General features: G+C 45.4%; 2 protein-coding genes and 2 long non-coding RNA genes across 5 annotated transcripts; 2 read left to right on the forward strand and 2 right to left on the reverse strand.

The window, feature by feature from the left end:
- Positions 1-17670: 17670 nt before the first annotated feature.
- ZNF652 (zinc finger protein 652) lies at positions 17671-74575 on the reverse strand. 2 transcript variants are annotated; one of them, XM_072938890.1, is made up of 6 exons: positions 74376-74575; positions 37647-38805; positions 35139-35286; positions 34652-34767; positions 34043-34187; positions 17671-26803 (listed from the first exon to the last, which is right to left on the reverse strand). In XM_072938890.1, exons 2-6 carry the CDS (start codon positions 38484-38486, stop codon positions 26292-26294), a joined length of 1761 nt encoding a protein of 586 aa, XP_072794991.1. In that variant the 5' UTR covers positions 38487-38805; positions 74376-74575; the 3' UTR covers positions 17671-26291. The 2 variants fall into 2 exon arrangements, with proteins under 2 accessions (XP_072794991.1, XP_072794992.1); XM_072938891.1 differs by lacking the exon at positions 74376-74575 and adding an exon at positions 42144-42215.
- A 223-nt stretch (positions 74576-74798) lies between these two features.
- On the forward strand, positions 74799-83260 carry LOC140686119 (uncharacterized). Its single transcript, XR_012059643.1, has 4 exons — positions 74799-74989; positions 76786-76856; positions 80774-80994; positions 82064-83260. It is a non-coding gene; the product is annotated as an uncharacterized lncRNA (long non-coding RNA).
- Positions 83261-98242: 14982 nt separating this feature from the next.
- LOC140686307 (uncharacterized) lies at positions 98243-99920 on the forward strand. The gene is made up of 2 exons (XR_012060029.1): positions 98243-98665; positions 99578-99920. It is a non-coding gene; the product is annotated as an uncharacterized lncRNA (long non-coding RNA).
- Positions 99921-104071: 4151 nt separating this feature from the next.
- PHB1 (prohibitin 1) lies at positions 104072-114567 on the reverse strand. The gene is given in 8 exon segments (XM_072938892.1): positions 104072-104444; positions 105788-105883; positions 108083-108199; positions 108328-108470; positions 111438-111563; positions 111566-111595; positions 112948-113059; positions 114469-114567. Coding segments are annotated over 7 exon segments (813 nt in total). The 5' UTR covers positions 113036-113059; positions 114469-114567; the 3' UTR covers positions 104072-104231.
- Between the last annotated feature and the right edge of the window lie 29612 nt (positions 114568-144179).

Below are 144179 nucleotides of genomic sequence, written 5' to 3' on the forward strand. Positions count from 1 at the left end.
AAGCTGGGTGAAGGGTGGCAGGTTCTGAACGTGCACGTTTCCCTTAAAGGAGTTGCTAATGATGGCAGAAATGTTAAAACAAAATAGAACAAACAAACTCAATACACCAATACACCAGGAGGGGGCGCTGCCCCAGTAGGGCTGTATACTTCATGAAAGCCATCTTAAGGTGTGTTTATCTGGGTACTTGGCTGTCTTCTACCTCCAGGGCCAATTCTTCTAAGGCAAAGATTGTGTCTGTTCATCCTGTGTGTCCAGTGCCTATACCCAGTCCTGTTTAGGGACCGGATGCAAATGTCTAAGGAAAGAAAGCTTTTCACAGCCTCACACCAGACACCAGTGTTACTGCTACCACCGCAGGGTCCAACGTCTGGCCGTTTAAGGCTTGCAAACAGCCTTCCCTTCTATTCCAGCTGAGCTTCCTACAATCCTGTAAAACAGGCATGGTTATGACCTTCTTTGAACAAATGAGGAAATGATCTTGTGACTGCCATCTGGTATTTTGTAGTGTGCTCTTGGACCAAGTCACTTCACTTCTTTGGTTTTGCCACCTGTAAAATGGGAGCCAGTGTTTCTGATATAGCCAAAGGTCAGAGAACTCCCAAGAGTCCAAGGGTACAAAGAGGGTATGTACCTGAGGCAGTAAAGGAGGAGCAGAGATCAAATTCAAACCCAGCTTCTGAACTGACAATACTTCTGCTGCCCTACCAGCCTCAGGAGGCAGCTGTCAGTGCTTTATCATGCAAGGTGATGCAGAGATATTTTGAAAGATTTGATAAACCCACATAATTTTCCTTTGGTCATTATTAGGAATTTGTTAGGAGAGAGGGGACAGGCAAAAGTATACTTTTATACTTATTTAATAACCTTTTATCGAGTGATAATATGTGCACAGGTGCTGGAGAGGTAAGTATAATTATGATACAGAGAAAAAGGAAAGTTAACTCCTTACATCAGGTTGTTGCCTGCAGAAAAAGCATCTGACTTAGAATCCTGAAATATTAGTGCTGGAAGCCTTTTTAGGGGTTAATATAGTCCTTTTTAAATCGGTGGGAAAACGGAGGCTTATAATGGGGAAGGAGCTCACCAAAGTTCCACAAGTTAGAACACTCAAGTGGCCTTTTACCAGATTTATTGATGAGAAAACAGAAGTGGTCCTTCGCCTCTGACCCTAAAGGAGTGAAGCAGGGAAAGGCTGAGGTGGAGTCATCCTGCAAAAGGAAGCCAGGGAGCCCAGAACAGGGTCCAGGGCCTAGATACTCCTTCCCTTCTGGCTTAGAGATCCTTGAAGCCTGCCATTCCCTCACCAGGGATACAGGCCAAGAAGTAGGGAGACTGGCCTGTCCAATTCTAAGCCCTGCAATGAAGGGTTTTTCCAGAGCTTCCCTCCTGGAACTGACAACGGAGGTGTTGCCAGAAGATCAGCCCCTGCCCCTGATGAGCTGAACTGAAACTCAGAGACAAGGTCTTAGAACATAGAAGAAAAGAGACAGCTTTATTACTTTGCCAGGCAAAGGGGACTCACAGCAGGCTAGCCCTTCAAAACTGTGAGCCCATCTTAGGGTTGGGGTCTTGAGGTTTTACAGAAAAACTGGGTGGAACAGAAAAGGTGATAAAATCAGGGTGTTTTACAGGATGCTACATTCCTCTTAAACTCAATGAATTTTCAGGAGGAACTTCAGGAAGGTCTGTCCATTCTTCTGAGATTATCAGCCTGTTATCTCCTTCCTGGAGCACAGCCTCTGGATTAAAGTTTTCTCAGTAAAGAATGAATCAGCGAACAGTTTCTCATCAGGGAAGTCAGTTTCTTTGTTTGTTTTGTACTCCTTCAGAGGGATAGGAAGTCTCTCCTTTTTGTTAGTTGTGCCCATCCCACAATGGGCTTTTGGCCAAGTGGTTTTGCCCCCTCAGCTTTGCCATCTGCAAAATGGGGTCATTGTCCCCGCCAAGTTCCAGGCCCTAATGGCATAAGACGAACCAAAGAGAGGAGAGCAGAGGCAAGGTTATTGGTGCCTGGCTTTTCCTGAAAACAGATTTCCCCCACCTCCCCCAGGACCTGTCCCAAAGAGGCGTCTGGAAATTCAACAGAGCCAGCCAGTCTGGGAGTTAGACAATCAGCAGCCGAGGTGGGGATCCGCGGAGACAGAACAGCTATTCAGACCACGGGGGCGGGCAGCGGGGGCCCGCGCAGCGCCACGTGGAGAGAGCGGCGTCGCACACGCGTCCCCTCGCGGCCCCCGCCCGTTGCCATGGCCGCCCCTCCGCCCCGCGCCCGCCGGGCGTCCCCCACGCTTCCTGGTTCTCGGGAGCGCCGAGCGTGTCACGTCCAGGAAGGACGAGTTGGTCCGCGGCTGGGCCGGCGTCGGGCGGGCAGCAGCCCCAGCCACCGACCCCGGCCACGCCTCCGGCGGCGCCACGTTCCGGGACGGGTGCGGCCGCCGGGAGCGCCTCCTCTCCGGCCTCCGGGGAGCCGGCGCCCTTCCCGCCACACGCGGCGCGCCGGGGGCGCAGGGCAGCAGCTCCCGGTTGCAGGGCGCAGGGTCCCTTAGTGGCCCGCCTTGGTCAGCCCCGGGCACGTGCTCAACTTGATACTTGGGAACTTAGGGGCTTAAGGGGGAAGGGGCGCGAACAACCTCCGCTGCGCTCCCCCCACCCACCACGCCTCCGCTGCCGGGGGTCGGGCCGAGAGGGAGAGCGCTTCCTCCGCGCTGGGGTAACACTCCCCCTGCTCGGACGAGCCAATCGTAGGCTGACATCCTGTGGTGGAGCGGGCTGTAGCGAACCCAAGGTCAGCCCTGAGCGTTTTGCTGCTGGGGAAACCGAGGCCCAGAGACGGGGCTGATTTATTCAAGGTCAAGGTCCCATTGTAAGTTACCGCACAGCCGGGACTGGCGCCTACGTTTTTAACTCCCAGCGCAGCGCCTTTCGCCAACACTGCCTTACCTACCTCAAATTAAATCAAATCCACCCCGGGGCTAAGGACAGTCAGACATTTTGCCAAGAGTGGTTTGGCTAAATCAGTGAAATGCCAGAAAAATGGAAGGTTTCTAATAAAAGCTGTCTCCCCGGGCCCAGGGTGTTATAAGGGCTTCCCCACTGGCTCCACAAGCCACCTGCACAACCTTGCTGTAAGTTTGCAGCCAGGCAGCAGCAGGCCTTCCAGCACCCTCTCCCTCCCCCTTCTCCCCATTCTCCCACAATAGCATTTTCTTCTCTGGCACCCGGAAGGGGCGGAAATGCCCAGAGACCTGATTTGACCTCTTACTGCCTGCTTTTCTCTACCTTTAAAAAATGCCCAGAGCTGGGAAAGCGGAGGTGGGGGAGGATTTGATTTTTCTATTATTTTGTACCTCGAAGGAGTTGTTCCATTCTACTCAGAGGCAGTTCTCAAACTGTATCCCAGAGCTATGTTTAGATATCCCCGTCTTTATGGAGAACTAGTTTAGCTTTTATCCAAAGACACCATGGCAGTGTTTCAAACCACATCAAGGAAGACCCTCTGTGTAAAAGTCCCACATTAAAAGTAGTTCTTCCTAGATCCCTGCCCTGCCCCAAACAGTTCAGAGAGAAAGTGGCCACCTATGCTTGTTACGGTAGATTGCAAACCTTAGCAGGATCAAGACTTTCTTTGGTCAGGAACACACAGAGCCGGAACTGAGAATACCAGCGGAGAATCCGGATCACCCCTCAACGTGTATGTGACTGAGCAAGTCGCTCAGCCCTTCTGGATATCTCTCCTTCCATCCCCATTCCCTTGGAGAATCACTCCATCTTCTCACCTGTGAGAAAAACACCATCTCATCTCATGTTGTGGAGACAGACCTCAAAAATGCGTTCAGAGGACTGATCCATGCCCATAGAAAGAGCAGAGACACGTATAACCTCCAAATTGGTGTCATACCTGTGCACATGACATATACACGTGATTTCTCACAGACCAACTAGGTTGGAACACTTGGATCAAGCCCGCTGGGTCTGAGGGTTTAGGAATCCTGGGTCTTTCACCTCTCTGTGCCTCTCAGGCATTAGGGCCCAACCCTGGAAGTGAGATTGGGATCATCACAGACTTAAATCAGGAAGCCACCTTCAAGATCACCCAGCCCAACCCTCTCATTTCAGAGCATTTCTATAATGATTTATTTGTAGATTGAGTACTTGCCATGTGCTATAGCTAGAAAGATGAGATGATCAAACAATTCTTTTCACTCAGGAGCTCACAGCAGGACCAGGAGACAGTCTGCTATGAATTATAAACAATGTGATGAGAATCAAATACATAGAGGAAGTGGTGCTTGAGATGGGTTTTAAAGGATGAACAAGTGGCCCAGAAATATGGGTTGTGATAGAGGCTGCAGTTAGGACTAGATCCCCGTTTTCTAGGCTGATGCTCTGTCCATACGTGGTCACCATTTCTATCATCTTGAGATGATTTGCTGGGGAAGCTGGAGAACTGAATTCCCAGCTGCCTGAAATGGGGCACCAATGCGGCAGACTGGGAAAGGCCATTGACCCAGCATCCATCAGCAAGATCAGACCTGCTTGGGCAACTGAGGGAGGAAATGAAAGATAACCTCTCAAGCAGACAGGCTGTGCTGGGCAGCAGCAGTGGAGATTCGAGTCCTTCAAAATCTTGGCATAGCCTGGAGGGAAACCAGGATCTGGCTGTTCCATTTGTCCCAGGCAAGGAAAGGGAAGGTAGTTTCCATTTCTCTCTCCACTTGTAGGCACCACAGATATAGCCTGGTGAATCTGAGTGTTTGATTCTTGATTATTTGAGTGTGGTTTATTGACTGGTGAGGAAACTGTTTCCCAGACTTCCTGGTCCCTGCCGTCCGGCATAGGGGGCTCAGAGGATGTGGCCTTGGCACAAGACGAACCTAACTCAGGATGGCAACTTGCTGCATTAAACACACGACCGTAGAATGAATAGCCAATAAAAATGAAGTTGGAACCTGTTGCTGTTTATAGATTAGTCTCTATATTGCTTCCCTTCCTTTAAATATGCATAAATTTTCATTTCTATATTATTTTGATTTTGTTTTTGTATTTTTGGGGGGGGAGGAGGTAATTAGGTTTGTTTGTCTATTTATTTATTTAATGGAGGTACAGGGAATCGAACCCATGACGGTGTGCATGCTGAGTATGCGCTCTACCACTGAGCTCTAACGTCCCCAAACATTGCCCTAAGGAGATTTTCTATATTATTTTGAAAGATTGAAAGAAAAGAAATACCAATGTGTAAGCGGAAGGATGAGAAAGGAGTGCTGCAGGGAGGTCCTGGGACTGACTTCCTAAGGGATGTAGCCTCAGCTTGGCCATGAGCTTGCAGTGTGGCCTTGTATGGTCTCTTCTCTCCAGAAGTCAGTTTCCTCCCCTGTAAAATGAGGGCGGAGACTCCAAGGACTGTGGAACATGGAGTTTAGACCTAGAGATCTCGGACTCTCGAACCTGAAGCTCACCTGCCTGACTATCCCCCATCACAGTGTCTCCTGGTCTTGCACATCCGTCTAGAATGTGACAGCTGGGATGGAGGAGGAGAGCCTGCACCCAGCGTCCAGGCCTGTGTGAGCACGTGGAGGGGGAGCTCAGGGACAGACAGAGGGGCCACATGGCGGTGAGAGGGCTGGTCTGGAGGAAGGTAGAGGGGGCACAGGGCCTGTAGACAGTTCTGCCAGTTGCTGGTCAGACGGCCTTGACCGTGATGGAGCCTGCTCTCCTGTCATTCCCACAACCTGTGATTCAACTGATAGAGCAGCTCTGGGGATTCACTAGAGGGGGTCCCCATGTATGGTGGAGGTTTCAGATCGTGGAGGTCTGCTGAGCCAAAAAGTCCCCAGCTCTTTCCTTGACCCTTTCATGGGGTCTGGTAACTTGGACCACAAAGAGATGGAAAAAACCAAATCCTTTGCAAAGGGCCCTGTCCTTTCACTGAAGACAGCAGCTGTGGGTCTTAATCGACCCAGCCCAAACATGTCACAGCATCCCCAAAGACACAATCCTATTCATTCTCCTCGTGGAGCCGACATGGGACAGAGCTGGGCAGAAAGATGTGGCTCCCTGAAGGCGGGGAAGGTAAATAAAAGTCTAACTTGGTAACTAGCTAATGTTTGAAGTTCTAATTTTGTAGCTTTCCAGGGTGAGCACTGTTTTGTGGTCGAAGATCGTCTGGGATATTATTTGCTAACCCAAGCCACCAGCATTACCTCGTCCGTCCTGCCTACATTCCTGTTCTTTAAAAGTTCTGCGGCTCCAGGCCTGCATTGGGCTGGCATTTCCCCAGTGAGTTCCCTGATTTTAATCCACCTCTGGGCTGGCCTACAGTAATGAGTATCTTCTCTCCTGGGCCCAGCATGAGATGAAGACAAACCCAGCTGTGAAATCCGTGCATGAGTCAAGGCCGTTCAGCAGCTTCCTAAACTGATTTTCACAAAGTCACAACCAGGAAGCAAGAAAAGTAAATCTCACATGCTGAATGCCAACTGTCCCCATTTCTCAGTTCAATGTTCCTGACTCCAGGGGAGTGTCCCGCAGTACTCTGACTGGTCAGCCTCTCATTCCTCTGCTGCTGATCCCTTTCAGGGCCTGACCTGTCACTTCACACATGAGGGACTGCAGGGGGCTGGGCTGCCTTCATCCTGCAGGGACCCCTGACCCCACCCCAACATCAGCACCTGCCCATTGACTCAAGAAGGAGACTTTCCAGCAAAAGTCTCCTTTGGATTAATCTGTACCCACTCACGTGGGTGGGCCACACCCTGCGGTGACCATTCCTATCATCCACTGACAACATTACAAAGTGCGACTGGCCTCCACCTGTGGTTATTAGCCCGGAGAGTTGTGTCCCAAATAGTTTTCTTCTTCCCTGGTCTTGCCTTTAACATCAAGTCGATAAGGATGGAACCACACAACAGGTGCTTGGGACAGGTTGGCTGTGACCATAAATTGGGTTCCCTGGAAACTGGTGATTTGGGAGCAGAAGGCTTACTGCCCACTCCCATGCCTCTGGTTTTTGGGTTTTGTTTTTCAATAAGCCCTCAGATAGTGATGCTGGCACAGGCCTTGTATCAGTCAGGCTCTACCAGAGACACTGAACCAGTACAAGATATATCTGTATTTATCTGTATCTACATCTATAAAGACTTATTAAAAGGAACTGGCTTATGACCTACTGTACAGCAAAGGGAGCTATATTCAATTTCTTGCAATAACATATAATGGGAAAGCATCTGAAAAGAAAAAATACATATGTAAGTAGGTATATGTCTAACTGAATTACTTTGCTGTACACCTGAAACTAACATTGTAAATCAAGTACACTTCAATAAAAAATTTAAAAGACAAAAAAGATTAACTAAAAAAAAAAAAAAAGAACTGGCTTATACAATTGTGGGGACTAGCTAGAAATGCCCAAAGTTCATCAGGCAGGCCAGCAGGCTGGACCTCTCTGCCAGGAGCTGATGCTGAAGTCTACAGTAGAAACTCTTCCTCGGGGAAATCTCAGGATTGATCTTAAGGCCTTTCAACTGATTAGATAAGGCCCACCTTAATTACTGAGGCTGACCTTCTTTGCTTAAAGTCAACTGACTATAGGGAGAGGGTATAGCTCAGTGGCAGAGTTAGTGTTTAGCATGCATGAGGTCCTGTGTTCAATTCCCAGTACCTCCATTAAAAAAAAAAAGTCATCTGACTATAGATGTTAAATATCATCACAGCAAAACCTAGGTTGAATTGGTGTTTGATTGAATAAGGGTGCTGTAACCTAGCCAGGTTGACACAGAGAACTAACCATCCCAGTCCTTATGGCAGGAAAGGCAAACTCCAACCCAGCATATGTGTTGATTCCATTCAAGAATAATTGTTGCTTTATCCAGAGTGGAAGGGATCCAATGTGATCAACTAGTCATCAAGTGGCTAGCTGATTTCTTTGAGGAATGGTGGTGCCATATCAGGGCCATGGCATTGGTCTCTAAGTGGCAGGTTGATTGGCAGTGGCTAGATGAATCTTGGTGAGTGGGAGTCCATGCTATTTGAACCAGCAATAACTTTCATTCCCTATGCCCATGGATCTCCATCACGCACCCACTGAGTGAGCACTGGGTTAACCAATGACAGACTGGCTAACATCAACCGGCTCAGTTACTCGATCTACTTGGTTGTATGCATCTTCCATGGTGGATGTCTCAGATGGGCCTTAACGTGTAATGCCAAGATCTTTATGCTTCCCATAAGTCCACCCACATGTTTCTTTACCAGGTCTCCTTGCTCCTGATCTTCCAAACTTTATTTCTTAAGTCCCTGGACAACTAGTCAAACCATTTGCCACTGTGATTGTCTCTGGTATGTTCTTACCCCAGACTATTTCTCTTTCCACGTGTAGTGGATGTCTGGGTGCACTTCCAAAGTTCTGCCCATGGGAGGATTTTCCTTCGCTGCTGTTTGTCAGGACTGCCCAGAGAGTGTAGTGCCGTGCTAGTCTATTCCCAGCTTGCGTCCAGCAAGCCAGCCCGTCTGTGAACCAAGCTCTCCTTTCTTTCCCTCTTCCTTCACATGATCATAAAGGAACCCCCCCAAACCCACTCCCATGTATCCATCATACGTGGATAACTAAAGGAGGAGTACCAGTGTCGTGGTGGTGGAAGATATGGGGTCTGGGACACGTGCTTGTGTAGCTCACCTGTACGTCTCACTTACGTCCTCTGTCTTTGCTCAAGTTCAATCCTGGGTATATTCCTTACATCTTAGAGCACTGCTAGGTCCCTCTGACCTTACAAGTTGGTTAGTCTGACAGAATGGAGCTCCTGATGGGAAGTTCTGGCTGCATGAAAATTGGTGGCCGTGGTCAGGTGCTCTGTTTATACCAGGGTTCAGAGGCATTCCAGAAGCTGTTTTGCACAAAGTTTATGATGATCTTATGCAAATGTGTAGACCTGCCCCAGATCCCATGTGTCTACATAATTCTCCTGTTGGGACTTGCCATAAACTACACATCATTCCTTCACAGATGCCTCTAAGGCCACAGTGGTATGGCCCTTATCTGCCATGTGGCAGGCCTGCATACACCATAACTTGGACCTGCTGAAGAACCCCTTTCAACTCTGGAGCCCACTCAAAGCTGGCATCCCTTTGTGCCATCATTTACAGGAGGTGAAGCAGCCTTACCAAGTATGGAAAGATGTCTCCAGAACCCACAGAGGCCCACAGGGCATTGTACACCTTTCTTCAGGTTGGGAGGTGCAGGGTGAAATAGTTTGTCCTTTATTATGGATTCACTAGATCACTAGACCTCTAAACATTTCACTGATGTGGCCAGTCCTCCAATCTTCTTCAGGCTTATTTTCCGCTCTCTAGGGTACACGTGTCTTAGCAAAGCCTCCAAAGTATTCACCACTTCTTACCATCCAGTCTGATTAACATAATGTCATCAATGTAGTGGATCAATGTGATGCTCTTCAGAATGTCCAGAGAGGCAGGTCCCTCTGGACTATATTGTATGAGAGGACAGGCGAGAGAACACAGGTGGAGGGCAGGGGGAAGAAGACAATAATGTACACTTTTATCCATCTAAAGTGAATGTAAACTTTTTCTGATTCTCCTTGACAGGGATGGAAAAGAAAATATTCACTAGGTCAATGGCCAAGAACCATGTACTTGAAGCCACGTTAATTAGCTTTAGCAAAGGGACCACATCTGCCCATTTCAGTGGTGCTACCATTTGTTGAGTTTGCATTGGTCCATCTCAATCCCCTAGGCCCTGTCTGTGTTTTGCTAAGACCAGACTGGTGAAGTTAGTGACAATACAATGGAGGCTACCACTCCTGTCATGTTCTATTAATCACCTCTGTAGCCCTCTGCAGGTCAGCTACCCTGCCCCACCAAAACCTGACATGGCCACTCATTATAATTGAAACCACCTTGCTTCTGATGTGTAAGTGCTACCATCTGCCTCCATTCTGTAAGGATGCTCTCATCCCCATTGCTAGTTCTGTAACATCAGCTTTGGTCCACAGAGGACATGGAGCTTCTCAGTGATGATGGTGTCCCTCTCAGCAGAGATTTCTAATCTCATTGATAAAAGGGGTGTTTTTCAGGCCCTCCTGTAGAATATAGTTAGTTGTTCAATTTTCAAGCTCTTCATAGTATATTCACTCTAGCATGCCCTCTTCTCTAGGCTTTTAATTGTCTTCCATAGCAAATTTAGCTTTTCTTTCCTTTCCTTTTTTTTGGGGGGAGGGTGTAATTAGGTTTGCTTGTTTATTGAGGAGGTACAGGGGGTTGAACCCAACACCTTGCGCATGCTAAGCATGTGCTCTGCCGCTTGAGCCATATCCTCCCCCTGCAAACTTAGCTTTTCTAGTTCTCTTAGTGTAGGCCATTTTTTTCTCCCAACTTCTAATGGCTATCCTAGCAGCCTATTTGCACCATCTCCTGGGATCTTTGCTAGGGTCCATTATCAGAATGCTCTTATATCAATCAACTGTCACCTATGCAACCTGACACTACCCTGTACCCCTTGATCTAGTCCCATAATACTGTCCTGGCTTCTGTCAGTACACACTGGCAAGGTCCTGTAACTTCAGCATATGAGTTTGAATCAGTCAGAGTCCAGTCAGGAGACAGAGACCAGATCATAATTTGCATGGGAAAAATTCAATATGTAGAATAATGGAGTATCATAGGGAATTGGAGTAATAAAAGATTGGCTAATAAAAAACAAAGAGAACTCAAAAGAGTACAGGAGTAGCAGGATATAAGAAAGAGCCGCTACCCCCAATACGCTGAGACAAAGCACCCAAGGAAGAGGCCACCCAGGGCTGAGATCCAGATCTGGTTGAGAGGACACAGTCATGACTCACAGGATGGCAGAAATGTCACTGTGGTGTGGAGCAGGTGGGACTTGCTGGAAATTTGCCCAGCAAAACTTACCAAAATCTGCCCTCCAGGATTCTTGGGAAGCCATGCAGAAGGTGTGTCATTGGAGGCAGTCCACTCAGAAACTGACCAAGGGGAACGCTGGGAAAGGCTCCTGGTCCCCGGGTGCTACTGACTGTCAGTCACCAGAACTGGTCAGTGGGGAAGTTGCCCATGCTGCAGAAGCCAGGACCTGGAGAAGCTGCAGGAGCCTGCTGAGAAGGACACACTAGAACTAGGAAGGAAAAAACCTCTTTCTCCTGCAGTTTCTCCAAGGCCCTCTTGTGACAAAGCTTAGCATTGTGCCAATGGGCCAAGGAGAGATATTAAAAGGGCTCAGATCCATTCTTACAGAGCAGGCAATGAAGGGTATATTTGGAGCTAAGAGGCAAAAATTAACAACTGGCACAGTCCTTTTCTTCCTTTGGCAAGGCCTGCATTCCCCGGCTATGTTATGTTGTGATTTGACCCTGGTTATTGGTCTGGTGACCAGGAGAAGAGATGGGGTAGACCCAGAGAGGCGTGCATTATTGCAAGGCAAAGGTCTCTGCTTCCTCATTAAGCAAGAGTGGGACAGCAGTCTCTTACAGGGAGGAGTGAACCACTTCTGCAGTAGCAGAGGGTTCAGGGAGACCTGGGACTCCTTGGACCCAGATGTCCTCATTACAAATCTCAGGGTCCCGTTCCTTCCCAACCAGGCCCCTGAACTTGTCATCATAGACTTCATAGACTTGCAGTGAATGAGAATCAACTTTATCTGGAGCTGCTACCCTTATCTTTAAGTCCTGGGCCTGAGCCCCAGTTTTTCTGCTTTCTGGCTGCAGGAGATGAGAGTTTCTCCTTAAATGCTGCCAAGGCAGTTCATTTTCAATTGCTGCATAACAAATTACCACAAACCACTGCTTAGAACAACATCCATTTATTATGTAATTCTGTAGGTTAGGCATCTGGGCAGGCTGGACTGGGCTCTGGTCAGAGCATCAGGTCAATTGTGCCATAGAACATAATCACGGGAGTAGAATCTCATTGTGTTAACATGTTTCAGGGATCAGGACATAGAATCTTCGGGGGGCCACTTTTAGAATTCTGCCTTATGCAGTCTACCCTCTGCCCCCCAAAATTCATATCTTTCCTAAATGCAAAATACATTTGTCCCCTTCCAAGTTTCCCAAGGGTCTCATCCTATTATAGCCTCAATTCAAAATCCAAAATTTCATCTAAGTATCATCAGCTCAAAAGTCCAGTTTCATCATCTAAAACAAGGGAAGATGAATAACCGAAGTTTAACCCATTAAGTACAGCTCCTGGGCACAGTTCCTCTCCACTATTGACTTGTGAAACTAAAGACATAAGTTATATGCCCCCAATATTCTCCCAGAATACAATGATGGGGCAGGCTTAGGACAACAGTATATTCTGGTTCAAAAAGTGGGAAATGTCATCAGTCCAAAGCAGTTTTGAAATCTAGTTAAGCAAGTCCTGGGAATAAGCCTTCATGGCTCTTGACTCTGTTCTCTGGCCCTCTTTGTTCTTCATGAAAGACTTGCATATGTTTACAGCTGAGAAGTTTTATCAGCCTACTTCCTACCAGTGAAGTTTGGGGGACCCAAAAGCCTTCTTTCATTTTCTAATCTGTCTCTTTCTTTTCCTGTGGGTGAAAACTTCTCAGGAACCTTGTGGGCTTTGCATGAGTTGCACAGGTATTCACCCCATTAGACAAAAGTCTCTCCCACACATCTTTATGAGATAATTGCTTGTCTCTATTTGGCTTCTACTGAGAAGGTTAAGGGGCAATAACCCCTAAGCTTCCTATGGGACTCCTGGTTTGACTGAGCTCTATGAAAAATACCCTTGATGTAGATTGACCTGTGTCCTCCCCAGATTCACACATTGAAACCCTAACACCCAGCACATCAGAATGTGATCCTTTTTGGAAATAGGGTTGTTGAAGAAATAATTAGTTAAGATGAGGTCAACCTGGAATATAGTGGACCCTTAATCCAATGTGACTGGTGTCCTTATAAAAAGGGGAAACACACGTGCACACACACAGAGAACACCATGAGAAGATGGAGGCAGAGATGGGGGTGATGCTTCTCCAAGCCAAGGGATGCCAGAGATGCCAGCAATCCCCCGGAAGCTAGGAGAGAGACATGGTCAGTCTTCAGAAGGAACCAACCCTGCTGATATCTTGATCTTGGTTTTGTAGCCTCAGGAACAGTGAGACAATGCATTTTGTTGTTCGAGCCACCAAGTTCATGGCACTTCACTGCAGCAGCCCTAGCAAACTAGTACAGCTCCCATCTTTTGTGGCTGGCTTTTGGATCTTTCCGCTTCCTACAGCATGTTCCTCACTTCCTTCTGAGCCCTTACCGCCAGTGTCTGCACATTAATGTACCTGTTAGTGGTCTGTTCGTGGAGACTGAGGCTTTCTCTAAGGCAGTTTAGGACCTCTAAAATCTCCTCAGTCTTCTACCTGCAGCATCTCTAATGTACATATTTCTAGTACAAGTTGATTCAAGGCAATCTAGGCTTTTTCTATCATGCTCCTCAAAATTCTTCCGGCCTCTCCCCACTGCCCAGTTCCAAAGCCATTCCCATATTTTTAGGTGCTTGTTCGGGCATCCGGCTTCCAGCTACCACATGTGTTTTAGTTTTCTATTGCTGCATAACTAATATCACAAATGAAGGGGGACTTTAAAGAACACAAGACCCTCTGGCTTTCACATTTGCCTTCAACTGGTAATTAAACACCCTCAGCCATTCATTATCTTTCCCTACTGCATCAGTGGCGCTCACCGATAGCCTTCAGAGTCCATTGTCTTTAGAATTAGTACTTCTCCCACCTCTCAAAAGCCTGTGATATTGTACCCTGCCCCACCCCTCAAGTGCATTCCCTTCTGTGGGTTCACCACTAGTGACAGTTTGAACAATTGTCCCACCTATCACTAGTGATGGGTCTTCATCACTAGCTGCCCAACAAAGGTCCAAAACTCCCATTTGAGGGTCCGCTTCCCCGAGCCAATCCTGGCACCAACTGTGTTAGGTCAGGTTTCCTAAAATCAAACCTTGGAAAGTTTTCAAGGAAGTAGGACTGGACAGAGATCAAGCTGAGCAGAGTTGAACTGTGATGTATTCACAACAAGGGCCTTGGCTGGTCTCAAGGAAGCTCAGAAGAGGGCAGCCCTCTTCAAAACCGTCCCACCATGAGGCAACAGCTCCAGGTCATTATACTGCTGCCCCAAGCAGTCATTGGATGCGGGCTGCCTCTGGGGCAGGAAGGACGTGTGACTTTGCGAGAGGTGGCTGTCTTAAGCTGAGAGCCATTCCTGGAGAGGGACTCAGCTGAGAGCTGTTGGCACAAACACTCTGGAGCAGCTGGGGAAATGAGGGCCTTGACCCTGAAGGGGGAGATTCTGGGAAGCACACCACAGCATCCACTGCAATCATTGTTTTCTGTGTACAATTTTAATACTTGGAATTAATTGCCTATTGCTGCATAAATTACCTCCAAACCTAGTAACTTAAAACATTTATTATTCCATAGTTTGTTGGTCATGAATCTGGGTTCACTTAGACAAAGGTCTCTGGTTTAGTCTCTCATGAGATTGTCACCAAGCTACTGACTTGGGCTACAGTCACCTCAAGACTCTACTGTGATTACATATATATATGGCTGGATCACTTCGCTGTACAACTGAAACTAACACAACATCGTAAATCAACTGTACTTCAATTTTTAAAAAAGCTGGAGAGCCCAGTTCCAGGCTCACTCATGTGACTGTTGACAAGTCTCAGATGATCCACTTCCAAGGTCACTCACGTGGTTGCTGGCAGGCTTCTGTTCCCGGTCCAGTTCCTCCACAGGCTGCCTTCAGTGTCTGCAGGACATGGCAGCTGGTGATTGGAGAGGGAGAGACCATGCCCAACAGTCCTTTTTGTAACTAATCTTGGAAGTGACACTGCATCACTTCTGTCATATTCTATTCCTTAGAAACAAGTCGCTGAATCCAGCCCAACTAAAGGGGAGAGGACTGTACAGGGTGTGAATACCAGGAGTGGGGTGGTCACTGAGGCTACCTTAGAGCTGCCTGTCACAAACGCTACCTGGTGAACACTGAACTGTGCATTTTACCTGCATTGCTTTATTTAATCCTCACAGTGACCTTAAGGGAGTTGCTATTAATATCCTCTTTTGCAGATGTGGAAACAGGCAGAGAGTGGTTAGATAACTTGCTCACAGCCACACAAATGACTGTGGGGACAGGACTGAGCCCAGGTTTATCTGTGAACAAGCCTGTATGTCTCTAACTCTTTCACTGTACTGTCTCCCTCAGCAACATCTTGGGAAGGTCAAAGTTGTTGCAAAGACTGAAGCTGAATAGGGGCTACTAATGCTTTAGGTGCAGGGATTGGGGGTGAGACGTACCAGTCTTGGGGCGCTAAACCCAGGCACTTCCTAACTCAGGAAGTTCAGGAACAAGGCTGGGCACACATTCTGAAATGGTTGTGTTGTTGATGAAATTGGCAGTGGACGTGAGAAAACCCTCCTTCCTTTCCAAGTTCATAGTTGCTGAGTATGGAGTGGAAATAAGAGGTAGCAGGGACCTAGAAATGAGCTAAAATTGTTACTCAGTTATGGCCAAAAAAGTTAAGCTTCTTGCATAAGGAACCGTGCAAAGTTTGTAAGCTCTTAGTAACTGTTAGACCTAAATCTGAGGGCTTTTCCAAGTTATCTTATTGCTATGTAACAAACCAGCCCATATCTTAGTAGTTTATAACAATAATAACTTACTTCTAGTGATTCTTTGGGCTGCTGGGCAGTTATTCAGCTGGATTTACCTGGGTTCTTAAGCACGCATTTAGTTCCCGGGAGTTTCAGCTGAGCTGAAGGGTCTCACCCATGTGTCTGCAACCTTGACAGGGACAGCTGGGACCTCTCTCTCCGCGTACCCTCTCACCACCACTCAGTGGTCCAGCCTGAGCTTCCTCACTTGGCAGTCATGTTCCAAGAAAATAAAGGCCGAAGACGCAGGACATCTTGAGGCAGAATCTCCAGAACTTGCAACATCATTTCCCTACCTTCATAAGACCAGCCCCCAGATTCAAGGGAGTTGAGAATGGCCACACCTCTTACGGGGAGATTATTGGAAGGAGGGGCAAGGATACTTTACAAACGGGCGTGGACACACGGAGGTATGACTCACCGAGGATCATTATTATTACCACTTACCATGGTGTCCTTGAAATTGCAATAAAGCAGTTCTAGTTACGCTGGTACTGACAGTGGTTTAGTCCCCAAGAGATATCCCCATGAGACAGGACTGCAGTGCGCCTGAGATTTGACCTGTCTCCATTGCTGGGCACTGGAGTGAGCAATGGCTTATCTGTGCAGGAAGCTTCAGAGTTTGTACCCAGGCAGAAACAGAAACTAGACTTACAGATGTTGGAAGATTCGGTTAAAACAATCTGATTCTATATTAAATTATGAATTCAGGCTGTTGTTGGAATAAAATAATATACATATACACTGCTCTAGAAGAGGATTCTTCAAACTGCAGGTAGGACTCATTGGGTCTTAAAATTAATTTAGTAGTTCATGATCAGCATTTAAAAAATAACACAGAAAGTATCAAAGTGCAGCACAAAGGTATTTTTCTTGGATTTTTAATTCACTTACAGAAAGAAGCTCATAGATATGTATATTGAGTAGCCAAGTAATGGGAAAATACATTTCTTACTATGGGTCACAGCCAAACTCTGAAAGCCACTGATTTAGTATGTACTGGGATGGGGGAAGTATCTACTTTAAAACCACGAAAAAAGTGTGTTAACGTTAGCATCTAGTCTGAGTTACAAGATGATAAAGAATAAGAATGGTAATTCTATGATTTGGGCAGTTCTGTTCCATTCTAAGAGGTTTTAAACAAAGGGAACCTTGAACAAGATTTCCTTTCCCTCTTAACTCCCTCACTGGAATCCTTAGATGGAACAAAACAGGGTGGATCCTGAGCTGGAAAGGCTTGTTGTACCAGAGAGTAGTTGATCTTCCCGTTGGCTGCAGTGACAGCTCTGAGGGCAAACCTCACACGGGATCGCACCGCCTGACATTATATTAGAGAGTTATTTACTCGTTTGTTGTTGGGTTTCCTCCAGTGGAACGCAGGCTCCGTGACAGCAGGGACTCTATCTTGTCCTCTGCTGAATCCTCAGTGGCTAGCTCAGTGCCCAACACATCTTACACACTCAATGAACATTTGTGGAGTAAGCACATGAGTGAATTAATGAGTGGGAACAGGGGTAAGAAAAGGAGCCTCATCCAAGTGCCATATTTCATTATCACTGCTTTTCACTGAATGTACTTTGTAAGCAGTTTCCATCAGGCTGATTCTTCTTCAGACTGATTCAGAACCCAGTCATGATCTTTTTTCAAATACTATTTTCTAGGATATGTTCAGATTATTGCTCAGCTATATAGAGTAGTGGTCCTGAAATCAATCAGCACGGAGCCAGGGAGCGCTGAAAAAAGAGAACCGATCACTCTAACTGTGGCCAGCAGCCTCGAAAATGCGTTGTCCTTCATAAAGAGGTCAGCAGGGTTTGTGGGCTGGGCAGCCTGCTACACGGACTGGAGACAACTGATAACAGCGGTCAGAACTGTTCATTTTACAGAAAAAAGACAATTCATTGAGTAAAGAAACCTCAAAATGTTGTCACCTGAAGATAAGAAAGAAATGAAGTGAAGAAAGACACACAAATGGATATGGCTACTTTTTTTTCTTTTTTTACTGTGAACATTAGCATTAAGTTGGTTACCGTACACATCCAAAGGCCCAGCGTCTCAGAAATACCATGAAGTGGCACACCTTGTACCAGAGTCTCATAAGAATAAAACAGACAATGCTACATCAAGTGGTTAAAAAATACACAAAAAAGTAGTTTTAACAGTCTATAAATTTCATATACTTAAAATCATGATTGAGTTGAAATAAAAAAGTGCATTTCAATTGCTAAAAAATTAATATTGGTATAGTTTAACACAAGGGGGAAAATCAGTACGCTGAGGGATCTGACAGGATGCTGGAGTAAAGATGACTCAGGGAAGCTAGGCGAGTTTGTGGAGATTCAGCGGGAAGCTCAGTTCCACCTCACTCCCATTCCCCGGGGCCAAGCAGCTCTCCCCTCCCCAGTGTCTTTCCCATCTTAAGAGATCCTGTCCTATTACCTGTCCCCTCCCCAAATGAAAGACTCCTCTAAACTTCTTTGCAGCACGAGAGATACCTGCCCTACATGAGTCCAACTTGACCTTCAATAACGCCCTCACAGAGGTAGAGAGGGACACTGCCCTCTTCTGGACTTGACACAAGTACCCCAGCCACGTGGCCTTAATCCTTATGACCTGCAGGCAGAACAGGGCCCAAGCAGCTTCTGTTTTGTCAAACTCCTTTGGACAAATGTTCAACATTCAACAACAAGCTTTGTAAACCTAACGCTGAACAATTCCTGGCAAGCGAACTGGATTTTTTTTTCTTTAAGAAATGAGGAAAAGTGCAAGTGAGTTCAGTACTGTTGGGGAAAACAAAAATAACGACAAACAAGTTAAACCTGGCCCCCTGCTACCTCAAGCGATCACAGCTTCGGCTTCGTTTTTCTGTCAAGTGTTGGAGTTACAAGTGGACACCTCTATCTACTGGTATTGCTCAGGGCCAGACTTGGCTGGAGAAGAGGAGCCAGGCAGATATCCGTTCAGAAGGCCATTGCGGGTGCAGAAGCCTCCCAGCTCTACAGGCTAAGTAGCCAGGGTCTGGCGTTTCCTCTTAGTTGATGACTGACCTGCTTCTTGTGAAGAAGATGCTGCTGAGCACAAACCTGTGGTCAGAGAGCTGATGAGGGTTAGGAGCCCTCAGACAAGTAACTGACAAGAGAGGGAACCAAACTGAGTTCCAACCTAGAGGACTGGCTGCTGCAGGGGCCCTCCCACAGGTCAGGATGTGCTGCTGACCCTGAGGACGCACTCCCTGCTGTAACAGACATCTATCTGGAGCAGACAGGCTGAGAAGCATTTTCTCACTCACACTCCAGAGTTACCCCTGCCACTCTCGTCCTTCTCAGAGATGTGATGGTTCTGCGCTGGTGGTGGGATTCGGAAGAAAGAAGGAGGGTCGCCTTCCTGCTCTGCATTTAGCACACAAGGAATCCCCCATAGGAAGGTCCTGGCTGCTTTCAATCTTGGGCACCATTATGTAAAAAGGTTAATTAAGATGCCTACCCCGACAAGGACCTCTGACCCACACATCAATCTTTGTTTGCATATGAAGGCTGAGCACTTAGTAATAAGGGAAAGTGTCTTAAAAATCAAGATCTATAAAGAAGTCTTGAGCCAAGAGAAAATATTCTGTAAGGGACTTAACAGCGGGCTCTTCCTTCAGAAAGTGAGAAAAAAGAAGCTAAAGTATCTTGTTGCTCCCTTGTGGACAAAGCCAGTACTGCTGATGGAACAGAATCCTAAAAGCCCATGTCAAGCACAGACTACAATGCACATGCAAACTGGTAGAAGACTGAGAACTCATCCGATTTTCAGAGGCTGCATATACACCACTGGGGATACAACTTTAGCAGTAAACACCAAAATTATGTCACACACTTGCTTCCTTTTTTACTTTTGATAAAACCTAATAATGAGTTGAATAATCAAACATAGAAAAGATATTTCTAGGACAGGTTAGAGATTCTAAAAGAATAAAATATTTCCCACCGACTTTCGATTACAACTAAACACAGCCTCAAGTCCTATGCAGAATGTGGGCTGGTGTCTCTTTCCTTGTGATCACACAGTCTCTTCCCACCTGTAAAAGACAGGTAAGGAGGAAGCTGTGTTTGTTCAGAGGAGCTAGATATTTAGAAACAACTCGATTCTTTGGCACATCCACTACAGAGACAGGCCCTTTGGTTGATCAAAACCAACAGTGCAAGTATCAGATTTAAGCAAAACTTATTAGCTCCTACCCCTTTTCTGACCCCATCCCCAAAATCGCGTTCAAGTAATCTGTTACTAGCCCTGATCTCACCAGGGAAGCTCCAAGAGTGTGAAACTAGAACGTGGTGGGGACACTTCTCCGGGCAAGGGCACCTTTGACACTGGTGCAAAACGTCTCCATTGTACAAAGACATGAAACAAGCCAACAGTCTGTCTCAGGGATGTGGCTTCCCAGGTGTGAGCCCACCACCACTCTCCACTGCTGTACCACCTGAGATTCCGAAGAGAAAAGCCACAGATTTCAAAGTGGTTATTTAAAGTAGCCAGCTACTACCTAAAAGAGGCAAACTTCTAGGTCAATAATGGGGACTATCAAGGCAAATTAAAGCGTAAACTACTCAAAACAACAAGAAACTCTTGTCACTTCTTCCTGTAGAAATTTACCTTTTGCATTTTGTAAACCAGTCCATTCGAAATAGCCAGCGAAGTCTTCAAATGTCTTGAATTTACTCTTTATCAAACATAAGCATTCTCACAATTTTGCACTGTCCCACCAAAAATATACTGTCGCCAGACAGAGAGGATTAAGAATTTATTAACAGCTGCCTTCTTAGACTCCCACTTTTTGTGGTTATTAGTTAGTCCTGAAAACCTGAGTACTAGTATTATTAACTTTGAGGAAAGAGACATGGCATTTTTAATCAGAAAGGAAAGATTCTGACTAAGGCCAAAACACTCAACTCTACAGCTTTCATTCACTTTTTAAAAAAGCAATCTAATTTCCTCACTTTAAAGAGTTCTATTTGTTTTCAGTTTTGGAGAAGAACCGAAAGGCAGCAAGAGACCTGTACACAGCACAAACTTCAGTTTTGACTGTGAAAGATGAGCCAACTGCTAAAATGTTTTATCAGTAAGGTGCCACATGGAGAACATAATGCAAGCCCCTCTTTATTACATCCTTCATTTATTACGTGTCAACCATATTTTTAAAAAAATTAGATAAAGAACAAGTAGAAAAAAAGTAACTGGAAATTTCTGAGGGACAGGAGGAAAGAGGCAGATCAAAAAATCAATAAAGGGCTTTTGATAAACCCAGAGAGCAATTTTAAATTAATTTGACTAAAATTAAATTATGGGTACAACTTTGCAAAATGTTTCTGGAAGAGAGAGGGCGTACAGGAATATGGCATAGCAACAGCAGCATTCAGGATCCTTTAATCAAAAAGGAGAGGCATTCAGGAAGACTAAGATGAGAAAAAGATGCTCAAAAGAGATATTCAATGACCTTTAGTTTTAAAGGGACATCTACTTTCCAGTGAAAGAAAAGAAAATGAGGAGTAAGATAAGGATAAAATCTTTCATCATTAGAGATGCAATATGTGAAGAAATAAGATATAGATAAAAGTTTAAAATGTAATCTAAAAATGATGTGGGGGAACAAAACAGAAATACATAAAAAATTCGCACCCAACGTTTTAGCTAGTTTGTAGAGGCAACTCAGTTGGACTAAGGGTGAACTCCAATACTCACGGAGAATGAAATCATCAGAGGTAGGATTTAGATTGGGGAAAGAATGTTCCAGGATGCTGGCTTTCTGAAGGCACTCAAGAACAGAGTGAGAGAGACTGAAGCTGCAGTGAGGGAACAGAGGATTAGAGAGAGATGCACACTCACCGACCTGTCACAGGGAAATAAAAACAACTCCAGGAATATTGTGACAATACATATATTATCAAGTTATATGCAGAGTCTAACAAGGTAGAAATCCACTTTGAAAGTAGTTTCTTACAACAATATAGCTTCTACTTAGGGTATAAGAAAGAGAAGTGTTTTCTGGTTATATAACTCTGCAAAATAGCTTTGACTTAAATGAAGAATCTGATAAATGGTACATTATCTAGTTCTTTAAATAAATTTACTGAAGCTAAAGCTTCAAAGTTAGGACAGCCAAGGAGTTTGAGTTTCCTTTGAATCTTGCAAAACCTATCCTCTAAGACAAAAAGCTCTGCTCATAAAGTCTATAAAAAGTCTAGAGTATAAAAGTACAGAACTATGAAAGTAGATATATTGATGGCAACTTTTATGGCTTCCATAGAAAGCGGAGAGAGGATCTCTGGTTTGCTTTATCGAGGTAGTGTCCGGGGTTGGAAGGTCATTGTTATTTGTTATAAACGCTACAGATGACAGAAGCGTGATAGCTAGGGTGTTGCCAGTACATAACGACGCCACCATCTCTAATGGCTAATGACCTTTCATTCCTGGAAAAACGATCTTTTGGGAAATTTCCTATCTTGTTTACTCAAAGGAAAATTAAAACCCAACATTTACTTGCTCAATTTTATGGTCTGAAGAATTCCAGGTGAGTTGATTTTTGTAATGGGAGAGGCTGATAAAACTCTTAAATGTAACTCGCTCCCTTTCTCATTAAATACTTCCCATACATACAGTGTAGAACAGCATGGAAATGATCACCATGTGGTCAGCAACATGAGAGCTGTCTCTTCTCTACAGTAGCTCAAAAAGAAGAGTTCTCTAACTTTCATTTTCTTTTCTTTTCTTTCTAACCCCACCTACCATTCTGTGTTTCACTAACTGAAATCTGCAAGATGGACTAAATATATATACATCTGTAATGGATTTCTATTTCTGCTTGATCTTCTTAAAATTCAAAACTTCCAGTGAAAAAAAAATTACGCTGAACATACATATCTATTCAACAAGCATGAGAACTGAAAAAATATTTTAAGCAGCAGAAAATGAAAAGTTTACAAGCATCTCTTCAGAGTATTTTGCCTTCAGTTAGTATATGAGGGACAATCCAATTATAGGAAGCATTCTAACCACAATGAAAAGGTATTTCCAAGTTTTAAAAAAAGATGGTACATCTATGATAATGTCCAATCATTAATTTAGAATGCTTAATGTAAATGGTAAGCTGTAAAAGTACATGTAACTGATCTGCAAAGGTTACATTGAACTACCGTAGAGTTTTATATGGAGACTTTCCTGCTTGCTAAAAATAAGAATCAAATCACAGTTACATGTGGAAATGAAGCCACATGCCTTTAAACTGTTCATCTTATTGTTTTCATTCAAATGTAAAAATCTAACTCCTATGAGCTTTCTTGACTCAGTTTGAGAAAGCAACAAGCAGCCTTCCATTAAGGCTAAGGAAGAGTTTATATCTGATTGATAAAGCTATGAGAAGAATAGAAAAATGAAAAAAAAAAACAAAACAACAACAACAACAAAAATCCCCCACAATATCAACTCAAGAAAGTCCTTGGGAATTTTCCTCAAGTCTTAACCCTAGCAATGATACAAGCCTTTGAAGACAGTAAAACTAAGTCATGAGAAACAGCCTCAATTTAACATCTATATAATGCTGAAATGTGGCCTTTGTTGTCTTTAAAATTTAAACACAGATAAGGGCTGAGAACTCAAACTCCTCCATAGTTCTTTTTTTCATAAAAAGATAACAAGTAGGTAATAAGTTCTGAAGAAGTCACGGGGTGCCAGGCTATATATGTGGGAGGGAACACACCACATAATGCACCTTTTATCTTAGTAAAGGACCCCAATCAAATTTTCAACCCTGAGTTTGAGTCTTATGCATGTTAAACCTGATGCACATACATGTTTAAGGCTTAATCCTGCAGTTCTTATATTCAGAAGTATTAATGCTATGGATATTCTCAATGTACTTTACTAGGCATGTGTAATATGCCATTGATGAGGAGTCACCATGTTCTGAGCAGTCTTCCTGACAACCACAAACCCCAAGTCAGGGAAGGTATACTTATCTAGGGGAAAAAAACAATGGAAGTTTCCAGATTGTTTCACAATATATTTCACTAAGAATTGTATTGTGTGACAATGCTGGTTTTTTAAAAAAGATAATCATTTTTTTGCTTCTGTTAAGGGTGGTGGTGATTATTTGCTTAATACTGGTTTTCCTATGTAGCAGGTATTTTCTTATGGCTATATTCACTTGAATGAAAAACCGAACATGACTACCTGAATTTTCCAGTGTATAATTATAGTACACCTCATAAAATGGTTGACTTGATGGTCTCAAGTCTAGAATTCAGAATTGCTGCCCAAGATTGAATTTAGTTAGAAAAAAATAAGATGTAACTGGTTAACGAAGCTGAAATTTACATCTTAAAAAAATCATTTTAACTTACAAGCTTGGACGTGGAATAATGGTATGTCCACACAAAGGTGCAGATCCACAGACTTGTCATGGAATGCAAAGGAGATTTGGGGAGAAAGGGGAGGCAGCCACTAAAGATATAACAGTCATAAATAAGGAATTCACTTTCCTTATTGGTTTGGGTACTTGGGTGTTCCAAGAATGTATACAAATATTTAAAACAACATTCCTTAGCAGTAATATCCAAAAACAGGAAGAAAAGTATGTCTTGAGATACTTTTCTGCCTTATTCCCAAATTTTCCTATGCTCATTATAGAAGACAAAGGTAATAATCAGAAGGAAAAAAAAACAAAACTTGGAAATATTAAACCAAAGAGCTAATAGAGAATGTGATATTTTTAAAATAGGGACTTAACCTCAATTGAAAACGTTCCATTTTTTTCCTATCACAGAGCTAATCAGCCAGAAAAGTGCTTGAAGTATATCTACACATATAATATTAAAAACAAAAAATAAATAAAAGCCAGGGTCCTGATTCAGGCCAAGACTGAAGAATCTGAGGAAAGAAAAGGGAAGAAAGTTCATAGTTAAAAAGTGAGAGGGAAGAGAGAGAAAGTAGACCTAGCTTTGTAACTCAGTTCACTGAGATGAAAAAATACAAAATTTTTAGCTATACTGAGTCTGGATAAATGTGATCAGCTAAACATAACCAATACGTTAGCCCTTCTGTTCAGCCTTTCCTATAAGCTCCTGATTAACCATGCTCTTTTGAAGTTCCCCAAACTTGAAAAAGTCACCTGCTCCAAATTAGAGATGTGGCTGTCACCAAGAAGGCTGCTATCACATAATTAATTACCTGCAGAGAACACGGCAGCAAAACGTCGTCTTCTCTCCCTCACTACAATTTAAACTGTGTCACAACAGCTCAAAGTTGTGGATATACCCATTGACAGAACAGATGTTTTGAAAGTCATTACCAATTGTGTTCTCATCCAACTTTCTCAGCCACTATCAGCAGCATGATGTCTGCGATTTTAGTGCACTATTTCATCTTTACATAACAATGCTAGAAAAATAAAGCAACCTCAAAACAAGCAGTGTATTATGAGACTTCAATCTCTCATCCCAGCAAAGCTGACCATGAGCACAGTTCTGAGGGAACTAGAGGTGACTGATGAAGCAACCTCCCCTACTTCCTCCTCTTGATGGGGGACAGCTTTACGCAGATTTTCAGAACAGGTAAGCTTGCAATGACTTTCCCAGAAAAGGCTCAACCCTCTGCAAATCATTGCATTTAACACACTACTGAACCAAATGAAACTCAGAGGGAACAGCATGTCCACGAGCACAACAGACCCTTGAGTGTTAAGCAGAGATTTAAAGACTACCAAGTACTTATGCCAAATTCTGAAAGCAAAACCTCATTTTTGCAGTAACTCAGTCTGGAGACCCTCTCATATACATCTAGTCTCTGAAGCACCTTTGAGTTGTACGGATGTAAGAATCACTTTGAACTACAGAAGTTATATGCATCTTTAAGAATCACATTTTGGTGATTATAAAAATTTTTTCTATTTTACAACATAGGTCCAGCTACACTGAAAAAATTACACCGCTTATTGAAATACATTTCATTTTAGAAACAGACTACTAAAGAAGTCTATACAAAAACTCTAAAATAATTTCTGTAGTAAAATAAAGAGTGCGTTAGGAGAGCTACACAAAGGAGAAAATTTCTGTCTTTCTCTATAATGCTTGATATACTGTGAAACATGGCTAGCTCAACTCTGAAGCCAGCACCAAAAGCTGAAAAGAATTTGTTATGATACACAGTGATACAATTAATGCTCTGGATTAATCTCACAGCCTTCCCGATTAGTACAAAGGAACCAGGCCTGTCCCCTCTTTGAGGAGAAGTCCAGGATATAAAAGCAAGCATACCTCATCAGCTGATATGAAATTATAAAATTCCACAAGTCTTGAGTATCTGAAATTTATAAAAGTCACCAGAAAATGCAAGCAAATTGGGCTTTTGTTTGGTGGTTCCCTGGTTTGGATGACAGTTCCCTCCGTGAGCTCAAGGTCTTCTTGTTCACTCTCTCCGATGTGCTGATTCACCAGGACAATGACAAAGCTCTTGGTGGAGGCTGAGGAGAGTATGACAGCTACAGAAATGCTCACCAACTCCCTCTCTGCAAACTCATACAGGGGCACAGAACTCGTGGAGAACACACGTAAGGAGATGGATGTCAATGATGCTGTGCTGAACTGTTCTTCTCTGCCAGGTGCCGCAGAAAGGTGTCCTCCCCCTGGCCTCTGTTATTTAAAGGCTCGCTCTTAAAGAGAGCTGGAGGTGGGGGGAGGTGAGGGACCGGAGGGATAGGAAGGTGGTGTGGGTGGTGAGGGTGTGGGTGGATGTGAAGGTGTGAGAAGGGGTGGGGGATGGGCCGCGGGGGCAGAGTGCTTACAGGGTTCATACTGATTGGAGGGGCTGGGGTTGTGGGCGTGTTCACCACAGAAGGAACTGGGGTTGCTGGGGAGGTGGTGAGTGGGATCTGGACAGCAGGCGGCACGTTCACGGGGCTGGTCACCCGAAAGCACTTCTCCTTGTGGGCCTTCAGCATGTTGGAGAAGCGGAACCGCTGGCCGCACACGTCACAGGGGTAGGGCTTCTCGCCTGTGTGAGTTCTGCGGTGCCTCTTCATGTTGGGGCGGCTGGTGAAGCTTTTGCCACAGATTTCACAGATAAAGGGTTTCTCTCCTGAGATGAACACAGACACACACACAAAAAAAGATTAACAGCGTAGTCGGTAATTATGTGCTCATGCTAGTCCTCATATTAAAAAGGAGGTTACCTCTCACTCCTCTCCCCACGGCATATCCTATTCTAATAGTCATAAAAGAGTCCCCCAAAGTTGGGACCTAGCAAAAAAGAGCAGATACAAGTAAAACTTACACACAACCTACTATCTGGGATTGGTTTAAAAAAAAAGAAAAGGAAAGGAAAAAAGAAGGCATCTACAGTAGGGATCCCTCACATCCTACATGAAGAACTGTTGAGGTGGCTTCCTGTGCTCAAGGGAACTAAGACCACAGATGAATCTCTGCCCCTAAACACAGGCAAGTAATTTGTCAGTGATTTCTGACATTCCAACCCCAAGAAGGACTTTGCTCAAAATGTCCTGTGGAACAGATAAGTCTCTTCATGTCTACTTGTACGTAACCTGTAGCATGTGGCTTACTTTTTGGTGCTGGACTGGGGAGACAGTGGACTGACTCACCCTACCACCGGAATTTCACACTGCAGTGTTTCTCTGCAGGCAGTCCTCCGGGACGTGGGACTATCTGCCTATCTGAAGAGCACTTAGTGGTCCTGGCGCCAGATTACTAAATGTCCCCAAGAAATTCTGACAATCAAGAATGTCCCCACACGATTTCCAAATGCCCACGGGTGTGGGGAGTGTTGAGAAGCAGGCTACTGTTCCTGGCTGAGAATTACTGGGCCACTGAGCCAAATAAGAAACAAACTCCCACAGTTCTAAGGGCATCTAGGGAGGAAATTAGGTTTGGGTTCTAAGAGCTCAATTTTTAAGATTCTCTTTCCTTTGGACTTAGTGTTTAGCTTCATGCTATACCTCCCTGCCTCTCTCCCAGGGCTAGAGGGGAGAAACACAGTGATTTTGAACGTATGTGTCCATAATCACTTCACATGGAATGCCATGGTGAGGTGCAGTACCCATGAACACATGCTTCAGTGACCATATGCTTGTATTTATCAATTCCTTCATCAATTCTCAATGCATGCAGCTTGTATCTTTACTGGAACTCTGGCTACAAGTTTGTTCTCACTTTAATTACTGCTCCCTTTCTTTTAACAGGTGCCCTTGTTCTAGTCTGTATAAATAAGAGTTACCGTGTACTGAATCGTACTGAGTGCTTGCCACTGTTCTAATCACTTCATATCTTATTAATCTTTGGTGGTCCTCACAGCCCTTTGAAGTAGGTATGTTATTATCCCTATTTTACTGATAAGGAAACTAAGAAACTTGCTTAAGGTTCTACAGCTAGTGGAGAGCCAGGATTTAAAACTGCCACCGGCTCCAGACAGTACACCAGAGTCCTTTACACCTCAATGCTTTGTGCATTCCTGCATACACAAAGAAATGTTAGTTTCTTACTGTTTTCCTCCACTTTGGGACCCCTTCTAATACTAGGAGCAAGCATCTTGTAGTCCTTATTTCTTATCTCTGCCTTTGAAAACTGACATTTCCTGCTGCCCTCCTTCCATAGAAACCAGAACTTTCCTCACTTCCCTAAGAGAATGAATTGAACAGTCAGGAAGGATCAGTTTTCTCCGCAGTCACCAGTATTATCTGCTAGCATATTTCTTTTATCTTCCTCCTTTTCATTCATTATTCAATTACTGCTACTGTTAGGCTCTTCCCTGGGATTCACAGTCATCTTTCTAGGTAAATTCTGACCCCTCTTGTTTTCCTTCTCTTTAAATGCATTTCTTCTGACTACCTTAAAAAATTCAAATTCTATGGCAAATGGAATTGATTAAATTTGGTATACTCATCTAATGGAGAGTGTTGTTAAAAACAATATTATAAAAGTATAGAAATGTAATTATTAACATGAAAATCTGTAAACTATTAAGAACTAGAAAAGTCTAAACTATAGTCTATTAAGTAAAACAAGCAAGATATGAAAGATGTATGCATAGTATTATCCATTTTCAATGAAAAATATGTACAGGAAAACGTGAAACGAAATCAGTTGGCAGTGATTGTCTCTAGACAAGGGGATGATGAGTGTTTTACTTTACTTTTTATGCTCATATGTACTTCTTGTTTTCTAAAATAAACATGATTTATTTGTACAATAAAATATTTTCAAAGTATCACCTATTTGATACCAGTCAACCCCCTGGACTCCTCCCCTTCCTTGACTCTGCAGAGTTACAATTCTTCACTCCTAAGTCATACAGAACCAGAGCCAAGGACCTAATCTTTGAATTACTAGTCTGATACAAGAAAACACGCTCTACTTGATTCAGAATCACCTCTCAGATTCTCTAGATACTTTATTTGCAAACAGCATGTATTCATTGAAAGTTTACTGAATGTATGGATGTGTAACTTTGTCATGTGCTCAAACCTGGATCCAACCCTGGACCTCTCTAATCGCCTCTCATTCGTAGTCTTCAAGGCTGTAATGACTTGCCACAGAAAGATCAAAAACTTAGAACTGGCCTACCACAAATCCACGTATTCAAATTTAAATGGGTCCCATTAACTGCTTAATAATCTTTTATTCATTTCCTGATGTCCTACCAAATTTTCCACATTTGTTGTTCCAGACACAAACCCACAATTCCACCCAACTCTAACTCTGATATTCATCAGGCCCATCTTCTAATTGTGCTAATGTCTGATGGTAAGGTTTCCCTAAAACCTCAAGGTAAAATTACAATGAGGCTGAAACAAGGAAAAATCAAAATGTAACATTTGAAATCAACCATGTATACAATGTCCCACTTTAAGGAAGCACTAGTAAACCGGTGGCTGGGGGATGTACTGACAGCTAAGTCCATAAAGGTTTAACTAGAAAGCACACATACCAATACATCTTATGATATGACCTATCTGTTACATATAGATAAAGCTAACCTAATTGAAGAAATAGTACTGTAATGAGCATAAAGAATGCACATTATAAATGAAGATAGAGTCTGCAGGGAAGATAGAAAAGAGCAAGAATTTGGCTAGTTAGCTGTCTTTTGCACTGCTCAAGGAAAAAGTGATCTGGCCAGTACACACAAGCATTTCAATCTGCTTATGAATATCCTTGAGCAGCATCAGAAATCTGTGCATCTATGTAGCTAGCCTACTATGACATCACAGTCATTCACCTGGATTACTGTGATATCCACCTGACTGGTTTCACCATCTCTATTCTTGCTCCCCACCCTCCAATCCCTCCACACTAGAGCCAGAGCTAACTTTCAGATAGTTGTGTCAAACTGCTTAAAACTGTGTAAGAACTTCCCACTGTCCTTAGAATAAAGCTCAAGCTTTTCTACGTGACATATGGTTTTTTTCTGTGATCCGGTACCTGCTTACTGCTCTCCATATCATGTCTTATCAGACTCCTTGCCTCTCCTCACCCCACGACTCATCGAACTCTAGCCAGTTTCATTTGGTCCCATGTACTGACTATGCGCTCATCGTCAAACTATCATTATGCCTTGCCTATCACCCCAATCTGACTATAAGCACTGTGAACCTAGGGACAATTTTAATCTTTTTCACTACAGTAGCCCCACTAAGTAAATTCTTAATTGATATTTATAAATAAATATTAGTTGATTCTAAGACTTGCCCTTCTCCCCATATACTAACATCTGTGAAACTGACATATACCATAACAATCGATGGCATGTCATTGTTTAATCTGCAGCATTTTCTTAGCGATATATAAATCAGATTTGTCTTACAACTGATGGCTTATTGGATTCAATGAAGAATGATATCACTATTAAGATCATTTGATTACCTTCCTTTGCTGTAATTCCCCGCCCCTGCCAATCTTGTGATTATAATCTAGCTTCTAATATAAATTTTTTCTAGGCAAAGGGTATTCTGACCAAAGAACCTTAGAGTTCTGAACCACTTGTCACTCAGCCTTTTCACTGTAAATTAGCAATTTTATTTACATATCATTAAGACTACTTAGCACAGATCAATCCCTCTGATCCTGATCTGCCTGAGTACACTGACAAATTCTGGAAGCTGAGAACCAGACTGTGGGATGGTGTTTTTTTGCCCTCATGATGTTCTGTGTATCCCTCCATTTTATTACTTGCTACATTAAATTTATATCTGAATAACTAAGTATGCGTTTCTGGCATCAGACTGCCTTGGACAAGTTATTTACTCTCTGAGACTCACCTGAAAAATGAAGATTATAATAATAGGTTACTGTGATAAGTTAAAATTTTGAGGAAAGTGCTTAGAACAGTATCTGGTACATAGTACACGTTCAGTGCATTTTGGTGCTGCTATTAGTATTATTACTATTACTGTATCATCATCATCATCACTATCATTGGACTATAAGTTCCCTGAGGGCAAAAAACAGGTCTTAATTCATCCTGTGTCCCTAGGCACTTAGCACTGTGTCCGGTACAAGGAGAATCAGCAGTTATTCTACATTAAACTCCCTCCATGTGCACACCATGCTAGGAAACCCTGCCTGAGGGCGGGTCAGCTTCCCTAGATAAGCTCTGCCTCCCTTCTCTTTAACTGCAAAGAGACAGTCCAGTCAGTATCAGTTCCTACAGTGGCCTTAATCCCCACCAAAAGATACTCTAAGCGTGGTCTTACCTAGCCTTAAAAGAGCTAGCTCTTTTCTTCTTTAAAGCTAATCCTCCTCCTTAGACCTTCTCAGGTACTACTGTCATCCTTATTTAATACCAAGGAGCCAGAGACCTACAGAGATTGCATAAGGGTACACTGCTGGTGAGTGGCAGAACCAGGTTTGTCCAACTCCACCATCCACCTGTTTTCCCAGCTTGAGTATTACAAACAATATTAAAAGGCAGATGACAAACCAGGGGAAAATATTTCAATATCAGTGTTAAACGTGGTCTAGTATATATAAAATATACAAAGAGCTATTATATAAAGAACTATCATAAACAATAAGAAAAAGTCAAACACTGCAATGGAAAGAATAATACAGAAAAAGCACAAGCAATTCAAAAAATATACTGACAACCAATGAGCCTATGAAAGAAATTCAGTCTTAGCAATTAAGTGCAAATTAGTACAATAAGAAACCATTTTCCACCTATGAAATCAACAATGACTTTATTTAGCATTGGAAAGGGTTGGAAAAATGGGTATTTTCATGCACAGCTGGTAAGAGTGTATGTAGATAGCTATTTTGCAATACACACCACCAAGACTGGATGTGTTAGCCATGAAGTTGTTTATTATAGTATTATTTATAATAGTAGAACAATTGGAAATAGAAATAACCTAAATGTCTAATCAGGAACTGGCTAAATAAAATGGACATAACATCCTTTACTTTAGAGGATTACTGGAAGGTTATATTGATTAAATGAGATAATGTAAAGACCTTGCATATATGTGCATAATAAATGATGGCTACTACTATAGCAAATTTATAAGAAGGAATATTACACAACCATTAAAATGATACTGCTGTTAATGACACAATACAGTAAAATAAAAAGGTTATAATAGAGTGTAAAGACCCAGTTTTTGTTTTATTACTATATATCTGAGCACATAAATACTTATGCATGTTATTTATCTATATGTGTATTAAGAAACAAAGGTATTTTTAAATGCATGTCTAAATGTTAACAGTAGTGATCTCTCAGTGATAAGATTATAGATCATTTCAATTTTCATATTTTCTAATACACTTTAATAAGTCTGTCTACTCTTTTAATGAAAAGAATACAAATTTAAGTGAATTTAGATGGCTGTATTCCTTTAGAAGAAATGGGAAATGTTTAGCTTACCTATCTGGTCAAAGAAGAATACTCAACATAAAATTTTATTCACTGAATACATTAATCATGGAATATACACTTTGGTTTCCTATTATGGACATTTAAGGGTCTGAAGAAACAAAGAAGGACAAAGGGGAAGGAAGAAAGAGAAAGAAATGCAGGAGAAGGAGAGAGGGAGGATGGGAGAGAAAGAGGCACAGGGAGACATGCAGAGAAGAGGAGGTGAGAGCAGAGACAGAGGCTTAAGTGGCTGGCGGTTCCTTCCAATCTTGTGACAGACATTTACTGGGTATCTACTATGTGCCAAGCACTGTGTGTAAATGTGACATAACTCCTGTCTTCAAAAAAACTTATTTTCTGCCTAGTTCCATAGGTTCCTGCTGAATTAACAAAAAACTGCAATCTTAAAAATGACTCAGAACTCAGAGCCTATCCAAGAGCCACCAGATTATAAGATGAGAACTTGTTAAACACTCTGATATATCCTGCTATTCATTTAGGCTTCAAAGTTATTATTACCTCCTGAGATGTAATTTATTTGAACTCCTCTCATGACTCTTCCTTGATCTTAACCCTTAAAATCTAAGATGCTCTTTTCTGCCATCAGGCAGGCGTTTTTCTTTGGATTTCAATAGAGAAATGGGAACTGCAGAGCTCCAGCCATGGCAGAATGTCTCACCACTAGCTAAGCAGGCCAAGCAAGATAACCGCTTGCGGCACTTTCTAGCTCTGCCACTCTGCAGACTAATAGTACCTGGAATCCTGTGATTAGATTTTATTTAGAAACTTTTAAAATATTTCATACTATTCAATTTGTGCAAAGACAGCTAATTCCAGAGCGCCAAGTTGGACTGAGATACGATGCTCCAGTGTTCACAGGGGCTGTTACTCTAAACAGCTTCTTGGAGGTTGGCTGACTGAATGTTTACAAGACTCCAATCTGTGCTATGAAACATATATGTCTGAAAACACAAAGCGGTTAAAATATTATTTAACCTCTTTTAATGGATGTGTTTGTGAAAAGTAGTGACTTTTGATAAATCTAACCCAATCAAATTTTAAGAATACTGAGAGAGTACTCTATTAAAAGCAGTCAATATCCTCCATTTTTTTTAAAGGTCCAGAAAGAACCCTTTCCTTAGAAAACTAACATATGCACACACACAAAACAAGTTTCATACAATCTCAGGAGATCCTGTGCCCCAAATAAAGAGTCCATTTCTTTGAAGTAACCCACAGTTAAAAGGCACTAACAATTCTTTTTCCAATAGTTATGAAAGCCTAGTATTTCAGTACTATAAATCCATATTTTTATATACTAGGTTTATTTAAAGTGGAATTTGCACTTAGAATGCAGATTTGTGGTTTAGATTTTTAAATAAACAGACTCACAGGTGATCATCAACAAGCACTTGAGACATATTTGTACCTTTCCCAAGAAATTCTTACCAGTGTGTGTTTTCATGTGTTCGTCGAAGTACTGCTTCATGTTGAAATCCTTGCCACACCACTGGCACATGAACTGTTTGTGCCCAATGTGGATGCTCATGTGGGAGCGTAGCTGGTACTTGTACTGAAACCTCTCGTCACAATTCTGCATTGGACACAGTGGAGATTTTTGAATGCCAAGCACAGCAGCTTCACTTGCGCCCACCCTACACAGTCTGAGATTAGGTTTACTTTTCACACTCAAAACAGAACTTGCTTGTGTCACTATTTGGTTCTGGTATATTTCTCCAGCTGAGTTATCAGTAAAAGGGAAAATCTCTCAAATAATTATCACTGAAGTATATCCAACTTCTCTGAATTACTGAGAAAAGTAAAATAACTCACCATGTGTTAGTCCCAAGTTTAACCTAATCCAAGAGAGTTAACAGTGTGTTAAAAATGACCACTCTCTACCTGGCAGTGAGATGACACACAGCGCTCAGAGCACATATCTGACGGCCTGTGGAAACACAGCCTTGTGCCTTGCACTAGGCACACCTCCCTCACTGCTCACCACAAATACACACACCAGCCCCCACGCCTGGGCCTAGCAGGCGGTGCACACCTTACCTCACATCTGAAGGGCTTCTCTCCGGAATGCTGCAAGGAGTGCACCTTGAGTGACATACTGCGTTTGAATGACTTTCCACAGGTTTCACATGTAAATGGCATGTCTTTCGTGTGTGCTGCAACACAGAATGCACTTATGCTCAAAATCAGTCCACCAAAAGGCTCAAACTGGAAGAGAGATACATCCTACTGTAAAAGTGGTCAGGCCATCTTAATTTACTACGCTCTAACGCTCTAACGTGTGAGGCTTTAATAGCAACGTTCTGAAGGAAAAAATAAATAACAATGTTAAAAAGAAACCTGGGTGTGGAAGACTCCACCATCCAATCTGGTGATGCTTACTGAAGACATGTTGTATTTAGTTTCAACAAGTCAAAACCAATTAAAGTAAGGCAGTTCCTCATATCCTGCCCAATCCAAAGCATAAAACGTACCAGAAAACAAGGGAAAATTATAGGTGTGAGAGAAAAGCAACAGAAAAACTTACCAACCATGTGTTTCCGCACATGAGCCATGGTATAGAATTTCTTCTCACAAATTTCACAGGAAAATTTCTTTTCTGCATATCCATGGACAATCTTGATATGTTCATGAAGGGACCAGAGTTTCTTGAATGATTTATTACAGGAAACACACTGAGCAGGATAAATAAAAATAATCTTTATTTACGGGGCCTGCCGGTATAAAATGGGTGTGCTTTAGATTAGTGGCACAGGCCAGAATCCAGACTAATAATTATTCCGCCATGAAGTCCAGATTACAACACCAACATCCTTATGTTCTATTTTCCAAGACGAAGTTTTTAGAGACACTTTGGGAGCATGGAAACACACAAAAAGTAAGACAAAAAGGAAAGTTCCACTAATATCAAAGAACTGACTCCTTCTTATGAAATTAATATTGTATCTTTGAAAAGAACTTTCAAGTTTTTAATATATGATTACCAAGAGCAGCTGTTTCCTACACATGGGTCACTACACAGCTAATAGGTGTTTACCAGAAAGTACAAACTAATTTTAAATTAGCATAAATAAAAACATGATAAAACAAAACATACGTTAATGGTTCTAGATCTACAGAAGTAAAACAATGCTTTTGTACCTTAAAGAATGCATTTGGAGCCTTCGTTAATATAAATTATTAAGACTTTATTATATTCCCTCTAATCTAATTTTCTCTATTAAACATTTCCCTCTGGCAGAATTTAATACAACCCCTCACTGCTGGTATCCCCCTCCCTTTTCCCCGAGAGCCCAGCTCCAGGTGCCTTGTACATGCATCTGCAGCAGACATGGGCAGACCCGCCTAGCTCCACGGATCATGACTAGCCCAGGGTGTTGTAACATGTATCGAAGTAAAATACTTCTGGTTAAAAACAATACCAGGAAGTTCTAGGTAACCATCAGACTCTAGGATAGTTAAGGGAACTTGTTTTCATTGTAAATAAAGACCTCTGAAAACCTTTATTTGTCACTTTAGGAAATAAGGACTCTGAGAAGAGTCTCAAAGATAAGCCTCTGGTTGGATATTGCTTGAGAAAAGGACAGACAATCCTATAAGCCATTTTGCAGGGTCCAGTTTTAATTTTTACTTGTTACTAGGTCATGAGGATTAGGAATACAAAGAGTTAAAACAAAACTAAATACAAGTTTAAATGTATTATTGTGAGGAATAGTGAAGAAAGTCACAGAAAAAGGATTTATTGAATGTTTTCTTTCTTGTATTTAATAATGCAAGTTTAAGTTTTAAAAAACTATAAACATCAAGATCAGTATACACCTTTTCAGCAATGAATGTTACAGAACCAAGTTTGGCCCCTAGGGTGCAGCACAGCACCACCTCCCCTTGGCCTGACTCCTAACCAAGCCGCGGCGCCGGCAGCGCTGGAGGGTAGAGGCCAGGATTCAATCTTCTTTATTTACCAAGCATGTCAGAGATCAAGTCACAACTGACAATCAAACAGCAGTGAATTCTTAGCAAATGTAATTTATATTTTTAAAAAATCTCTAAAGTAAAGCAATGATCTCAGGTGTTGATTAAAAGCAAGAAGGAAAAGTGAAAAATAAGGAGCACTCTAACTTAGGAGTACTGCAAGAAACACATCAAAACAAAACAACTTCATCTTTTGAAGGAAGTTTACATTAAATATGGTACAGAATATTTATATTTTATGTATCTTTTGGAGACATTAACAGACTTACCTTTTATGAATATTAATATGCATTCATATGTGTAAATCAATATAGCTCAACATAATACAATTCACTCAACATAATATAATTAGCAAACCTCTTAACCTATCACAGCATAGTCCTTTCAAGGCACCAGCCTGGTTTGGAGACCAGGTTTTGTGACCTTAACAATATTGCACCGTATCATTACGGAACCCTACTGCCAGGTGGGCCACATTTTCCACCAGCTTAGCCTCTGGTTAAAGTTTGCATATTCCCATGGGCTCAGCCTCTTGACAAATTTAGTGCTGTCATCTCTCCACTGGTAAAAGCAAACTCCCTCCTGGAGATCTTCCATTTCCACCAGTCTGAGTCATTAAAGTTTTTGTCCCCATCAACTGCACTAGACTCTGGCATCCTTTTAAACCTTAGAAAAGGACCTCTCTGTACAACTGACTTTACTTGCTATCTCCCACCTTGACAAAGAAGATGCCAGAATGAATTATTTTACAGTTCTTACAAGAGTAAATCTCAGTGCAAAGTCTGTGTTGACTTTACTTTACCTCCTGGTCAATCACCTGCAACAGATCCCCCTTCCAATATACCTGGGTCCCACTAGTCCAGCATCAGTTAAATTCAATGCTTTTGAAAGAAATGTTAAGCCTGGGTTTTGAAAAGACCAAAGCAGGGGCTTTTAAAAAGATAAATTGGTGAAAACTGTCCCTTCAGCCTCTATTGTATTTATTCTCTTGGGCAGATACCAGGTGAGTCTGAAAGGCCAGGTTCTATCCTGGAAAGTGTGCCCTCTTGGTGATGAAACCTACCTGAATATTTTTTTCACAGTCTGTTTGCTGGTGAAGGGACAGCTCACTTTCCAGGACAAACTTCTTGCCACACTTATCACAAATCTGCATGCGCCTATGAGTAACGTTCATGTGCTTCTCCAGGTACCAGCGAGTATTAAACACCCTGGGGCACTTCTCACAGGTCAGAGTCTCTTTCTCTTCACACTTAGCTTTCTGGACTGGTGCTCTGGGCTCCTTTGTGGCCCGCTTCTTACGCTTAGGTGGCTCTACACTCTTCCTACGACCTCTCGTAGTTCTGGGAGTGGGGGAGGTGGCAGCTGCGGCAACAGAGGCAGCTCTCCTGGTTCTCCTTTGTGTAACGCTGACCTTCTCCACTATCTTCTCCTTTTTCTTCTGCCTTTCGTTCTCGCCATAGTCATTGCTGTCATCAGTGGCCTCTTCCTCACTCTCTTCCTCTTCCTCCTCACTGCTTGTCTTAAGAACAGGAGTCTCTTTGGACTGAGAAGAGACACCCTTTTCCCCTTTAGATACATTTAATGTTTGATTATTAAGGTTTACCTCCACTATGATCTGCTCCCTTTTGTAAGAGACTTCCTCTTCCTCCTCCTCCTCTGTGTCATCAGAATTCTCCCGGTCTTCTTTAACAGCATGCACGTCAGACACTGCTCTTGTCTCCCTGAAAAACGGCTGTTCCTCTGTTTCGTGGAGATGCGGTTTGCTCATCTTGGTGTCCACTAACACAGAATACGGACTTCCTGATTCCCTTTTGTACACTTTGGTGGACAGGTCGAGTTCTTGGTTGGCACCATGATAAAAGGTAGATGGCACTTGACCACGACGGCTGTCTTCTTGTGCCATCCCTGCTACATGCACAGCACAGTTTTCAACCAGCTCCTGACAAGAACTGGCTGTGTGGCTTATGGGTAAGTGGCCCAATTTATTAAGCAGTTCAGACTACAGAGAAATAGCTTTAAAACAGGGTAATTATTAAGACTCAAATCTTTTCCCATCCACAAGGAATCACTCAAATGAAAAAATGGTATTCCTGGAACCTGTGTGCAATTCTTCCAGTGTTGCAGCACCAAAGCATAAGTCAAAAGGTTTGATATTGTGGCAAGAGCAGAGCACTAGTGATTTTTCTTTTGAAGAGAGCTGCAAGTGACTTGTAGCATCTTATCTGCAAAGAAAAAGCAAAGAGAAAAAAGATCAGATACCACTTATTTCCTTCTTACAGCATGCGTTTATATCACACAACAAATATATCTTAAAGTGATTAAACTCTTTATATACACAATTCTTTATTCTGCTTACATGGTTCAGTGTGGGCCATCATTTTACTGAGTTACATGAACTCAACAAACATTTTGTTAGAATGTAAATTTTAAGAAAGCAGGAGTCATTATCTATCCAGTTCACCAAGGTATCCACAGAGTTAAGCACAGTGACTACTGGCACTTCGGTGTTCAGTATGTATTTGATGACTAAGTGAATATCTGCTACTGTGTAGCATTCATTATCCCAGATGTACTGATAGGGCAGAATATACGGTCTGTGTCCACAAGGAGTTTACAGTCTAGTTACACAATATGTGCCGTCCATGAAACACACAAGAACATCATGGTGGCTGGCTTTCTTTTCAACATCAGTCACCACCATCTGTCACAGTGAGAGCTCACAGAATAAAGTTGGTAGTGGGCTAGGCACTGTGGACGAGGAAAATAAAGCAGCTAACTGACGTAACAATAGAAGAGAGAGAAATGTCCCTGGCCTTAAATAATTTATAATCTAGGTATAGATATTATTGTTTTTAGGTTTATTAGAGCAATTCCAAAGTTTCTAAGTATTTTAAAATTCATTCCATGCACAGCTCTATAGATCAACTCAATAACCAGATGACTTTTCATGTGTCAGTTGCACAGAAATCTAAATTCTAAGAAACAGTAACCATAGGGTTGATACGGTTCCAAGAAAAATAAAACCATTCATTAAAAAAAAGATTAGAAGGGTACATAATTTGCTTTGTGACATACCTCACATTGCTGCTTAGCCAACCACCTAACCTCTGAGTCATATGCGTATTACTGCAAGCGCATACCCTGCCTAATTGACAAAAGGAAGGAAACCAGTATTTACTGGATACCTGCTATGTGCATAGGCACTGTTAACATGCTTATTATTTATTATTTCTATCTTAACACCCACCACAAAACCTAGGGGTTGATTTTTAAACTTATTTTTAATTTTTTTTATCAAAGTAATCACTTAAAAAAAAGCACACATACTTTTACAGATCAAATATACTGCAAGGTTTATAACCAAACAGCCATTTTCTGCCTGCTCCATTCATCTGAGTCCCATACCTGAGACCAGTGTTCATTTCAGCTGCTCCACTTCCCTTTCCCCTTGTACTTACATCCATATTTCTAAACAAGGTGATTCTATTTCTATTTCTTGACTTTTTTTTCAATTTTAGACATTACCACTTGTCTCCCACTAAAGTTTTCTTACCTTACTGCTCCCAACTCCCCTTTCATCCTTCCAATATAGTTGTTTCACAAGTTTTTTGGTGAAATCAGTATTTATTGCTTACACTATCATGATTATAATATATAATTCACAACTATTGCTATCATTCCTTTTATTATCTCTCATCCATTTTCTCTCCTTATGGATTTTATCTTAAAAAAATTATTTTAGGAGGGTACAGTTCAGTGGTAGAGTGCATACCTAGCATGCAACCCCCACAACCTCCATTAAATAAATAAACAAATAAATAAATAAACCTAATTACCGCCCCCCCAAATTTTAAAAATAAAAATTTAAAAATTATTTTACTTTCATTTTAGAATTTCAGAAAGGAGTAGTGATAAATGCTACCATGTTTTACTTGACATCTGAATAGATATATTTATACTTTTTGTATTTACAAAAGAGGAAATTATGCCTCTGAGACGTTAAATAATTTGTCTAAGATCACATATCGAAGATTAAATGACAGAAGCAAGGTTTGACCTCAGACCTGCCTGACTCGAAAGCCGAAAGTCTATTTTACTATGATAAATGACATTCTAAGATAATTTAAACTCAATTATTCCTGTAACCACATACCTTTTTGCATCAGTTTCATACCTTGTATTTTAAGTAGGAAAATCATAGTGGCTTTATTTTGTATTGCCCAAACATATGGCCCATGGAAATAAATAACGTAAACTACAAGTACTGTAAATAAACTTACCCACATTAATTATCTCAAATTAAGCAAGGGAGGAAGGACAGTAAAATTCAGTTAACCAGCAAAAACTAGGAGTAAAACAAAAATCACAAAGGCGAAGGAAAATAAATGAAGGGAAATCCTCTGTGGTAGTCATTAATGCATTCTTCCCAAATGCCCCTGGCCCTCTGCCTTCTGGGCACGTGACAGGACTGCACTTTCTGACCCTGTCCCCTCCCCTGTAGTTGGGTGGGGCTGTGTGACTACTTCCAGCCCCTACAGCAGAAGTAGAAGTGACACATGGAAAAGCAATATGAGACCCTCCAGCCCTCTTTTCCTTCCGTGACAGGGACCAGCAATCCTCGGGGTGATGACTGCTCCCACTGCTATCAACCTGGGTGCCTGAGCAACAAAATGACCTATAGGACATGCATAGAGTGTGGATTTTTTTTTTCAATTTTGTTTTTTTATGTAATCTGATGCAGAATGTGTTTTTAAAGCCACTGAGATCTTGCATTGTTTACTACTGCAGCATAACCTGGTCTATGCCAGCTGATACAGGTGGAATCCAGAAGTGTGGTGCTGCCTCTTCAAAAAACCTAACGTATATGGCAAAGGCGCAGGAGCTGGGTGGAAGGAGGCAAGGAAAAAGTTATTGGAGGCTAAAAGGATAGCAACTCATACTGTGCAGTGGTGAAACTATCACCTAATTATCTCAGAAGACAGCTAATATGCCACAAGAACTTACAGCTCTGGTGGGGAAACGGACTATTAAGAGAGTGTGTTGGTTACCGTTGGCTGTATTTGACAAATTATTACACGAGAAGGATGAAATCAGAAAAGAATGGATCAGTTTACAATCAGGAATAAAAGGAGTCCAGAAAGTCAGTGATCCGTACAGTTAGAAAAAGCAAGCATTTAACACAAAAAAGAAGATCTCTGAGCTACAAATGCTGATTAGAATTCAGTCTTGAGGCAAGATCAAGTCAAAGATTTGGTCTTCACAATCACTGATAAAACCTCCGAATTGATCAGAGGTGCTGAATAAAACAGCTTTCCTAAAAAGAGACTAAAGAGAGGTTCTCTCACCAAAGTAGTCTCTTCATCTATTTTGCTACAAAGCATATTTCTCTGACGTCAAATAGTTCAAATATGATTAGTACATATGAAAATGATGTCAGCGTAACACAGAAGTCATGTTGGTTTGTACACCATCTCCCTGTTTGATGTGATCAGGAGAAAGCATCCCCACAGTTAAAGAGAAAGCCTGAGCAATCTATGAGGACATTAAGAACAAAGCTAACCATCCCACTTCTGCATCCTCCTTTAACACAAGCTGTGGCTGGTCCAGCAACTTCTTGAACCACTGCGCTTTCTACTTTAGATCCAGTGAAGCTGAGGGTATGTTTCTCCTCCTGTGTTTCAAAAAGAAAAAAAGTTTTTGATTGCTGAAGCCTACACCATAGCACAGATCAAATTTTTTATTGTAATGAGACTAGTCTCTATTGTAAGTAAATGTCTTCAAGACCCCAAAACCTCAGAGGAGGAAACAACCAACCAAGGGACTGAGTCCGTAAAGCTTCAACTGATTGACACTGAGTGCATGTGCCAGTAGACATGTAATATGCTACTGTTTTATTTTAATTAATTTTGTTCTTATTAGTGCACTGGTTACAGTGTTTCAGTTTTTGAGTGGTCTGCCCAATCCTATTTTTCCCTTAAGTCCTGTTTATTTTGGTGTACAATTCTGTAGAATTCAGGAAAGCATATATGGCATTATAGCAAAAATATCTGTACTCAAAATCAGGTCAAGGAAGAAGTATGGGACCACTAAGGCAGGGACACGCAGCAAATCTATGAAGCATGGTTAGAAGAGAACTGTGAATGCAGCTAGGGCACACGGAACTGACTAGAAACAAAGAAATAAAAAGCCAACCAAGTTTTTGAGAGTTATACAGCCAAAAGAACCACCAGCCTGGGCTTAAGACTTATTAAAATGACCTTTGGGTTCTCAAGCATCTATGGCAGGAAGTGGGCTAAGAAAGCTGTTCATCCTCCTGAAAGGGAATCGTCCTATGGTCCATTTGGAACATAATAGGAAATAACAGGGAAAAAAAGAAAGAAGGAGAAGGAGGAGGTCAAAGAGGATTAGCTACAGAGCAAAAGAAAACAAAAACAAAAACAAAAACAAAAACAAAAATAAAAACAGACAAGTGAACTACTACTAAAGAGCTAAGGACTCAAGTTGGGGTTTCTTCCACATCATTCCCCACCCCTGGAAAGGCCCTCTCAGTGACTGCTCAGAGGAACTGCAGAATTTGCTGCCGTCCACTAAATGCTCCTGTTCTTCCCCCTTTCAAAGGGGAGTATTTATTTTTTACCATTCTGTTGCTAGTCACCATTGTACATTGTATGTGAGCTCAACAAACTATCTGTCAATTTCCTTCATAGTTCTATGATCGAAAAGGGCATCATCTCCTTATGAACAGACCACTAGTCATCACGCCCTCACTCAGAGATCCTGGACTTCAAGCTTGATGCCATGACTGGTGAGGACCTTGGGGTTCCCTTACTGTGGGGAGGAAGTGAGTGTATTTTGCCTGTGAGAGAGAGTAGACTGAGTATCTGATGATCAAAAGGATGGTGCTGTTTATCAATATTTTCAGTGGTCTCCCTGGCACAGGCAGTGCTGTGTTTCCTTACCCTGCGTAGCTACGTGGGACTAAAGGACTAGTTCTGGCCATCATGTTGTGAAATAAGCAATATGAGTCATTTTGGAGCTATTGTATTTAACTGCTAATGAGAGGCCCTCTGGACTTCTTTTCCCTCTGAGCCTGGTGACCAGTAGTGAACAAGAAGTGGCTTTTCCATCAGCCTGGATCATTGAGTGACATGAGTAGGGCTCCCTTGCTGATCTACCATGGCCACATAGGGAGAAAAAAATCTTTCACTATTTCAAGCCACCTGGATTGGCTGCAGCATAACCTAACTAATGCAGTTTTTATGAATATGCACGTGTATACATATTACACACACACACTGTCTCAGTTTTAAGCTAGACAGCAGCAGAGACAGTAGAATTACTAGGCAGAAAGTTAAGAAATCAGAAAGACAAAGGGCTCAATTCACAGGGGAATTCTCTACTTAATAAGTTAGAAAACAAGACTATTATTTCTTTAAAAATTAGAATTAAAGTGCTTTATTCTGTTTTAAATGATGTGCACATATATGGATTCCAATATAAACTCACCACTATTAAAATCAGGAAAGCTCACCAAAACATCAATAAATCACACTGTCACAATAGGAGATGCAGTTTAATTGTTCACTTTGAAACACACATGGGCTTCCTGCCTACATTTTACTTTCTTCATTTAATTTTGGCACCTTTTCCCTTGTCTGAGTTTTCGTGATAATCTTCCTTGAGTCTCTTTCCAGACAACTTAAAATATCTCCTAAGGGTACAATAGAGTAACCTTTACAAAACCAAAACCACGTCAGGGAAATGAGCACCTTCCATGTTCCATTATCCAAGTCTTAATGTGTTTCCTTAGTTCTAATTTACTCATTACAGACCATCTTAACTTAGCTTTTCAGAAGACTCTCTAAGTGAATATACTGAGCTCTAAGAACGTGCAGGTAGACAGAAGCAGCAAATAAAAAATAACCCTCACCAGTCCCAAGGGAACAATCACAAAAAAGAAATAACCCTCACTGATATTTAAAGCTGCTTAAATTCATCTCTTTATGGTATTAAAATAACACAAGTTTCTATAACTCAATAAAAAAATGTTAAAAAAAAAACACAAGTTGATCTGTTCCTAAAGATCACTTTATAAAGTGGGTCATTCCTTAGTGTCTTGCTATGATTAATGTAAACTAAACTTGAGAAAAAATGTGGTGTGTATGTTAGGAAGCATATAAATTGAGAAGCAATCAGTCCTGGTACGCTAAAAGCTTGACCAGCTACTGGGAACAAAGTACAATTTTAAGGAAAAGTTAGAAAATATGACAGCATATATACAGATAGTAAGGTATAGGTTCCAGAATGTGTTTTTTTTCAATGTGGACTACAAAATAAGTGCACACAGTCTTCAAGAGTGTTTATTTAGTTTTAAAAGGAAAACAATTACTTTTGTTCCCTGAAAAGTTTTAACACTCAATTTTGATAAATTCAACAGATTTTTTCCTATTAAAACATGTACCTATGTATCCTTCTTCTATGTTAAAAAGATTCTATTTGGCACCAATCTTTCCAAGTTGAAAAGGGCAACCTTATAAGGCATATCAATCTACTACCTCTGCTTACTCCACCTCCTTCAGGAGCACAGCCCCCAGCCTGTTTCCAAAGCTCAAACTACCCAAGCACTGCCAGACGCTGGTTCTGCTGAATGGAGAAGTTTCCAAAGGGTATAACTACCTATGGGTAACAGGCCAAAACTAAAACCACCCAGAAATGGAAAGAAACAAGGAGGGAAAGATAAAGGCCTATCAGCAAAGTTCTTCCCCCAAAAAGTGATCCACTAGGATGAATGGACAGGATGACACTTGGGTCTGTGATATCAAGAATCTGATACTTTATTCAACGTACGTGGCAGAAAGCTAAGTACTTCCTTCTCATTAGGAAAGTGTGTTAGTGACACATCTGCCAAATAATAACTAATCTCTTTAATCAGTCTTTGGATGGCCAAGTAATTATTTAACAACTACTATATGCTTAATATGAGTTGGGGGAAAAAAAGTAGAAATCTGAAAGTTTGAAAGAGAAATTGCATCCAGGTTGGGAAATCAGGAAAAGTTTTGTGAAGGATAATACATTTCCAGAATACTTAAGGCAGGTTTTGGATTGGCAGAAATGAAGGCAGAAAGTCATTTCTAGTAAAGGAAAATTAGAATGGCATAATAGGGAGGTGTATTCCTGAATAAGAAACAATGTAAGTTGTTTAGTTTTGCTAGAATATAGGGCTATATATAGAATATAGTATATAGAATATAGAATATAGGGAGAGATGGCAAAAGAGGTGAATTACTGCTATATTGTGGCCAACCTTGAAGCCGGGGCTGAAAAGCCTGTAGTTAATATGGGTGACAAGATAAGAGCGTCAAAGGTTTTTAAAGAAGGAACTGATATGATTAGAGTTGTGTTTTAGGAGTCAAATTGTGTGACAGAAAACAACTGTAGACTTATATTTAATCATATCTTTGAAACATAAATATAACATATATATATAAATTTACAATTAAGCAAGATAGAATAAGTTTAAAATAAGCAATGCAATTGAAGTAGAAAAAAGTAGTAGGAAAATAAGATAACATCAGGAATTAGGATAAAAACAAAATGAAAGGACAAACTATTTTATACTAAATCCTATAGTTCTGACTACAATAACATTTTAAATATCCAAGTTATAATTCAAAAACCTTTTTTTAAATAAGAGTGTGTTCCTTGGGGTAGGGGATACAGCTCAGTGGTAGAGCACATGCTTGGTGTGCGCATAAGATCCTGGGTTCAATTGCCAGTGCCTCTCTTAGGGAAAAAAAAATGTGTTCTTTAATAATAACTTAATTTCCCTACCTAGTAATTAAAGTGAATTTAAGACTCATGTCCACACTAAAAGCTTTATTTTTTTCTTAATATAGTAGGTTCTACTTGCCTGAAATAAATGAAATCTCATCATGTCCTTTCTTCTCCTTAAAAATAAGAGTAGTCACTATGGGAAACAGTATGGAGATTCTCCAAAAATTAAAAATAGAATTACCATTTGATCTAGCAGTTCCACTCCTGGGTATTTATCCAAAGAAAATGGAAACACTAATTCAAAAAGATACATGTGCTTCTATGGTTCATTGCAGCAGTATTTACCATAGCCAAGATATGGAAGCAACCTAAGGGCCTATCAATAGATAAATGGATAAAGAAGATCCAGTGTACACACACACTCTCACACACACACACACACACACACACACACACACACACACACACACACACACACACACAGAGGAATATTACTCCACCATGAAAAAGAAAGAGATCTTGCCATTTTTGGGACAACGTGGATTCACCAAGGATATTATATATGCTAAATGAAATAAGTCAGATACAGAAAGACAGATACTGTATGATTTCACTTATACATGGAATCTAAAACACAAAACGAACAAACATAAAAAACAGAAACAGAGTCATAGTTACAGAGAGCAAATAGGTGGTTGCCAGAGGGGAGGAGAATGAAGGGGAGGAAATAGGTTAAGGGAGATTAAGAGGTACAAACTTCCAGTTACAAAATAGAGTCACAGGCATGAAATATACAGTGTGGGGAATACAGTCAATAACTATGTCATATCTTCGTATGGTGACATATCATAACTAGATTTATCATGGTGATCATTTTGAAATGTATAGAAATATCGAATCACTATGCTGTGTACCAGGAACTAACATAGCGTTGCAGGTCTATTATACTCAAAAGCAAATGAACTCATAGAAAAAGAGCTCAGATTTGTAGTTACTAGACGTGGGCAGTGGAGAGAGGAGGAATTAGATTAAATGTGGTCAAAAGGTAAAAACTTCTGGTTATAAGATAAATAAGTACTAGGGATGTAATGTACAATATGATTAATATAATTAACACTTTTGTATGTTTATGTTACATATAAAAGTTAAGAGAAATCTTATGAGTTCTCATCACTATTTCTTTAATTTTGTAACTATATAAGATGACAGTTGTTCACTAAACTTACTGTAATCATTTCATGATATATGTAAGTCAAATCATTATTCTGTACACCTTAAACTTCCACAGCTCTGTATGTTAATCATATCTCAAAGAGTAAAAAACCTTTCAGTATTCAGTTGGCCCTCCCTATCCACCAGTTTTGCATCTGCAGATTCAACCAACTTCAGTTCAAAACTCTATTTTTTTCATTCCAGAAAGTGCCAAAAAGCAAAACTTGAATTTGCTGTACTCAGGCAACTATTTACATAGCATTCACCTTGTATATACCTAATACAAGTAACATAATGATTTTAAAGTATACGTATGGGAGGATGTGCATAGGTTATATGCAAATACTATATCATTTTATATAAGGGAGAATCCTCGGATTTTGGTATCATGGGGGTCCCAGAATCAAACCCCATGGATACTACAGGATGACTTTATGCTGTGGTGTATACTACAGGTCCAAACTGCTATATTAAATTACAATTTTAATAAGTATAGTAAGAATCATTTAGACCCCTCCAATCTTGTTCTTTTATATAAAATAAGCCATTATTATTATGGTAAAGAACGAATGACTAAACAGGCTTAATGATGGGACCAATAAATAGGGTTCATTTTTAACCTAAATTTTGATACTGTCAACCCTTAAATTTTACCAATCTATGCCTCAGTCTGCCAATCAGAAAAGTGGGAGCCAAGAAAACAAACTGCAAAACTGAAAAGCTTGATAAATTCTATTCTCCAATCTATAAAACACATATGGTAGTGATAATAATATGCATTTATATGATGCTTTATAGACTATATAAAGCAAATTTATTATACATTTGTTAAACATGAATTAAGTGCCTACTGTGTGTTAGACATTGTAGAAGCCACAGTTATCAATGTGTTCACAGGATCAGCAACATACTTAAAAATGTCCTTCATTTCCAAAGGTGCTCACAAAATTGACCTCAGATGCACTAGAAAAGCTACCAACGCCAACATGTATAATAAGTCAACTTTGCAACAAAGAAAACTTTAAATGACATACCTCACTGGGCCATGTTTTAGGTAAACATCATAAAGTCTTCTCAGATGCCTCTATTGTATATAGTTGAAAAATATAACTAACTTTAATACAATTTCATCTAACAAAATTTACTATGTCAAGTAATTATTTTTAAGCAGTCCATTTAATCCATTATATGTAAGAAATAAAACTAAGAAATGCCCGTCACCTCCAATTTTTGACAAAGCTTTTGTAAAAATAAAATTTCATTGTAGCATTTTACATATGCATTTAAATAAGATGCCATTGTGTTTCCTCAATAATTACCTTCAAGCAGCAACAGTTTCCACATTTCCATATAAGACAATAAAAACTAATGTGCGTTATTCATCACACAGTCAGCTTAAGCAACCTGAACTTTCACCAATAACCCCCTAGGGCCAAAGAAGAAATCAAACACTAAGTAGGCTATGCTGCAGGACCTGGGTGATCACATTGTATTTTCAAGACATCTTTCCATTATTTCAATTCAATTCACAAAGATCACCTACAGACAGGAAAATATATAATTTAAACAAAGAAGTCATTTTAAAAAGAAGCGTAAGAGTCTTGTATTACTGTTATCTTTTCCATTAAACTCCGACAAAGTCCTGGATATATGAACACTTACATAAAACTCAGTGCCCTTAACATTTGACTGTCCTTTATGACTGGATTACTGCATCCTCTTGATTCTTATTTTGTAGTTGGCTTTATACCTTTGATAACTATGTAAGTTTATAAAGCTAAAGCTCTAAAAAAAAAAGCTAAAGCTTTAAACTGTTCTTGGAAACAGTGAACAGTACATATAAGTAAATTTTAAAAATATGTGCAGTATATTGTGTATATGTATTTACATGCAATATATTGTATATGTGCAGTCAAATTGTAAAAATTCTACCTAATAAAATGGAAAAATGAAAAAAATGAGGTACAACTGTGTTAACTATAAAAAGATATTTAAATATATTATTAAATAATATATACTATGTTATACATTATTAAACCCAAATATAAATTAAATAAAAGGTACGGGACAGTATAAAAAAATTCAGTGCCCTTAAAAACAATCATAAGAGCATATGGACAAGATAATCTCAGACAGCCTTTTCCAGCTTTGACCAAAGGTTGTTTTCTGGTATGCAATTATCTAAGGCACTAGTCCATTTTCAAAATGGCTGTCATTGTGAGTACCTTGATCATTATTAGGTGATATCCTGCCTATTAGCTTTACTAAGAAAAATTAGAGACTTAAAAGGCCTTGTGAATCTTTTTCTTAAACTCCTAAAGGTAACACCTTAAATTAGAACTGAGATACACTTAGCAGGTATAGATGTTCACATCGTGACTACCTATAATGTTAGCCGTTATTAGAGGCCTATATACATGTCAATTTGACTAGATCATTGTGAATCTGAATTAAAAACTCATTTAGAAAATGAAAATAACTGAGAAACGCCCTCATTATATTCCTATATTTTACAAAAATAAAAATTGCAAGTATTTTAGCTGTGTGAACATCAGGAAATGTTGGAATTTAATTTATATATTTGACCTACCAAGAGACAAAGGACTGTTACTCTTTTCTCACTAAATAATTCTGACGCTTCAAAACTTAAAACTTAGAGAAAAAGTTTAACTGAGCTGGTCTTAAACCAAGTATAAACAAATAATCTAAAACAAAAATATTTGAAACCAGATGGGAAGGTTTACCCAAACCATGACATACCCAAACATGTCCAATGGAAAAAGACAAACTGCTAACATACAACCTGTCTTTTCGTTCCCCTAAGTCTGTATGTTCCTCTCCTTAGCAGTAACTGTAACTCTTAAATTTTTAAGAATCTTTGGAAAACTACAAATCCTCTCTCCCCCAAAAATGAACACACAAAATTTTACATGCAATTTCAAGGAGTCTGCCCATTTCTGGAAACCCATCCATGCATCCCACAGGGACCCCAAAGCCCCAGTCTAAGAACTCCTGCCATGTAGCAGATTTTACTTTTCTGTATTCGTAATATACACTTAGGTTAGGTTTGTAAATTAAAATTTTCTCTACCTCCTTTGCTCTTCTTCCTACCCCTTTTCCTCCCAATCCCTCTAACATATCTATGGTCATGAATGAATTCACAGTTGAATGAAAAAACAGTGTTGAGTAACATCATTAAATGTAGAATAAAAGATCCAAGTGGGAACCCCAATATGCTACTTAACCAGATGTTTGACCTCGGACAAGTCAATTAATCTCATTTGATCTCAATGTGTTTCCCTGTAAAACCAGAATAACAGTACCCTCGGCTATTTAATCTGATAACAGAGGGAAAGTTCCCAGCACACAGAGGGTTTTCAGTGCTGGCTCCTTTCTTCTTCCTATTTGAGAGGATCATCCCTAAAGAATTTACAGATTACGGATAGCAGAGCAGAGACTTATGTAATTTTAGAGTTTGTTGCATGTATTTTTTCTAGTGAATATGATGTAGTGAAGATGAAACAAAGGAAAAGATGGGGAAGGGAAAGTTTTTTGGGTTTTTTTTTGATTACCAAAATAAAATCCACTTTATTCCTTCCCTCAAAAATAAGTTCTTCAAAAGATTACACATTGCACTTGAGGTGCTTATACTTAGACTGATAGAGCCATTTTGGTGACTACATCCTTCTCATAAGCTGTGTTAATATCAGGGTTTCAGCAATGGTGACCATGGACCTAGATGGACAACATTATGTGTTACTAGTTGCTGTATCACCATGGGGAAAGTTTAAAAAATGAAACAGGCTACAAGCTACTAAAGTAAGAATATAAATTGAACTTTATCAAAATAAAAAACTTGTGTGTGTCAAAGAACACTATCTGGAAAGTAAAGAGATAACCCACAGAATGGGGAAAAAATATTTGCAAATCAGAGCTCCAAAAAAGGTCTAGTATTCAGAATATATAAAGAACTCTTACAACTCAACAATAAAAAGACAACCTAATTTTTAAATGGGCAAAGCACTTGAATAAACATTTCTCCAAAGAAGATACACAAATGGCCAATATGTACAGAAAAGGATGCTCAATATCTTTAGCCATTTGAAAAAAGCAAATCAAAACCACAGTAAGGTACCACTTCACACCTACAGGATGGTTATAATAAAAACTGGAAAGAAGCAAGTGTTTGCCAGGATGTGGAGAAATTGGAAGCTTCATACATTATTGATGGGAATATAAACTGCCATTTTTGAAAATGCTTCCTCAAAACGTCAAACAGAGTTACCATATGACCCAGCGTTCCACTCCCAGGTATGTACTCAAGAGAACTGAAAATATATGGTCATACAAAAACCTGTACATAACTGTTCATAGCAGCATTGTTCAGAACAGCCAAAAAGGGGAAGCAATCCAAATATACATCAACTGGTAATGAACGTATACATAAAATGCACATCCACACAACAGAACACTATCAGGTCATAAAAAGGAATGAAGTACTGATGCGTTGTACAATATGGATGAATCCTGAAAACATTATGCTAAGTGAAAGAAGCCAGACTCAAAAGTCTATACACTGTATGATTCCTTTTATATGAAAAGGTCACAATAAGCAAATCCCTGGAGACAAAATAAATTAGTGGTTCAGAGGATCTAGGATTAGGGAAGAGCAGGGAGTGACTGCTAACAGGTTCCATGTTTCTTTTTGGGCTGCTGAAAATGTTTTGGAAACATACTAGTGACGGTTGCACAACCTTCCGAACATACTAAAAAACACTGAGTTGTACACTTTAAAATGGTGAATTATATGGTAGATGACCAGTATAAATAAATAAATATGTAAATAAATTAAATGAGATAGGCTACCTGGACACTAGTAGTCCAAAGACAATATGAAATAAAAGATTATCTGAAAATCAGGTACTTTATATTAAAATGACACTACTGATTTACTGGTTAGGTCGTAAGTGATGAACTGGGCTCTAACAGCAGTGATGCAGTGAGACTGACTGGAAATTTTACAACCATCCACAGTGCTGAGAGTCAGTGGATCTAGGCCGGCTCTATCTGGGGCTCTTCCATACTGCTTAGCAAGTTATTTTACCTTTTAAACTCCCAGTTTTCTTTACTGTACAATTAGGGGATTCCCTTCCACCACGGACATTTACTGTTTGTGCTGATTATTTATTTTCATTCTCTTGCCTAGTTCATCTAGTTACCTCCTGTCACACAGTATTTCCAGCCTTTTCAACATTAAGGGCTATTGTACACTCCCCTCTCCCCACGCCCCTGCCATGTTCCCATGGAGGACTGTTTTTAAAAGTTGTGTAAGAATTTACATTTAGGTCATTTTTTTTTATTCTTTACTAGCCAAATACAAAGAAGCGGCCTATCATAACTTTTTGGTTAGAATGTCTAGCTTTTACCAGAATTCCTATTTGACTTTCTGAACACTAAAATGAGCTTGTTAATCTCAGGTCGGGGACACCTGGGTTAAGGGAATGTATCACCTACAATCTCCAAATGAGTATGGACACTAAATGGGACTGAGCCCATAGCCTAAACTCTAGTATCAGTAACTTTTTCCAAAAACAACACTGGGTCCACAAGACTTTCTCAGAGAGACATGACCACACTTAACACGATTCCTTGGATGATTCTACTCATTCCTCTGCCTCAGTCATAAGGCACTTAATAAGCTGAACTGGATGTAGAAGAAATCTATGAAGCCTCAGATACCTGCCATATCCACTGCTATCTCCCTTTTTTTTTTAATGGTCCTTTAAAAAAAATAAGTTGTAGGTTCAGTGAAACAAAACCAGGCAGCAATGCCACAACTGTGTCAAAATTAAAGGCAAAAGTACCCAACTACTCTGTAGGTGGTGGAGAGAACTCTACCCAACAGGGGCGTTCTATGCTGGATGTTGGCAAACTGAGCCAATGGCTCCTCCCTCTCTCGGGATGTACAGCTGAACATAAAGAACAGTTTGATACCAGGGTCCAGGCTGTAACCCTAACCACACTGAGTTAAGGCTAACTCATCTATCACAGTCTTGGAAGTGATGGGACTCTGTTTACTAAAACTGCTGCTACTCAAACATGTGGTTTATTTATGAATGTCCAGGTCTTTCTTCTCCAAAGGGAGAAACAGCTTTTTTTTTTTCCCTGATTATAAAGGCGAAGTTCATAGGTCAAAAAAGTTTACACACTAAGTGTTTCCTGTCCAATTCCTGCACTCTACTCTTCATTAACAAGCTCTGACACTATCTAACATAAGGAGAAGATATTTATTTATTCCCTCAAATAATGATTGTATTGGCCCCAATCTTCACAAGCTTCAAACCTGTTTGGGGAGCAAGAATTATACACAAAAAATAAGCTACCATTTGCAAATGAAACAAATGTTATTTTTTAAAGGTGCCATGTGATTATTTAAAGAGCAAGAAAGATGTAGAAGGGACAGGCTATGGAAGGCCCTGTGAAGAGCATGAGAGCTGAGCCAGGTCCTGAAGGATGGAGGGGTCTGAAAAAGCAGAGAGGAACTGAGAAGACAGGCTGAGGAGAGGGCTACGTGAGTAGGGCTGTCACTGTGAATAAGCAGAGCGTACTTAGAGGTAAAGACACGGGTGCAGCCAGAGGGATCTTCCCGGGGGGTTAGTCGGTGGTAAGGTTATAAATGGAGAGTAGGGACAGAAAATGGAGGGGTTTGATTGGAGAGCGAGAGAGATGGGCATCACTAACAGTGGCAGAGAGAGCCAAAAAGTGAAATCAACAGATTTTCCTCTTCACATGTGAAGGATAAAGAAAAAAAAAGTATCAAGGATGATTCAGACAATCTGAATTTCCATTCCTGTATCTAACAGGAGAACATACGTGGAAAAGCACATATTTTTATTACTGTTAACACAATCAGATTCAGAGACCTTATCTAGTTCTATCTTTTGCACAGTGAATAGGTAAGGTTTTTTTTTTTTTGCTAAATATTCCTAAAATTCCTTTACAACGACAAGCACTGCCAAAAAATTAAGTCCAAACCTCCTTCAAGATTAGACCCCTCACGTTACCTTTCTAACCTCATTTTCCTCCACATCCTTCCACAAACCCTATTAGGGTCTGTCTACTCAGTGTCCCCTGAGCAAGCCATGTAACTCTCATGCCAGTCACTTGTGTATCCTGCCCCGTCAGCCGAGAATGCTTTCATCTCTCTCCCTATCAACTGAATCACACGAATCTCTATATTCAGTTCAAACACCACTTACACTTCCTGAAATTCCCCAGCTCCATCATTTTTCCTGTGTGTATTTCAACTATACTTCTCCTGGTTTTATTATATTTATTTCATCCTATACTGTATAAAAATTATCTATATGTCCACATATCCATTGCAAGTGATTGGTTTAGAGGTGGGCCCATGATTAAGTTTTGGACAGTGAGACTTAAGTGGAAGTCAGCTGGAAGGCTTCTGAGAAAGATTCCAAATCTCTTAAAAAGCATAAGAAAGCACTAACCACCACCTTCTGCTGGATGTTGTCTTGTCTGGATATGATGCTTGGAACCGTGGTACCCATCTTGCATCCATGATGAGAGTTGGCTAAAGGACAAAGTAGACACATCCAAGTGGCAGAGCAGAAAGGTGGAAAAAATGTGGGTATTTGATGATGTCACTAAACAACAGATTTAAACCAATCCTAGACTGAGACATCTTGTTACTTGTTCTGATAAATTTTCCTTATTTTCAAATTATTTTGAATTGGATTTTCTATCATTTGAAGCCTAAGACATCCTAATTTCTACAGTCATGTTTGAAATACGTATTAGACATCTAAGCAGAGATGTCAAGTAGTCAGCTGGACAGAAGAGTGTGACAATCAGGGAGAAGTCAGGACTGGAGCTATATATTTGGGAGACAGTAGCACACGGAAAGAATTCAAATTTGAGGGCTAGGAAGACAGTATAGAGAAAAGAAAGCTTTAGGGCACCCAAAGGGCAGAAGAGAAAAGGCCAACAAAGAAGAGAGAAGAAATTAACACTGATATAAGACAAAAACACTCACCTGCAATGCACAGAAGCCAAGAGATTTAAAAAAATACTTTTTTCAAGAAAGAAGAACTGGTCAACTATATCAAATGCTACTGTAACACTGAGTAAGACACAGAAGAGTGACTACTAAATTTAATGGCCAAATAATTCCTCAACATGAAGGCCCTCTTGTCCTTCCAGAGCCTCCTTCTCCCTGGAAAATCAGCCGTCCTGAGTTAATTAGTATAATGGTTAAGGGCTCAGACTTGGGCCGACTTCCAGAGCTACCACTCATTAGCTGTGGAGTCTACTCAACCCACTGGCCTCTCCTGTGAGAGGAAGCTAGAATGGGACTCCAAATGGAGAACAAGTCTGAGTTCACTTTTTAAAGACGAGACAGACCTGAGTGTGTTTAAATGCTGGTGGGAAGGAACACCTTTTACCAAACACACACACACACACACACACACACACACACAAAACAAACTCCATTACAAGAAAACACTTTGGAATTCATTATAGTAGAAGGTTAGTCCACTAAGCTTTAAAAAATTACATATAGAAGAAAAAGTATGATAAATACACAATCTTAAGCTCTACCTCATTGCAGAATATATCAAACAAAAGAAAAAAATATATATATATTACAATAAGTAGTCATTGTAAAAAGCCAATGAAAAGTGCCTAATTTTCTCTTGGTTACACTATGAAGATGATTCCAATACTAACAAAGTACTAAACCAAAAAATTTCAGTTTTTTTAAAAGCTAAGGAAATCTATAACATAGCTACCTAAAATCATTTGGAATACCCTCTTAAAACACTTTCAGTCTTTAATATAGTCTCAAGTGTTTAGTATATTCTGAAGTATTTTCCCCCTTTGGTTTTGCTGAAGAAATATGCTAACTGGACATAAGCTTTCTATAGACTTATGTACAACACCCACATGAGAACATGCTAACACATTTTAATGTTCACTTCAGGAAATTCTAAAATTTAAAACCACTCCAAATTAAAATATGACCACTTCAAAGAAAAGGGGATAATTTCAAAGTTAAGACCAAAACAGCTTTTGATACAAACCACTGCATGTTGCAGAAACAGTAACCTAGTTTCATTTTGAGTATAGTGTTTGTTGCCCTCAAGGGATCTGCAACTTTCGAGCAAGATTTTTTCATTAAATGCCAGATAACAGGTAAAACAGAGGAGAAAAAAAAAATCAATACATCTCAACTCTTCAGTTTAAGGGCGGAAAAGCACGGTCCTTAAGAACACATGCAAACACGTATCCATGTATGATATTGACAAGCTTCTGTTAGTTATTGGTGACATAACACTACAATTTTAACTCAAGACTCAACTGCAGTACATGTGGCAATTTAACAACCTGCTTGTGAGGAGCAAAAATCCCTCAGCATCAAGCAAAATTATTCTTGGCTATCTGCTCTGTGGCCCAATAATTGGTCAGTAACAACCCGAGCAGAGAAAGCTGAATTCTTAACTACCAGTTCCCAAAATGTGGTTCTCTATATTGAACTGTGAATGACTGTGCATATTTCAATGAGACAAAAATCCCAAACATCCACATTTCTGAGTGGACAACCTGTTTGTTCCAAGACACTCTCTCCCCATAAGCCCAAGAGAAGTTACTTTAAGGGTATAAAATAAATTAATTAGTAACAATACACACTTTAGACATTTATATTTTAACTGCACTGGAATGTCTAAAAAAATGAGTCTATGAGTCCAAGAGGAAGTGAACAGACTCCAGGCTTGCAGACAAATGAGTGAGTAGGTGGAGGAAACATTTATGCGGGGAGGATGATTTTTACACTATGCTTTCCTTAATCTAAAGAAAACCACAGCTCTTCACAATATATGCTATAAATAGATGTAATCGGTCAAAAACTTGAATAAATATTTGCCTGCCTGCTTGTTTTGTTTTTAAATAACTTTTGTCATAAACCAAATCCAGTGAGTGAGCAAGACAATCGAGACAACATGACCAAGCAGGTTGCCCAGTCAAAGGCCTGGGGACATATGATGAAGACTAATTCCCCTTCATCTGTTTATACTGAAGAAAAGATTTTAATTAGCAGTGTGGGGTTTTACTGTAATAGCTTTAAATATACTTCCCTTACCGAAATCACAGTTTTCACACTGGCTCACATCAATGCAAAATTTCTATCACCTACTTTTGGCAATATCCTTAAGAAATGTGACTAGAGCAACCAAAGATAGTTTTGATCACAGAAACATTGTTCAAGTAATTGCTCCCTCCTTCCCAGCTTCTCCCCACTAAAACCCCACATTTACCTAAGAGTTACAAAGTTCCTGTCAAATAAGTGTTAATCTCTTTTATAAGAAGAGGAAACTAAGGCCTGCTGGCTAAAAGGACAATGAGAGGGGATTCCGAGGGAGGAAGAAATAGTTGAGTATATAACTGCTATACTCTTTTAACCCTTCAAATAAAATCCAGCCAGAAGATAAAAGACTTCTTTTTGGGACTGAAGATGAGGATTGCTGGTAAAGAGGTAATTCTAGAGCTTCTAGTATTTTTACAACAAAAATGTACTATCTCTGTAATAAACAAAGAAACTAATCCTAAACTTAAAAACTAAATGAATTCATCAAATCTATTCAGATTCAATACGTAAGATCTTCTAGATGCAAGTGTTGCTGAAAGACAGTTGGAAAAAAGTGCAAACATAATTTAACTAAGCATAAAAAACACTTAAATCTACACCAAGCCTCAAAATATCAGCAGATTTTTAGTAACATTCAACAAATTGAGCACCTACCATGGGTGAGGTGCCACAGACATAACTATGAGCATGACAGATACGCTCCCTGGTCTCAGAAAACTCACAATATTGCCAAATAAATAGGGTGACTGTATATCCTACTTTGCTGGGCAAGGTCCTGGTTTATACCTATTTCTCCCAGAGTAATTATTAATAATGCCCCTCTCACATATCTCCCATCCTGGACAATAAATCATATGGTTACCCATTTATGCAAAACCAAACATACTACTGTACATACATGCCAATAGGTTTGTAAACTATGTATCATTTCCAGGTTTTATCTTTTTAAATTCATTGTATTCATTTTTATTATACATTAAATTTTCTTAAATTATAAAAAGTAACTTATTTTGAGGGGGAGACTATAGCTCAAGTGGTACAGCGCATGCTTAGCATGTACGAGGCCCTGGATTCAATCCTCGGTACCTCCTCTAAAAATAAAGAAAGAAATAAACATAATTACCTCCCTCTCCCCCAAGAAAAAAACTAAAAACAAACAAACAAAAACCTTATTTTAGACCTTCATCTCATTCTGATATATACCTGTCATACAATAAAACCAAAGATCTGCTTTAATCAAATAAGGAAAAATCAAAATCTGATTTTATTATATCAAAATGTATACAAAGTAAATAAATCAAATAAATAAAAAATAAAAACTTTAAAGACTATAAGCCCCCTGAGAACAGGTAGTTCTTTCTAAAATACTGCTTGACAACATTCCAGCCTGTGTCTAGCTCAGTACTGAGAACATATTATGGTCCAGATCATTTCCCACTAAAAGGAAACAGGACAGGAAACACATAAGTCTGGAACATTTTATCATAATGGAAAGCAAGGAAGCTCTCAAAGACCACCAAGGTTGTGTCAAAAAGACTCAGAAGCCAGGCTGATAAGCTCCTAATGGATAAAAATAGGACAACTGAGTATCAACAAGGATTAATAACAGTAGTGGGTTGAAACACACCAAATAAGCTTAAACACAATGGTCACCTTTAGAGGATACTAAGAGAACCAACTCATTCTTTTAAAACTGCAAAGTAAAGGGCAAGAATCAAGCATTTAGTCTGCCATTCCTATCAGATATGTACCTTAAGGAAAATAAAACTGTTCTTCCCATCAGTGATCGATAACAGTACCAAAAAAGAAACAACCAGCGCTATATGTCTCCTGGTAGAATTACAGACCACCACCAATTAGTCTGGCCCCACACATATGAGGAAAAGTGAATCTTAATCTGATCAAGCCTGCAGATCTAAAAGCCAATTTACAGGAAATAAAAGAGACCGAGGAACATGTTAAATGATACCACGTGCATACAATCAGCACGATCCTGACTACTGAAAACTATACAACCAATGATATGGGTTCTTCAACAAAAACGACAAGGAAAAAGAAAGACAGGAATCGGGCGGGGGGGGGGCAGGGGGAGGAGAGAGAGAGAGAAAAAAAAAAAAGAAAGCAAGGAGGACCTATAGATTTAGAGACTTAACAGACATATTTACCAATCACGCTTCTTTGGACCTTAATTCAACATTCCAGCCTGTGTCTAAATGTTGGAAAAACAAACTGAAAAACAATTATGAGCCAACTGGGAAGTATAAACACTAACTGAATACTTAATGATGTTCAGAAGTTTTTTTAGTGTAAAAATGGTATTTAGTTGTCATTTTTGAAAAAGAATTCCCATAAATAATATGATATGATGTCTAGTATTGCTTCAAAGTAACTGAAGGGAGAGGGGTATAGTGAGGGCAGATACAAGATTAGCCATGTGTTAATAATTGTTAAAGCTGGGAGATGGGCATATTATACTGTTTTTCTTTTTTATATTTGAGAATCCTATAATATCAAAGATTGTTTTCAAAAGCAGTATTACTTCCTTTGAAAGACTAAAAATAATAACATAATTTAGAAACATATAGGTCACTATAACTTGCCAACAATGAAGAAAAAAGTATTTTCTATTAACTATAATTGATTCTACATTAACCTTTTGATATGACTAGGAATTACAAAAGAAGTAAAATATAGTTTGAAAATCCCTCCATACGTATTATGACTACATTTAAAGCATGCGTTTTGGGCTTGTATTGTCCATTTTATGAGGGGGAGGTAATCAGGTTTCTTCATCGATTTCTGCTTGGAGGAGGTACTGGGATGGAACCTCTGACCTGCTGGGTGCTGAGCATGCGCTTACCACTTGAGACATACCCTTCCCCTATGACTACATTTAATTTTCTCTTTTCACAACTTGAATTTCATACCTCTAAAAACTATAATGTAAGCAATATGATATATTTCTGGTTTAATAAAACTTTAATCCCAAAATATGCCAACACACAATGATCAAAAGTATAAAAGAAAAGTTAAACTTGTTAGCAGTAAAACAACTTGCCTGGTGAGATCATCAGTCGAGATAAGAATCCAGCCTTCTAGATAGTATCCACTACTGTATCCCAGATACTCATTAAGCTTCTAATTTTTCAATGACAGGACAAAAAACTGAACCAAAAACTTTTGTCTTCATGTGGAACTTACCATGTAGATCGGGTAGGGTTTTAGATCTGATTGCTCTTAAGTACGCAGCCATTGTTTTAGTAAGAACTGGAATTAAGGCTGCTTTATATGTGTTCTCCAGCTGACTCACTACACAGTATACTCTGCTACCTTCATATATACAGGTCCAACCAAGAAACCATTATCCAAACAAAGTACATGCATGTTTACAGGAGAGAGGCTTAAGGGTGAGCGGAAGACCATTTCAGATGGTTTTCTAAGCTGGCTGTACTATGAGGTAACCAGGATTCTCTTCTTACTCTGTCAGTGCTGTGGCGCTGTGTTACCTTAAGCACAATGGGCTGAAGCATTTCGTTGTATCAAAATCAGATGTAAGCACAGACCATGGTAACGGTTCTTACCATTAAAAGAAAAATTACCTTCTTCTTCCCTGGTTTGCTCCCTTCATCCTGAGTTAGCAAATATCATGTATTCTTAGTTCTAAACTGCACATTTCATTGTTTCTAAAACAAGAATGCTACATACTTCTCCTCAGCTCTAGGATGCTACTGATTTAAGTTCTTATTTTATGGTCAAGTTTATGGAAGATCCAAATGAAGTAGCTACAGTCTCTGACCTCATGTTCCCAACCACATGTTCATGTTTGGCTGTTCCCTCTGCCTTACCCCAATGTCTAATGAACCAACAAGTCCTATTTTTAAAAACTGTCCTTTCTGCTCTAACTGCTTACATAACCTCCCAGTTTAGGCCCTAATCACCTCATACACAGATTACAGCAGTCATTCTGCCTCCATCTTTCAAATCACTTTACACAGAGATCATCTAAAATACATTTTTTTCTAAAGAATTTGGATCGTGTAACTCCCTAGCTACAAAACTTTTATTGGTTTCTTGAGCCCTGGAATAAAGTTTAACTTCTTAGCAAAGTATTCAAAAGCCCTCCACCATCTGAACCCAACTGACTTTTTCAGTCTTGGCTCCCAAAGTCCTCCTCTCCCACCTAACATCCTCATGCTATTTCTCAAATGCATCTTGATTTTTTCCACCCTTAAACATTTGATTATGTCATTCTTTCCTTTTACCTACTCATTGTCCCCTCTACCACGCACCCCAATATGACTATAAGATCCTAGCCATATTTCAAGACCTAGCTTAAGTACCTTCTTCATGAAGCTTTTCTTGACCACCATTTTTGTTTCCTAGAATGCTTAGGAGGACTTTTTTGTTCTTTTAAAAAAAGTGTAAGCTAATGGGGGGAATACTCAGAAGTTCCATTTAAGCTGGGAGGAAAGTGACTTTAAAAGTCCATATGTATATGATGTTGCAAATTTCTTCCTTCTCTTCCATAAACTAAACTATTTCAAGAAATGATTCAAACTAATATAGTGAGTTTGGATGCCATGGGTTGCCTCGGGAGGGATTCTTTGTATTAGTAAGTGCAGAGTGAAAGATATCCAAGTACTACCCCATATATAATAGAACTCTGCCTTAAGATCAGCAGCTCTGTCTCCTACAAGAACTGCCTAATACTAATATTCTCTCAGAACCAGACACTGTAGACAGTGAAACCACTTGGCAGAAGTTAATTTCCCAGTAAACAAAAGGCAGATATTTCCCATGTGCTCCTGGAGATAGGGACTGGTAACTACTGAGAAGGGTACCACTGTGCAAGAGCTACACTCATGATGTTATAAATCTTGTTTCTGCATGGACACATGGGGGTGGGGGAAAAGATCTTCAACCCTACCCTAAAAGGGACTTGGCTGAATGTCTGTGAACATCAAGAGATAACTTCTGAAGACAATAACGTCAAAGACAAATCTGTCTAAACAAATATAAAGATCCAGATACATTATATATAGTACATACATATGTACAATGTATGACTAAAATTAATCTATGAAAAGATATTCAAGCTTAAGAATAGAGTTTAAAAGCCTGAGTTAGGATATTTCCAAATAGTAAAAGAATGTCAGTTGAAAAACTAGTGAAATTTGAATTAAATCCGGTGTTAAGCTGATAGTAATGTACCAGTGCTGATTTCTTAGTTTATGTAAGACTTTATTCAACAATAAGGGAACTGGATGAAGTGGTATATATATGGGTACTCTCTCTGCAACTTTTCTGTAATTCTAAAATTATTCCAAAATTTTAAATGTCTTAATTTTAAAAAAGAGCACTTACAAGGTAACATAAATTGAGCTGTAATCAACATTAATAGATTTCTTTGAATCAAAAATGTGAGTTGCTTCATTAGTTTTTCTCAAAAGTGAATTTTTTTAATTGACTTTTTAAAACTGATATTTTTAAACACTCTCAAGTTTACTTAGTAAAGACTATCAATTAGCAAATGGGCTGGGTCTTTTCAGCAGGACCCATGTACAAACATGTTTAGATATGTTTTATGGCTTCAATCTTAAGCTGGCAAATGCCAAGGTAACATGACTGACTTCTGACATCAACTGGTATGGCTGACTACAGCTCAGAATGCTGTGTCAATATGGAGTAACCTTCCTTAAAGCCATTCAGCGCTATTTTCCTAAGTGTGAAGTATGTGTATTTTGGGACCCAGCCTTCAAGAATTCCCCATTAGTTGTTAATGACACAGGTATAAAAAGATGTGTATACAAGGGCATTCATAACAGCACTGTTTAATATAGCAAAAACCTGAAACAAATAATGGTACACACAGACACTGGCATACCACATAGCCATCTGAATTACGACATAGATTTATACTAACTGACACAGAAGTATGTCCACATTAAAAAAAAAAAGACTAAAGAACATTGTGGGAATGGAAGCATGCAATCTCATTATGTATAACTAGGTACATACAATTATGCATATATAAGCTCCTATTGAGAGATATCTCAGGAGAGGGTTAAGGGTTGGGGAGGAGATCTTTTATTATTCCTTTATATTTTTCTGTAATCCTTAAATAATTTTGGATAAGCATGTATAATTTTTTAGAAAAATAATGAAGCTATTAAAATAATAATGTTATATAGAAGCAATTTATTTCACACTCAAGTCAGATATTAAGGACAAGCACCCAAATATGTAACCTTAAAAAGTGATCCCCAATCACGACTGAAAATGATGAAATATCTGTTATTAAACTTACTGTAGACTATAACCCTAGAAAACTAAGAAACAGTTACAAAAATATCAGATATTATCCAAAAGACTCTAGGTTGTCAATGCTAACCGTAACATTAGGTGTATAATTTTAGCTTATAGATGGACACATATTACAGTATTATTATGCTTAGCTAGAGCTAAACTATAGTTATAAATATCAAGTTATTTCATATGGATTCTATTTATAAATATGTATATTGCTTATACTGTTTGTACTTTAGATGAGATCAGTCAATAGACTTTTGGGGGGCACAACCAAGACAAATCTGTCCTCTTGCCAAGGATTTCTCTCCATACCAACAAACTGAGGAGCTGCAAGAGAACTTACGACACATTCAATATTTTCTATTATATGAGAGATGAAGTAAGAAAGAAGCCCAAAAAAGTTACAAGGTTCCTGTAAAATCAACAGCTAGTTGATGGCAGAGCTGGGCCTACCACCTAGATTTTAGTCATAAGACTCAAAATGAATTATTACTACATAGCTATTAGGACGGCTAAAATAAAAAATATTAACAATATCAAGTGTTAGCAAAAAAGCAGAACAAATGGGACTTGCAATGTTACTGGTGAGATGCAAAAGAGTACACAGAGCACAGTCTGGCTGGTTCCTTTAAAGTTAAACATACACACCATGTGACCAAGCAATCCCATACCTAGGTGTTTACTCTGGAGAAGTGTAAACTTAGACTCACCTAAAACTGGAAACAATCCAAATGTCCTTCAACTGGTGAATGAATAAGCAATCTGTGGTACATTCACAAAGTGGAATATTACTTGGCGATAAAAAGGAACAAACCTGATACACACGAAAACTTGGCTGAATCTCAAAGGCATTATGCTGAGTGAAAGAAGCCAGTCTCAAAAGGTTACATACCGAATGATCCCATTTATATAGCATTCACCAAAAGATAAAACTACAGAGACAACAGATCAACAGTCACCAGAGTGGAGGGTGGGGAACAGTGTGAATGCAAAGGGATTGCAGGAAGGAGTTTTTGGGTGATGAAATTATTCTGTATCCTGATTGTGGCAGTGGTTACATGAATCTATACAGGTACTGATACTCAAAGCGCTGTATATATGCCAAAATGTCCATTTTACTGTACATCAATTTAAAAATTAAAACAAATTACTTACTCAGTCTCTGGTTTCTAAAAGCCAGAAATACTTATGAATTTTTAAATTCAATTTTAAAATTAGTTTTTCAATTAGCAAAATAGAATGATTTGATGGGTCTTTTCTTACAAAAATCTCAATGCCAAGAAAAGAATACATTCAACTTGGCAAGTTACATAACCTCACTTTGTCTTAATTTCCCTGTTGGTAAAATGGGGATAATACCTACTTCAAAGGATTCTATGAGGATTAAATGGTAGACAAATAAAATATAGACATACACATAGTATACATAACTTTGGGTATAGAAATAGAAGACAACTCCAACCAGGGAACTTTTAAGTTTTGCCTTTTTGGAGAACTAGGTTCTGACAACTGCATTTCTGAGAGCCATCTCTGAAATACAGTCCAAGCCCAGAGTCTGATTTTCACACAGAAGTAAAAAATTCACTACTGAGTCCTTGATGTATTTTTATTCTGTACCACTCTACACAAGTACATTGTTGTTTAAACCAGGCTCTGTGTTAAAGGTTATGCTATAGAGTTTATTAAAAATCTCTTTGTATATATTCGTTAGTCCCCTCAATTCTATCTAACTTAATGAATAAACAGGTAGACAGTGCTTACGTGTGTGTGTGTGTGTGTGTGTTTATTTAGCAATAGTAAGTGTACTATTCCTTAGAAGAACATAGCTCAAATGCTAAGCAAAATGAGGATCCAAACTTAACCCTTCCGGAGTTTCAGGTCTTTAAGAATTACTGCTCTAAATGGAATAAGTAAGGTTATAAATATGATGATTTTCTTCATGCCACATTTCTTAGCTTTCTATTTTAAACTCGTACCTCTAAGCACAGCATTTATCATTTTCCTACCCCCATTTAATCCAGTAAACATTTGCTTAGCATCTACCTCAAGAAAATCAGTTTTGTTAAGCTCAGCTTAGGGCAGTGATTTTCAAACTGCCTGGCCCAATTCAACATTTTTTCCCAAATGAAATAGAATAAAATAACAGACTGTGTCACAGATAGTAAGGGTAAGTACTGTTTCATGAAGCTCCTGTTTCAGTTGTGGGTGCGGGTGTGTATGTGAGTGAACACATGTGGGCATGCACACACTGCTTCTTACTGTGGATCATGGTCCAAAAGTTTGAAAAACGGTGCTATAGGGAAATAAACAACAGTTCTAGATTTAGAACAGTCCAACTCTGCACCAGTTGGCTTCTGTGGACATGTCTTTTAGTACCCACTGTATCACCTGACCTTAGAGACATAAGTCAACTTTAAAGAAAAAAAATCTCACTTTCCATCTGAGGTGATGAAAAGCTTGAAGAGACTGAAAGGCAGAACAAACTATCTTTTGGGTACTGTTATAATTCCTGACAAGTTAAAATGGATGCAGAAGTGTATACCTTCTTTACTATAACCTGACAGGAGGAAACTAGCCATTTGAAAATAGATGATTTTTCTACCATACATGTATTTTCCATATTCAATTTAACCATTTTCTCACTTAGAAATATTAAGGTTTTTTTAACTTACCATATTATACAAGATTTAAATATACCTTATGTCAAACAACCAAATGTCTTCTTTTATTAGAGCAGAGCAAGACACACATTAGTATCATAAAAGTAAAAATGTATCTGCTTTTGAAAAAATTATACTCCTAAAAGTTTTTCTTGTATTTTATATATATATATATGGGGGGGAGAGAGGGGGAGGAAAGAGAGAGAGAGAGAGAGGGAGAGGGACTTTTATTCTTTGTGAATAACTTTTTTATATAAAAGCTGTATTCCAAAATAATCTGGCTTTACCCACTAGGAGACTATAAATAGCCAATTAAAAAACCTTATACTAAAACTAGTATTCATATTTAAAATCCTATTACTATTTAGAAAATTACCTAGCTCATTTCTTCTCTAGACTAGATAAACTACTGAGTTTCGCATGCTAAATCTAATAAAGCCAATGCTAAAATTGCTACCTGTACTAGGTAGCATCAGTTTAGTGAAGCTGCTTTCCAAAAAGATTTCTCAGAATCAGCACAGCCGACATTTTTGACCCAATAATTCTTGGTTGTGGGGGGCTGTACCGTGCATTGCAGGATGTTTAGCGGCATCCTTGGCCTCTACCCATGACATGCCAGTAGCACACCCTGAGCCCCACTGGTGACAAAGATGTCTCCAGACATTGCCAAATGACTTCTGAAGGCAAAAATCGCCCTTGGTTGAGAACCACTACTTTACAGGTTTATATGTTAATCATTATTTCCATATTTGGGCAAAAGGAGGGGGGAAATGGCATTACTGTAATTAAAGCAAAAAATCTGATCGAATGCAGTTTTTAATAGAAACAATGATACCTCAGCAGTTACTACAGTACATGGGTACACAGAATCACATTTCACCAGCCAACTGGTTGGAAGCTCTACCAAACTTCAAAATATTCAAGACAAAGTTAACTATATTTAAGTTTAAGTATAAGTAAGTTTTTCAAGTCGCTAACTTGTTTAAAAACTTGGGTTTCCAAAACATTTAAATATATGGCAGTTATAAAACCTGTATTAAGTAAAAAATTTTAATAACTAGTAAAATAAGAATTTCAATATTATGAAATGAGGCAGTAAAAAGAAATATTTAGCAGTTACAAAAACAAGTATTTCAAGAGTTGTAATTATTTTAGCGACATTTTCCATCATATTTAACCCCCTTTCAAGGATAAAAGAATATGGGGTTTGCTCTTAGGTTGACTTGAGAACTCTCTAAATATCATGAAAATCCAAGCTAGATCTTTGAGAATGTACTAAAAAAAAAAATGGTTTAAAATTGCTTTGCCACACTGAATATTTCAATATTTAATTTGAAATAGGTCATTATAATTTTCCTATGGATCAGTTGGGGGATACTTTTTAAATTAAAAAAAAAAATCCTTAGTAGATATATGCTTGAAGGATCAAAAATTTTATGTACAGAAGAGAATACAGTGACTAGAGGAGCATTATTCATAATAGCTACACCAGAAACAATTCAAATGTCCATCAATGGTAGAATGGAGAAATAAACTACAATGGAGTATTATATGAGATAAACTAATTCCTGTTATACACAATGATACGGATGAATCTTACAAGCCAAACACAAATGAGTACATACTGCATTACACTTAAATATAGCTTAGAGATTTTCCACAGCCGTATATAGTTGCTTCATTCTTTTTTTGTAGCTATATAGAATACATTCTATTGCATGAATATATCCTAACTTATTTATTCAATTCTATACTGATGAACATTTAGGTTTTTCCCAAATTTTTGCTGAGTTAATTTAAATGGCTTTATATGCTTGGTGTGCTAGAAAGAAGACTTCCTACAAGGAGGATCTTTCAGGCAAGGGAACTGCAAACCCTAGCTTCTAGGATATTAACACGGGAAAAGCCCCTGGGCATCTGGGTCACAGGAACTGGGATAAAACACAGGTTAATCCACAAAATTGAGAATATAAACACTCTCCTTGCCACCCTCTCAAAAAACAAAACAAAACAACACTTTGCCGTGTATTTCAACATTGACAGGCTACTGATACTGCTCTAGATATGTTAAGGTGATATATTCAAAAGGGTGAAAACAATTCATAAGGGCCTAGTTATGAATCTCATTTTATAGGTTACATAAGGTAATTAAGAAGTTATTTTCCATTGAATTCTCCAAGCTGAATCAAAATTCCAAAGCTGAAAAGTATAAATGTGTTAAAGACTATATACTTCAGCAGCATTAAAGACTAAAGGAATCACCTGACACTATATACCTTTGTGAAATCCAGCTAGTTACAACCCTCTGCATAGTAAGACCAAGAAATCCGGCTAAGGAGCCATTCTTTGCATCATTTCCATTTCTGTTCTCTTCCAACAATTCCTTCTCACCACACACTGACTGGTCTACCAAGAAACGAAAGAAGCAACTAGCTATCTGCTAAACCATTTGACTCTAGTAAACTGGAAAAAATAATTTTAAAAAACAGCACCCCCTCCCAAGAAAAAGTTTACTTACCAAAATGTATTATAGTTGAGGGAAAAAAAAATGTAACTCAATCACCTAAATTGTGTTTGTTAGTCAGTCTGGGCACACACAGCATTAGTGCTGTTGCTATTACACATTCTGGCAAGGTTGTTTTTTCAAGTGTTCTGCAAAATCTAAGGCAAGTCTAAGACCATTATTTGCCAGTCCCTCTTTATCAGCAATCCAATACTGATTCCACTGACAGGAAGCCCTTAGGTGGCTCAATAATAAAAGAAAAGAAGGCTTAGCAGATTCCCTTGAGGTAAATGCTAATAATGCAATACTGATGTGTCTACCTTACCTGAAAAGTCTCTAGCTAACTATTGTGGGTTCATAGACTTATCACTGAAAAATGATATTTTGCAAAAATGACAAGAGTAATTTAATTCTATAGAGCCCAAGAAATCCTATTTTAAAAGCTCTATGTACTGAATAAACCTATATACATGTCCTTGAATCTACTTTTCAAAGTAACCACTCTATTGAAATATGTTTAAAAAAGGAAAAAAATGTCATATTTCACCATAAAACTCCCTTTTTGAGTAAAAACAAGGCTAGGAACTATATACACAATCTAAAGGTATAGGCCCAAGGTGAAGAGCTGATAAAATCTGACAGGTAAAGGGAACTTGCTTTTCTTCCCTTCACCCACCAAAGCAAAAATGCCTAATGCACTCAAACTTATAGCCCTAATAACAGTTTACGATCAGAAGGGAAACGGGAATCCTTTAAGAAAACAATGTTCATAAGTGTTTTCAAAAATCAAAGATAACTGCTGTATAAACAAACAGATTAACTAGAAGCAGCATCTGATGTCTTCACTGATTCTACCAAGCACTTCATGGCTTGCATTAACCATGAAAATTTACACAAGGCTTTGCACGTGATTCAACCCTGGACACAGAACTCATTGAGCTACGTTAATGTCCTAAAACACCCCTTTCACCGCATAAGCTCTGAATAGGCTTAAAACAAGCACAGCCTGTGGGTAACACTGTAGAATTTGGAGCTAAGTTTTATTGTCTCCACCAAGTTCAGCCAGCCACAGAGCAACAAATCAAAGTTCCAATAAGCACACTGCACCTGCAAGACTTAGGTGTGCTCCAAGTCAAATATTTGCAATTTTTTCGTCCCAAATCTGCACAAACGAGAGTATGCAGCTCGCAGCACCAGACCTCTAAATCCTGTAAGCCAAAATGATCTGTAGTTTCACTCCCACGTCACTCACATGCTACCTTTTACTGAGTTCTTAACATGTATATACGACAGGAATGGTTCCAGCAGTTTGCATATATTATCTTTAATCCTCATAACAAATCCCACTCTGCTGATCAGGAAAGTGAGGCTAGAGAGGTCAAGGTGACTTGTCCAATGCCAGAAAGCCAATGGAGCTTTAGTCAAACCCGGGTCTGCCTGGCTCCAGGGAGACGGGTTGTTTCCCAGATCCCCCTTCAGCTACCGTCACTAACTGCAACACCGGCTCACCTTCATCAAAGTAAATCCAAGTGCTAACAGTCTGAAATGATGACAGGAGATGAGAAAAATATACCTTAAACCGTAGCACAAGACCCAGGAGTTCCTAGCGAGGAAATGCAGTCACCTTCTTTAGCATAACTAATTCCAAAGGCTATGGCTCAAAATAGAAGACAATCCACAGTTGGGTTTTTTTGTTGTTGGCTGTCTCTCAACTGACTTTTTAGAACAAGGGAAATGAAACTCAAAAGCATATTCACACTTCTGGCGAAATTTTCTAAAACTCTTGAGAAAAGAGTGATTTTTAAAAACAGTTCACCTTTACAGTTTACTTCGATAGGATCCAGACATTCAAAAACAAAATCACATCAGCAGCATTACTAATCAACTTTCTTCTACGGACTTGAAAAGTATTTTCTTACCACACTACAAGATTACTTCCCATACTGAGAGCAGAAATGGAAACAGCTCTGGGTGTCACAAATCAGATCTTGAGGCCACAGTTGCAGAAAGTCAGTGCTGCTTCCCTTGAGTAGGAGCTGCTGATCTGAACCCTCCTAAGGGAAGGGTGTCTGAAGAAGAGCGCTGAAAAAAACTAAAAACTAAAGCAAGCTGTTTGTACTAATGAGAGCGAGCTGCTGGCACCACTACTCCTTAAGTGTTTCACTGCTATGCAATTGTTTTCCAGCTTCCAAGCTCTGAATCTGGCAGAGAGAATGCTGTTCTCACAGTCATACGAGTTACATGATCAGCTGCTCTGTGGTGTGTGGGTGTTTAACTAGGTAAGTGACTGGTTACAAGAGGTTCTGCAATACTAAATCAAGGAAGTATGCTGTCCCCTGAGATTTTAACAATCTGTCACTATACTATGCTGACAAAGAAAAGTAACATTTTTGCAACTTTGAAACAGTTTGGGTTGAGGATACGCAAATAATTTCTGACAGTAAAACCTTAGGCACTACATGAACAAAAAAATATAACCTATAATATAAGCCACTTCAGTCATGTTTATTAGATAATAAAAAATGCAATATTTGCCATCTCAGCGTGCTTTCAAACTTCATAGGTACACTGCATAATTATTAGAATAAATGCTATTCTTCAGGTGTATAAAACACGTTCTATGCAAGATTCCAAAGCTCCCTTGCCTTCCAAAAAGCTGTTAATGCCGTAAATTCCTTGGTCTCTCAGAAGCCTCAAAATATGAAAAAAAAAAAAAAATGAAGTCACCAAAGGATTCTTCAAGTGAAAAATATCATCAGAACTATAAGCTCCTGGAGAGCTGGGGACTGTGCTTCTTTTATATCACTGTCCATCACAACACTATCACACACTGGAAGAAATGTCTCTTGATTTAAATATGATCAAAAGGCAAAGGCTGGATGCAGAGGGATTTAACGAATAGCTGATATTTATCCCCTGCTTACCGATAGAATGGTGCAATACTCATGCCTACTTCTAGATTTCAAACATGGAGACTGAATTCCCTAATTATAATTAAAATTCTTCCATTAAAAGAAAAATTTTAAATGGATTATTCTGATGGTAATATCACCCTGAATAAAGACATGAAATCATATTTAATAAAGCTGAAAAATCTTCACGGAGCAGGTACTCTACTACAGGAATGATAAAGCCTTAAGAGATCAGATCAACCTCAAACAACACAGAACGATTCCAGATAGGCACCATAAAACAGACCATGGACACCCCTGCTGAAATCTGCTACATTTAGAATATAGTGCAAGGAACATACATTATCAATTGGTCAGACTTAGACAAGTTATTTTGACTCCAGTTTTAACTTTTTCTGAAACTTTCACATACATCTTTCTACTGGAAGATAGGAGAATGGTGCCTTACAAATGTCTAACTGTAATCAAAGAACAAAACACAAGGATACATAGTTAATCTATTTTGCTGCTTACTGCTCAGGACCGAAGTTATGCCAATCCTTAACAGAAAAACAAAACAAAGCAAAACACAAAATTCAAAGTCCTTTCACTTTTGCATAATACAGATCTTAAGTTGAGGTCCCAGGACCAGGTTCAAGATGACTGTAATTGCATACAAAATTATGTGTGTCTGTTTTATTGAGAAGACGGCCCTAAAGGTTTCCATGACCCCAAAGGAAGGTTAAGAACTAGATATTTCCAGGATCCCTAAAACTCAGCAGTGAACACTTTAAACAAAATTACACTAAAGGTAGTATCTACCCGAATACATGTGCACAGGTCCTGATACAAACAGCCAAGATACCTGCCAGCCCTATCACAGTACACCACTCTCAAATCAGCCCTATATGGGAACATCACCTGCATTCAGGGCATACACTCACACATGCCAGCCACAGCAGCTCTTCATTCCCTAAGCATACACATGTTGTCAAGAAAGCATGTGCTAGTTGCCATTCCCAGAACAATACGGACCTAGCCATCGCTGGAAAAAAATATACAGACATTGTTCCCAAAATACTACCCTATGTATTTACTATGGCTTGACCATAGATGTTAAACATTACAACAAAATAAATGAAATTCCCACACAGCATATGTATGTAATTAACTGGGAAAAAAGCATCACTCAGGTATTACTGAGGGTCCACAAGAGATGCATATAAGGGAAACAACTGTAATAATGATGCTTGAACACGGGGACAATCTGCGGACAATCAAAGACAGACTCACACAGCAACGTCCTGATAACATGGTTGTGGAAAGCACCCTTCTCCAAAGGCAAAAACACATTCCTTTGATTGGCACAAGCCATTCCTGACAATGGATCCGCGATGACAGAGACTGTTCGGCAATCAGGAAGGAAGAGAGAGAGAGGGAGAGGGGGAGAGAGAGAGAGAGAAAGAAAGAGAGAGAGAGAGAGAGAGAGAGAGAGAGAGTGTGTGTGTGTGTGTGTTGGGGGAGAGATGTACTAGATGTGATCAAAGACTGGCCCTCTTCAAGAGCATATGGGATCTTAAATCGTGAAGACGGTCTTCGAGGGTGAGGTAGGAGCATTTATCATTTCTACAGGAGACATCCCTCGACAATGGACATGTTCTGTACAGATGTAACTGGGGTGTCACTACCTTTAGTGGCTCCCATCTAAGAATCTTAAGTAGAGCCTGATTGGAGGGGAAGAGGAGGCGGGGGTGGAGAAAGGTCTGCATTACCCTCTGGGTGAGTGTTGGGCGGGTGTACACTAGATGCATTTTATCTCGGGCGGCACAATACTCCCAGGGGTTGGAGGTTTGGGCGCACCCGCAGGGCAGGGGAGGCAGTGGGTGCAAGCCACTAGCTGCAGGGCAGGAGAATGCTCGCAGGACGACCGGTGCAAACCTCCCCTGGGCCCGCTAACCCGTGCAACCCCGGCCTCCCCCTGGGCCTCGGGGCGAGCGGACTCTGCAAAACTGGAGCCCAGCTCGAGTCCGCGAAGGAGCGGACGAAGGGGCAGAAGCGGGCGCCCCTGGCCCAGGCTCGGGACCAGAAGAGCGCAGCGCCCGGGGCCTCCCCGCCGAATGGGGGCTGCTTCGGCCTAGCGCACGCAGCTGCCTCGGCGAAGGGTTAACCCGGCGCCCAGAGCCCCGGTCGGCTCGGCGGGTGGCGGAGAGGAAGGGCTGCTGCCAGGGGCGCAGCAGCGACTGTGGCGTGTGCGTGGGGGGCAGGGGCCCCTACTCACCCGGGCCGGCCGCCTCCGCCTCCGCCGCCCCGACCGCCGCCTCGGGGGTCCATCCCTGCGGCGGGGGGCCTGTAGCCGCGGCGCTCGAGTAACAACCGCCGGCCGGGCCGGCCCCTCCCCCCCGCCCAACGTCTGTCCTGAGGGCCGCTCCGCAGACCCGGCCTCGGCCGCCGCCGCCGCCGCCGCCGCCGCCGCAGCGCTACGTGGCCGCCGCTCCGACGTCTCGCGACTGCCTTCCGAGCGCGCGAGGGCGAGCGGGGCCGGCGGGGCGGGCGGCGCGCGGGGAGGGAGGCGGGGGAGGGGGTGTGCGTGTGTGGTTCTGTGTGCGGAGAGGGGGGCAGGGAGGGAGGGCGAGAGGCGGCGAGAGCGCGCGCGCGCCCGCGGCCCCTTCCCTCGCCGGCCCCCCCGCCCAACAGGGAGCCCGACACCTCCCTCCGCCCGCCCCCCTGGCATCTCGGCCGCTGGGCGCGGCGGCGCGCATGCGCAGCCCTCGGGGCCGGCCCCGGCGCACCTTTTCTCCCTCCTGCCACTTCGTGAGAGCTCCGCCGCCCTCGTAACCGCCGACTCCCGCTCCACCCACGCCTCCCCTACTCCGCCCACTCCCGAGCGCCCAGGTAAAGGCATGGAGTGCGCGTGCGCACCGCTCTCCTGGGGTCTGGGGGCGTGGTTGCTGAAAGGAAGCCAAACCGTAGAGTGGGAGGGAGCTTTGGGCTGGCTGTGGGGTGGGATTCCACAAAGTAGGGGGCAGTTTAGGATTTGGGAAAGGTGACGTGAAGAAGGTGGGCCAAAGTAGAAAAGTAGGCCCAAGTGAGATTTAGAAAGTAAAAGAGACTTTGGTTTATGAAATACGTTAAAAAAAAAATCTTGACTCTGGTCTCGTTACTGGAAGGCAGTGTGAGTGACAGGACAGAAATAAAAGGCAAAATATAAGCAGTGTGGTCATTCGCCAGATGAATGGGACAGCTAATAAAAACTGGAGAAATTTAGAGATTGCTGAAGTGGTCAGAAAAACAAATTTAGAGCCGCACTTGTTCTGTGGCCAAGAATAGGGAAGGGGGGGTGCATGCACGTGCGCTTGAGACAGAGCTGCTGAAAGAAAGGAAGCCTCCATTTAAGTATTACAGCATTATGACTAATTAGCTATTAATCATTAATATAATTAATGGTATTATTAGCTAACAAGGTAGCATTTATCCAAGTTCAGAGCCAAGAGAGGGTGTCCATAATTGAAAGGGCTTGGACTACAGAGAGGGGAAATGAACAAGGCAAGGTGAAGGCCTAGGGTGGAGTAGAACCAAGGCACGACCTTTCCCATCATAAACCAAATTTCCCTGATGTTTTCCAAATCTTACCGTAATTGAAACTCCTTATTCTCTCTCCGTTATTTAAAGCACACTTAACAAGTGTTCCTGCACTGAGGCTGACCTCTCTAAACATTTTCTATTCAGATGCAGCTACTTCTCCCCAAAATAGCACCTCCAAAAGAAATTCCTGTGGGAAGTAAAATAACCTGAGTCTGGGAAAAGGTTAGGGAGGAGACTGCAACTTTATAAAGGGATTCAAGGACTGACTCTATCCTTGGCTCCTTCCAAAAACTGATGATTGGATTTAATTACACTTGGACTCCAGACCCCAGGAATTGCAATTTAGTAGCTGTGGGTCATGTTCTTCAATAGTGAGTGTCTTCCATGGATAAACACTAAAAATGGTACCATATTTCAGCAAGTAGAAAATCTTCAGGCAGAACAGGAGAAAATAAGCATAAAGTAGTATAAGGAAAAATTTAGATTCAATGTGAAAAAGAATTTGGCATCTATGGGGGACAGTGAGCCCAGAACATCTGACTGAGATGTCTAGCTTTGCCTTCTCGGACATTTGATCCATTCCCCACCCTCTGATTGTGAGGGCCAACCTGTTTGGAAGGGAGGTATGCAGAGTGATGGCTAAGGAAACAAGGTGATCTTCCAAATCTCTGGGACTCTACCCACAGGCCAACCCTCTGAAGGGCTTCTAGTAATTAGAATAGTAGTATGGTTACCTGCCCTTCGAGGAGTGCTTTACGGTTTTTGCAGAGAGGTTCTGTCCGTTATCTCATCAGATCATCCAACACCCCCACAAAGCAGGTAGGACAGGTGGTATTCCCAATGAAGGAAGTTCAGGCCAAGGTAGGTGTATGGGCTCAGCCCAAGTTACCAAGTCCAGTCAACTGTGGAGGCAGAACAGGACCCGGTCTTCCAAGTCCCAGGGTGCTGTCCTCTCAGAGGGTTTGAAAGGCTCTAGAGAATGACTGCATATTCCTGTGGGGTGAAAACAAGTAGTCTTGGCATGTGAGGGAGAATAATTTTAATATTCAGTTCTAAGACTGCATCTCCTTTATTTCATGTTTTTCCCCCCTCCTTTCTCTCTCCAGGACCCTGGGACTTGCCTGATGTATCTGAAGCCTTGGTGACTGGTTCTCTGGAAGACCTTGGGCCTGGCAAGGTGATCCCAGTTCCTCTGCTCCCACTTAACTCTTACCCTTCAAGAACCTACCAAGAGAAGGGCGTCATCACTTGACATGTCACAAGAAGAAGGCGTTTGCTCTCAGTCAGCCTGCCTTCTTCAGCTGCGGGCACTACAGCTTAGCAGTCATGGCAGGCAGGGCTTAGCACCCACACTGGCCTTGTTGAAAGTCAAGTCTTCTGTCATCCTGGTTTCCCGGCCCCGGATAGTTCCTCACTAACTTTTTCAATAAGGGTGGGCGGAAATCAACAGGACCCATTTTTTTTTTTAATTTAAAAGTTTTAGTAAAAAGTTCTGTATACTTTGACAGTTCTGAAAACCTTCACAGATTTAACTGAAACAGCAGCAGAGCTATCTGGTTTCTATAAGGTGAGCTTGATGGCCTGGTACAAACTCCCTATTCACTGCATTTCTTTGCTCCCCAAGTTTTCAGGGGTGTACCCCTAGTCAATAATAGTTCTTAACACACTTACTTATGGAGGGGCAGTGGCCGTGGCTCCCTACCAACTCATTAACTAATATAACCCCGTCCTGCTGTACCAGACTTGGGGCCAGAGCTTGGTCATGACCTTCTGGGTCCTTATACTTGTAGTGTTGTGACCTTTGTTCAATCACTTCATCTTTGAGGCTTTGTGCAAAGAGGGGATTATATAACTCTTAGAACCTTCCAGATCTGATACCTAGGATTCTACTCTAGAAAGCTGACTGTGTTTGTTAATACCTTGTAATTTCATTCTTTTCCTAAGAGTTACTATCCAATTCTCATCTCCAAGCCCTTGCTATAGGAAACTGCCCCTTCTACAGAGTAGATAAAGCTGTCCTGGTCTCTCCTTTTGTATTCACTTTCCCCCCCTCATATCTCTAAGTGATAGTGTTTAGAGACAGCCCAGAGAGCTGGACTCTTGGCTTGTCTGCCACAGGGCTTGTCTGTAGATGCACACATGCGCTCATGTGTGTATGTATATTTACAGTCTTAAAGGAATGTGGTCCGTGGGCACTTTCATTCTGTGCCCCCTCAGCTCCCACCACTCCCACTTAAATTCCAGTGAAAAGTTAAAATGAATGCCAGGGTGCTCTAGAAGAAAAAAAGAGGATTCACTAAAAGACCAGATCTGTGAGTAGAGCTGTTTTGCTTTGGGGATAGAGATGAGGGAGGCTACTGAGACAGCCAGTGTCACTTCCATCTCAAGCTTGGTTTTGGCTGTAACCTGGACCCACCATTTGGTTCACAGCTCCCTACAGCTGTGATCTCTGTACATCACCTCTTCTATTTGAAACATCTCAGAGTTTGGAGTATGATCATTCTGGTGTCCTTGTCATCAAAATGCATTTTATAATTTTTTCAAAGCAACAGGTATATGGCCATTTGTACAAGTCTTTCTTCTCCAGTAGTTCATTTACTCCTCCCCTCAACCCTGGGAGGTAGGAAGGGCAGGAAATGTTCTTCCCACTATTTTTTAACAGCAAATTAAAACCAAGGTCCAGATTTTAAGGGTAACATGGCCAGAAGTAAAATCTGGGTCCCCGGGGTCCAAGTCCAGCACTTCTCTGTGACACGATACTGCAGCCCTCTGCTGGACACCATACAAAGCAAATTGAACAGATGTGGTCTCTGCTCTCTGGAAGTTTGGACTCAAATGGACAGCCACGACTCTGGCAAACATAAAGGGACAAAAGTGAGTCACAGTCAACTCACCTATGCCAATAAATAAATGAGTTAAATAGATAAGGAAAGTCATGTTTACCTGGCCTACTAATTTTTTTTTAATTCCAATTGAGTAGAAAGGACAGTGTTAGTGAGGCTAAGGTTTTAGTCCAGTCCCATCTGCCTACTTACTTTGCACATGGAAAACTATTTGTAGCTGCGCTGCATGCCTCTTCCCCTCCTTGTCTTCAATGTTCTATCATCCTTCCTGAAGCTTCTACCAAGTGTCTGTCGAGCAAGGTGGGAATCAAAGACCATTAAGAAATCCTTTCTGGAGGGCAGGGTGGGTCCTGGGGGCAAGATGGTGGCCTCAAGACGAGGGAGAGCTTCCTCCATGCTGCATCCCTGGGTCCCTTGGTCTGCCGAAGATGCAGGCCTCCGAAGGATGGGTTTTGCTCCTTTAAACCCCTTCCCATTACCCCCACCTTTTCCAAGAGTCCTGAGTGGTAATTCCACTTATAAGTGGGACGAGTGTCCACTAGCAGATGTAAGGAATTGATAAAACTTCCTCCAATAGAGCATGCTGGCTCCCTCGCGCCCTCCTGCTCAGCCCTGAGCCTCGAGGGGGTGGCTGCCTGTCTCCCACCCACCCAGGGTGGGCAGGAAAATGCAACCCCCTCACTGCAAGCTCATAGACTCATTTTAGCATAAGCAAATATGAAGTGTTCAGAGATCAGGAAGGTTGCTAGTGGATGTTTAACTACCCTCTCAAAAAGAAATACATTTTCTTTGAAAAAATAGAAAAAGAAATCATCTCTGCCCTCAAGCAACATCTTTAACCATTTTCCCAATTCAAACCGCTGTGAAAGCTTTCGCTAACCCTATGTCAACCATCTCTATGGATGGAAGGACAGATCAACTCAGTCCCTGTCCTGTTGTTAGAGGTCCTGCAATTCATCTTTATCGATGCAAGATGATCAGTTAGGACAGTGGAGAGGTGGGCTTTGGAATTTGAGGGACGTTGGTCCTACCTCAGAGAAACCAGGCCACCACACTATCTGCAATAGCTTAGCTTCCTGGCTATCTAAGCAAAGGCCAAGAGGAACCCTGGGGTTAGGGAGCATGGGCGCTGAGGGAGTCACCCACAACAGGAGAGCATCTCCCATCTCTAAGTGGACTGTTGCCACCCAGTTCCTACCCTGGGGGTGCTGCCTCACGGTCTGTCTACAGCAGAGTGATCTAGGGCAGTTAGGCCCGATTGCGTTTGAGTCTTTAAAAGGCTCAGAGATTCTTTTAGGCAGCACGATTAATTGCTGTCTTTAATTGATGTCACATATGCCCCAGAGGCATGCACTGAGGTCCAATTGAAGAGATGGTTTTTTAAAAATTGGAATTAATTAATTAAAGAAGGCAGCTGCACGGGGCTGTGAGCTAGTGCCAAACTCCGTAACCCTAAACCAGCCAACCCACCCAACCGGCCTCGCCACCTGAAGAACAGGCCCAAAGTTCTCACGGAGGTGGGATCGGAGACCTGGGATGCAGTGCAAGACATGGGGGCTGCAAGGGGAAAGGACGAGGCTCAGGGAACCCTCTCTTAGCTTTCATGACCCCGCAAAAGACTCAGCCGTGGAGAACTATTTGGGCCAAAAACTGTGTTGGGGGGCTGGGAAATGGCAGAAAAGGGAAGGTACGGGGAAGGGCGGCAAGGGGGAGGGTGAAGATATCTGGAGCGAGGGGGCTGGAATGGGAGCTGGCGTTGCTAGCAGGATTGAAGAATGATGGGGCCACTCCAGGGAGGGACTGGGAAGATCTGGTGGTGGAGAAGACCCTGTGAGCGGAGCTCAGAGGAGGTGGAGCCTGCACGTGGGGGCACCAATGTGGTGCCTGGGGCCTCTGGCATTCAGAAGAGGCATTAATGAAAGCCCTGACCTGAGGTCAGCAAAGCTGTGGCAGCTTTTCACAGGAGCTGGGCTAAGAACAACAACAACAACAATAATAACAGCAATTAACCATAATGAGACCTTGTCTGCAGCAGGCTGTTCCTGGAGCTTTGTTAGGCATGAAGTCATGAATTCCCCTGGCCCCTCAGGGCCACATTTTTCTAGAAGGAACCGAGGTGAAAGAGGACACAGTTAATCCTGTGCGGTTCAGACTCTTGCCCTTGGCTGGCAGGTTGGTTCACACACAGAGGGGTAAAATCCAGGGCTCCTTTACGTTTCCATAAACGGTATCATCTTTTGCCTTTATTTAGAGTCTGAAATAATGCTTCAAAGGGGCTCATACAGAAACGTAGGAGTCCACCAGATGGCTAACTAGATGGCTAAACCACTTCGATGGGAGATCTCAAGTCCCGCCTGACAGCACCAGACTGCACAGTATGCTGCATGGAGAGTGGCCTGGAGATGACCTGGAAGTGGCCATCTGCTGGAAGCCCTAACCGGTGGCAGGGCTCAGCCTCAACCAGCAGACAAGGTAAGTTGGAGGACTTCAGGTGTTTGCCCCCCACAGAACAAGGAGGGAAGTTTGGAGTGAGGGCTAGAGGTGCGTAAGAAGAGGAGGGTCATTCTAGATTGGAGCAGTCACATGGGATGGCGCCTGGGAGCCAAACCTCGAGCAAACCTTAGTACCAACAGTGACTAGCCTGGCAGATATCAACCATTCTTTCCTGTGTGTGTTTCATGTAACAGTGACTGCAAATTATACACACCCAATCTGAAGACAGACTTTCCTTCATATCCCATAGATGGTTAAGAGTCAGCATCGTTATCCTAGTCAAGATCAAAGAGATCTCGATATAGTTAAATAGAACAGATATGCTGGTCACCCTTAGGTTGTGGAGTAGCAGGGATTATGTGCCCCATTCATGAAGAGGAGCTGAATGTCTTTGAATCTCAGAGGTGGGCAGGAAAAGAAATTGTCACAGCTGAAGTGCCATCACCATTCATGTCAAGGAAATAAGAGGGACCCGTCCTCACTATTCTGACCCTTGCTGTCCCTCGAGAACCACAGCCTTCCCTCCCTTCCCTGTGTTACTACAAAGAAAGTCACCTGTAAGAAGGTCCTCGAACTTTCAGGGCTTGAATACCAGTTGACCTTGTTAATGGCCTCAAAGAACATACATAGTGTTACACGGTGAATTTAGGGAATGGGATGTTCTGGTTAGTCAAATAATCTGGTTTTGAAAGTAGTACTAATCATATAGTAACATTTGAGACATACTAAAATTATTCATCACTTATCTGAAATTCAAATTTAACTGAGTGTCCTGTATTTTATCTACTTGCTGGTAAATCTCAAAGAGATCCATAGCCACTTTTTTTGGAGTTCCTTAGAGAAGAAAAGCAGCAGGAAGGAGGGAGATACTTTGATAGCTTGGGTTTATTGGAACTAGGAAGCAGAGACAGAGAGGATAGGGAAGCAAGAAACCCCAGACCAGGTGCCCGTCGACTCTGAGAAGCACACTTACCATCACACTAGATGTGGCGGAGTCTTTGGCCCCACGTCAAACTAAACAGTTTTTTGTTTTGTTTTGTCTTTACAGAGATCTCAGGGAAGAAAGCTTAAGACAGAACACCACCTACTCTCTAATATTATCCAGCACTCAGATGGACCCCCAGCTGAGAGTGGGAACAGACAGGGGCAACTTCCGTCCCTCGTTTCATTTCGCCAGCAGAGAGGAACAGTTGAGCGCTCCATTGAGAAACATGGTGCCGTTCAGAGGGGCTGCATGTTCCTCCTGTGCCAGAGAATCCCCTGGTGCCTGGGGACCTCCTTCCCTATCGTGTTGGGTGTTGATGGTCCTGTGGAAATGGACCCCCTATGAAGCTAGGTTCTGCTCTGTGGGGCATTGACCATGAATGTCTTTTTCCTGACTAGGCTGTGTTCTCAGCACGTACTGGGCACCAAGATGTTCCCAATTTATTGAGTACTTTCCACTGTCCTGTTTCACCTCTTATCCCACGCAGTCCTTCCAACTGCTCTTTGAGTAGGTATCTCCATTTCACAGATGAGAAAACCGAGACAGAGAGAAATGAAGTAGGAAACGATGTAAGGTCACATTAAGTCTCACGTGGCAGGCTCAGGATTGAACCCAGGTAGTCAGACTCCTAAGCCTGCTCTTTTGACCATAATGCTATACTGCCCAGAATTCCAATTCTGTCACCCCACTCTCCTGCTCAGAATTCTTGAGGTGGGGAGGGTATAGCTCAGTAGTAGTGTGCATGCCTGGCATGCATGAGGTCCTGGGTTCAATCCCCAGTACCTCCATTAAAAAAAAAAAAGAATTCTTGAGTGGCTTATTCTGTGATAAACAGGTTAATGGAGCCCTAAAGATGTCCACATCCTAAACCCTGGAACCTGTGAATATGTTACCTTACCTTGGTGAAAGGGACTTTGCATATGGGATTACGTTAAGGATCTTGAAATTCGGACCTTAGCCTGGATTATCTGATGGGTCCAATCTAACCACAAAGATACTTCAAGGAGAGGCAGGAGCATTAGAGTCCAAGAAGGAGATGTGACCATGGAAGCAGGGGGCAGAATGGTGTGGCTGCTGGCTTTGAAGATGGGAGAAGAACATGAGCCAAGAAATGTGGGCAGTTTCTAGAAACTGGAGCAGGCGTAGAACTGACTCTCCCCAAGAGCCTCCAGGAGGAACACATCCTACTGATGCCCTGATGTTGTCTCAGTGCAACTTCTGACCCCAGAACTGTCAGTAAACCTGTGTTGTCTGAAGCCACTAGGTTTGTGCTTATTTGTTACAGCAGCAGCCAGAAACTAATACAGCTCCCCTTGCTTAAAGGGAAATCTGAACTGCTTTGCAAGGCAATTAAGGGCCTCATGTTCTCTTCCCCTTGGCTGACTGCCTAGCTGTTAGCTCATGGCCACCCCACTCCCACTCCCACCCCCACCATGCTCTACACACTGAACTTCGTCAGGATCCTCAGCAGGCCATGTCCTTTCTTACATCAATGCCTTCGCTTGTGCTGTCTCTTCCACCTGGAACACCCTCTTCTCACTTGTTTGCCTGGCAAACTCCTCATCCTTTATGTCTCAGCTAAAACAATACCTTCTCTGTGAAGCTTTTCCTCCTTCCCCCAAAGGAACGTAGGGCTCCTTTCCTGCATTTCATGCCTCTGCCACATTTCATGTGCACTCCCATCAAAGCCGTATTTTAAGGACCCATCTGTTCCCTTCCTGAATTATAAGCTATTTGAGGGCACAGGACCTCTCTTTCCACCTAGCGGGGTCCCCAGCACCTAGCAAGGTGCCCAGCACATCAAATAAAGTTCTCCAGAGACTAGAGCTCCTTTCATGACCTGTGCCCTGGACCAGTGATGCAGCTTCCCCAGCCCCATTTCTCCATCGATAACAAGCACTGGGGGCATCATCCCTTCCCTTCTCTACTGAGAGATGAAGACAAAGGAAAGCAGACATGGAAGTGTTTCAAATTCAAAAAGAAAAGGCGCTAATCAAAGTTTTGTAATATTCCATTTGTACCCGCGGTATACAATGCTTCCTCTCCAAGTCTCAGTTTCTTCAGCTGGGAAATGGGTCTAGAGGCAAGCTGCACCAAAGACAGGAACTGTGGCCGCTTCCCCTCCCTGCTGTATCCCCATCTACACTGCTCTTTACTCTCGGGTAAATTCTCTGATGTTGGCTGGTGAAGACCCTGAGGGAAATTCTTCCACATTCTTCGGATTCATGGTTCTCTCTAATGTACACGCCGATATTGGGTATCGTCTTGAGAGGAGGGTTCCCCACAGTCACCTTCTCTGTAACTGAGCTCTGTGACACTGAGTCACATGTGCCTTCCAAGCCTCCAGACTCACCTGAGGGTTCTCCCGTGGACGTCAGATACAGGTTTCCCTCCAGCAGGAATTCTCTGATGTGTATGGTGGTTGCATAAAGATGGTGTATAAAGGAAGGCTTATTCACATTTATTACACTTACGAATGTTTTTTCCTGTTTGAATTCTCTGATGTGTAATGAGAAGTAAAAGACTATTGGAGGTCTCAATAAAGTCCTATTACGTCTCCAGCCCTGGGCTGAGGGGCTCCAAGATATAAAGAATGGCCTCTGCCCTTTAGACGCTCGCCAACTGACTTGGGGGACAAAATTCACGTACATGAAACAGCTGGGGAACACAAGGCATTGTGTAGTCGTGCCAAGCTGTAGAATTTAGCAGAATTCAATGGGAATTCAGAGAAAGAAGCAGACAACTAGAGATTGACCAGATGGGAAACATGCATGGAAGAGGTGAGCCTGTAGCTCCACCTGAAAGGATGGTAGAAATGGTAGAATTGACATATCAGAAATTGACACATTGTAACTGACTATACTTCAATTAAAAAAAAAAGAAATGGTAGAACTGAGGCTGGAAGAGAGAAGAGGAAGGTGTTCCCATTGAAAAGGGGAGGGAGGAAGAAGGAGGGAGGGAGGAAGAAGGAAGGGAAAGAAACTCAAATGTAGGAATTTGCCCCTTGATTTAGGAAACTACCACAAATTTAAGGCAACAGCCTTTGAAAACTGTGTTTCTCTAATGCTTTTCTTGTTTTAGAGCTCAAGCCACTTTCATTTCTACCAGACACACCTAAAAAGGAAAGCTCCATCACTGCATTTTATATGCCAGCGCCGCCCCCGCCCCCGCCCCCCCCCCAGCATTCTTGGGGCCCATTCCACTTCCACAACCTGGAGTGTCACCCCCAGGGTGACAGAGGCACCAAAGCGGGGAGAGAACCCCACCTAAGAGAGTTCCAGGAAAGCACCCCAGAGGCTTATATTCAAGCAGGTGGGAGCTCTCTGTCCTCCACCCCACCCCCGCACCCCCACCATCACTTCCTCTAAAAAAATTTCCATATGGAATACTGACACTTAGAATGAAGGCCATCAGATCCAAAGGCCTTTCACGTGATCATGTTAGTTTTATAGAAGTTTTGTGAAAACACTCGGAGTTTTCTTGTTTTCCCCATTCCACAGAGGGCGGCAAATGAGCCAGAGGGTGGAACTTGCAGTGTCTTGTCTTGGTTAGACAGTTGGAGGACTTTTATGCCAATTACAGTGCTTAAACACTGACTCAACATCCAACAACTGCGTGAGGGGTTAGAGCCTTCATTCATGGACAAGTTTCAAAATGAAACACAGGGGCACCACTTCTCATGGGCAATGTAGTCAGAGAACAGAGCAGAGTGTGGATTTCATCCTCAACAAGGTGGCTGCTTTCTGGAGAGGTGGCAGAATCTGGTACTTCCCAGCACAGTGAAATTGGGAAATGCCTTTTGCAGCCCTTCTCAGCTTCATTGCCCATATGGTTTGTTTGTACGTGGAGTTTTAGGCTCTTAATTCCGTCCCTGCTTCCTGTGTCCACTTCCTTAAGAGACTGAATTCAAGAAGGGTGGGGCCTCGCTCCCCTGCCCCCATCTCGGGGGAGAACAGATTGGGAGCTGGTGCCTTGTGGGTCTTACCATGTGGACATCCTGTTGGAACAGTCTCCACTCCTCCCCAGCACGGCACGCTCTGCAAAGAATCCAGGCAGGAAGTAAAAGAGGTATTTGAGGACACGGTGAAAATGCCCAGACTCCCAGGGACCCTAGGTGGTTGTCCAGTCAGACCGCATGCCCCATTTTCATCATTAGTGTCTGTCCTGCCTGTTGGTTCATGGGCTTCCCCAGGACAGGAGGCCTGTCTGCCGTTGTCACCATCAGAGCCATCTCAGTCCCTGTCACAGCGCCTGATACACAGCAGCTGGTAGTAAATATTTGTTGAATAAACCAACTATAAATGTGGAAGTGATTCCCTTAAAGAGCTCTCTGCTCTGGTCCAGACGTAGAGTTACACTATTAGATGGGGGCACGGGAAGGGACACTGATAGGTAATAAAAAGAGCTAGAAATGAGTGGGAGGGCTTTGGAAAATAGCCCCCAAATTCCAGGTGTCTCTGCCAAGCAACAGGGGACACTGAGGTTCTTCAGCTCATGGACAGGAGGAAGAGGCAGGCGCGGGTATTGCAGGGTGTATTTGGTCTGGAATAGGGTAGGGTCCCTGGAAAAAGTGCATCTTGGAGCAGCCTAATCCTAGTGGCAAGCTCACAAAATGACTTAGGTGGCTGAAGGGTGAATGTTTCAGCCAGGTGAGTGTCAAGAAAGTGGTAAGAAAGGATCTGCTGTATAGCACAGGGAACCATATTCAATTTCTTGTAATAAAATATATGGAAAAGAATCTGAAAAGAAAAAATATATATGTATGTATATGTATAACTGAATCACTTTGCTGTACACCTGAAACTAACATTGTAAATTAATTACACTTCAATTAAAAAAGATTTTTTTTAAAGCAGCAAGAATTCCAGGAGCGTTGCTCCTGTGTGAACTCAGAGCTGGCGGTTGAAACAGAAGCGAGGGCCTGAGCTCACGGCCACAAATGGCCAGGGAGGAAGAAGATGCCTCGGGACTCAGCCCAGGATGCTGGCATTGCCCTGTGTAAAGTGGGGCCGAAACCAAACAGGAAAATGTCTTTCTCTAGAGAGCGTCTCCTGAGGGCAGCACCACACCTGAGGCATCTCCACCCAAGGCTCCAAGCACAGCACCTTGAGTAGCTACTTATTAAATTCTTGATAAATTGAGAGCTTGGCTGGTTGGCCGACTCTGGGAGGCACTGAGGAGGTGAGAACTTGTGGAGGTCCCGAAGCCCTGTTGACTGACTTCTCTCCTCCAACGTCCTCAGCCTCTCTTCCATGTTGTCCCACCTCAGCTAGAAGCCAGAAGATGCAGTCAAAGATCGCTGCTCTCTAGATGGACAGCGCAAATGGGGAACGTGAGTCTAGCACCTATCAGCTGGGTCTCAGCCTCAGCTGGTGGGGCCACTCCCTCCCTTCTCCTTGGGTTCCCCACTGCCGGCCGGCATCTACTCAGTGGCCCCCTTGCCCTACCCCAGCCCCAGTCGTCAGGTTGTCATTCACATCTCCTCCTAGTCAGTCTTTCTCTCTTTGATCCCATCTGGGCAGGCAGGGACATGTCACCAACGAAAGCCTGGCGTTAGCAAATGTACACACACACACACACACACACACACACACACACACACCCTTTTCCCTGTCTCTGAGCCATCGTCTGGCCCTCTGCCTCTGGCCTGGCTCTTCCTCTCCGGGGTGCTGAGTGCAGCCTCTGCCTCTGATGGGAGAGAGCGGGGCATTTTGCCCAGCTGCGTCTGTGGCACTGGCCTCCCTCAGGGGCTTGGAGAAGCTCCACCCATAAGGAAGGACCATCCAGAGAGACGCGAAACCAGCAGCCTGACCTCATGATGCCCGAAGCACCTGGCAAAGAGGGTACCAGTTCTGTCGTCCTGGACCCAACCCAGTTCTCTCTTCTATGATCCACACCTTCCCTGGCTCTCTTCCAGGCCGACAAGATCTGCCCCAATTGGGGAAGGATAAATGTGGTCTAGTCAGTAGGGGTTGGCAGGAGACGGAGGTCCCCCAGGACCTCGGTCAAGTCATGCCCTTGCTCTGTGCCTCCGTTTCCCCCTTGAGAAATTCTGCCCATGCTTCCAGGGTTAGGAAAGTCCCTGAGCTCACTGGGGAAGAAACCTGCCATCATGTGTGTTCCCTTGCAGCCAGGAGCCGCCCGCCCTGCCCCACCCCACCCCAGGAGGCCTTGCTAGCTGGTGACGCCCAGCCAGCAAGGCAGGGTCCTGGAAGATGAAAGCTCAGAGAAGCCAGAGCAGGAATAATAATGATAATCATCAGCTGTGGCGTCTCAACCATCCAGGAATGCGGGGCCCCACGCCCTGCGTGCCCCACACCCCAGGACACTCCGAGCTCTCCTCTCCCGTCGTTTTATTGAAACGATCCCACACTCAGCCATTCCCAGCCCAACCCATCTGGGTTCCCAAGGACTGCAGTCCAGCCACCGGCTCATCCATCACCCAGGTTCCATGGGAAGATTGAGCTTGACAAGACCCAAGCCAGCAGCAGGGGAGGACACCTGGCTCCTTGGAACCTGGGCTCCAGGTTTCCCCGAGAAACCTGCCTGCCCCTGGCCTGAAGCGCTTTCCCACAGACCCATCTGTCTGGTCAGTGTGACGTCCAGGTGCTCTGCCTGTATCAATACCAATCTGAATTCAAGTCCTGGCTGGACCACAAATTAACTCGCCATAGGACTCTGGGCAAACTTTGTTTGGTTTTTAACTTCTTTGAGTTCCCTGCCTCACCTGCCCCTACACTTTCCGAGGTTCCCCCTTGCTTACTGAAGATAAACCCTGAATCTCGTGGTCCAGCATGTGGCTGATGAAAGGCTGGTTCAAATGCATTTTTCCGACCCCACTCTTCTTTACCCTCTAGGTGCCATGCGAACGTGACTACTCGTTGTTGGTCATACGTACCCCAGGCTTTTCCATCCTGCGGCTTCCATCCTCCTTTGGGAGTGTCATTTCCTCCATTTCTATCTGGCCAGGCCTTCCTAGCCTTTGAGATCCAGGCCAGGGGTCTTTGCCTCCAGGACTGTGCCTCTCTTCCCACCTTGGAACGCTGGCTCCTCTGTCTGAACCTCTCAAGCCCCTGGGTCCACCCTGTACTGTGGTTGTGTGCACCTTAATTGTCCACGGGATTAGCAGTGTGCTGAGGTCCCCACCTTTGTGTCCGCCTAGTACAGCTCCCTGCATCCATGACACATACTCCATAAAAACATTTTGGGCATAAATGATGGCAAATAATCATCTCCACCATTCCCACACAAATGTGCTTTGAAAAAATAAAAGTAATTTTTGTTATGCAGTAGAGTAGCTTTACAATGTTGTGTTAATTTCTGGTGTACAGCATAGTGATTCATTTACATGTATATATATATATATATTTCTTTTCATATTCTTTTTTATTATAGGCCATTACAAGGTATTGAATATAGTTCCCTGTGCTATACAGTAGGACCTTGTTGTTTATCTATTTTATATAGAGTTGTTTGTATCTGCAAATCTTGAACTCCCAATTTATCCCTCTCCACCCTGTTCCCACCTGGTAACTATAGGTTTGTTTTCTATGTCTGTGAGTCTGTCTCTGTTTTGTAAATAAGTTCACTTGTGACTTTTTTTTTTAGATTCCACATATAAGTGATATCATATGGTATTTTTCTTTCTTTTTCTGGCTTACTTCACTTAGTATGAGGATCTCCAGGTCCATCCATGTTGCTGCAGATGGCATTATTTTATTCTTTTTTTATGGCTGAGTAGTATTCCATCATACATATATACCACAACTCGTTTATTGAATCATCTGTCGATGGACATTTATGTTGTTCCCATGTCTGTCTTGGCTATTGTCAATAGTGCTGCTATGAACATTGGGGTGCATGTATCTTTTCAAATTAGAATTTCCTCTGGACATATGCCCAGGAGTGGGATAGCTGGATCACAGGGTAAGTCTATTTTCAATTTTTTAAGGAATTGCCAAACTGCTTCCATAACAGCTGCAAAAATAATTAATGTAAAATTTTATGCATGTGTGTTCTCTCCAGCTTCCTGGGTAGTGGGATGCAGGTACCCAAGTGTCCGGTGAAGGCATTAGCTCCCTGGCATTGGCTCCTAGGCTGACATGCAGGAGGCTTTCCTCAACCAGTACTCAGGTCCAGCCTGATCTTGGACTCTGCCTCGCAGGAGGTGAGCTCCTCCTTCCTCAGAGAATGGCAATCCCATCCCGTGGGAGCTTCAGTGTTTCTAAGCCCCAGCAGCCTCCATGCCCCATGGGACTCATACACCAGAAGGACCCCTGGATTCATGTGGTGGTAAGAGATGAGTGGTTGGATGTGTTTAGAAACCTCTCACCTGGATCCTTATGGGAACACCTTGAAACAGTGTTCACTGCTGCTGCCTATTAGTGTTGTTAATAATAGTAACAGTAACTTCTGCAGCACCTTGTATTTACTTAATGCTTTTCTCCAGGGAGCTCAGCTAATCTTTCCCTCATCTCCAGAGGAAAGAGAAGGGCTGAAGCGATGAAAGAAACGTGAGCCATTGCAGCCACACTTTGAATACAAGCATCCTTTGTTCTAAGAGGTAAATGTAATACACAGTGTTTCAGATGTGTGGAACTGATAAAGTAGGAAACCAGTTGGTGCTCTGGGACCCGAAACCTATGACTTAAGAATTTTCCCCCAAATCCAATCCTGTGTGACATGACAACTCCCATACTGAGAAGTTACATCCCATCAGTAATAACATTTGAGCATGTGCCTCTATATATGTTCAATTATTTACAAATTGTCTACACATCTCAAGACACAATATATACTTGGGCGAGGTTTGTTTATAACAATGGTGGGAAGTGTAACTCACATTTCAAATAGTCATCTTCATAATTACAAATTACACGCACGTACAAAAAAGTTTTGTGGCCATCATCATGTTAGACCTAATCAGATCGTCCCTGTTTTAACTGATGATGGGGCTGACAAAGAACTCGTGTGAGAAGTGCCAGCTTTGCTCTTTTCTAGTGGGCTGGTGCTTGCTGAATTAGGGTGATTTTTTTTTTTAATAATTCTTATTTTTTATTGAAGTGTACTTGATTTACAATGTTAGTTTCAGGTGTACAGCAAAGCAATTCAGTTATACATATACATACATATTTATGTATTTTCAGATTCTTTTCCATTACAGCTTATTACCAGAAATTGAATATAGTTCCCTGTGTTATACAGCAGGTCCTTGTTTTTATCTGTTTTATATATAGTAAATGTGTATCTGTTAATCCAAAACTCCTAATCTATCCCTCCCCTGACTATTCCCCCCTGGTAACCACAGTTTTGTTTTCTATGTCTGTGAATCTGTTTCTGGTTTGTAAATTAAATTTGTTTTGTTTTTGAAGATTCCACATGTAAGTGACATCATATGATATTTGTTTTTCTCTGTCTTATTTACTTCACTTAATATGATAATCTCTAGGTCCAACCATGTTGCTGCAAGTGGCATTATTTCATTCTTTTTTATGGCTGAGTCGTATTCCATTGTGCATATGTACCACAACTTCTTTATCCAGCCATCTGCTGATGGACGTTTAGCTTGTTTCCATGTCTTGGCTATTGTGAATAGCACTGTTGTAAACATCGGGCTGTGTGTGTCTTTTCCAATTATAGTTTTCTCCAGATATATGCCAGGAGTGTGGTAGCTGGATCATAAGGTAAGTCTATTTTTAGTTTTTTAATGAAACCTCCACACTGTCCTCCATAGTGGCTGCACCAATTTACATTCCCATGAATTAGGGTGATCTTTAACCTGTAATGTCTTTACAGGAATCTTTTTAACCCCCTTGTCCATTTTGTGAAGGTTAATTCAGTTCAAGTTAGATACTGTAATCCACAATGTCATTTAACCAGGCATTGTACAAACTGTGACCCTTTGCAATTTTCTAGCCATGAACTGGGGAGTGAAGGAGGCCTGTCAGCCCCTTTGTTTCCCCCAGCAGACCCCATATGTCACCCCGGGCCCATGGCTCAGCCTCCACGCTTCCTTGATTTAGTCTGAAGGGAGTCTTCTGCGACCCCACCTCATTTCCATCACTACTATTTCCTCTTTCCGACACCCTCTGGCTATCTCAGCCACCTCAAGCTCACCCTTTCTAAAGGCTTCTTTGTCAAGCCCACTTTGTTCCCCTGATTCCCTGTCTCTAATAAGGACACCACTAAATGCTCAGTTGCCCAGACTGGAAACCGTACAGTCAGCGCCCCCTCCCCAACTTGCCATCCTTCCAAATGAGCCCACTTTCTAAGGCCCCTCCCCGTGGTGTCTCTGGCCCTGACCATTCCTGGGCCACTTAACCCACTGGCCTCCCTGCAACTGTTCTCTCCCCTCTCGTGTCTCCTCCATGTTTCTGCCAGAGAATTCTTTCGAATACACAAGTCTGGTTTGCTCTCCCTGCTCCCTAGTCTTGCCATTTGCCTCATGGATAAAGTTCAAACTCTTGGCAGAGGATCCAAATCCTTCCAAATTGTTCTCGCCCAAGCCCCTTCCCCGCTCCCAATCCCCAGTCAACCACCTGGGAGCCGCCACCTTGAACACCATCCTCCCTCTTCTCGGCCTGCTGACCTGTGTTACTTAACTTTCAAAGTCCAGCGGCACCTTCCAAACACTGAAGGCAGAGGAAGTTACTCCAACTCCCTGCAGACTAGCACTTGGTACAAAATTCTCTTGTGTTGTGCTCAAGTGTGACTGATTAGCTGTTTGTATTCTCCTGAAGATGTTGGTTCCTGAACACTTATCTTATTTCTATCCCCTCCCGTCCTCTGCTCCCTCCTAGCCTGGTGTGGGGCAGTCTTCCTGTGAAGGGCTGTTCCATTGACATGAGGCGTTAGAAACTTCTTCCCACCCATCTCCTTCACTGCCCACTACTCCACCTCGGATGGTGAACACTTAAAAAGCAATACTAGGTACCAGGTCCTGTTCTAGAAGCCTTGGGTATTGTAACTCACGTAACCCGTATTACAACACCATGAGGTCTCCACTCCTGGCATCTCCATCTTACGGATGAGGAAACTGAAGCACAGAGAAGCTTCGTGTCAGTCCAGGGTCATGGAGCTCAGCAACCCAGATCCAGAGCTCTGATCGGTGCCATGCCACCTCAGCAGCCTTCTCTCTGCTCTCTTTCCTCCATGAGAGTGCCTGCTGTTTCCAAGGCCCGCTGAACACCCTCCCACCCTGCCCAGCGGTGGGGCCGAGTGGCTCTCTCCCCGAAGAGAGAATGACAGACACGACAGTCTCCCTCTGGTCACCCAAGCCCCACTCTCCTTAGGAGAGGCCCGCTGCCTGGCCACTCCGTTCCTGGGCCAAGACTCTTTGCGGGGATCTGAATCCTAGTCTCAGTGGGTCCAGATCACTTCTCTGGGAGGGTCTGCCTGAGCCATGCCGGGGATCCCACCCACAGCCCACCAGCCCCTCAGGCACCTGGAGGGCGTTCCCCACCTGTTCTACCTGATCAACTTCCGGCCATTAATAACGTCTCATCCTCCTTCTCTGGGGCTTTCTGTCTATTCTGCCTTGCTTCCCCACACTTCCTTCCTGTTCTTCTTTCTCTTTGCAACAAGCCTGGGTATTTTTAACCCGAAGTTTCCACTCACCTCTTACTGTCCGGTGGGGACAAGGCAGGGCTGCTGGCGGTGGTTTGCCAGCCTTGGAGGCTGGAGTTTGCAGCCTCACTGCTGGGCACAGCCTTTGCCCTCCCCCTTTACCATCTCTGTTCAACTCTCTCTTCTCTGCTTCTGGAGTAAATATCCTAAACTGGCCATTGCTTGAAGCTTTGGAAACTGTACGGGGCACGGAGGGAGCTGACCCTGCCGTGATGCTGAGAGACTGTATATGGAGCCAGGTGAGAATCAAGGAGCGCTGGAACCTCATCAGGCCACCAGGGTCACCTCTCAGTCCACCTGTGTGACCACGTGATGAGGCATCAGGGGAGCTGCTGGGCCGTGGTCTGCTCCATCTCTGCAGATTTGGAGACCCAGCTCCAGGAGGGGCTCCCACCCCCTCCCCACCCTCCTGTGACAGCAGTTGTAGGTCTCCGCAGCCAGGCATCCCTTCCTGCTTCGAGTTCCACCTTGGCCCCAGCCTGACCCCCCATCACTCCGTCCTCACCGGTCTCCAACCCCGCAGCGCGCAGGCTCCTCGGCCCCGCAGGTGCTTAACAGAGGAACTTTTGTTTGAAGCCCAGACCGACTGCTGAGGGAAGATAACTGGGCTTTTAGGGTTTCCTGGTTATTGTTGTTTGTTTTTAAGTTTGGTTTCTGCGCTCAGCTTTCTTTGAAAAGAGAACAGTGGCAACTAAGTGAGTTGATAGCCGAGATTTTTTTTTTAAGCAACTGACAGTGACTCACTGTGGGCGGCTGGGCCCGTGGCTAATGTTCTCAAGGTAATTGATAGTCGTAATGACCGCCCCGGGCACCGCCGTATCCTACTGCGCCCTCTGAGTCACCGCAGCGAGGATTAAATATATTCAGCATTGTTTTTATGCTGGCTGTGTGTTTTCAAAATTCTAATTCCTTAAAAAAAAAGGCACCCCCCCTTACTAAGTTTTATAGTAACTAACTGATTACTGATTGAAAACCAGGAAACTGATTTTCCCTGTGGTCTAGTGGGCCTTCAGGACTTGTGGACTAGACAGAATATCTAGTTCTCATCTCTGGCCTCCACCCTAGCCACACTTCGGCTTCAGTCTCTCCTAACTGTCCCCACCGATCCCCACTGTTCAGCTGCCCCAGGGTCCGGGTCAGTCAGGAGCAGTGATGCCTTCTGTCCCCACCATGAGCCAGGACTGCAACCCTGTCCTGTCTCCCTTCTTCTCTGGCAACCCTTTTGGAATCGGTCAGTCATTCAGTCTACAAACATTTACTGGGCATCCCCCATGAACAGAGTGCCGTGCTGGTGGGTACTGGAAACAGGCAGAAGAAAACGTGGGTGCTGCCTTCGGGGAGAAAACATTCTCCCACCACAAACACCCAGAGAGCTGCTTACAAGTCCGAAAGAACTCCATCTCAGAACCAAAGGGGTAAGGGGGATCCAGACAGGGTAGGCTTTATTAGAAAAGGCTTCCTGAAAGGGAGAGATTGGAGCCTCACTCTGATTCTCAGTAAGGCTATCCCAGCTGTGTGCCAAATAGGTGCACAGAGCTGGGGAGCCCTTCCTGGCCATGGGGCCCAGAACTCCCCCCCCCCACCTCTGCCAGGAAGCTGCCTTGTGAATCCTGGGCTGCCCCTTCCCCTCTGGGCCAAGGGGGCGATAAGGATGGGGGACCAGCCGCAGCAAGGAGGAAGTGGCCTGGCTTCCTGTTTGTTTGTGAATCTCAGAGCAGCCACGAACACCAGCTAAGCAGAGCAGCCCCAGCCTGAGCCAAGAGTCCCAGGGAGTCCACCAGCCAACCCAGCAAGCCCTCAACCGGCTGAGACTCCAGACTGAGGACCCATCCCGGTGCAGCCACACTTGGATGGCTAGCCTGGTAGCAGCCATACCAGCTTGGCAGGAACAGGGGGTGAAGTAACGACTTCCCCAAAGGAGTCAGAGTCACACGTTCATAATACGAAGCATCTGGGCAGCTCTAGGGGCTCAAGCAGTGCTATCCCCTCACCCCAAAGATGATTTCCTAGGACCCTGGGCGCAGTCCTTTTGCCCTGTGGGGAAATCTTGTGCAGAGATCCTTGGACCCTTTGAAAAATCAAGCAGCAAGCGTTGTGGTTTTGTCTGCAACAGCAAAATACATGAAAACCACCACCAAATCCTCCAAAAGCCGATTGGTGACAACAAAACATGATAGATCCACACCAGGGGAAACACTGTAGCCATTAAAAAGAAGGGGGCGGGTTTGTTTGTGCCACGGTGGTGAGATGTCCAAGGTATTTCAGTAAATGAAAATAGCAAGATACAGGAGAGTGGGATCCCTTTTCTGTAAACAACCAGGACAGCAGAGGACAGGTTCATGTGGGCTTGGAGAAGTATGCGCTCCTGAATGCATGGCTTTTTTTCCTGAAAGGCAATTAATAAACAAAAAATAAATAACAGTGGTTATTTTGGGAAGAGGAACTGTGGGAGAAAAGTGGTGGGAAGACACTCACTGTTCATTATGTATCTTCCTGTACTATTTGCATTTTTAAGTGATGTGTATATGATACTGATATATATATTTAAATATCACCTGTGGGCAATGGGTTATGGTCCATTCTGTTTTATCCTTTATACTTCTCTGTATCATTTAAAAGAAAAAGTATCAAACCAATAAATATTCTTTTTTAAGCCAATTTAAAGAACCAGGCAGTGTGCGTTTGCAAGAGGAAACTGGAGAGCTAGGATCACAAATACTTCAGGAAAGTCGATGGGAGAAGATGGGGAAAGTGCTTTGCTCTAAGGTCTGTGCACGTCAGTCACAGTGGGGCCCATTTGACCTCCGCTTTGTGGATTCCTCATGGCAAACATTTGCATGGTCTCTGGCTTCCTTTCTACCATGCCCTTTCCCTGTTTCTTCCCCCATTTCATGGCCTCATCATTTAACTTTTGACCTGAACCAAACAATAAGAAACAGAAATCTGAAGGGAGAAGACATACAATATGACTTCAATAGACACGACCTGATCACCTGCCATTTGGACTGAGTCGTATTCGCCTCTTTATAAAGGACCTGTGTCTGATTCATCTTCCAATCCCCTGAAGCTTCTAGTCCACGACTGCACACAGTAGGTACTCAATAATCATTGTTAGATGAATGAATGGACCAACCCAACTTGTGTATGTGACACTTGCCCTTTTCAGATGTGCTCACTCATACAGCATCTACAAGGTGAAAGGTCAAACCACCCCCAAGTCCAGCAGATTTGATATTGCTTCTCCTCATGAGTGTTTGGGAAAGTGAAAGGAAACTCCTGGGGCCTCCAAAGGAGAATCTGATGTCCCCCACCCATGTCTCCCAATTCATCAACAACTGGGTGGGCTCCCCAAACTGACCTCAGGCTGCCAAAGCCTGAGTATCCAGCACCCTGAGAGCCTCCCTGGTTTCAGAAAGAGTTAAAGCTGCGCTAGTGGCCATCTCCCACCTGGCAGAGAGAGGGGTAGCACCAGTTTGGCTGGTGGTTGGGGCAGGACACTTGGTATATTTACAAGCACAGGTGCCCAGGAGGTTCTGTATCAGGAAGTCGTCTGCAGAGGGTCACCTCGATCTATTTGCTTAGCCTCAGAGCTGGTGCTAACGTCCTCCTAGTCCCTTCCCTGGGATCTTTTTCTGAACATCCTGTACTTAACGCAGCCTGGCACCCGCGGCAGCAGGCAGGCTGCTGCCATCTGGTGGAGAAGAGAGGCTACAGCCTCGCCGGGCTGGGCCTGAAACAGCCTTGCGAGATGAAAGGAACCTTTGAGAATAGCTTCCAGGTCAGGGGATTTCACACTTCCGTAGCTGTGGAGCCCTTTCTTTGAATGACAGCAGTGACTGAGGCCTTCCTGTAAGACTGCTAAACTCAACACTGCTCTGGCTGTAGCAGGGGAATGAGCCCCGCAGGACCTGCTCAACATTCCTCCGAGCTAGGCTGGCAAACCACTGGGAGGTTTACCCCTCATTGTAAGGATGGGGAACTAGAGACCTGGAACTATGAAGGGACTTGCACAAATTCTTTGTACAGAACGCACTTTGGAATTTGCCCAGCCAGTCTGTACCCCCACCCTCAAAAGAGGCAGGAACACAGCTTCCTGAATGCTAAATCAAGTCATGTGTCCCAAGACATCTGGGGTCCTGGGAGGAGGAGCCCAGGACTCAACTCCTCCTACAACTTCTTGTTTGAATCAACCAGGGTCAGACCTATGATGGTCCCTAGCTCCCTTCTCAATAGCTGGCATGGAATCAGGGGCATAAAGATGCCCGCTGCTATCTCAGGATTCCAAAGAAGTTTCCTGGACTCTGACGTTTAGGGAGAGGCAGGCAGCCCCTTAGAAAACAAATAGGGACAGGCACAGAGTATTTTGAGCACCCACTGTGTGCTGAGCCCTGCCAAATGCCTTCACATCTCTCATCTCCACAACTCCTTAACACTGCAAGGTGGATATTCACGTCTTTGGTTTCGATAAGAAAAAAGGGACGCTAGAAGTTGTTAAGTGATTTGCCCAAGGTCTCCCAAGCTAGTAAGTGGCAGCGTCAGAATCCAAACACAAACGTTCTAATTCTAGAACCCATGCTCTTTCTACAAACTTAGTTGCCTTCTGGAGGGAGAAGTCTGGGAAGTCCAGGCCAGCTCGGAGTTTCACAGAGTCAGCAAAGATTGCTGCAGTTCCCTGGCGTGAAGGGCCTTACGGAGCAGACATTGTCTCTGACTCCCACCTGCTATGGTCTAGCTGGGGATGGACGTGCGCTCATGAGAGGAATGAAGACCCCACACGCACTCGCCCACCTCTGAGTGCAAAGGATTTCCAGGGCAGGCAGCCCTCCGGAAGCTGAGAGACGGGGTGGAAACAGCACTAGACAGTGGGGACACCTGGATTCCAGCCTTGGCCTTGCCGCCTGCACCCTTTGGGACGTTGGACAAGTCTCCTCCCCTTCCTCCTCCAAATGAAGGGGTGGGTCCCGAGGATCTGAAAGCCTCCTGCTCAGTCCTGTGCTGCTGAGAGTCCAGTGCGGGTGGAGTTAGACAGGAAAGGAGGAAGTGAGTGCGGCAGGGGGGTTATGGACATGGGAGGGGGAGACGGCATTTCACTCTAGGGGGCTGGCGGAGGCAAGCAAGGGAAAGGAGAGGTCACTCGTCAGAGACGGCCGGGCTCACCTGCTGCTGAGCACCTGGAGCAGATTAGGTTTGGCACAATCCACAAGGAGGAGCATCTGTGCGCTCCCTTGGGGTCTCTGGTTGTTTGGGACAGACATGCTCTTAACCAAGAGACTCCTCTACCCAGAGGCTTAAGGTCCCAGAGGCTCCTGTTTCTGGGAGTCCTTGATGCAATGGGCTCCCTTCCTTGGTGGCGGCCTCCCCTGGCTTGGGAAGGACCGTCCAGCAGCAAACCCTTCCTGGAGGACAGTGGGGTGGAAAAGAAGAGGTTTTACCCCAGACCTGGAGATCCTCAGCCCTCTAGGGGGCCACTGGGTTCTTCCTTCCTGATTCCCATCCATCTGCTACCCGGGTTCCCACCTTCTGCCTGGTTCAGAACCACGTGCAGCCACAGAGAACAGACGGTGTCGGCCGCAGGGTGATTTTGTTTCTCAGTTCACTACAGCCTCAGACACAGATACACCCAAGGACTCAGGTGACATTTACACTGTATCTGACTTAAAGCCCTCAGCCCTCCTTGGTGCTGGAGACTTCCAAATCCCAGGGTTCTTCCTTTCTCCGAGGCTACCTAATCCCCTTAAGTCAGAGGTCAGCAGGCGTTTCCTATAAAGGGACAGAGAGCAAATACTCCAGGGTTTGCAGGCCGTGTGATCTTGGTTGCAGCTGTTATCTCTGCTGGTGTCACGCAAATGCTCACAGCTCTTGTCCAGCAGAATTTGACTCGCCGACACTGAAGGTTGACTTCTGTATGGTTTTCATGGGTCACAAAATAGTATTCTTTTGATTTTTTCCCAGCCATTTAAAAGTGTGAAAAGCACCGTTGGCTCGTGAGCTGTGCACAACCCAGAAGCGAGCTGCACGTGGTCCGAAGCCACAGTTTGCAACCCAAGTGCTTGCAGCTCGTTCAGCCAAACTTAGAGCATTGATGAAAGGCTTTTCTGGCTAATCCAGGTGGTCTGTCCTATCTTCCCAGGATGACAACAGCTTTAAGCTCCTCCAAAGTAGCCTTGCCCTTTCAGCTTCACTTTCTCTTCTGAAGTAGCTTGAGTGGAGGTTGCTGGAAAGATACCCTCCTCCCTCTCCACCCAGCGTCCTGGGCAAAGGCATTCTCTTTCAACTATAAACTGGTTTCCCCAGGCCAGAACATTTCCATTCATTCTCTTTTCCAGCCATGTGCAACTGGCCTTGCCAAAGCATCCCAGCCTCTACCAGCTGGGGCAGGCCTTTTCACTCCCTTTTTTGTTCAGTTCTCAACCCCTGTGTTGCCAGAGTTCCAGAGCTAACGCCTTTTTAATAAAGGGAGACCTTATGCACCAGGGAAGTTGGGAAGAGGTGAGCCACAGGCGAATTCCTGGAGACGAGGGATTTTAAGCTGGGCTTGAGACAGAGGGGGACAGGGATTGAGTGAGTGAGGGAGGAGAGGTGTTCCAGATGGAGGAGGAGAGGGTGAGCTGTGGGCAGGCAGTAGCGAGGGGAGAGTCTGCACGTGGCAGCCACAGGAAGCGGGAGGGTGATGAGACTGGGGAGTGGCTCAGGGTGGGACGTTAGCCGATGGGTTGGGCTGGACCCTGATTCACAATAGCTTGAGGCAACTTAACATAATGGTGTGGGAGAACTCAAGGGCCTGGACTTCCAGCCCTCACGTCTAACCTCAGTCCTGTGTCTCTATTCCTTCATCTGTTCACCTGACAGACATTCAGTAACTCCCACCAAGAGCCAGGCAGGTTTGACTCGGGGAAAAGCTTAGGGGGTGGTTGGGGAAGGAAGAAGGGAGAACATTGAATCACATCAAGATCCTGCCCTCCATACGTGTAGGGTAGGAGGGAGAACACACACACACACACACTGCAACCCAAGAGAGCGCTAAGTGCCTCTTGGGAACGTGGATCAAGAGTTCAGGCAAGGGAGAGGTAATGGATGGGGGAGGCGGGCATCAGCGGAAGTTTCGTGTTAGACAAAGAGTCTCAGCTAGCACTCAAAGGATGGGGGACATCAGGACCTGGGAAATGTGGGGGAAGGTCTGTCTGGGATGAAGTGACACTGTGCGCACAGGGGCTGACGTGAAAGTATGGGGGACATGCAGACAAGAGCGAGGAACTTGGTTTGAAGTGTATTTCCAAAGGGGGGATGTTACTGGCATTACTTTGGGGGCAGTTTGTTGTAGAGTCTGTCCCACACAAAGTAGGTCTCATAGCATCCCTGCCACCTCCCCTCCCCAGCACCGAATGCCAGGAGCTGCTGCCCCTTTCCACCTGCATTTTCAAACACTCCCCACCCCACAGGAGCCACTAGGTAGGTTGGTGAAGGCAAAGTAGAGTTGGGTGGACTAGAAAGGTAGCAGGCGGAAGGCTTTGAATGCCGGGACGAGACATTTCCCCTTCTTTAAGCCAGGGAGGAGTGGCCTCTGAAGGTTTTTCAACAGGAAGAGGATGAGATCTGCTTTAGAAAAATGAAGTTTGGAGCGGTGTTCAGGATGGGCAGGAGGCCTAGGAAAGACAGGGAAATCAGTTGCAGCCTCCTGCGACCTTCTCACCCAGGTTACTTTCGGTCAGGGTGCGCTATTTTGCCCACAAGATTGGCGAATGGCAAAGATTGAGGGGAGGTCCTAACCGCACGTCCCCCTGCTGAGGCCGGACCAGCAATTAGAACAGCATTTGCTAAGCCAGGTATGAAGTTACCATTGTCTCTCGCTGTCCTTCAAATCGACCCGCCCGGGGATGACAGCACAGCTCCTCCCTCATCGGTCCACAGTGGCAGAACTTGTGTAAAACTAGCAGCAGTTTAAGGAAAATAGCAACCCTTCGAGGGTTTTTCTCTCCTCCTCCCCATCCAGGGCTCACTGCCTTCCTAGTCCGTGACCCTCGGAGCCTGAACAAGGGAGCTATTCAGCCTGACCAAAGGACAGAAGGACGAAGATACTCCCCGCTCAGCCCCCTCCCTGGCCAGGCCAGGCCAGGGCTTTTGATCGGGGCCCAGAGAATCCCGAGCTGATAAAGGCCCATTGTGGCAGCTTCTGGAGGAACCCGGAGGCCATCAGGGGACTCGGGCTAGTTAGCCAGTTAACAGCCCTTGAACATTTGTGAAGAGAATTACTTGGCGGAAGTCAAGGCAGAAGGAGGCCCCCCAGCTGCCCCTGGCACCGTCAGTGGCGGGGAGGCTACAGGCGAAACCAGCAGGAACCTGCCTGCCTGTGCTGAAGGGCTGACCCGAAGGCAGAGGGAACCCAGAAGCCGGAGAGAGACACCTGGGTAGGAAACCCAAGCTCCTGCCAAAGGCATGAAACACAACTGCGTTTTTATAAAGGGCCTGGGGAAGAGAGGAGCCTCCTGCTCCCGCCCCCCAAGGGTGTCCAAAGCAGTAAGCAGCAGGGAAGGAGGGAGGCCGAGGGGAAGCTGGTCTGGAAGCTGTTTAGGAATCAGGCTCTTTCTGCTGCAGCCGTCACACGCTCTGTGAGTCCAGGCACCGCACCATTACCAGGCCTCACTACTCTTACAGCAAGAAGCCCAAGCGGGAGGAGATACCTTGGGATGACCGACGCCAGGGAGGCGGCGGGGACGGGGGCTAGCTGGGAGGCCTGCCAAGCACCACAGAGAATGAGGTTTCGGTGAGAGGTCCAGCCGAGGGTCAGGCGCCCATTACACCCTGGTCTGAGTGCTCACCAGGGTGGGAAGGGACTAGATCCCTGCAGAGAGGCCCTGGGAGGAGAACAGGGTGCAGCACCGGGAGAACTCAGCCCCCAGCCCACCCCAAATGTGCGCATGCGTCCCCACCTTTCCCAGCTGACAGCTGGCCCTATCACTCTGGGGAAGGAAATGCAGAATCCAGGTCAGAGACCAGCCCGCGGAGTTCTCTTAAGAGACCGCTCTCCTTGGCCAGGTGGTGGGCCAGGTGGTGAGCCAGGGATTCACCTGAGAGCAGAGGTTAAAGCAGTCAACGTGAGTGCTCACCGCACGTTCTGTTTCATTCCTAAAAGGATTTGGGGTGGGTGATTTGCATGGATCATTGCTCAATTGTAGGTCCTCCCACCATTCAAAATGCATAAAGCTGGCCTCCCTTCAAATGCCAGGTCATTTCCTCATCAAAGCAAAGCAGAATAAGCAATTTAAGCCTACGACAGGAAGGGCACCCGAAGCCGGCTAATGATGTGGACGTCTAACCAGAGCGCGCGGAGGGCTCCGGCACACGTGTATTTGGTATCGATTGCTCACTCCTGTCTGCTTGGCGGGTGGGCCCACAACTCCCAGTGAGCAGTGGCACCAAAAGCCACAAGGGGGAAGCTGACGAACCCCCACCCACCTTCACCTCCTAAGACGTGCCATGTCACGACAAACCTCACCCGACACCACTGAGATTCATTTCAGGCTGGGGACGGGGCTAGAACACGGCACGAAGTGTTTTCTGAAAGCAAAGCATTTTCTGCCTTGCTGGAGATTCTGTCTTAGCTGGTGATACAAACACGTGCACACACAAAGTGCCAGACTCTTCTGGTCTAATCCCATGACTCCCACAAAACAAACCCGGAAGACTGAGCTGGAAGGTCTGGGTGTCATTTATTGACAGCGGTTTACACACAACTCTTTTCTTCTTGTGGTTGTTTCCTTCAAGGCACAGGCACAGAGCCCTCTAGGAGGGCAGTCTCTGAACGAGGGGGCCAGGAACGCAGGATGCGCATGTCCTTAGCAGGCATGTGCAGCCCCGGCAGGATGCAATCCTTCAAGCTGGAATTCCACCGGGTATTTGAGACACCAAGGTGGGAGGCGGAGAGGAAGTCTCCAGGACTCACATCTCGGTCCAGGCCTGCTCTCTCACTAGCCAAGTCCATTCCAGTCTTAGGACCCCGGGGGGGCAGCAAATCAGGCCCACCCACCTTCACAGGGCAGATTCTTCAAACCTCGCTGTCTGTACACACCTGCTTCCGCTGGCCCCACAGTTAGAGAATCAGCCTGATGGCAAGAGCCAGATCGCTTCCTCTCTGCGCCTCCCCAGCACCTGCCTTCAGCTCGGTCTGTGCAGAGAGAAAACTGAGGCCTGTGTTCGCAGTTCAGCTGTGTGTGCCATCTTCCTCCAACTGTGAATAAACCACAGGTTGGAGGCTACACGGCTGCCCGCTGTGCTCCCAGCTCGTCACACACACAGCATTGCCTTCCTTCTGCCAACTGCCAGCACCTAGGCTGCACGCCAGCAGGCCGAAGATGGGAGCCAGGCTGGTCTATGGAAGCACCTGGCAATTTTTGGTAGGGAGGCAGATAAAAAAGGGGATGGAAATAAGAATGAAAGAGCTTCAGTTGATAGAGTAATTAGAGATCTAGGGTGATCTAACTTTTATTTCCTTCACTTGAAGCCAATCATGAGTCTCACAGTGATTTCTGGGGCGGGGGCGGAAGGAAGGTGGTGTGGAGGATCATCGGGCGGTGGTCCAGCTGCCCCAGGAGGAGCAGGCGGGCGGGCCTCACTGGGGCAGCTGGAGGAGCACCGACTGCCCGGCGGGCAGGTAGGTGATGTTCCGAGAGCGGGACAGCTGGTATGCGATGTCCTCTGCGGCCTCCAGCTTGCGCAGCTCGATCAGGCCATCGCCTGCGGTGGCGAGCGAGTTGGCGATCAGCTCCGCGGCCTTGGAGTCGCCCTCCGCAGAGATGATGGCTGCCTTCTTCTGCTGCTCAGCCTAAGGAGTGGAGGCAGAGAGGGACCAAGATCACGCCTCGGGGCGCTGGACAGTGGGCTACAGCTTCCAGAGGACCAGGTTAGGCAGCCTCACTGGGTCCTGAAGGACCTCTGGGCATTTACCTCCCCCTCCAGAAGGGGTTAGTAATCCTCCTCTCTCATGTAATGTCCACTGCTCACCGCCGTAGGGGCACGTTTCTGTTGGCTGTATGAATAGCTGTCTTATTTCAAACTCCTTAATAATATTAACAGCAACCCAGCCCAGCCACCTTACTCTGAGCCAGGAGGATCCCAGGCCAAGGAAAGCAGGAGAGAAAGGAAGGGAGAATCAGTCCTCAGACTCATCCTTCTCTCCAGTCCCAAGTCAAAGTGACGCATCGAAGTCAGCACAGCTGAGGAGGAGCAGCAGGCACGTGACGCTCCCTCAGGTTGCTTGTGAGCTAAACTGGTTCCTGACCAGGAACTCAGGCACCCAGAACAAGCTCCCCTGGGCTTCCCCTTCCCTTGTCAGTAGGAGGGTATCTATCTGTGATGCGCGACCTTCACAAGCGCGGGAGGAGAGGAGCAAGCCTCTCTGAAATGGACACAGAGCTGTTCAATGAGGCTCTGGGACGGCGCACTCAACAAATGTTTACCGAGCACCTGGTACCGATCTCCAGGCGCAGTTCTGGACGTGTTCGAGGTGCTGGAGGTAGGCGGAAAAAGGAGGGAAAAAAAGTCTCCATTCACACTGAGTTTATAGTCTCTAAAGTTAAATGCCCAGCCATATATTTCCTTTTCCTCATTCTAAGAACTAAAGTGCCGTGGATTAGGAATACAACTCCAAGAGAATTAGTGCTGGGGAGAGGGGGTTACAAGAAATAAATGCACCTTTGCAAAGACCCGAAGACCAGGCTCTATGCAGATACACGTTGTCCCAGCACACCCCGACACATCTGGATGGGTTTAGTGCTTTAAAAAACCCCAGTGACGATAGCGCATCTGGCGCAACGTTTGATCCTTTTTGCTGTCAGCTTTCACTGTGTCACCGCAGTTAAAAATGACTTCCCAGTGAAGCTGAAAATATTCCAGAAGAAACATTTTTATTTGTGGGCAAGTGTTTTTGATCTTAGGGAACTGGGGAAAAAAAATCACCCTTCAGTGATTTAGGAACATAACTTCACATATCCCCGACGAGGCCCCAAAGACTCTGAAACCAACTGCAGGAGAGCAGTCCCTTCAGTCCCCTTCCGATGATCCCGGAAGCAGAGCTGACAGATGATGAATTTCCAGGCCACCCAGCAGATGGGGAGGCTGAGCACAGAAGAAAGTGAGGGGGCTCCTGCCATCTGGTCGCGCATTCACCTTCTCCACCATGAACCTGGCCCTCTCCGCTTCCTGCTGAGCCACCTGCTTGGCTTCTATGGCTTCTGTGAACTCCTTCCCGAAGGTCAGATGCATCTAAGGGGACAGAGTGAGCGCGAGACGAAGCGGTGTGACTGCTGAGACAGTGCTGCTCTAAGGCCCCATGGCCGCTGGAGGGGGCAGCCAGCAATGGCTCCAGCAGCTGGAGGCATCGTGAGGCCAGACCACCCTTCCACCTCCACGTCTGCGTCCAAACTGAGTCCACAGCCTGGAATCCTCGGCCGCCCCACGGGCTCCTGTACATCTTTCTGTCCCTCTCAGGTAGGAAACAGCCCATGGGCACCAGAAGGTATCTACTCCAACTGACCACCTCCCTAGGGAGGAGACCTGTGGGTGCCAGGACCCCACCACTGACTAGCGCTTTTCCAAGGTCCTGTGATGGCCTGTCTGAAGCCCCCAGAGAGGTCAGATGGAAAACTGAGCCTGAGAGTGAGGGGTGCAGCTGGTTCTCAGGGATTCAAGAGCGTGATGCTCTCTGCTTATGGAGTAACCAGTCCACTTCTTTCTCACAGCACCTCCGCCACAAAACAGGAAGAGGACGAGAGAGATTTCCAAACCATGATCTTGCAAATCATGCTATTCCCTATGTGTGAGTGCTTCTGGTAAAGAGTTTAAAAGAAAGGGAAGGCAGGTAAAGCTATTGCTTAGGATGAAGTTTTAAAATTCTGTTATGCATACACCTTCCCTAATAAAGTGAGTGACGGAGACCTCACCGAAGTGACCATCTATAGTGACAACGCAAACAATGAGAGCAGATCTCAGCACCCCAATGCCTTGTCTAGGGTAATTTATTCATCTAGCTTTTTATTAAGAAGGAAGAAAGAAAGGAGTGAACAGCATTGGTTTTGCTATCAAATTCTACTTGTTTCATTTCTTCCCCCATCCTCCCAATCTCCCAATATGCTTTTTTAAAACATATGAGGAGCCCAAACTTCTCCCAGAGTAAGTCCCAGTCCACTGTCTCCCAGAATTTGTAACACTCCTAACTCTTAGACTGCAGTTTTCCTTCTCTGCCTGCTCCCTTTCTGGACCCTGGTTCGAATTTGGGGGAAGAATATACAATCCTGAGAAATGAGAATGAAATGTGTAATTAAGGAATAAAATTTCTTTCTAAAAGGGCCAGCTGAGGGCAGCAAATTCCCCACAAAAATCTAACTTTCTTCTCACACCTCTCAGATACGGTTTCTTGTGGTCAGCCCGCATTTCCCCGGAATGGAGCATGTGGTTAAAGTCTAGCAAAATGCCACGCTTCTCCTTAGGTTTTACTTAGCCTCTTCTCACAGCCGAGGAGTTCAGGTGAACACTAAGCAGGAGAGCCTGAGGAACGGCTCTGGTCAGGAGCCAAGTGGCTGCAGCCTGGCGTCTCGCCAGTAGAGGGAGCCCACAAGCCCTTCGCTGCGGGCGGGCAGTTGCTGCAAGGGTGGAGCAGGACCCCGGGTTAGAGCTGGGTGCCGGGGACTGTTTAAACAGCTGCACAGATGCGGAGCGGGAAACAGTGCCTTTCCCGGGCAATGCACAGAACTGAACAGGAAGCACCTTCCTCACCACCCGAACAAATCACTCCAAATGACTTTTCCCGGAGAATCAGAAACACGACCCCTTCCCTTCACCTTCCTCACTCTGAAGCGCTACCCTGCCTGCACCGCTTGCTGCCTGCATCATGGCATCCGGTGTCGTACACACACACACACCAGTCTCGAGAGGATAGCTTATGCCTCGGAGACGTCCCTGCCCTCCCTCTGCACCAGGCTTCGGGGAACAGAACCATTCACTCACACTCTGTCACCTTTCCTGGGGAGCTCCCAGAGCTCGCTTCACTGAGCTTCAGACCCCAGGTGTCAGGAGATTCCCAGGGCTCAGGCTGGGAGGTCTGTGCGAGGGAGAAAGCCTACCCACGCTGTGCTCTAGTCTCTACCAGGCAGTGTCTGCCTGCGTCCAACGGGGTTAACAAGACGTCACTTCCCAGGGAGCTCTGGGAAACAGTTTGCGGAAGGTGAAAAATCTATTGGTTACGAACCACCCGGGTAGGGCCAAAAAAATCAGAAGAAAAATGTCTGTGGCACAGGGGAGGTAAAAACCCCCATCTGAAAACAAACCCAAAGAGACTGTTTCACACTGTCAAGAAGGTTTGATGTTTACAAGCCTCACGTCTAGGAATGGATGTGTCTGCCTGGAAGTGGAGCCAGGCACCTACACAGCTGCTGCCCCTCTCCACAGGCTCCCCGTGGCTCTTACCAGGGACACGTCATCCAGGATGAGCCCAAAGGTTGCTGCTCGCTCTGTGAGGTCATCGCTCACCTGTCTGGAGACCAGCTATCTCTGGGTGATCAGTTCTCCAGCATCAAAGCGAGCCTAATTCCAGAGGAGGGCAGAGGAGCCAGTCAGGATAACAAGGATGCGGAATCCCAGCCCTCTCCCAACCACCCACCGCCGAGCTCTTCCTGCCACCCAGCGGTCTCCTGGAGGCCCTGTTCACTCACCACCACGGACTTGAGGATCTCTGTCGTGATGGACGGCAGCACGTGCTCGTCATAGTCCTCTCTGATGCCGGTGAAGATGCGGGGAAGCTGGCTGTCAACCGGCCAGAAGAGGATGCGCAGAGTGATGCTGACATTCTGTAAATCTTAGGGGACAAATGCTGGAGTTAAAAATAAAAACCACAGTAGCCTTCTACGACTTCTCCTAGCCCCAATTTGCTACAATGTATAAGTTGCTGATTATCCCATCGTAGAGGGTGCCGAGCACATGCGCATGGTTTCCTTGGTAGAGAATCCAGCAGCGCACCAGAGGTAAAAACTTCTCCAAGGTTTCTAGTGATGACAGCTACTCAGTGTGTCCTGAACGCCCTGTGATACAACCAAATTCAGGTTATATGTCTAACAGGTGCTATGGAATGTCTGGAACACTGAATATTTTAAGAAAACAGGCCAATGCCAAGAACTCTAGGGTAAGGCCTTTCCGAGGCCTGGTCAATGTGGCCCAAGGCAGGAATGTGCCCCCGAGAGGTTATCGTGGGCCCAGTGGAAACAGTCCACTCGGGACTGGACAAGCAGTGCAGTCCCAGGCCTGGCTGCTGTCCTAACTCTGCTGCGGACTAATTACGTGGCCTCACTAAGCCTTAGTCCATCTCAGCTCATGTCCTCCTCTGTGAGAATGGGGATGATTGCATCTGCCTTCCAGGCACGCTGGGACAAACTGGAGGAGGAAACAGATACAAAAGCACTCTGTCAAATGTGCAACAGATGTGAGGGGTTATCAGCTCATCTAGAGGCCGCTTCTCATTACGTGGCCCAGTCAAAGGACCCAGGGAGGGAGGAACAACTTCCCCTGACAATTCACAGCTAACGCACTGCACAACTTGCTTGCGGCCATCAACAGCGTGGACCAAGCGTCCATGAGATGAGTTCTGAACCAGGCACTGAAGTGGGAAGTGTTTACACACCAGTCCCTCGTCTCTCCAAGTTCCCACAGGGGTGGGGGTGTGGGCGGGGGGGGGGCAATTACGTTTATTTATTATTTTAATGGAGGTGCTGAGGATTGAACCCAGGACCTCATGCATGCTAGGCATGCATTCTGCCACTGAGCTATACCCTCCACCTCCTTCTATCAAGTTTTGTAGACAGGTGCATCATGCATCCTTAGAACAACTGCAAAGTAGTAGAGAGAGAAATCCCAAAGCAGCGGGAAGTTTAGGACTAGGCTTTTAAGTTAAAATATGAATGTTCTCCACTAACCTCACCCCACTGTTGATTTCCTCTGATGCAGTAGGCAAGTCAGAGCCTTCACAGAGGCTCCTTCCTGTCCCTGGCCAAGAGCGACAGGACAGACCAGGCAATGCCAACGGACCCTTCCCCTCCTCGGCCCAAAGCACGTCTCACTCTCAAGTGCCACACGTTCCTCTGCTCCCCTACACGCCATACGACCCTGGCTCCCGTCCTCACCCCACTCCCCGCTAACTGCCTGTTCACACGTCTATCTCCCTATCTAGACAGAGCCCCTAGAGGCCCCCAATTTAGCCATCTTTGACCTACCCGACCCCCCGACCCCGCACAAAGCCTGGCACCATCACAGAAAGCAAACATCTGCTGAGAAGCAGCAACATCCACGCACCCCTCCTCTTGCTGCAGACACAGCGCCGCGGAGCCAGCACCTGCCGTTCCATTCACTGCCCGTGCACCCTGTGCGCAGCGTGGGGGAGAACAGTGATTCATGTGAGGCTCTAACTGGGCATCCAGTGATGCGTCAGACACAAGACTGCCCTCAAGGATGTGGGCCTCGGCCTGGGAGATAACAGTGTGAGGGCAGCACGGCTGGAAACAGAGGCCTTGGGAAGAAGGCAAAGGGTAAGTCAGCCGTGAAGGCAAACAGGACAGCTGCAGATCGGCTTCCAGTCACCCTGGGGACCAAGAACCACTGGGAAGGGTCCACCAGGGGAGCAGAAGCATACTGAGATTTGTTTAAAACTGGATCACTACGTAACTCTGGAAAGACAGCTTTGCGCCCTTCTCCAAATGTGTACAGCTCTGTGTGTGTGTCTTAAGAACACAGGCACACCTTGTACTGAGCTTCATAGACTCTGCATTTTTACAGACTGAGGGTTTGTGGCAACCCTGCATCAAGCAAATTTATTGGTGCCATTTTCCCAACAGCATTTGCTCATTTCATGTCTCTCTGTCACATTTTGGTCATTCTTGCTCTATTTCAAACTTTTCTATTATTATTATACTTGTTACGGTGATCTGTGACCAGCGATCTATGATGTTATTACTACAATTCACTGTAGGCTCAGGGGATGGTTAGCATATTTAGCCATAAAGTATTTTTTAAAAATTGAAGTATAGTTGATTCACACTGCTGCTGGTTTCCGGTGTATAGCAAAGTGATTCAGTTATACATATGCAAGTTCCTTTTCAGGTTCTTTTCAATTATAGGTTATTAAAAATTACTGAATATAGTTTCCTGTGCTGTACAGCACGTTCTTGCTGTTTATCTGTTTTATATGTAGTAGTGTTTATCTGTTAATTCCAGACTCCTAATTTATCCCTCCTCCTCTCCCCTTTGGTGACCATAAGTTCATTTTCTATGTCAGTGAGTCTGCTTCTGTTTCATAAAGTTCATCTATATCATTTTTAAAGATTCCACATACAAGGAAGATCATATGATATTTGTCTTTCCCTGACTTACTGCACTTAGTATGATAATCTCCAGGTCCTCCCATGTTGCTGCAAATGGCATTATTTCATTCTTTGCCATAAATTTTTTTTGATTAAGGTATGTACATTGTTTCTTTAGAAATAATGCTACTACAGACTTAATAGGCTACAGTATAGGGTCAACAGAACCTCTGTGTGCGTTGGGAACCAAAAAATTCACGTGAGTCGCCTCATCACAGTATCTGTTTTTCCGCGGTGGTCTGGAACTGAACCCGCAGTACCCCTGAGGCATGCCTGAATATTTTTCTCTGAAGCCACATAAAACTCTTCAGGGAAAATATGCCAGGAATTATTACTACCTGAAGTTCAACTCCTTCTGGATCCCACAGCACCCCTTCCACACTCTCTACTTGACCTGACCCACAGGCACGCCTTACCTTTGCTACCAGTGATCACCGGCACGTTACGTGGTCGAGAGCGGCAGTCAAAGATAATTGGTTTCTGTACCCAAGGGATGAGGAAGTGAGTCCCTTTACCTACAACAATGTCCTGCACTCCACTAGGTCAGAGATGACAGCTCTGTGTCCAGCATCCACTAGGAACAAAGGATAATGATGGGTCAGAAAAATCCCCTCACTCTTTAACCAAAATGACCGTGTCTTTAAAAGATCCCTGATGCTTTCCGTTTACTTATTAAGTCTCCCCTCTCCTGCTGTCTTCTCACACTTCTGGTCTCTAGAGGCTTCTAAACAGGTATAGAACTAAGCCACCACTTGCCGTCCCATGTGTCTTCCCAAGGACTCTGGTCACAGGATCTTCAGCATCTTTCTCCTTGAAACAATTGGCTGCTAGTTTTCTGATTAACCACCCCATCCCCAAACTCCTACCAACACATTTCCAGGAATCACCTCCTCAAACTTCTTTCCAAACCCACCAAGGTCTTCACTCTTACCACATCCCTTCCCGGTTCCAGTTTAACCCAGTGTTCCCAGAAGCAGCACCCTCACGATGGCAATCCTAAAATTTGGAAGGCCCCACTCTTTCTTTCCAATAGCCTGGTTTCTCTAAGGTTTTAAGGGGCTATGGAGCTGTCTTGTTGATCCAGAGAGGAATTAGTGATGGTGATTACTGTCCAGCTATGCAGGCGTGGCCAAAAAGATCAGGGTATAAACCTGTGCTACAGGAGCCAAGCAGGCTTTTCTGACCAACTGCTTTCTTTCTCTGCCCTTTTGGACTTTATAGTTGGTCCAAATTATCTTCCCACTGAAAGTAATCCTCCTGTCAGAGTCACACTTGAGGTGCGTCAATCTACTGCTGCTTTCCAACAGTGAAAGTCAGAGACCATCAAAGTTAGAGGGGGTCTCAGACAAAAAACAAGTGCAACCCCATTGCCTGACCAATGAGAAAGCTGAGGCCTAGGGAGGGGGAAGCAACTTGCTTGTGGTCACACGCGAAAGTGGAAGAAAAGCCGGCCTGAACCACTGCCACACTGGTAAAAGCTGGGCAGTGCATCTCAAAGATATTTGCTCTGGAACAACCCAACCATAGCAGAACCAAAGCGCCCGCTCAGGACAAAGTCACCAAAGGTCTAAAGCCCCTGCTGCTCCAAACACAGGCAGAAGAGAACAAACGAGATCTCCATTTCAGCTGGCCAGCCAAATTCTGGCTCCCTCTTGCAGCATTTGGGGGGTGCAGCATGACTTTAAATTAACAAGAGCAGCTGGAAACATTCAAGTAGGCTGGGAGGCTCTTTGTGAATAAAGGTTCTGAGTGAACCTATGGCTACAAGGACAGAGGCTCTGATGACCAGGCAGCCACATGGCGCAGGAGGGCAGTAGGTGAGCCCTCTTGGTCACAAACATATTCACAAACAGCGGCTGCCAACAGGAGTGTCACATGGGCTCTGCAGACCAATACAAATCGCCTGGCAAAGGGCAGTGACCTTACCATTATACAAGGCAGAGTTCACCACGCCTCCTGCAACAGCTAAGGCCAGGCTGAACTTGCCGATGGACTCAAACACTTTGGCAGCCATGTCTCCTGCTGGACCCACTCACACCTAAGGGGGGAAAAACAAACAAAGCAACTTGATCCCCAAGTCCTCAGAGAAAGCCCTCTCTCTCTGCTGGCTATTTCTTCCCCCACTCTTGAGGGCTCTGAATCATCCACTGAAGGACATTTCATAAATAACACTCTGCAGCCTGTAAACGTGTATTATCAATTCCTCTGCTTTCTTCTTTTTCTACCATTTAAGAAAAGGGGTCTGGGGCACTTAGTTCAAAAGGGGAAGGAGGCAGGGACTTGATACCCAGAGAGACCTTAGCACCAAACCAAACCACCTTCCCACCTCCTGGACAGGTAGGCCCTGGGAGAAGCTGTGTAGTTAGTTCTGGGTGATTTTGGTTCAGAAAACAATGTGACTCCAACAGCAAAATAGCTAACTTTTATTTCTGGCAGTCTTCCAACAGCAATTTGTGTATTTAATTCTCACACCAACCCTTATGAAGATCACTGCAGGTGAGGAAACTGAGGCACACAGAGTGGTAACCTGAGGAACATAAGATCACACAGCTGAGTGAGCAACCAGGATTAGAACCTGGGGGTCAAATTCTGGAAGGCACAGCTCAACTCCTCACCACACTGCTTCTCACATCAGGTATAAGAACGACCTATTATCATGGAAGCAGAAGCTGGATGACATTCTGGGGCTATCATACCAAGAAAGAATCGGGCAACTCACAGACATGGAAAACAAACTTATGGTTACCAGGAAAGGGGGGCGGGGTGCGTGTAGGGGGATAAATTGGGGGAGTTCAGGATTTGCAGATACACACCACTAAATATAAAATAAACAACAAAGTCCTACTGTATAGCACAGGGAGCTAGTGAAAGAATAATAAAAGGAATTATATATATGTATAACTGAAACATGCCGTACACCAGAAACTAACATAATCTTGTAAACTGACTATACTTCAATTAAGAAGAAAAATTTTAAAAGGTAAAGTTTACACATTTAACCATTAAAAAAAAAAAAAAAAAGAACAAATGGGCGAGAAGATTCTCAATAGCTGCACCGCGAGGGAGAGCCCTGGAGCGGGGGTGGGCGGGCGGGAGTACTGCTGACCTCGCTAGAATCTACCCCCGCACTTTGTCTTGCCCCACCCCGTCGTCTGCGTCCACTTCAGTCTCCCCGCCCCTCCTCCCCAGACCGCAACTTCTCAGGCTACCTTGATCTCTCCCCCTGCACTTAAATATTTCTTTCCGGAGACCAGAACACCCAGTCCCCATCAGCCTTTCCTTTTTTTACACAGCTTCTGGATTATTCCTCACCCTGTCCCCATATATACCTACCTTACTCTACGCAACCCCTGGCTCCTCCTGGGCTCACTCCCTACCCTTCCGGCCCGAGGTGCACCCACGCATGCACCCCGCCCGCCCAAACTTCATGCGAATGGGAGTGCAGACCGGGTCTGCAAGAGACGCCAGGACGTGGGCCGCGAGCTCCCCGCTCCATTCTCACTGGCTTCCACTCTGACCTCCACAAGAATTCCCCAGCCACACATACTGCGCGTGCGCCGGGCAGCTCCTCCTCTTCCCCGCCCTCCTTCCAAGATCCGCACTTTGGATTGGTGGGGGCGAGCGCTGTGCATTCTGGGAAGGGTGGCTTGTCCCCTTAGCCTAGTTCCCCGACTCTTCAACGATGAACTACAATTCCCAAAAAGCCATGCAGCAGCAGGCCCACGCTGAAAAGCCTTTTCTCTTTGGTGGTACTAAATGCCCAGAAATTGTCCCAAAGCCTTTTGGGGGTTGGAGTTTCTTGGGGGATTAATGCACATGCCTGTCCTGAATCCTTGCTACAGCCTGCCAGAAGATGGGCCCTAAGGCACTCAGAAAGAGGGGCTGGGCCTGCGGGTTGGTGGCAGGGTTGGGCAGGGGCAAGTTTATGGCCGATGAAAGAGGACGGGTGAGCACCCTGGAGAAAGTAGTGGTGAAGTAACTTGTGGGCTAAGAGACGGAGGGGCTGTCTTCTTTCCAAAAGCCCTGTCCAGAAGCGACCTGTGTTGTGGGACATTGATTGCTAGAGCCAGAAAGAACCTTAGAAACCCTCTGGACTAGAAAATGGGACCGAGAGAGAGGAAGGGATTCATTCAGGGTCATGCACTAATTTAGCAAAGGGGCTGGTCTTAGAGTGTGGGTCCCGTGGGAAAAAAGAGTTTTTTAAAGACTTATTTGGAGAAGTTGCAAGAATAGCACAAAAAACCAGTGTAATCTTTACTCAAATTCATCTGTTGCTAACAATTTGTTCTATTTGCTTTGTTGATCTAAAACAATAAAACAGCCAGTTATCTTACCAGCAAATTGGGTTCATTTGAGAACAGCAAAGAATTCAGACTCTGAACATGCAAACTATGGCAACCCAGAGACAAGTTTGCAAACAAAGGAGAGGACCTTTCCTTTATAGCGGAGAAGGGGGAGTTGGGAGGGGCTGTTATAAACAAAGACTTGAAGGAAACTGGGAGTTAGAAGTGTAGTGGCTCTTCATTGGCTGAGTTGTGACAGCCTCTTATTGGCTGGGTTGTTGCTGGGCAAGGAGAAATTTTTTCTCCCTCCTGCTGGATAGTAACCTAGTAGCCTTCCTTTGGAGATACCAAGGTATCTCTTCCTGTTGGATCTCTACCTGTTGGTAGGGTGTGAAAACTTCGCCCTACTGGCCTCCCAACTCAATTTTAAATGAGGTTTCTGCTTATGAATTTTTGCAGCTTATCAATTGCTCCTTCCTTCTCTCCCTCCCTCTTTCCCTTTTCTCTCTTTGTATTTTCTAAGAATAAGGACATCCTGTTATACAATCTGTATAAATTTAATCTACCTTCTGCCCTCCATTTTTTCCCTTGACCTAATAATGAACTTTATAGCAATCTCCCCCTGCCAAATACAGGATGCAGTCTAGAATTAGGTACCATTTTAATTTTTCATATCTCTTTAGTCTTCTTTAATTTGACCTCAACCTTCTTTGTCTTTTATCACATTAAAACAGGAGGGGAAAAAAAAGAATGTTTCTCATCTGGGATCCGTCTGATGTTTCCTCATGATTAGATTCAGATTTTGCATTCTTAGCTGAGATACTACCTAACTGGTGTATGGACACTTAATTTTAGTGAAACCAAGGCCATTTCTGGATTTTAGTATGATTGGATTCTTTCAACTTCTTTTTCTTGCATTCCTCTCCTCCCTGTCTGCTTTCTTTGTCCCCACTTGGTACAATCAAATGACCAGAGACGTGCATGGCAGCACTATTCAGGTTGTATAAGAGTTTGCCCTAACTGCCCACAGTCTTTTCCTCTGCCTACCAGAATGCAAGCCCTGTGAGACCTGAATGTTTAGTCTGTTGTCTTCATTGTTCTATTCCCAGAACATACAACAGTGCTTGGCACACGGTGGACACTCAACAAGTATTTGCTGAATGAATGAATAATGAAGGGTGTTGAAGTGGCTGGTTAGGAAGACTGTGGCCAGGAAACACAAGGCAGGATGCTCTGGAATGTGTCAAGAATAGCCTTAGTATGTCTGCTTCTATTCCAACCTCACTAGCAGGAATGTTGAAAATATGAAAAGAAACCAGTTTTATATGTATTATAATTTTCAAGTCTGTGTGCCTACAGCATCCCACTTGAGCATCATTACAACCTATTATCCCGCTACAGATAAGGAAGTTGAGGTTCAGAGGTTAAGTGGCTTGCTCGTGGTCACTCATGTCATCAGAGCCAGACTGGATGGGAACACACGTCTTCTAGGTCTAAGACCTTATGTTCTTTCCACTTGCCCGTGTTGTGTCCTGGGAAGCAAAAGCAGCAGGAAAGCTCACGTGACATGAGGGCATCCTGTGGACCTGGGCTCGTTGTAGTCGGAGAGATGGTGAAGATGAAGGATGAGGATACCGAAGAGGGTATCTAGGAAGAAGTTAATTGTGCTGAGGCAAAGATTAGGGGCAGAGCATCGCTGGTGCACCAGCTTCAGGAGGGGCCCAATCTGTTGCTACACAGACCATTTTCCCCTCCAGCCAGGTGTGCAGATTGGAGATGAGAACAAATACATCTTGAACACCGACTGTGGACCAGTTGTTTCATAAATGCATAATCTTATTTAATCCTATTTTCATATTACCATTTTTGAAATGAAGAAATGGAGATTCAGAGAAGTCAAGTAACTTGCTCACAGTCACACAGCTGATAAATGGCAGGTATGGCTAATCTCATAGCCTGTGCTTTTCCAAAGTGTGGGAATGTATGATCTGTATGTAATATCTAAACAAAGGTTGATTCTACTTCCAGGCTCAGAGCCAACGTGGGAGGGGTGGTAATTATAGCAAATAATTATAGACGAACATCTTTTTTTCTTCATTCATTTAACATATACATTGGAGGCCTCTTGTGTCATGCTAGACACTGGGGATACAGTGATGAAGAAGACAGAGAAGGCCCCTGTCCTCATGGAATTTACATCCTGGGATGACAGGAGGGTGGTATATGCAGACAAAAGACAATTACACAAAGGAATAAATGATATGAAATATTGACAAACTTCATAAAGGAAAAAAATTGGCAATAGGAAGACGGTGAAGCAGTAAGGAAGGTTTTGACTGCAGGTAATAGAAATATGGACTCAAATGACTTGAACAATAAAGAGACATATCTTTATATATCAAATAACAAGTCCTGGGGCTGGTTAATTTAGTGGCTCACAAGGCCATCAGAGATGCAGAATATATCCATCTTTCAGCTTTGCCATCTTCAGATGTTGACTTTTGTCCTCATGCTTGCCCCCACAAGGTCACAAGATGACTGTAGAAGGTCCAGGCTTAATGTTCTCACACAGCAGTAACCAAAGGCCAGGAGGCAGGGAAAGGGCATGTCATATTTTTGGGCCCCTTAATAAGAGTGAGGCAAAGTTTCCCAGAAGCACCCAATCAGACACCCCTCTATGTGTTACTCGGCAGAATTGTATCATGTGCCATAAACCAGTCATTGGCAAAGGAATGGAATAGCCGTGTTGGAATCTGATGAGCCAAGAGTCAACCTCTGGGACTGGGGAGGCTGACTTCTCAACCACATGACTGCCTAACACACTAACAAATCAAAATTAAGGTTCTGCTTAGCAAGGAACAGGATGCAAGGGAGAACGGATGTTGGAATTACAACCAATAGTGTCTGACATAAGGGGTCTGTTTTGGGTAAGCTGGTCAAGGAGGCCTCCTTGAGGAGATGACATTTAGATGTAAAGATGTAAAGAAGTTAGGTGCTATGTTAGACCCCTGGAATAATACTAAGTGTATATGAACGTGCTGGCCCAGCTTAATTTAACCCCAGATCCCCAGATCCATTCTCTGTCCTGCCCTGTAGGTGGGAGGCCAGTCCTTTGGTCCGCATCAACTCAGCTCACTTGCCAGCGACTTCCAGCCACATTAGGCCAATGGGAGGCACTGGTAGAAGATGGAGTGGGAGAGAAATGGAAGTATTTCTTCCTCGCTCCTCCCTAGCTTTAGGCTGTGTTTCTGGCTGTGGCAAAACTGCAGCCTCTTTAAATCCAACCCTTCCCTGTGGTCCTAGCTCTCAAGGGACTTTGGTAACGATATTGTCCTTCCCTTCCCCCACCCAGCATCCAACACACCCAGAGTGGGGAGACACTTGCCCGGAGCATCCCAGGGCCCTGAGCCTATGTTAAGTCCACAGAAGCCTCCTTGGCAGTGGCCTAGGGCCTAGTGTCCCTTTCTCCAACACAGCACAACTGTGTGCCCAGCACGTGCTGGTGCCAGTGCTCAGGATAAGTGACAATGTGTGATCTGACCTTCAGAGTCTAATGCCTGATGCACAGAGTGCAGAATTTGTTGGAAGGAGGAAGGAAGAGGGAAGAAGAAGAGGGGAGAGTGGGTTGGACTTGGGTCCACGTCAGCCCCATGAATCCATTCTCTCCAGGTCACCACGCCTCAGGTCATAAGCAAACAGGTCACAGATCATGTAAAGGGGACTCTGTTGTAGGGAAAAGACCTTGACCTTGAGAATCAGGAGGCTTTAGGTCTCAGCTCTGCCACTCTAGCCAGATTTGTGGCCTCGAACAACACATCTGCTTCAGTTTCCTCCTCTGCTAAATGGACATGGGAGAACACACTTCTCATGTTTGAAAGTCACACACAAAAGCACCTCAGGACTTGTGCAAATGTGAGTTGCTGTCATAATCACACCCAACCCCTGTCCCCGGGGAGGATGCCCTCCTCCCACAGGACCCTTTCCTGCTCCCTCAGAAATGCAGTCACGGCCAGGAGTGATGACAATATTTCACTCTAATTGGACACCACACACAACTAACTCTTTACATAGAACAGAGAGGAAAAATCATGAAAATTACACCACCTCTCCCGTCCCAGGACTGTTGAATAAGCAAAAATCTTCAGCTTTTAAAAGACCATGCGGGGGAAAAAACACACACACATGGGGTCTGGGAAGTGTTGCGGATGCCCTGAGGTGGGGTGGATGGGCAGGGAGGAGATGGGGAGAGGCTGGAGCCCAGAGGACGGGGGGCTTGGTGTAGACCCTTACAGACAGCTGGATGTGCCTTTCTGGGACGTGCTTCATTTCCACTGAAGCCTGGAGGGATCTGGCACCAGCCATGCAGAGTAATCTGGGTTTTTTAAATTTTTTAATTATTATTATTACTGGGGATTGAATCTAGGGCCTCATGCCTGCTGAGCATGCGCTCTACCACTGAGCTATTACCCTCCCCCCAATCTGGGCTTTTTAAAAGGGGGAACTTAAGGCGGAGGGTATACCTCAAGTGGTAGAGTGCATGCTTAACATGCACAAGGTCCTGGGTTCAGTCCCCAGTACCTCCATTAAAATAAATAAATACATAAATCTAATTACCTTCCCTCCAAAAAAAAAAAAAAAGGGAGAACTTCATGATGAAACCGAGAGGTTGGGAGGATGCTGGTCCTGGGAGGGTGTGGGAGGGGGAAGGGATCTGAGCGGGGGTACCCAGTATGTGTGAAGCCCTGTGTCAGACTCTAAGGAAACAGATGGGGTAAGCATGCTTCTTGCCCCCAGGAGCTCTCAGTCTGGCTAAAGCATAGGACAGAACAGGATGTGGATCATAAGCTGTAGAAACGTATCAGTCATGGCCCCAGGAGTCTGGCCTCAGCTCCAGTGAGAGTGAATGTCTCCGAACGTCCCTAAAGAGGCAGGTGGAGTGTCTGTTGGGGGACTAGGAACTGGGACTGGGCCCATTTTGGAGACTGGTCAGAGGGAACTGAGGTCCTATGCTCCAGGGACTTGGACACCAAGCTGATCTGGGGCCAGGAGCAGTGCTCCTTGTGACCACTAGGAGGAGCCAGTGTCCTCGAGTGGACTGCTGGGTGGTGCTCTCCAGGGAGAGGGAGCCTCAGAGGTCTTCAGGCCTCCCCCAAACACCTCCCCTTTGGCCTGGGCTCTGGCTTTCTCCTCTGTCACTCAGGCTGGTGGTGGGAGTGGCGTTCCAGGCTCTGTGGAAATGGTTAGATTGTGCATAAATCAAAAGCAAATCTGCAGTCACCTCCCCAACTCAGAGCGGGAGAAACTTCAGGGGGCAGTTTCAGGCAGTTCACTCTACCCATCCGAGCCTCAGCTTCCCCATCTTTAAGATGTGAGGATCTGATCATCCAAATGATTCCTGAGGCCCTCTGCTACAGTTAAAGGAAGGGTTCCATCACCAAGGGGATCATGCCATCCCTGGTTCCCGGCACTGCCTTATCCCTTCTACCCTCAGTCTTCACTGGTTTCTGCAGGTGCTCACTGCACAGCTTCCTGCCCCTTCTTCCCCCTCCCCAGCCCCAATTCAAGAACAGTCCTCAGCGGGAAGGGGGCATATTGCTAGAGGTAGAGTCCCTGGGAGCCTGAGGACCTGCGTGGAGACCCACGCTCCTGGCACCACCTGGGCCTCTCTCTCAACCCGCATCTCATTCCCAAGCACAGCCTGGTTCCCAGCTGTCAGCCAGATGTCTCTGCCTGCACCCGAGCACAGCCAGGCTGAACCCTCCACACCCACTCTAGGCTGCTCTGGCTCTTGGGCTGTCCCTCCCGGTGGGGGGGAACCACCCTCCCAATCACCATTACCTCTCTCTTCTCACACTTCCCTTTTCCATAATCACGTGGCCCAGAAGTCCAGACAGTCTGACCTGGGAGGTGCCCACCTCTCACTCTCTCACCACCACTGCTATATTCTTTCCGGAACCGGTTGGTCTCTCTGACTCCAGTCTGTCCTCCCTCTAATCTATCATCTATCTCTGCTGCTGCCAGAGAGCTCCTTCTAAAACACAAATCTGATTGTGCGCATCTCTGCTCTAAAATCTTGGCGGTAGGCGTGTGGCCTACAGATAAATCCAGTCCTAATGAGGCTTCTGAGTCCATTCATGGTCTGACCCTTGCCTCCCTGGTCAAGCGCACTTCCCAGCATGCTCCTTGGACCATCCACATGCACTTGTCCCCACCCACCAAGTGGCCTGGGTTCTTTCAGGGTTGTTGCCTTGGTGAACAACATCCCCTTGGCCAAGGATTCTGACCCTGATATCTGCTTGGTGAACTTGGACTCCTTGAAGTCTGGGCTCAAGGCTGTGCAGACTTTCCCAAGTAGCCCAGCCTTTCCCAAGCATCCCACACATCTTATATCTCTACTGTCTGTCTGCCTCGCCCCCCAGGCTGTAAGCCCCTGTGCGACTCTGTGTCTCCACGTCTAATCAGTGCTTGACGTGTGGCAGCGACTCAATACGGGAGTTTGAATGAATGACTAAATATATGAATGGCCTGAGAAACTGGATGCTGGGTTGAAACCTTCCTTTTTTTTTTTTTTCCTCCCCTTTTCCTTTGCTGGAGCCCCGTGAGTAAAGGAAAATCAAGAGCAGTAGGAAATGAGGAGGAGGAAGTGACGGAGGCCAGACCAGCCAGGGCCTTGTGGACAAAATAAGGATTTCGGATTTTGTTTTTTACTGGCTCTCAGGTACACACGTTTCATCATTTAGCTCATCCTCCTTAGAGAGTGGTAGTGCGTCTGCATCCTCACTCTTGTCATCATCATCCGATTGTTTTGGGGGCCTCTTCCCTCATGCACGGTGGGAACCCACCAACATTTATCTCGTGTGAATCTTCCATTCTCCCTGTTTATACTTACAGGAGAATTTGTGATTCATTCTCAAAGCGGTAGGGCTTCAGAGGCTTTTAAGAAAGGCAGTGACATGATCTGATTTTCATTTCATAAAGATTGCTGTGTCTACTCCGTGGAGATCGGGTGGTAGGGGACGAAGTGGAGCTGGGAGACCAGACACAGGCTGCCGGAGCAGCAGCGGGTGCTGGCGCTAGCGGCAGGGCGGTGGCGGAGAGAGAGACAGTGGGGAGGTCGGCACTGGTTTCGGAAGGAGAGCAGACCAGGTTGGTTGGTGTATGACTTGTGAGGGTCAAGAGAGAAAAAGACCTCAGCAGGGAAGTTTCCAGAATTTCTATACAGAAGGGTTTTTGGGAGAAGTGATGCTGTCAAAAGAGGGGCCAGGGAACTGTCTAAAAGCTGTGTGCAGAGCGAGCACACTGTTCTTATTTACACTGTATCTATTTGGGGCAGGTGAAGAGGGATGCTTAGGGAGATAATGGAGGGGGAGGGTTTGCCCCTCCAAGCCATTTTTCCCCCCTTAACGGAAGCACTGGGGATGGAACCCAGGACCTCGTGCACACCAAGCATGGGCTCTACTGCTGAGCTATACCCCCTACCCCCAAATCACTTCTTAACACCATCATAGGCCACAGGGCCTTTGCATGGAAGGTTCTCACTGGAGCCTGGCTGGAGAGGGGATTTCTGCCCTCCTCCCCACCATTACGCTCTGCCATGCTCTTCTACTTTCTCTGTAGCATTTATCAAGTGTTGGCGCACTTTTCAGGTGCAGCCCCTTCATAGAGCTTTTGGTGCCCCTTTGAGGCTCCTTCCCATCTCTCCGGCTTTGGGGACCTTGGCAGGTTTCTTGGAGAACCAGGAACCGAACGGAGGTCCAGGCCTTTGTGAGGAGCTGGTGCGAGGGCTGCACCCAGGGTTGGAGGAAAATAAACCCCTTAGACTTCCAGCTGGAAGAAGTCTCAACCCCGGAAGGTGGTAGCTGTCCCCCTACCCCTACTCTCACCCCCTCCCCCAGCTCCGCCAGCTGCTGTAGAGGGAAGCTGGGGAGGAAGGAGGCTTGGTGATTAAGAGCTCCGGTTGTCAGGGCTGGGGCCAGGGGGCACGCCCCCTGGGTGACATTTTCTCGCATTGTGTCCTCAGAACAAAAACGAGTCTTATTTGAGGAGCTGGAGGGGGCGGGGGCAGGGGGCCGAATGGAATCGTGGCTCCAGGGAACGGCAATTACTCATCAAAGGCCAGGGCAGCCCGCGTCTTTGTGTGCCCTCCGCAGCCCGCCCGTGCCTGGCCACGGGCCCCTAGCCCTAGACCACCCCCCTTTCCGCCCCCGCCAAGAGCAGGGCTGGGATCGTGTGTGGGCAAAGAGCTGTGGCAGGCTCGGCGGGGGGAGAGGTGACCAGGGCCGGCTTCCTGGAGGAGGGGAGACCCGAGGAGAATGAAAAAATGGAGTGGGTCTCTGGAGACAAGCGGGTGAGTGCAGGCGGGAGGTGGGGGCAGAACCTCTAAGGTGTCAATTCAGCCCCCGGATGGAGAGTCCTAGAGGGGTCAGGGGAGGGGGCTGCTTCCTGCAAGGAGGGCTATTTTGGGGCCTGAATCAAATCAAATCCGCCACCGTAGCCCCCAGAGCCCCCAGCAGCTGCGCAGAACAGCTGTCTGACTGAGGGCGCAGAGTGGCTGGAACCTCGCTTCCTGCCCCCAGCTGATCTCTCCGGGGGGGGGGGGGGTGTGGGCTGCAGGGGAAGAGGATGTGAAAGGGCTTTGAGCAACTCAGAAACCTGGGCAAAAAATAATGGAAGAGGGTCACCCCAGAAGCTCTTCCCTGCACCCTCACCCTCCTTTGAGCCCCAAGCAGGTATCTCCCCTGCCCGTTCTCTGCCCAACTCCACCACCCAGGAAGCCCTCCTGCTCCTCTCCTGGAAACATGTGATGGGATGGGCCTCCTCCCACCCTCAAAGGCTAGTCATCACTCATCTCCCTGGGTTGTCTTGGTCTCTGTTCTGGGGTGTGTGTGTGCAAACTGTCCCATCAGACTCACTCTTCCTTCAGTGAGGGGTGGGGGCTCTGAGGGAGGGAGGGGACTTAGCAAGGACAGAGCAGGGGCCAAGTCTCTCATTAGATTAAAGGCGCCCCCCACCCCAAGGCTCGATGCTGGGGGCACATCTCCTTCCCCCAGGGCAGTGCCTTGCAGGGCGCTGTCTCTCCCATCAGACCTAGATTTGATGCCTTCCTCCAGTAGAATCTCCCAGCCCTCCACTTGCTGTTGACCCACCAGGCGCTTGAGTGTTGGTGCTCTGGGAGACAGGTCAGCTCGAGGGCAGGTGCCTGTTCAGGCCCCTGATTGTACCAAGGGGAGCCCTGTGCACACATGCCCGCCAGAACCTGAGGCACACTTGGGAGGAGCACCAACGCCTCCTCCAGGGAGGCCTTCTCGGACAGGCAGGAAGGAGGAGAGCCTCTCTCTTTCAGTCTACCCTGGCTCAAGGCCAGTCAGTGTCCACAAGTGTGACCAAGGCTGGGATGTGCCCTGGGGCAGCCCTGTCCCTCAGGTCACAAGTCCATGACAGGGTCCCTCGTGCCCATCTTGTGCAGAAAGAGCCCCATTGTCCTGGGGGCATAGCTGAGGGGTGAGTTCAGAGCCCAGAGATGTAGACTGTTAGGCTGGTCACCGGCGTTCTGACCACAGCAGGAGGGAGTCAGGGAGAACTGCTGGGCTGCCTGTTGGGAAAGGAGGCCGGCCCACACAACAGTGCCCACGGAGCCAAGAGTCCAGACAGACACTGCCATCCTCACATAGGCCCACTGGTTCCCAAGACTCCCCAGCGCATGCACACACATGCACACGCACACGCACACACACAGCCCTGCCCTCAGGACAGCCGAGCAGAGCTGATGGCAGCCCCTCCTCTCCTCTTTCCACATTCCTGCCAGCAGATGCTCCATTCTTTCCTTCCGGGAGCTGTCGAGGCAGAATCTCACCACCTTCCAGGGGCGGGGGGGCACCGGACAGAGTGAAAACAAGGGGAAGCAGGACTGTGGCACCTGTCCCTGGGGGAAGGGGCAGCCCCTGGAGCCCCACCCACACTGGGCTGGGTGCTTTGATCTCCTGTCTGGGGTGCACTGGTGATGGGGGCTGCCCAGGTTAACAGAGATGCACCTACCGGGTCTTTTTGCTAGCTCTGTTTCCGGATCTGAGCTCTCATCTTCCTCCTGAGCCCCACCACCCGCTCCAGTGAAGTCTTCTGCCTCTCACTGAGCTCCCCACCTTATGGACCACCCCCATCTCACCGAATTCTGCTTCTCTTCCACTCCCGCCTCTGAGTCCTCGTTTCTGGAAGAGCAGCATCCTTTCCTTCCAATCTCTGCAGGCAGACCCCACAGATGGTGGCTGAGACAGTTGCACCGATCTGCCCATGCCCAGCCACACACACTCACACACACACACAAACCACCACTACCACCATGCAGGCCCAGCCTGTGAAGGCTCATGTGGGCCTGTAAGGTGGGCACACTTGGTACCAGCCATGTCAGCTGGTTGGGCCTCCTGGCCCAGCAGGGCTCACCAGGCTTCAAGCAGACCATGGGCTGAAGAGAAGTGAACGGCCAGGGAAGAGTCTAGTAACCAGACTCTGGCTTGAACTTGATTTTGGCCCTGAATCCATCTGACGTGGGGTCCTGCAATCCAGCCTCCTTGCAGGATCATTCACAAAAATCACTCTTTCCCCTGCAAGCTTCCTAAAGCAAGAGAGGTGCAGTCCCCATTCCCCCCTTTCCCACCCAGGACAGCTCAGTTCAGTCGCTGTCAGGAAGCCAGAGAGGTAAGCAATGGGGTGAGAGGGAAGAGGAAAGAAAGGAAAATAGAAAAGCAGAGGGAAGGTGGGGAGAAGGGGAGAGAGGAGGCTGAGCCAAGAGATGGGAGGAAGGAGGCTCCAACCTCCTTCCCTGTGTCCCTCCCTCCTTCCCCCAGCCTGGCCATGCCAGGCCCAGCTCCAGACACAAGCGCGGCCCGTTGGGCCCAGGCTCCAGGCTGCCGTGAGGTCCTCCGGGGCTGACCTGGGCCAAGGGTGTCGAAGCACTCCTCACCCCACTGGAAACCCAGGCTGTGAGCCCCAACTCAGAAGGCGATTCTGGGCATCAAATAGAAGAAGACAGATCTGCCCCCAGGAACACCTAGGAGGCTCAGCCCCTCCACTACTGGAGACCCTGTCCCCTAGACCAGGACTGTGCTGACCACCAGGAGGCCAGGCCTGCTGGCAGAAGTGGAGCCGCCACCCCCAGCCTTCCGCTGTGCCTCGCCAGTGACTATTTGCTGACTGTCTCTTTCATGTCGCTAATCGCCCGGCCCCATCTAATTGATAATTAGCCTTGAGAGCCCAGCCTGTGCTTGGCTAATTGCTGTTTGTCTCACCCTCATCTCTGGCAGCGGAGCCGTGCCAAGGCCGCTGCCTGGGCTCTATCTGGGCTGCTGGCATCCATGCCAGGCTCTGTGGAGGTTTCTGCCGCCCCACCCTGCTCTAGTCCAGGAGGGCTGTGGGGCACAGTGTTTCTCAGTGGCAGTCTCTGGCCTGGGAGTGAGTGGTCCCAACTGTCCCTCTGGGCAGCTGCAGAGGGTGGCCCCAGGCTTCCATCTTAAAGGAGACAGCCATGAGCGAGCCATGGTTCCTGCTGGGGAACAGTCTGCGAGGGGTCCAGGGAGGATGAGATGTCTGAGCCGGGCCTTGAAACATGTCTATGATTTAACCATCAGAGAAGGGAGAAAGGACATTCTAGGCAGAGGGGAAAGTGGGGTTGCTTGTAAAAGAAGGCTCTAGGGCTGTGAAAAGGCTGTTTGGGGACCTGGAGGCGGTTGGCCCAGTTTGACTGGATGGTCTGGCATATGGGTGGTGGGAGAGGCAGCTGGGGCGGCAGGCAGGGGCGGGATTGGGGAGGACTGGCTTTGGGTGCCAGGCTAAGGAGTTGGGTTTCATTCTCTGGGCAGTGGGAGCCATGGAAGGTTTCTGAGCTGGGGGAGGCATGATCTGATCGGCTCTGGGGGCCATGTGCAGAACCAGGACAGGGAGAGCACTTAGGTTGTTACGGAAATGACAGGCCAGGAAGAAACAAGCACCACTTAGAGGGCTGGAGTACTCAGATTTATTATGCCTACGGGCTCAGAGGGGCTTCTGCTCCAAAGCTCTGAGCACCTCCAAGACGTGTGTATGGGTTTTATAGGGTTAATTACAAGTATGGGACTATTAGCCAATAAGGCTCGAACAGCAAAACCAAGGAATCAGTACACTGGAACTTATCTATTAGGAACAGATCGCTTGGATTTATGAGTTATCTTGTTAGCCCAGCCCGGCTTTTTCTTCTCAAGGTGGCTGCTGCTTTGGTGTCAGAGGTAGAGAGGGGGAGGAGTGTGGAAGAACTGTTTTAGAAGAATCCACAGGATTTGTTGACCGATTAGAAGCAGGAGTCATCCATGGGGACCATGTGCTAAGGGTGGAACCCGTGAAGGGTCATCCCCTCCCTTGACAGCCCTGCTGGGGAGCAGGGCAAGGGGCAACTCACATGTTTTCCATGACTCAGAGTAGCCTGGGGACCCCTTTTTGAGAACTAACCCTTCTGGTCTCTTTAGGAGCCTCTTAAGGAGATGTTGCCATTGTCACAGAGCTGGCACTGGCTGGGCCCTTACCACGGGCCCGACACTGAGTGCCTGCTTCTGAGAACTTATCTTGTTTCATGCTCAAAGAATCCTAGCTGGAAGCCACTATTATTAACTTCATTTTTCAGATGACAAAGCCAAAGCTGGAAGAGATTAGGTCATTTGCCAAAGGACACACAGCTAGTAAATAACTAAGGCTGAATGTAAATTCAAGTCTAAGTCCTCAGTCAGAACTTTATATTCCCTTTAAAGTCCCTTTACTACCCTTCCTGTGACAACTATGCTAGACTAGGGTTTATTTTATCTTTTGATTTATTTTAGTCAAAATGGCCCAACCAGCTTGTCCCCTCTACCTGGAATCTCCTTCCTATTTAACTCTGTCCAAATCCTATTCATCTGTTTAAGCCCAGGACAAAGCCTGCCTCCTCCAGGAAGCCATCCTGGATTTTGTAAGCCCCTCTCCACATGCAGGTGTACTTGATTTTGAACCACACAGGCACTTCTGCCACTGTGCCCTCCCCCCATCCTGGAGTTCCCTGTGCAGGGAAGGCCTGCCCTGCTGGAGGCCCCATGTGTGCTGTCCACAGTGACCTGGACTGCTTGGGTCTTTTCTTCCCCACTGAACAGCGAGGGTCCTGGATCCCTTGGTCATCTTTGGGCCCCACCCTAGCCTGGCACGGCGCCCCAGATCAGTGCCTGCTCGCCAGCTGGGAGCTGAGTGATGCTCGCCTGCCCGGATGGGGGCAGAGGCGATACCTCCACTCATCATGCCCGACTCAAACTCAAGTTCACCCCTCACAGCAGGAAGTTTTGCATTTGTCCTAAAGAGCCAGGGACCTGGGCTGAGAGCAGTAAGATTGGCCCAGAGCAGGAATTTCCCAAAACCTGGGGGATTTCTAGGAAGATGGCTTTGAAAGGAATCACATGTGGTTTGGTGAGTGAGTTCTGGGGCTTTTATCAAAACCATCAGTGACATCTTGTGCTTTCCTTTCAGGGCCCCTGTTTCCTCCAGCAGTACCGGCCTCAAGCCCCAGGAGAAAATGCACTAGTACTTTCCGTCCAGCCTGGAAGGGGCCTTTGGTGAAGGCTGGTGGAGCTGCAGGGAAGGTGGACGGGTGGGCAAATGAGCCTATTTGTCCTTTGCCCCCAAGTGGGCCCCAGACTAAAACAATCGAAGGCTGCGGATCGGAGATCCCACCGAGGGCATGATCCTGGGAGATTTAAAACATTGTTTTCAGCTGTGATCGGAGACCTGGGGATCCTTGGAGGTCCCTCAGGGATGGCCTGGGGGCACGAATGGGCATCATCCTACCTTAATCTCCCCCATAAGTGATTTTTGCTTTGTGTTTTAAAATTTTTTTTAATTTATTTTTTGAGGGGCGAAGTAATTAGGTTTGTTTGTTTGCTTGTTTATTTAACAGAGGTGTTGAGGATTGAACCCAGGACCTCATGCATGGTAAGCATATTCTCTACCACTGAGCTCTACCCTCCCCCAATAAGTGATTTTTTTCTCCTGGTTCACACAGTCATTGTGGACATGGGCTCTGAGACTAAGCTGCCTGGTTCAGCGGGCTCTGCCCTGACTTCCTGTGCAACCTCGGGCAGTGGCCTGACCTCTCTGGGCCTCATTCCTCACCTGCAGTGTGGGGTGACGGTATAATCGCAGCTACTTTAAGGCGGGCTGTGAGGGTTTAACCCACAGCACCACGCCTGGCCCTCAGCAGGACTTTATAAAGTTAGCTTGCATTATTTTAACCATCTGCTTGTTTTTGTTTTTTAAATCCTCTCTAGCCTGCCTGCCAGGCCTAGGGAACAGCTTGGCACAAGGCAGGCAAATGCAGAGGCTGCCCCCACAACTGTCTCACTTCAGGAACCTTTCTTCCTGGCCAGCCAGGGCTCGGAGCAGAGGCAGAGAAGAGCCAGGTGTCCCATGGCCTGGTCCTTCCGGGAGGCCCCTCGGCCTTCCCACCTCTGAGAACATTAGGCCTTTGAGACATGCCCCCAGTCTGCCCCCAACCCCCCTGGCCTGACAATGGGGGCTTCAGAGGGGATGGGTGGCAGGACACAGCCCCCTCTGTGAACTGGAGCTGACCGCCAAGCTGGTGAGCCTCCGAGGACACATTCCTCACGGGGCGAGAAGGACGGAGGGGAGGGGGCTGGGCATCAGCCCCTCGGCCTGGCCCTGACCCGGGGAGCAGTTGTGGCCAGGGGCTTGGACAAAGGTCCCCTCTTCCCGCTCCCTGTCCTCCTGGTGCCCACCCGGGAAATGGTGCCAGTGAGAGTCTGGGCTGGGGCCAAGAGGGAAGGCGTGAGGCTTGGAGGGGGTAGGGGTCACCTCCAGGTTTGAATACGGTACCCACAGCGCTGCGGGGGCAGGTGGAGGCTGGGCAGGCAGCCATCCAGGGAGGAGTCTGCGGAAGCGGGTGGTGGCCCCACGGGCCCAGGCTCCCTTGCCGCCTTCTCTGCATCTTCAGTCCTCAGCCGTCTGGACCATCTCTCGGACAACACCTCCCTCATTCTCAAACCACCCCCCTGCCCCCTCAGGTTTTCCCGGGTTAATCAGGGAGATGGGATGGCTTCACGCAACTCGACTCAGTGTGAGTAAAGGAGTTCCAACACCGTGTGACAGCCCTCTCCCCTCGTCAAGATCAGTGTCCAAACAGCTACATCTCTCCTCTGGCAGGATGAAGAGAGTCTGGACCCGCAAGTCCACCTTCCCCTAGTAGCCCCGCCTCCCCTCGGGCCTCAGCTCACCAGTTAGCCTTAACTGAGGTGTCCCTGTGGGCCAGGCCTTTACAAAGTTACCTCACTGAGTCCTCTCACAGCCTAGGAGGCCAGTACCATTCCTGTCCCCAAGAGGTGAAGCAGCCTGCCCAAGGTCACACAGGTAGGAAGCAGCAGAGCCAGGATTTGGACCCAGCAGCCTGACCGCTGAGATTCATTCAGCTGAAGCAGAAGCCTGGGAAGGATGCCCTAGTCCCTGCACCAGGCCAGCTGAGCCAGGACCACTGGTGGCTTGACTTCTACAAAGGATTCCTGCTGATGAAGCTAACAAGGAGGATAGGAAGACGAGACTGGTGCCAGTGAAGAAGAATGTGTTGATAAAGAGGGGGAATTTCTAGGAAATTCCATTAAGTTGTTCATTCATATATTCCGTCGTCCATCTAAGGAGCTCTATAGGGTGCAGTGGTAAAGAGCATGAGCCCTGAGGCCTGACAGACTGAGTCCAAATCCCAGCTCTGCCGTGATTCACTGTGTGACCTTGGCAAGTGGCTTCGCCTCTCTGAGCCTTGGATTCCACATCAATAAAACACGGATGGTAAAAGTTCTTGTTTTGTAGGGTTGTTGTGAATAATACATGATACGACACAGAGGAAGTGGTTTGTACGGTGCCGAGTGCAGAATGAACTCTCAATAAATGGTAGCTATTGTTACTACTCCTGCTCCTTGCCAGGTGCTGGGCTACGGTGCCAGAGTCGCAAAGATGAATGGGACTGCTCCTTCCCTTGGAGAGGCCAGTGGGAGGGACAGAGATGGACAGACAGTGCCATAGGTGCTGGGAGAAGGGCCTGGGAACAAATAGCCATGGGAACAATTACTGCGCCAGGAGTATTAAGGAAGGCTTCCCTGGGGAGGTGACCTTATCTGGGACTTGAAGGACAGGTAGGAATCTGTCAGAGAGATTGGCAAGGAAGAGATAAAAGCCATTCCAGCTAGGGAACAGCAAATGCAAAGTGCTCCTGTGCTAAGCAAGCATCATCAAGGGAGCAGTGTGTGTTCTGCAGGCAGGAGGCGCTGGGTCTGGCTCTAGTGTTGGGTGCAGGGTGGGGACAGCAGGAGGAGGTGAGGCGCTTATGCAGGCAGGGCCTCTGAGATCCTGCAGGGCCTTGATGCTCCTCCAAGGACTTTGCCTTTTGCCTTAACAGACAGGGGGAAACCAGTTTTAAGTAAAGGAAAGATGTGAACTACATATAAGACCATCTCAGTGAAGTGGATCCTGAGAATTTAGGTTGGACATGAGACAATTTCTGATGATTGGGGACCCCCGGGTTTTCTTACAGGGAAATATGGGAGCCTTTTATTGGTGCTGAAGGAGCAAGTGGACAGCTCTTTGGACAGTCAAGACACATTTCTGGACGTCTCTGAGCATGGCCTGCGGATAGTGGAGATTCTGCCTGCCTTGGGAGTGTGGATGGAGATCTGGGGCGTGTGTGTCTGTGTGTGCGTGTGTGTGCGCGCACACGCACGTGTGTGCCCCTGTGTATGAGTATTAGGACACTTGGGAGAGTGAAAGAAGGACCTGGATACCACCTGGAGTCCATGATGTAGACCTGGGAGAGGCAGACCCTCAGGAAATCAGTATCTTCTAAGAATAAAGCAGAAACCCCAGACAAATTGTGAGCACCAGAAACTCTTGCTGCTCAGTCTGACTGAAACCCTTTGCTCCCCAAACAACTTAGAAGCAGCAGAAAGGTCTAGAACAGTGACCCTCCAACTTTAGCCTGCTTTAGAGTCCTCTAGGGAATCTTGTTAAAATGCAGATTCTGATTAGGCAGGAGGGGGTGGGGCCTAATCACCTGCATGTCTAATGAGCTTCCAATTCCCCGGTGGCTGCTGCTGCCCAGCCAGGAGCCAGGTTGTGAGAGGCAACGATCTAGAAGAGGGGTTTGCTTTCTGGCTGCACATTTACCCGTGCCTGGGGAGATTTTTAAAAGAAAAAAAGGATGCCAGGAACTCACCTAAGACCAAAGAAATCAGAATTTTTAGGGATAAGGCCTGGGCATCAATAGTTTTAAAACTCCCTAAATAATTCTGATGCCTAGCGAGGCCATGAAAGAAAAACTGCTCCAGAACATGCCCATTCAGACTGGAGCACAGGGTTCAGAATGCCCCCTTCCCAGCGGACCAACTAGAAACAGAATGCAAGTCACACCAAGTCCAAGCTGATGTGCCCATGAACAGCATTCCTGGTAACTCCAGAAGGGCAACAGAGGGGTATCCACATCAGGAAGGGGACGGGGCAGGAAGGGCAGCCCCCTCTCAACTCTGTCCCCACCAGCTCCTTGGAAAGTGGCTTTGTCCAGTGTTTGAGGCACGAGGCTAAATATAGCCTGGGCTGGGGGCTGAATTCAGGCTATTGAGGGAACAGGCCTCTTGGCTGCCCTGCCCCAGGCCCAGGCCACAGAGAGCTGGAAAAGAGGCTGGGAAAAAGGGAGTAGGGGTGGGACTGGGTGAGTGGGCCTCCCAGGAGGTGGGGAGGGGTAGAAAAGAGTTGGAAGCGGAAATCTGACCTAGATCATCCTCAAAAATGAGGATGCAGGGTAGGGGGAAAAGGAGAGAGGTTCCTCACCTTGTGCTATGGACTGAACTGTGCTCGCCCTAGAAATTTGCGTCTTGAAGCCCTAACCCCTAATGTCGCTGTATTTGGAGATGACACGTACATGGCCTATAAGGAGGTAATTAAGGTTAAATGAGTTCATAAGGGTGGGGCCCTGGTCTGATAGGATTAGTGTCCTTATAAAAAGAGACACCAGAGAATGTGTCACTTTTCTGCCCTCCTGCACACATGCACCAAAGAAAGGCCATCGGCAAGCCAGAGAGAGAGGTCTCGCTGGAAACCACAATGGCTGGAACCTCGATCTTGGACTTCTAGCCTCCAGAAGTGTGAGAAAATAAATTTTTGTTGTTTAAGCCCCCTAGTCTGTGATTTTTTTTTACGGAGGCTGGAGCTAGGACGTCTTGGAAGCATAACTAGCCTGCCCATCCCTTTACCATGCTTTTGCCCACTTCTCCCAGAGGCAGCTTCCCTTCCAGACATGTATTCAAAGGGGGAATCCTTTGCTTCCCTAAAAGATGCTTACTCTAGTCTCCCACCCAACACGTATGAGGAAGTTCTTCTTGCAGACTAGCCACAATCACTACAGCTGCAACTGGACACGTGGCAAAGAAGGGTGCTCAAACCCCCAACCTGCAAAAATACATTTCTTCGTTGGAGTGCCTACCAGAGGCTTAAGTGAGACACAGAGGTGGGGGAGGGGACACAGCAGAGAATGGACCCACTCCTGGCCTCTTACATACCCAATCCTCTTATACAGAGCTACTCAGGCAGACAGGCACCTCCAGAGCACACATAGCATCCTTGGAACTGAGCTTGCTGTGGTACCCAACCCCACCCCAAGGAGTGTGGGCTCTGTGGCTCATCCCCACCAGCCTGGAGTGTTTAATTGGTGAGTTAGCACAGCAGTGAGGCCAGAGGCACATTAAGGATTAACTTCCTGGCTGCAGCCAGCCTGGCTCAGCCTTCCTTTAGAGGATTCTGTGGGCAGCCTCTGCCCAGAGACACGGCTCTACAAAACCACAGACCCCTCCCAGGCCGGGGCCCCCACCCACTCACCAGAGCCCCCTGTGGCGCCCAGGCAGGAGCTGTTCCTGTGCCTCTTGCCAAGGCCTTCCAGATATCTTTGAGCAGCTGGCCTTGAGGGGGTCTCAGGTTTGGGGGCAGGTGGGCAGAGCTGTCCTGGCTCTGCTGTCTCAGCTCCGAGCTCTTATGCTTAACGAAGTCCAAAGGTCTAATTGGTCTGATTACGTTATGGAGAGCACACTCCACCATCTGTAGTTCCTAGGCTGGATTTAAGAGTGTGGGGGCATAGCTCAAGACTCCCAGAGCCCCCCACCCTAGAGAAAGTCTCATCCATGGGAAGGCGGTGTTCTGGGAACCTGGAGTCTGGGCCGATTCCTGGGTGATCAGTTGCCCGGTGTCCACAGGACAGTCCAGATCCATGCTATAACTAGGGTGCGATTCTTAGCAGCAACCCAGAGCATCCTGATTTGGACTATAAATTGTATCCCCATGGCCCTGTCAGACCCTGGAGAGTCTCACAGCCTCCCCACCCCCTTCCACCTCCCTGGAGCGTTGTGTAGCCTGCTTGGGCCTCACCCAAGGACAAGAAGGCCAGACAGCAAAAAAGGGGAGCTGTATAAATAGCCCATCTGGCGGGGAGGACCCCCAGCATTGGGTGGGGCGGGCCTGCTTGCTAGAGAGGGAGGAAGGAGAGTTGTGGTTGCCCCCAGGCAGCATGTAATTTAGGATTTATTTTGGGGCACTCTCTACAGTTCCGGGTGGGGATGAGGGTAATTTCAGGGTTTAATGGGGTGGGGGCTGGACGCAGAGGAGAAGAGGGAAGCCCTCCCACTTGGGCCTGGTTGGGAAGAGGGGTCCTTCTCCAGGTCCCCACTACCCTCTGTCCCTGGGTCCCCCCAAGGAGGCCCCTGCAGGCCCCTCTGTACCTGTCTCCTCCAGCAGCAGGCGGTGGGTTTCAGTCTCCATCCAAGTCTGGAGCTTAGGTCATGGCCCCCTGGAGGGGACCCCACGGAGGGGGCGCCCATGGTCAGCATGTGGGACAAGTGGGGCCTGCTGGATGGTCCCTGAGCTGGGGATGCAGCCGTTCCTCGGAGGGCTCTGAGCCACATCAGCTCTTGCTCCCAGGCGCTCCGTTCTCTGTCCTTCCCCGGAGGAGCCGGGCTCGCAGTCTGACGGAGGAGACTCAGGCTCTGCCCTTGGGGAGCCCTCAGTCTGAGGGGAGGCAGGCCCCAGCCTCTCCTTTCAGTGACCACTCATTGTTTTCTTCACAACCTCTGTCATGATCTAAATGTTAGTGTTTATTTACAGCTTTCTAGTCTGTGTCCCTTCCGGAAACTTAAACTCTGTGATGGCAGGGACTTTATCCTATCCTTCAAAATATCTTCTGCTCTTGCCTAGCACAGAGTGGGAACTCAAGCAGTATTTCCCAAATGAATGAATCGATGAGAAGAGGAAAAGCACCAGATCAGACAGCGCTGGATCAAGAGGCAGCAGTGGACAAAGTCTGAAATCTTCTCCCTCGGCAATCCAGCCCCTTCACCTTGCTGCCGCCTGTCTCCTCTGGCCCCACTCTTTGGGGCCACCAGCCACCCTGAGCTATTGGCTGCCACTCAAATGTTGGGTCCCCCTTTCCACCTTCATGCCTTTTCTCATCACATTCCTTCCTCCGGAAACCCCTTTGGCTCCAACCAATTCTGCTAGCCTTTCAAGGCCCTACCCAGAGTCACCTCCTCCATGAAGCCTGCTTGGATCCGTCCGCTGGATCTAACATAGCTTGTTCTCTGGGCCTCTCCTGTTAGTCTGCATAGGTTTGCTGGGGTCATTGTTTCTCCCTGCTTTAGACCATAAGGCCCTGGGGGCTAAGCTTGCCCGGAATTGTGCTGGAGCCTGGGCACCCCAGGGGGGCTCAATCAGAGGAGGCAGTGAGTGGCCCCGAGGGCCAGATGGCAGTGTGTGCCCCTCTCTGCTCCAGCTTCTGAGAGCTCTGGGTGATTCTCTGGTGAGAAGTATATGCGATGATTGTTGTTCTTGGGGGTGGGGTGTGATTTCAGGAGTCGGGAAGGGAAACCAAGACCTGAGTGGGTGGGGGTGGCATGAAGTTTCCCTCAGAAAGATGCTGAGCCGCCTTCTGGTCAAAGAGAAGAGGGTGCAGAGAGAAAGAGTGAGGTAAAGGAGGGCACTTGAGGAAGAGTGGCGGGGCATTAAGCTGGGGAAGCTAGAGATCAGAGACGGGGGCGGTAGGGGCACAGAGACTGGGTAAGGCTGGGGGTCAGAGAGGCAGAAGCCTCTTGGTCCCTAGACCGCATGTCCGTTCTCAGGCCTCCTCCTACCTCACCTCTGTAACCGCTGAAGCTGCTTCCTTTAAAATGCCCCTCATTCTTCTGGTTTCCCTCCTTCTACCACGGTTACTCCTTCTCCAGCTCCTTTGTAGGCTCTGCCTTCTGCATCTCCCCTCGGGTTTGGGCCTGGCCTCTTCTCTGTGCACGTTCCTCGGGGGCCTCCATATGTCCAGCTACCTGGTGGGCATCTTCACTTGGATCCCTCCGGGTATTTCAAAGTCACTATGCTCGACAGTGAACCACTCAGCCAGGTGTTCAAACCAGAAACCTGAGCCAACCCTTATCCTTCTGCCAATCAGTCACCAAGTCCTGTGACTTCTCCTCCCAAATCTCTGTCGATCTGACCACCTCTTTCCACCCCAACCCCGCCACTGCCAGTGGCCAAGGCCTGGCTACCATCACCTCCCACCTGGACCTCTGTGGCAGCCTCGAAGTGGCCACCCCACCTCCATTCTGGAGCTGATCCATTCTGATCACTTTCCAAACAGTCCTCCACAATTCATCTGGAAATCTTCCTAGAACATGCTTGATCATGTCCTCCTACCCTACCTCCTCCCCAAGAGCTTCTGCAGCCCCCGTAGCAGGTTCCTGCCTGCCCCTCGAAGCATCTTCCTTCCTGTGGGTTCTGCTCTAGGCTCTTTCTCACCCCTGGCCCTTCGCAGGCGCTGTTCCCTCTGCTGCAAGGCTCTTCCTCTGGGCTCCTCCCAATCATCACTTACCCTGGGACATCCTCCCTGAGGCTCTTCTCACTGCAGCCTCTTCCAGGGGCTGCCAGAGCCTTAATTTCCCCCATCACAGAGCTCATCTCATTGAACAGCACTTGACTCTTTACTTCTGGAAGCTCCACTAGAGAAGAGACCATAACTGCCCACAACAAGGCCTGGCACAGGCAGAGTAGGTGCCCAGGAATCATTTGTTGATGGGACATTCAGTCAAGAGAAACTTACAGGGCAAGAAGGAAGAAGACAGAGGGTGCCCCTCCAGGGCTGCGCCTCCGAGGCAGTGAGCTCAGGGAGGTTCCAGGACTTGGGGGTTGGAGCAGGAGGGCTTGGTTAAGGTTGCTGGGCTGCTGGCCCTGGGGTCACAGCTGAGGCTCCCACCATCTGTGCTGCTTGCCTTGTGGAAGTTGGCCTCCACAGGAGACACCCAGAATCAGCAGGGAGCCCCAGCTCTGGGCCTGGGGGTGGGAGAAGGCCTCTGCCCCCTAGGACGGCTCAAGGCTGCCTGCCGGCACCCAGCATATCTTCAGTGGCAGCCTGGGGTCTGAACAAACTGGCCACAAGTAGATACGACCAGCACCTCGGCCAGTTCATGGTCAGGCCCAGGGGGAAGACGCTGCTCCTTGGCATCTGCGGACAGCCTCAGGTGGAGAGCTCTGAGAACTTGTTTTCCACCTTAAAAATTCATAGGCATGTTACTTCCTACCCCATATGATGTCCTTGTATGTTTTAATATCAAAACAATGCTTTAAATGACTTACCATTGGGAAAAAACTGGACATTCTGGGAGATGAGGCAAATGAGCCAGCCTGTGCTGTTCTTACCCTCTTCCTGGAATTGGAAAGAGTGCAGAACCGGGAGCTACCAGCCTGGGTTCTGGGCCCTGCTCTGCACACACTAACCATGGCTTCGGTGTCCACAAAATGGGTGGTGAGCCGGTGATGCCTCAGCTTAAGACAGTGGCCACCATTAAATGGAGCAGTGGGTGTGAAGACGTAATGATTCACATTATGGAATTCACAATATAATGGAACCTTAGGTGCCAGGCTGGCCGCCGGGGAGACAGGCCCCTCCAGCTCCCCACCCCACCCCAGGGACTGCAGAAGCAGCAGGGAGCAGCAAGGCGGTGCCCCGAGCCTGGCCCCCACCGAGCTTCCCAGGAGCAGGATGGCGACTGGGGGTCCAGGCAGTGGCCGCCCCCTCCCAGGCTAGAGAGGAAAGGGTGAGCTCACCCTCTGGCCCAGGGAGAACAAGCGGGTAGGAGAATAATTAATATGCCAGAGGTTAGGAGGTGAAGTTACAATGGAAAGAATGAAGTCCCAGCGCTCTGCGCTGTCGGCTGGCTGCTTCTCCCACTCTTCTTTCTCTGCCAAGCCCACATTTGATTTTTATTTCGGGAGCCGCCAGCGCAGCACTTGGGAGGGAACAGAGAAACCTCACTCCTCCTGTTCGCCCTGCCACGTCTGGAGCTGGGGCCCCGTGTGGAGGAGGGTCTCCCTGGACCCAGAGGAAGAGCCGAGAGGCCCGACCCCAGGGCCACGCTGAGGGTGGCTTGTGGGGCAGGAATGGGAGGGGAGGCAAGGAATGGAGACCCAAAAAGAATGAAGGATGTTCTTTCCTGTTCTCGTTAGCCTTTGCGCCTTCACTTCACTCATCTGAAGCAAGGGAGAGAAGAATCATCCAGCCTCTAGCCTGGCCCCTTGCTCCTGCATGTCCCTCCATCTTGTCTCTGGGGACTTCCAGTGTCCATTGGTGCTTGCATATGGGTGGAAGGGTTCTCATTCTGATCTTGCCCTCATGATTTGCTGTGTGACCCTGGGGAAGTCAGTATCTGTCTCTGGACCCCGATCTCATCTGTAAAATGGGAGGGTGGATAAGATTAGCAGCTTCAAACTGGGCTCCGCAAAGGTGTCTGGAAGCCTGAGCCTTGCCTTCCCCAGGCCACTCTCTCCTGCACATTTCTTATCTGCTCCTTCCAGGGACTGAGGAGGTGGGGGAAGCTGCTGGCCCATCCCCTGAAGAGCACTGAGCCCCTCTTCCTGCAGACAGGAGCCGCCGCTGCTGGGGCCAACTCACATTTTCCTGCTCTCAGCTTTCTCCACTGCCCATAATACACTCCAGATGGTTTCTCCATCTGAAAGCCGAGGCAGCAGATTCCAGAGGGAAAGCGGTTGGGCTCCTCTCTGGGCTCCTCTTTCCATCAGGCTAGAGAGAGAGGGGGCCGGGACCAGGGACTGGGGCGGCTGGGAAAATGGAGTGGGGGTGGTGCTAGCTCTACAAGACGAGGACTGATTCAGGGAGATAACCCCAGGCATCTCACAGCCAAATAAGGGGCTGGGGACAGTAGGAGGGACCAAGAACGGTGCTGAGGTGGGGGCATGGCCCAAAGCACCTTAAGGATTCCATCAAGGCTCTTTCCCTGGCTAGGTAGCCCACCAGGGGAGAGCCCTGGGGGAAAGGCTGTCCAGCAGTCCCCGTGTTGGGGAAAGAGATCACCCAGTGAGCAAGACACCTGGGTTCAAATCCTGCCTCGGCCACTTTCAGGCTCTGCAACCTGTGACTTCTTGGAGCCTCAGGTTCCTCACCGCTAATACGGGGATGGCCAATGCTGAGCTCGGGGTGGTCGTGAAGGTGACATGGACAGTGTGCAGCGAGGCTTCCCACATCCTCAGGTGTTCCGGAAATGCCCAGCGGTTGCCCGGGGAACCCTCGGAGCACACAGCTTGCCTCCCCTCTGGAAAAAGCCCTCTGTGAGGAGAAAGCCTGTCCCAGTTTGACTCAAATGCCTCCTGCTACAGCTTCCCAGTGGTTCCCTCTAGGACTCCAAGGGGACTTTAAAAATCACCCTTTGAAGACTGTTCTGGGAGCAGCCTTGGGAGAGAGGGAGCTACGGGCTTGAGGCTGAGCCGGAGCCCAGGACTTGCCTCCTCCTGGCCCCAGCCCCCTCCACCTCAGACTCAGGACTTAGTCCTGGGCCCAGAGAGCCACGTCGAAGCTGAGGGGGTTGAGAAGGGGGGCAGTCTGTCCCCAGCCAGGCCCCGCCTGCCTCTCGACTTCGCTGCCAGGACAGCCTCGCAGCCAAGCTCACCCTCTCCGCCTCAGCTGTACCAAGGGGAGCGCTTTGATTTTTCCACCAGAAGAGCCAAGAGCAAAATGAGAAACAAAGCCAGCCCAGGGCTCCGGGTCCCCCTGCTTGCCCCTGTGGTGAAGGGAGCGAGCCCCCCGCCCTTTCCCTACGCCCACTGCCACCCTCCACCCAGGACACCCGCCTGCCTTGGGACCCCAGGGGGAAAAGGCTTATCGGAGGACCCCACACCCACCAGGAGGCAGAAAGTCTGCAGTTCCCCGCCCCTAGCCCTGTAAAAGAAAGGCTGAGGCTCTGGGTGGGGAGGGGGCCACTCACTGTCAGTGGGGACAGTGCCACTGCTCTCAGGTGCTCCCTGCCTAGACCTCCACGCCCCTCCTGCTTAATAAGGCCCCCTTCTCTACCCAGCCCCTTCCCTCTCACTGAAATCCCTCCCCAGCAAGCTCCCCTGCCCTCACTGCCCTCCTCCCAAACTAAACTCCCTCTGTCACCGAGTCGCCGTCCCCCGGGCTGTACCCTGTTCCTTCTCCACTCCTCTCCCCATCATGGCTGCCCCCTCACAGTGACCTCATCTCCAGCTACTCCAGGAGACCGCAGCCCACAGAGACGCAGGCAGTGTCCCACCTGCCCTCCTGTGCACTTGGAGGGCCTGAGGGTGAGGTGGTGTCCACGCCTGAACAAAGTCCACCCTCTCCAGGCTAAGGGCCCCCCCTCCTGCCCCCCACCTTCTTGTTCTGCGGGCGCCGCCCGCGTCTCCCACTTGCCGGGCCTCCTTCCCATCTGTGCACAGATGCGTCCTAGTGTCTCTCACCGCCCTCCTCCTGGACCCCCAAGGCACCCTGACTCCTCCTCTTCCAGGCTGCATTTATTTTTTTTAATTGTTTTAAAAATTGTTTTTACTTTATTTTTTAATTTTTTGGGGGTGGGAGGTAATTAGGTTATTTATTTATTTTAATGGCGATAACCTCGTGTATGCTAAGCACGCGCTGTACCACTGAGCATAGCTTCCCCCACCCCCGTCCCCAGCTGCACTTCTTATAAGAGCTTCCATCCTCTCCTCAGCCAGCTCAAACCAGCTTCCAATTGAGACCCTGGGAAGGGCCACACCCAGAAATAAGGGCAAAGTAGATCAGCTTCTCTGCATCAGGACAATGTACCTGTGCTTGTCTGGCTGCCAGGAGGAAATGAAATTCACTGCGTCAACCAGAAACTCTACGATGTCACACACAATGTCCGCCGTTCAACAAAAATTGCCAAGCAGAGCTTTTTCTCTTCCTTCTACACTTCTTCTTCCTCCCCCACCTCCCCTTTCTTGTTCTTTCTTTCTCTTTTCTCTTCCCTTCCATTCCCTTCAAGAACAGTTCAGTCCAGAAGTCTTTAGATGGGCCAAGCTAGGTAGGTGTCCCTGGGGCAAGGGGCAGGAAGGCAGTGGCCCAGCACATGGTGTGGGAGCTCAGCTGAAGTAAGGACGGTGGGCGTCTCCAATGGGGGGCAGTCAGAGCAGAGAGGGAGAGAGAGAGTCGGTCATAGTTCAGTCCTGTGGGCAGATAAGCTGGCCCAAATGTCAGAGCTCCAGCCGAGAAAGGAGAGCATCTAAGGAGGATGGGAGCCTGGTGTAGGGCATCGAAACCCAAACAAGAAAAGGAGGATGTCCACTAGGGGCCCCCTCCGTAAGGAAGATTGGACCCTGAGGGGGGTGAAGAGGACATCTGACCAGGGCAGTGGCCAAGGGCCGAGAGGTGGAGTCACAGGAGGTGAGAAGGGCATCCCTAGAAGGGGTGGGGCAGGGCTTCCAGAGGGGAGCTTGGGAGGGATGTCAGAAGCTCTTGGGGTGAAGAACACAGCCATGTGGTGGGGAAGGGGTGGTCTGAGTGGCCTAAGGCAGGGTGTCACAGCCCAGGAGCAGGAGTCTGTGGGGTGGGGAGCAGTGGCAGTGGAACATTGGTTACCCACAGTAGGACTGATCTAATGAGTGAATTTGTTGAGGGAATGAACCAGGCTTCTCACTGCTGGCAAAAGGTATTATGAATATGCAAAAGGATGAAAACTAGAATGAACCCTGTGGTGTTGGACTGGAACTGGAGGTATGAGTAAGCACTTATTATTTTCAAAATAAACAGATATAGAAATAAATGTTGCTGTGTGTGTATGTAGTTGTTTATATTATGCATGTAAGTGTCAATGTACGTACATTTATGGATATATATATATGTATATTTCCCAGCTTCATTCACTGAGAGGGTCTGGGAGCAGTTACATCTTAATAATAATGAGCATAATTAGCACTTGTCTTAATTTCTGAATACCACTGTCCAGTATGGAAGGAACCAGGACTTCTTGGAGTAATGGCTGGTTACAGGGCTGGGGTGGGGGAAATACACATAAGCCTGGATCATCTTGTGTTGGAATGTAAAGACGTACTCAGATATGACTAAACCGAGTTACCGTATGACCTAGCAATTCCATTCCTAAGTATACCCAAGAGAAATGAAAACGTGTTTCCACACAAAAACTAATTCCTGAATGTTTATAGCAATATTACTCATAATAACCAAAAGATGGAAGCAACCCGAATACCCATCAACTGATGAACAGGTAAATAAAAGCGGTATATCCATACAATGGAGTATTAATTAGCCACAAAAAGGAATGAAGTAATTATACATCCACAATTTAAATGAACCTCAAAAACATATGCTAAGTGAAAGAAGCCAGTCACAAAGACCACACATGGTATGATTCCATTCATATTAAAGCCTAGAATAAGCAAATGTTCAGAGACACAAAGTACATTAATGGCTGCTGAAGTGGGGATGGGAGGATAGGGGGAAGATAGCTAAATGTTACAAGTTTACGTTTGAGATGATGAAAATGTTCTAAAACTGACTGTGGTGATGGGGGCACATATATGTGAATATCTTAAAACTCATTACATTTTACACTTAAAATGAGTGAATTGAATGGTACCTAAATTATGCCTCAAGTCCTTTAAAAAAGGTATTCAAAGAATGATGCAGGCTTGTCAAAAGGATGCAGAAGCCAGCTGGAAGAAAGTTTCATTGGCTGGATACTGATAATTTGAGCAACAAAATAAATAATAGTGTTAATGGATTATAACTTACTGAATAAAATTAGAATCCATGACTCCATACTGACATAAATAAATAAACAGATGGAAAGTTTGTTGAGAAATGGGATATTTACACATTCTCAAAGCACTTCCTCACAAAGTACTTAATTGTAAGGGGAAGAAAGAGTAACTTTACAGTGTTAGAATGGAGAAACTAACAGACACCAACTTAAGTGATCAAAGCGAACATCAACAGCGCTGAGACAAACTAAAACCATGCATCACCTGATAGGATGAAATGAGAGCGAAACAGTATCGCTTCTGTGATATTCTTGCACGAAACTCATAAACTGAATCTAATCATGAGGAAACTTTGGACGAGCCCTAATTAAGAGACAGTCTACAAAACAACTGGCCTATAATATGCAAAAGTGCCATTAAAGTTAAGAAAGAATGGAAGAACTGTTCCATATTGAAGGAGACTGGAGATACCTGAGAACCGAACGTAACATATGATTCTGTACTGGATTCTTTGCTATAAAAATATTATTGGAACCACTGGCGAAGCTCAAATGGAGTCTGTGGGTTAGAGGGCAGGAAGGTACCAATGTTAATTTCCTGAGTTTGATAGTGGTATTGTGGTTATCTAGGAGGATGTCCTTGTTCATAGGAATTACACACTGAAGTGTTAGGGAGGTGATGGCAAGCTACTCTAAAATGAGTCAGGGAGAAGTTTCTTTGTACTATATTTGTGATCTTTCTATGAGTTTCAGATTGCTTCAA

The sequence above is a fragment of the Vicugna pacos genome, chromosome 16 (genome assembly GCF_048564905.1).
Source record: "Vicugna pacos chromosome 16, VicPac4, whole genome shotgun sequence".
Taxonomy (NCBI): Eukaryota; Metazoa; Chordata; class Mammalia; order Artiodactyla; family Camelidae; genus Vicugna; species Vicugna pacos.

Excerpts from the sequence above, each read along its gene's own strand:
- ZNF652 (XM_072938890.1), bottom strand. The coding sequence starts at position 38,486 with ATGGCACAAGAAGACAGCCGTCGTGGTCAAGTGCCATCTACCTTTTAT. Across the intron at positions 34,768-35,138 it reads TGTGCGGAAACACATGGTTG|CACACACGAAAGACATGCCA; the intron begins GTAAGTTTTTCT and ends TCTGTGTTGCAG. Across the intron at positions 26,804-34,042 it reads ACACATGAAAACACACACTG|GAGAGAAACCCTTTATCTGT; the intron begins GTAAGAATTTCT and ends TGTTCATCTCAG.